At 39.4% G+C, this 144,179-nt stretch overlaps 2 protein-coding genes across 2 annotated transcripts; one reads left to right on the top strand and one right to left on the bottom strand.

The window, feature by feature from the left end:
• Positions 1-70,576: 70,576 nt before the first annotated feature.
• LOC149155346 (uncharacterized) lies at positions 70,577-128,083 on the bottom strand. Its single transcript, XM_089445414.1, has 3 exons — positions 126,716-128,083; positions 123,605-126,612; positions 70,577-71,174 (listed from the first exon to the last, which is right to left on the bottom strand). Exons 2-3 carry the CDS (start codon positions 125,836-125,838, stop codon positions 71,135-71,137), a joined length of 2,274 nt encoding a protein of 757 aa, XP_089301540.1. The 5' UTR covers positions 125,839-126,612; positions 126,716-128,083; the 3' UTR covers positions 70,577-71,134.
• A 1,338-nt stretch (positions 128,084-129,421) lies between these two features.
• Positions 129,422-130,120, top strand: LOC149155345 (uncharacterized). The gene has a single exon (XM_089444404.1). It carries the CDS (start codon positions 129,422-129,424, stop codon positions 130,118-130,120), a length of 699 nt encoding a protein of 232 aa, XP_089300530.1.
• Positions 130,121-144,179: the final 14,059 nt, after the last annotated feature.

The following is a 144,179-nucleotide window of genomic DNA, read 5'->3' as shown; positions in this document are numbered from 1 at the left end:
ACCTCTTGACCTCTACGTGTTTTGAGAAGTTCCACAATCACCTAAACCAGTTGCTACCCTTCATACCACTTGTTCCTCTAGGAGGACTCTTCTTTCAGCTCTTGTCAGACTCCCAATATGAAAATATTATCGAGCAATTGTCTCTTCGAACTCTTAAAAGTAAATGAAAAGATATCTACTCAGTATAAGTTTAACCCTTTTCCGGACTAAGATAGACTAGCTACAAAAAAGGAATACCTTAGTTGAATATGGTACCTTAGTCGAATATGGCTAAGAGGTTCTCTTGGCTATTTTTTTCTACTATTTCGGACCTAATGGATTACCTACGAAAAGGGAAATTTGTAGTTTTCTTTTTTGCCTCTTTTTCAAACTCTCTAAACATGAAAAATATTTCAAGTTTTACCTTCGATGGACTCATCGATCATGACGGGGCCGAACCGCTCCTTCTCAAGGTTTGTTAAATATACTTGGAGGGATTCATATGAAGGATGAACTTACATATCAAGCATATGGTATCATCCTCAAGCTTGTTAAAAAATAAAGAGGTACTAAATAGTATGGTTGGGGAAATTGGGAAAACAAGGGATTCTAATTTTTCTAATTCCAGCGAGTTGCTCTTGAACACGACACTTTCCACTTCATCTATGTGGTTGTTGGGTTGGGTAATTTTCTTGTCTTTTGGTTATCATACCATTTTCAAAGCCTCCATTCAGTTTTGGTTTAATGCTGCTAACTCCATTCAGTGTCATCTATGTGTTCAATAGAATTCATTTAGTTGATCTCTGCTACAATACACTTAAGCCTTCATTTCATGACTGCCTTTCCTGATCCAGTTCTATGTCAGCATCATTCTAATTATTCTGTCTCAATCATGACACCTGTTTTGTATCGTTGATGGGGGATACATCAAGGCCCTCCTGCGATGGGTCGCTTCCTGTCGACATCGGCACATCGTCTAGGAAGTTGACTTAGAAACACACCTTTGGTACCCTTGTGCTTGCATACATCAATGGAAAGTTTCCTTGCTCTCGATGACAGTTTTACATCAATGTCCTTCGACTGAAATATTTTGTGTGGTGTTCAACATCAACTCATTCATTCACACCATATGGATTGTACTATAGTACCTTGAGATCCATTAACATCATCGGTGGTTTCTCTCGCATTTGTTAATGGCTTACATCATTGGGCAGTAATTAGATGGAGTCTACCATGCTCTACTCCAACTCATTGATTCACATGGTTAGACTCGTACATTGGTTGGTGGTGTGAACGAGATAGAAGACTCTGGATATAGCTTCATCCATTCAGGCTACGATTTTAGGAGTTATACAAAGATCACAATGTCTTATGGTCGTGATCATATAGGCATTCATCCAGTCATGGGTCCACCAGTTGCCTCTATGGACGTGTCTTGTGATCATTATACATGTTATGTTATCTTATGAGTTGAGTATGGTTATGCCGCCCTCAGCAAACAACGATGTCATGTTGTAAATGTATTGTGACAAATGAAGCTCACTAGTTGTCCTTGATCCCAACTTGTCACAAGGTAAATCACTTCAATCATCATTCATCAACTCTAACTTTGTGCTTTAGGGGATATTCTATTATAGGCCATTTTGTCACATCTGATTAGTAAGCCTCCTAATGGTATCAATCAACATCCTATTCCACCTTGTCACCATCTTTCACAAAGCCCTAAGCATGTTCCCTTCATCCCCCCAGAGTTTTAGCCCTAAACTGCTTCATTTAAGCTAGTTTTGAGACCAACGCTCTCTGTAAGCCTACTAGGTTGCGTTCACTAGAATGTTGCTCCACTCTGGCCTGCAATGGTCACTAGCAGGTTGCTTCCCTTTGCACCTGTGTTGGTTCTAGAAACATGGGAGAATGATCGGGGTTCTGGAAGCTTCCCATTCTAGGAGTTTCCATAAGTTGTTTCAACTACTTACCTTGGATAAAACATTTAAATCCTATCCTTCCCTACTTTGGAGTTTTCACCACTTATCCTTTGATCCTATCCATCCATCAAAGGTGGGTCTCTTACCCCATATTGGTAATTGCATAAGAACTCTTAACTTAACCTACTTCTCTATATATTCCCAGCCTTCTATGTGGTTGGGGTTGAATTTTGGAGAGTGATTCTTCCCTTATGTTGTTGCTACAGTGAGTGGTCATCGTCTCATTCATTTAGGGTGATTAGAGGTGCATATTGTGAGAAGGAAAGGACAAGTCAAAAACTTGGAGGAGCTCTTCTACAAGATCAACTACTACTTATGGTTGTAATCTCCTTCCATTTATATTAATGCAAAGAATTCATTGTTTTCCTATATGTGATGTTGTTATTTCATATATTTCAATACCATATTGATCTATTGAATGAAGTAATTAGATGATACTGCATAGATCTCGTAATTTCTTGGCTTGTGTTATCTGACTATGCAGGTTCTAATTTTGGCATTCAGAGTCGGAATTGGAGCTTCTAAGCTAAAGAAGGAGTGAAGTGTGTGACGGATTCCAGGTAGGCCTCACTCTGTCATCTATTTACTTTAAGGGAAAGCATTGTATTCCTTGTCTCTCTGTTATTCTAGGTTAGCCACCGACCTAGGGGAGATACTTTTATCCACAATCGTAAATCATGTATAACACTAAGCTTGATGGTACAACAAATCATGCATCCCCTTATTATCCTAGCAACTTGTTCTTGCATCTTTGGAAAATACACATACCTATGCATGTTGGCCATTGTCTTCCCTACACCAAAGTTCCCTCCAACCTTGGAGGTATGAGCCCCTCTAATCAACTACAATTGCTCACCTTTGGGAATGCACAACTTATCCAACTTGTAGAGTAACCCATCCTTGAGATCATATTCAATTGTGTTATCACAATCATGCTCATGAATTTAGCTATGCAACTATTGAAACACCTCCTTAAATTCCTCTTAATTTGAATATGACTCTTTGTATGCATCATGATTGAACAAATCCATGTGCATCAAAGTTCCCAAAGCTATGATATTTGATGTGGGTGGCCTTGGAAGCATGTAATCCAACTTTTTTATGTTTCCCTTCTTATACTTGAGCAATAAATGAAACTATTATAGAAACCCCATCTGCTTGCAATGCTTATTCTGATACAGCTTACTTGGCCTACAAGTACTATAGTGGTTGGTGATCTTCATAGCTTGCACCATGACATAGAGCTCCTTGTCATAGGTAGGGTAGTTATAAACCTGCCCATGAAATACTTCATAATGGTATCATACAACCCTTATTTTTTGCATCAAGGTCGCTCCCATCACATACTCACTTGCATATGTCTCTACTTCAAAGGGTTGTTGCAAGTTTGGTAATGCCAAAACTAGTGGTTGAATGATACTCTATTTTAACTCCTCAACAGACCTTTACTAACTCTTTCCCTAATGGAAACTCTCTTCACTTGTTTCTATGGCATGGAGTGGTGTTTCTAATGTTGAGAAAGAGGCTATGCATCTCCTCAGGTACCATGTTGCCCCAAAAAAAATCCTAACCTCAAAAAAATTAGTAGGCATCGAACACTTCATGATGGCCTCCATCTTGGCTGGATCTATCATCAGCTCTCCTTCACTTATCACATACCCCAGACATACCAATGATTGTTGTCCAAAATCACACTTCTTGATATTTTCAAACAATTGGTACTTCTTTAAAGTATCTAGAACCCGTGTCAAATGTGAGATGTGTTGAAATTGTAACTAGAGTCGATCTTCATAATATAAAATTTTCATTGATGTATTTATTTAATATATTTATTTTGTTAAAGAAATTTATTCATGCTTAGAGTCAAAATATTCAAAAGGAATTTATTTTGAGTCAAACTAATATTTGTTAGAGTCATGTCCCATTTGGACATTTGAAAGAAAAATAAATAAAATTTTATTTTTGTGTCATATGCCCACAAGATCTTCAAGTCAGCCCTCCTTGGACAAGTTGGCCTAGTTGCACCTATTCGACCCTCTTGGATAGCTATATATAATATTCAAGTTTGACCTCTTGGATACATTCATTCATCATCTCATCATCAATCTATTTATGCACCAAAACAAGAAAGAATGAGGAAGAAGTCAAAGGAGAGAGAAGGAAGTCAAAGGAGAGAGAGAAATTGAAGTTTTATGCCCTATTTCAGCTCACACGTGTGAAATTTCTAAGTCATTTTTTGAATTATTTCAAGGCCAAAATTCAACCTCTATTGCAAGGTTGAAAATCTATGTTTTGACCAAATTTCAAGTAGGTTGACCAATGTTGACTTTGACTATTAGAGGGGACTTGGAGGAGGGTTTGATTCAGAATATTTGTGGTGGACTTGGTCTTGGTCTTAGTCTTGGATGAATCATTTTGATTTGATTCTATAAGAGAACGATTATTGGGATTACCCCCTTGTGTGGTTTTTCCCTGACTAGTAGCCTAAATTTTAGGTGTCTCTTGTCTCTTTGTGATCATTATGTTTCATACATTTGTATAATTTCTTGATGAAGAAGACACAGCAAGTAATAAGAAGATAGCTAAGAATTCACATGTAATTATCAAGAAGAGGATTCAAGCATTAATCTCTACTACACCTGGTTTCTCAACATGGTATCAAAGCCAAGGTGAAAGAAGGAAGCTTAAAGATCACTTTTTGTTGGACTCTTGATTGAAGAAATCTTTGTAGTAGCTCCCTATCTTTCTTTTCAGTGGAAAAGTACATGAAGGAAGGTATCAAGGTTCTAAGTATTCTCCTTGAAACCATTAAAGGTTATATCACCAACTTTGTTTCTAAATTATCTAAGTCAAGGATGGGAATTTATATTATGCTCTTACAAGTTCACTTGAAGATGATAACACTTTGGTAATTGATAGTGGAGCTTCAAGGCATATGATAGGTGAATGTGGACATCTCAACACTCTATCAAAAGGAATATCTTCTCACAAAGTTGAACTTGGAGCCCAAAATAGCAATCCAGTCAAAGGAATTGGGTCTACCTCCATCGTGCTAGAAACTGGTGGGAACATTCATCTCAAAAACATCCTCTATATTCTATTGGAAAATACTTAGAGGGGGGTGAATCAGTATTCCTTAGCAATTATCACTTTTAAATCTTTTCAAAGCATTAGTTAATCTTCAATTATCATTAATGTTTATGTAGTAACAATAGTGAATAAAAGAACAAAGGAGGCACAAAAATTTTAGGTGGAAAGGCCCCTCTGGGTAAAATACCATCAAACGCTTTTCTAATAATTCTTTAATCTTCAACTCCAATTGAAAAGAAAGCTCCAATTTCCTAGAATATAGAAAATCATTCTTCTCCAGCTCCCACTGGATGGACGCTCCAACACTCGAGATTCTTTAGTAGTCAACTGAACGGATGCCCCAACACCCAATGAGCTACAACTCACCCTAGCACCACCCTACCACCCTGAATTTTTCATAGGATTGAACCTGTTGGTGACTCCATGCACCAGCCTAGCACCACCCTACCACCCTATAGAAGAATAAAAGAAGAATGGACTCCCCTACCAGGGAAAATGGTCCACTTTACAATGATATATAATGATGTAGAAGAAGAAGACACGCTAGACCATAACCCCAACTATGAAATAACCACCTAATGATGATCCTAGACCTCCCAACACTACCTCTTCAACTCTTGGTAGATAGACACTTGTACAACTTTTACAATGATGCTTTTACAATGACTTTGTACAATGATACGTTTATAATGATTGTATGCAGTGCTTCCCAATTGAAGACTTCATATGGTGAACTTATTGTTGTTGTTCTTCACCTTGATTACTACTCTTGTCATGCTACCCTTTCTCACTCTTCATAACATTAGATTATGCATTGAGTCTTCTCTTGATGAATATATAATACCTGCAAAAAATCTTCAAGGAAATACCCATGACATGATAATAGAAAAACTTACCTCATCCTGCAGAGCATATGTTAGTGCTAAACAAAAACAACAAATTAGAATAAAAAGAACCTAATGCAATTAAGAAATGAACATGCATATATAGAAGATACTTACCTATATCTTACCTTTGCTGCACCTTGCTCTTTGCTGCCCTAGAAAGTCTGGTCCTTTGCACCCCTTAATAACACTTGATCTAGTTTTTCTCGCCTTCTAGGAGCATGATATTTAATCTAATGTATCTCTGTGATTTCAGATCCCTAATATGTTATCTTCGGTCCTATAGTATCCCTCTGAGTCTTCTTTCCAATGCCATAGGTCTGACCCGATTTGGACTCTTCAAGACAAAGTTATGCCCAATCTCTCACAATGACCTAATTATGGACTAGTTCAGTAGAGAGAACTTGTATGACGTGCCATGTGTCATTGTTTCCTCATTCTACTCTGAAATTTATACACATAAAACTAAATTCCATGCACTATGCACCACTTTTTACAAAATTCCAATCCTCTTTACAGAGAGAGAGTTATGACGATTTTCCCAAGGTCACTTCTTTGAGATGAAATTCAGCAGCCTGCAAAAACCCTAATTTCCACACATCATATCTCCAAAAATATAGTGAACCAAGATCTGAAATTCGGTCACGACGTTCATCAGGATTGTGAATAAAATGGGTTTTCATTTCAAAATCTAAGACTTCACATAAATGAATTTATAGTGAAAATTCCATGATCACTCCATTTGGAGGATATATGAGATTTCGTTTTGTAGAGTTGAGAGGGACTTCTATAGAAAATGTTGAAGGGATTTTAGGAGCTTAAAAAATTATTAATTAATGACTATTCAATGACAAAAACCAATTATGAGTGCCATGCCACAACCCCATAAGGTTTTAGCCCACTAACTGGGGTTATTAAATTCAAACATGAATATCTCTCAAACCGTGAAGAATTACTTGGCATGCCATATATCAACGGAAACATCTCGACGAATAGAATCTATCTAGAAGATCCTTGACTCAAAATAGAGTAATTTTTCAAGTCAAAATTCCCTTGCAATATGAGGGTACCCCCGGTGCTTCTTGGGTTGATATCAATGACAACCTCAGATCATCTTTAAATCAACATGTTCCAAGTTTGAAAAATAATTTACGTTCTATTTCTTGTTTAGAATATAAAGGGGACAAGATATCATTTTTTTATGGCATGGTGGTTGTTTAGGCTAAAGGGTCTAGTATAGTGTTGATGTTGCTAGAAATCCATTAACCAAGGGGATCTCCCTAGTATGAAGTCTCAATCAGACCTCACACCATTAGGTGTAGGAGTCCCATCCGATATAAAGGTCATGTTGCCAAATCCTTAAAGATCTACCTTGGCTCTAGCTGTCAGCACAGGAGAATGATGCAATGATCTCTTTGAAAAGCAAGGGAGGTGTGCTTAGTGAGTGTGAAATTGCAACTATGTCAAGGTTCTTCTACTACAAAGGGGGTATAAAAGTGAGCCTCTAAGTGAGAGGTAATAGTACCACCCAGGAAGAGACACACATGAACCAGAAAGCTTTGTCTAACATCCATCGGAATAGTCTACAACAGATGTGACGATCGTTATAACCAACATCAAGAAAAGATATATCTAATATCCTATGGAATAGTCCACAAGGATGGGACAATGTTAACAAGCATTACAGCAAATTCTTAATAAGATAAACACTAAAATAACTTAAATAGTTCAACTATCTTAGTACATGTGAAAGCAAACATGAAATAAAAACGTCCACATAATATTCTTCCAAACAGTCATAATCCATGCATGAAGAACATGCTAGCCTTAAAAGGTTCTTGTTATTAAGAAAAAATTCCAAGACACATGTTTACATTGTACATCACTAGCCCTAGTACTGGGACCTTGGAGCCACTCCTTGCTCTTCAAAGAACTAGCTTATCTCTCTTTGCCTTGCGAGAGGAGCCAAGGTGAAAAAGTCCTTTTTTCATACAATGAGTGGGTATATATAACCAATGGGTGATGTTTCCCTCTATGACTCTTCGACTACCATAATGATTGTTCAACTTCCTATGAATTTTCAACTTACATGACTCTCCATATTCATGTGTGTCCTTTGGACTTCCACTTTACAATACATTTGAATATAATATACATGGTCCACAATGATGATGTGGCATATGAAAAATCATGACAATACATGACATGACACTGCTAACATGGACTGCTTGACTGATATGGAAATGTCAAGCCACTACTGCTACTATGAGTGATGTCTGCTTGAGAATACGCTTATCTTCCACCTCCTTATGGCTGGTTGACAGGGATCTTCAATGATCTCAAGTCTTGGGTTGTCATCGCGAGTTTGTGTCCCTTTGATTTTCTTTGATAAGTCAGCTTGCATGATCATCTACAAGAATATCTTTTGCATGTCTTCCTCCTTCATCTCCTTCACCATCCCACCAAGTTCTTGTATCTACAAATAACTCATAACGAGACAACATCAGCCCGAAAACCTCCTAGCCTAAGATGGTGCATTCTGGTCCAAGGACTGAGTCAGAACTAAGTTACAAGTTGGGAAGGGAGGCTCATTGACTCTGTATTCTGCAGCCCCAGCAGCCAAGGTTGAGGCATGAGGCCTGAAACTACACAATGCATAGTTCAGGCTGGGCTGAGGGACAGTCTCTGCGCATTTTTGGAGATGAGTGAATCTGGCTAAAGGAGGAGCCGATTCATGTATAGCTCTAGAGAGGAATACAGACTTAATTCTGTGCAGTTCTAGGAGACAATGGGTCAATATGAGAGGAGGACCACAAAAGGCATCTTCTATGCAGTTCTGGAAGGGAAGCCTAACTAATAATATTGCACAATTCTGGAAGGGAAGATTGGTATTGGGCTCAAGAATTGCACAATGCAACAGCCCTGGGAGACAGGAACTATGCATTGCATAGATCTAAGGATCAAGGTCACAGCCTACTATTTGGAACTACGCAATGTGCAATCCAAGCAATCTAGGTGAAGCCAAGTTGAAGGGGTGGGGAGCTTCTTCGGAAAAGGATAAGTGTTGGACTAGTGAAACTGATAGGTGAAGTGATGAAGCAAGACTATGTCCTAATACTTAGAATTATTGATGAATCAACAACATTGATCACCCATGACACATGAACAACACTTTTGCTTGTGTGTGACTGCTTCATGACCAGCTACAACAAGTGCGACACCTAAGATGGACTTTATGACAACCGTGACGACACTTGTGCGATAGTGCTCAAAACTTTGTGAATGAGTGTGACAGTTGTTTACATGGTTATGAAAACTCATAAACACAAAGGTGAACCCTTGGAACCACTAGAATGATCTTATGCATAAAGTGTGACAGCTAGCATGAAAAAAGACGACATCTCGCTTATCTTGCGAAAGGGAGCGAAACGCTTAGTGAAAACACATGGAATGAATTTTACTGTTTACGACCATACATGTCATTAAATACATAATGATATGACAATGATAAGTTATCCTTCATACTACACTCAAAGGTGCATTTAAACTTCATGAAATATGTGCTTTGTTTTTCATACCTACCCTCCAAGGGGTTGTGAATCAAATGGACCCTTCATGCAGTCTTGATCTTCGATCTTCTATCATACTGCAGGGTTCTTTCGTCTTCTTATCTGATGATTATCTTTTCTCTTAAAATCCTTAAGTGTTATCTAGCATGTCCTCTTTCTTCATCTCCTTCTTGCTCCTCTCACCATAGTGTAAAAGAGTACTTGCATCTGTAACTCACCCTTGAAGAGACAATGTTAGGCCCCTATACCACTAGTGTAACCCCTTATTGTTATTAGTACAACCCACTTATTATATTGATGTACCCATGTAGTGCCCATATTGTTACTGTTGTGCCCCATAGAAGCCCACTATTGTTATTATTGTGCCCTTACATTATTATTGTTATGTCGGCTCTGATTATGTTATGATCCCTTAGACTCCTATATATAGAAATGAGGTCTTTTCATTTGTATCATCCAAGAATTGTTCATTTATGTAATGTAAAGGAGGTTTCCCCCTCGTAGAGGCTGAATTCTAAGGTGTTGATCTATCTTTTCTATCTTTTCTTGAGTTGGTTTCATAACATTTGGTATCAGAGCTTTGGATTCTAGGGTTTCGCTGCTCCAAACAGGTCATCGTGGCATTTTCACTATAACGTTTTGTCTGCGATGTTTCAGAAACTAAAAAAAAACCCATTTGAGAAGAAAGCGCGCTAAATCTCAGGTCTGAATTTCAGAGCTTTTCGCACTATATTTGTGGAGATATGATCTGTGCAAGTTGGTCTTTTTGCATACTCTTGAATTACATTCCAAACAGGTGACCTGGGGAAAATCATCATAACTTTCTCTTTGAGCATTGGATTGAAATTTCATAAGAAGGTGCAGAAAGAGGATGGACTGCAGTTTCTTCTATATATTTTTTAGAGCCAAAGGTCGAAACAATGACACGTGGCACTTCATACAATTTTGCTCTTCTGGAAAGGTCTATAATCAGGTCACCTTGGGAGATTGTGCATAACTCTTTCTTGGAGAATCCAATTTGGATCAAACTGGTGGCATTGGAAAGAGAACGCAGAGGGCTACTATAGATCACAATTTCAGAACTTAAAGATATGAAAGTACAGAGTTACATTCATTTCAAGATCGAGCTCCTAAAATCAAGAAAAAGCATTGAGATGAGGAAGTTCGATGGCAAGGATCCGGTAAATTGGATACTTCAGATGGAGCAATATTTTGATCTACATGGTGTACCACTATTACAAAAGGTATGTATTACATCTTCATATTTAGAACTGGATCAATTTTTATGGTATGAAGGGCTTTGTTCTCGTAAACAACTTGTTATGTGGTCAATTTTCACGGAGGAAATGATAGCACATTGCGAGGATACAAAGAGCAACACCTTCTTTAGAGCAACACCACAACAATTGGAAAGAGTAAAAGGGCTTTGTGACATAGTGGAAAGCAAAATCATGGAAACCAAGAAGCATACCCCTCACAACTATAAAGATGGAAGTGTTGTTTCTCCTAGCCCTCCACAACCTACAAGGGTTACACCACAACAATTGGAAGAAAAAAGAGAAAAAAGGGCTTTGTTACAATTGTGATAGCAAATGCACTAAAGGTCATAAGTGTGATGAGAAGAAATTATTTTACACAGAATATGAAGAGGAGGAAGAAAAGGATCATGAAACATCAAAAGAAGAAGATATACGCCAGGACCCCACCCCAGAGAAAGAAAAAATTAAGCAGACCATATCTTGTAAAGCATTGGCAAGAATTACCACTCCTCAAACTCTCAAGATAGAAGAACATATCAAGAAGAAAAAGGTGCAAGAAGTGAAATATCACATCGAGAAAGAAGAAATGAATCCAACCATATCTTGTAATTCATTGGTCGAAATTACCACTCCTCAAACTATCAAGATAGAAAGACATATCAAGAAGAAAAATGTTCAAGAAGTGAAAGATCACATCAAGCATCAAGAAATGAATCCGACCATATCTTGTAAAGGATTGGAAGAAATTACCACTCCTCAAACTCTAGAGATAGAAGTACATATCAAGAAGAAAAAGGTTCAAGCAGTGAAAGATCACATCGAGCATCAACAACAAGTTCTCCAACTTTTAAAGGATAACGCCACTTCGGTGCAAAATCAAACGAAACAACAGGTAGATCAACATCGTAGTGAAAAATGTTTTGATGTAGGTGATTTGGTATTTTTACTACTACATCTCAAGCAAGCTATTTATGAGAAGGAAATGTTGGCAATACTACATGCACTTAAAAAATGGCGACCTTACCGAATGGGAAGACTCTTCAAGGATGAGGATGTGGAAGCATTGTTTTGTGCTATTTCTATTATCCAACCAGATTGGATAAACGAAGCAAGGGATGAATGGAAGATGGATGAAGAAGTATGGCCACTTATTCAAAAGTTGCAAAAGATCCCAATTCAAACAATATTGCCAAAAATTGAAGAGGAAGGAAAAATCATATGGGAAGCTAGAGCAGCCACAGAAATACGAACTCGACAGCTACGAAATCGATCAATTTCAGAGTATCTCATCAAGTGGAAGAACTTACCCGCTAAAGATTCCACATGGGAGGACAAGAATTTTATACAGAAGCATTGAGAACTACTCAAGCGTTGAGGACAATGCTTTTTGAAGGAGAGGGGCATGTTAGGCCCCTATACCACTAGTGTAACCCCTTATTGCTATTAGTACAGCCCACTTATTATATTGATGTACCCATGTAGTGCCCATATTGTTACTGTTGTGCCCCATAGAAGCCCACTATTGTTATTATTGTGCACTTACATTATTATTGTTATGTCGGCTCTGATTATGTTATGATCCCTTAGACTCCTATATATAGAAAGGAGGTCTTTTCATTTGTATCATCCAAGAATTGTTCATTTATGTAATGTAAAGGAGGTTGCCCCCTCGAAGAGGCTGAATTATAAGGCGTTGATCTATCTTTTCTATCTTTTCTTGAGCTGGTTTCATAACAGACAACATCAGTCTGGAAAATCCCTAGTCTAGGATGTCGCATGATAATCCATTGACAAAGCCAGAACCGGTATTAGTTCAAGGGGGAAGTCTCAATGACTGGGCAGAACTAAGGGATAAGAGTGCACAGTTCCCACTAAGGGAAAAATTTGTGCATTGCCCACTGAGGGACATAATTATGCAGTTCAAGAAGGAAGTGGTTGCTACAAGATGGGGCCCTGAGAGGACAAATTGCGCAGTTTCAGGAGGTAAGGGGGGCTGGGCAGCTGAGAGGCTTAAGAGATAGAACTCTATAGTTTCTGAAGGTAGTGAGATCTGGCTGAGGGAATGACACTAGAGGAAGCATCTACATAGTTTTGTAGTCCAAGGGAGGTTGGGATTTTTTCACATTGCGCAATTCCAACAGGAAAGGAAAAATATTGAGGGTTGCAGATGCGAAGTGTGAAATTTAGGAAGGATGGATGAGGCTAGGTTGTTAGGAATCCCCCCAAATTTGGCTAAGTGTGGAATCAGTGGAACCAATGTGAAAGATCACATCAACTAGCCAATAAGTGACTAAGGAACAATCAATCATCGGATCCATAGTAGGCTCCAAAATTAGAGTGTAGGCCAAAATTTTGGAGGGTGTTGCAGTTGCTACAACACTTGGCGACACACTGGTAGAATCCAACTTCTCTATTTTGGTTAACTCCTTCCTTGCAGGGCCTTGTTTCTTTAGGGAGTATTGATTCATTGTGTAATATACCTTGACCTTTTCCACTTACCCCATGACTAGACATGGTCCCCTTTGTACCTTATCGGTTAAACACAACATAAGATTCAACATGATCACAATTTTTCAAGTTGGGAAGGGTAGTGTAGCTGCCGAGTAAGATTTTCATAGTATAATTTTTCATCACCAGTGTTGCTCTGCTGCCATTAGGTCTAGAAAGTACCCGAACGGAATCACACAACAACACAAACATTGCTTTGCTGCTAGAGAGCCTGGACAGTACCTCGGCAGAGTTTCCTTCTTCACCTCTCTATGTAGGAAGCCTTTCTTTTATCTTCCCGATAGAAAGTCCCAATCAGACCTCACACTATTTGGTGTAGGAGTCTCATCCGGTATAGGACCTATTTCCAAATCCTTTAAGATATTTCTTGGCTCTAACTATCAGCACAGGAGAATTATGCAATGGTGTCTTCGAAAAGCAAGGGATGTGTGCCTAGTGAGTGTGCAATTTCAACTGTGTCAAGGTTCTTCTACTACAAAGGGGAGAGAAAAGTGAGCCTCTAACTGAGAGGTAATACTACTATCCAGGTAGAGACACACATGAACCAGAAAGCTTTGTCTTACATCCAGCAGAATAGTCCACAGCAGATGTGACGGTCGTTATAACCAACATCAAGTAAAGATCTATCTAATATCCTGCAAAATAGTCCACAAGGATGGGACAACGTTAACAACCATTATAGCACATTCTTAATAAGATCAGCACTAAAAAATCTGAAATAATTCAACTATCTTAGTATATGTGAAAGAAAACATGAAATACAAACGTCCACAGATTAGTCTTACAAACATTCATAGTCCATGCATGAAGAACGTGTTGGCCTTAAAAGGCTTTTGTTATTAAGAAAAAGTTCCCAGACACATGTTTAACTTGTACATCACTAGCCCAGTAGTGGGACATTGGAGCCACTCCTTTCTCCTCAAAGAACTAGTTGATCTCTCTATGCTTTGCAAGAGGAGCCAATGTGAAAATGTCCTTTTTTCATACAATGAGGGGCTATATATAACTAAGGGGTGATACTTCCCCTTTGTGACTCTTTGACTACCCTCATGATTGTTCAACTTACATGACTATCCATGTTCATGTGTGTCCTTTGGACTTCCACTTTACAATACATTTGAATAGAATTGATGGGCACGACACAACGTGGTCTAGATTTTGGAAAAGACTGCATTTTGTGGGGTGGAGTACGCAGTGGAGCGTGCAGTGGAGTGTGAAGTGGACCGCACAGTGGAGCAGCAGAGTGAAATTTGAGGAAGTAAATATAGCATGTGGTGTAAGGGCTTCAGGGTGGGTCAAGCCCCTCCTCTTTCTAAAAGCACATGATTTTGTAAAGGATCAATGGGCTTTTGGGCCATAGTTGCTTGTTTTAGAGATTCCATGGTATTTGGACCATGGTATTTTGATGATGTAACCCTTCGATATAATAGTATATATAGGGTAAAATAATAAGAAGAGAATCTATCTTAGGATCTAGATCAGTGTTATGGTTGTATTATTGTGATCTGTAATTTGGTAGAGAAGGCGAGGCTTTGCATTTGAGTGTGCAAAGGCCTAAGTCTATAGCTTAGTGCGCAGATAACCTGCAACTTAGTGGGCAAGCCAAGAACTGTTTGTTGTACAACGATTCATTATATTAGCAACAGTTCTTGTGGACGTAGCCCCACATTGGGGTGAACCATGGTAATTTGGTGTCTTGTTGTGTATATTTTCTTATTATCTATTATAGAGTAGTAGTTGTTACAGTTGCATTTTACTTCAGCACAGTGATGGTTTATGGTTTACATGACATGTTAAGTGATTAATATAATGCAATGAAGTGATATATAAATGTTAATAATAAGAAACAATAATAATACCACATCTCCTAATCCTTTAAGGCTACAGAAACCTAGTTCTGCATCCTCCCATAGTCACTTCAGGTGAGACTGCAACCTCCTTGTAGGTCATTGCCAAAAGGGCCAGTGATTGAGGGTTTTGTTGGTGTGCAGTATAGATCGAACCTAGATCAGCCCAAACCAAGCCAACAAATGGTTCCATTGCCAGGACCGAGATTTATGTGAAGGACATATGGATGTGGCACCCGTCGAAGAAAGAGATTCAAGACTGGATAGAACTGAAAGAGCGAGAATTTGCGGATCAAGAAAATAGAAACCATCATCTGACATCTGAAGCTTGGTTACATAAGTATATTTTTACAGATAAATATGAGATTTTATTCGCTTGGTTTCCTTTCATGTTGTATGAGTGGATATCGAGGTTGACCAAAAGGAATAACTATTTTAAAGGTGAAGAATCTACTTTGTGGACTCCTAAATTGATACAGCAACTCAAGAGAACTGACAATAGGATTTCAAGGGTTGTTGATTTCTGGATTGATAGAATCTTGGGAGGATTCATTACTAAGTTCATCGTAGACGCAACCATGTCCTACAGCAAAGTGGAATGACTATTCTTCAAAGGACTGTGAGGTAAGTATTTAAATTCTTTGTAACTTTGGATAAGATGTTTTTGTGTTAAAGGGGAGTTTTACATATGCATCCAGATTGCTAGTTTACTTATGTTTGGAAGAAGAGAGAATAAATCTTAGCAAGAGATCGTAGTAACGCGAAGTGGAAATAGATATAGAGTAGATACCAAAAAGAGATCTCATGGACAAGATCCGAAGACATTTATAAAGACTGACTATAGTCCACTTTTAAGTGAATCCAAAAGTGAAAGAGAAGAAAGACTCCCTGATAACCCCTAGGTAACTTTGCAGTGTTCATCCTTCTAGCATGAGAGTTCACAGAAGCCAGTCAAGAAAAGACCTTATAGACTGGACCCAAAGTATAAAGAAAAAGTGAAAATAGAACTTGATAAGATGATAGCAGCATGAATTATTGAACCAGTTGGAGAATCAGAATGGGTGAGTCCTATGGTGGTGCAAAAGAAGAAGACTCAAGGAGAAATTAGGATCTATGTTGATCTGAGAAATTGAATGATGCATGTTTACATGATCCTTTCTTGGCCTCTTTCATAGATGAAGTGCTAGACAATGTAGGAGGCCAGGAAGCTTACTCATTTATAGATAAATTCTTAGGTTATCATCAAATTAGGATTGCACCTGAAGATTGGCATAAGACCACATTTGATATAGAATGGGGCTCATATCAATACAGAGTAATGCCTTTTGGATTGAAAAATGCCCCTGTTATATTTTCTATGGTGGTGGTCACAGCTTTTAAGGAATACATCCACAAGTTTTTAGAAGTATATTTTGATGATTAGACAGTATTTGGATTGTTGAGAAAACATGTTGGAAGTTTAACACTTATGCTCGACACATGTAGACAATATCATATCCCTTTGAACCTAAAGAAGTGCATATTTTGTGTACCCTTCGACATATTGTTGGGAAATATTTTCTATAAGCAAGAATTATGATGGACCCTGCTAGTATTGTTATCATTGTGAACTTTCCTCCACCTAAGACAGTAAGACATCTTTGCACTATGTTGGGACATATTGGGTATTACATGAAGTTCATCAAGGGGTATGCTCCGATCACTACGCCTATGGATAAGTTGTTGAAGAAGGATGTAACATTTCAGTGGAATGAAGACTGTCAAAAGAGCCTCAACGTATTGAAAGAAAAAATGGTAGTTGCACCTATACTAATGTTCCGTTATTGGAATAAGGAATTCCATGTCCATGTGGATGCCTCTTGTATAGCTTTGGGAGTGGTACTGGCACAACCTGGTGTAAGAGATATTTACCATCCTATAGCTTTTGCAAGTAGAAAGTTATCTAAAGTAGAAAATAATTACACCACTACATAAAGGGAAGGATTGGCCATGGTATATGCTTTGTGGAAGTTTAGACACTATTTGTTGGGGTCACACTTTAAAATATTTACAGATCATTTTGCACTCAATTATTTGGTTAATAAGCCTATCTTAGGAGGAAATATTTGCAAATGGTTATTGTTATTCCAGGAAAATGACTTTGAGATCATTTTTAAATGAGGGAGACTGAATGCAAGACCTGGCCACCTATCAAGACTAGAAACAAGGGAAGAACCAACTAGCATAGAGGATAATATCCCTGATGCATAGTTATTTGCAATCAGAATTGCAGATGAGAATTTCGTAGATATTATTCAATTTTTTACCACAGGAATGTCTCCTTCAGAGTATACTATGCAGCAAAAGAAAGAATTAGCGATTAAGGCAATTGAATTTTCATTAATAGCAGGACAATTATATAAAATGGGACCAGATGAGATACTACGCAGATCTATTCCTGAGCATGAAAGACAGATGATTCTAGTAGAGGCTCGTAGGGGCGCAACTGGTGGACAACATGTAGGAAAATCTACTACGCAAAATATTTTGGGAGCAATATTGGGGTGGCCTACACTACATAAAGATGTCAATGAGTATTGTTGAGCATGTGATGTATGCCAAAGAACAGGGAAGCCTTCCAGAAGAGATGAGATGCCATTGGTACCACAAGTTACATTGCATGCCTTTGATAAGTGGTCCATTGATTTTGCTGGACCCATAAACCCACCTAGAAAGAGGACTAGTGCAAGGTACATAATTACAGCGACTGATTACTTGACAAGATGGGTCTAGGCACAACCAGTAAGGGACTATAGCGCAAAGACTACTACGAAGTTTATTTTTGAGTACATATTGTCTAGATTTCGATGTCCGAAGATTTTGATGAGTGACCAAGGGTCACACTTTCTAAATAAGACTATTGAAGCATTGACTGAGGAGTTCCTAGTTTATCATCAGAATATCACCCCTTATCATCCTCGGGCCAATGGAACAGTAGAAGCATTTAATAATATTTTGGAGAATGCACGTACTAAGGTATGCAATTTGAATAGAGATGACTGGGACCTTAGAATTCCAACAGTATTATGGGCTTATAGGACCACATGTAAAAAATTGACAAGTCAAACACCATTCAAGTTAGTTTATGGGCAAGAAGTTGTGATGCCCATGGAGTACATCGTGCCTAGTTTGAGGATTGCAGAGCTTACAGATATGGAAGACCCTGATATAATGGACTAAATAATGTCATAGTTGCTTGCTTTGGAGGAAGACGGATTTATAGCAGGGTTCCATCAACAGGTACAGAAAGTAAGAGAAAAGGCCTAGCATGACAGACATATTAAGCAGAAGAAGTTCTCATTTATGACAATAAGTTTGTAAAATTTCCAGGAAAATTCAAAATGCATTGGTTGGGCCCATACATTATCAAGCATATTACTGGTGGAGGCACAGTTCAATTAGCAAAGTTAAATGGAAAATTGATTCAAGGAAGAATAAATGGAAACAAATAGAAGTTGTACAGGGACAACCCTACCCCTACGGCTTCACTCTAAAGAAGAAAGGAGAAAAGTCTTAGTGCCATCTGCAGTTGAAAGTGGGCACTGGACTATCAACTACGCTACAAAGAGAGCTTTGACGTAGGAAGTCACTTTGCTACAGTATGGATAATGTCGAAGTTTGTAGGATCCTCGACAAAAGAGGGGTTGTTCACTACAATATGGGATGCATTGAATTTCACCAAAAAAATATGATCGTTAAAAGGGAAATTTAACATTAAAATACGTGGAAAGTTTCATTTATGAGGAAATGTTGATTTAATCTAGTGATAGATATGCAATTAATGAAGAAAAGCTGAGAAAATGATGGGGTTATAAATTTAGATTTGTTATAAAAATCTGCGTCCCGCCGAGATTTGGCACTTTTCTAAATTGAGAATTTGAATATTTCCATTGCGAAGAAGCTGTAGAAATTTTCATATGAATATCCTAACAACTGAAGAATTTATTCGTATATTTAACGAGAAGGGCTTAGCCGGAGTTATGGAAGCCGCATCTGAAGCAGCATCAGCTGATATGCCCGCAGTAGCATCACTCGTAGTGGCATCATCATACAAAGAAGAAATAGGACAAGAGACCTATTAGGCAGCCCGGACAGGTGAGAGATAGTGAAGAAGAAGCAGAGTAAGTGCAAATGGAAATGGATGGTGCAGAGTTTCCATCGCCTCTCCCACCATCTATTCCACCAAGAAAACCAGATGAAAAACTAGTAAAATAGTCAAAGTATGTGAATTATGGCACCTTCACACCTTTATTTCCAGAGTTAATGGCATTTGCTAGAGAAACCCTTGAGAAGATTCTACAGCTAAAGTTCATGGACTATAATTTCAACGATAGAAATAAATATATGCAGTTTACACCAAACAGATATTTAAAACAAGTGCACTACCCTAAGAGTGGTGTGACGAGGTTAGAACCACAACAGTGGGCAACTGGATTGGCGCAATCGGGGTTGATGAACATGATGAATGTGTTGCACTTCAGTAAAAGTCCAGGGAGCACGACCTGTGTGAGACAACTCAAACGTGTTGGTGCATGATGGATGCCTATGGATGGGGAAGAGGATCCCTATCAACCTAATGCTGATATGGAGAATCACAAGACTATCGTATCAAGGGTGGAACCCTGCAAAATAATTTGTTGGGAAAGATCATGAGAGATCCATAGTAGAGAACATGAAGAAAAATTTTGGACTCACAAAAGGGAAGAAATGTAATGATATCAACTGGATAAATGACTAGGGAGTTCGCTTTGCAGCACACATATTGGCTGGAAAAATCATGAGGAACCGTCGAGCTAATGAAGTCCCTGCATTGGTGGTTTCATTAGCTTTGCAGTGTGCTAATGGGATTCAATACAATTGGGCCACATATCTATGCCAAGAGTTTTTGGACGATTGTTGCGAGGCTCTGGAAAAAGGTATTTCATTTCATTATGCATGGTTAATTTTGATAATTGTGATTTTGGGATGGAGAGAGTTGGAAGATTCGCAGTTCCCTCTACTGCCTTCAGATGTTTGTGAAGCCACGTGGTATGCCTCACTGTGGTATACCACTAAGCTAGTGTGAGCACAAGAGAATAGAATGGTTTTTGTATTATACCATATGGACTTACACATGTTGGTGAACCAGCACCCTCGCCTTTCACCGAGCCTATACAAGAAATATAGCAATGTCGCGAAGTTTAAGGCTGACTTCCACAGAATTTATATACAGGATTGCAGGGACACAAGGAAGAAATGGAATCCCCTGCCATATTTAGTGACAGAAGGTGATCTCCTAACTCAGATACAACAATGGCCCATGGAGTGGATGACTGTGTTGGAGACACAAGCAGAGGATAGTCCGACAGAGGAGGACACAGTGCAACACGGGGAAGCTAGTGGAAAGGATAAGGATGAGCATGAGTCAAAACAAGAGGAGCAATACGACGAGGGTCACCAGGACCCTCCTAAAGGTGATGAGAAGAAAAAAGAATTTGAAAATACAGAGACAAAACCAGATGTCACAGAGAAGAGGAAGGCAGGCGTCGCAGCTACCACATGAACCAAAAAGAAATAGAGGGAAGACAAGACAAAGGACATAACACCAGTGGTCCTCACTGATGGGGACTTCGATCAGATTGTGGATAAAATTCAGGAAGTGACAGAAGAATCATGGAACAAGTTATAGGATTTCTATGATGCACTTCTAACAGGTGTTGAAGAGCACATTTCAAAATTGAATATTCTGGCACAAATAGTGAGACATCCAATGTAGGCAAAGGAAAGATCAATAGAGCCTACACTTATAGCGTGGATAACATTGTGATCTGAAATTAAACGGGAACACAACAACTTACATATATAATCATAAACATAGACATGTAGTAGAAAAACACTTCATTTCATTAATAGAAAAATATTGAACTATGCTTAAAAACAGAATGGAAATAAGATAGCTCGGGCGATGATATCTTATCTCTAAGAAGAGATGTTGCGGCTACATGCCTCTGAACTGTGTTACAATGAGGCTCAAGGGCCTATTTATTATTGGAAAACATGAGAAAAACCTAAGAAACCAAAACCCTAACCCCGGGAGATGTAACACCGAGAGTTTGTGGGCCCTGTTGGGGTTAGTTGGGCAGCCAACTTCCGGGGGTCGTAACTTGGTAATATTATCTCTATTTGGCGCGTTCAATACCTTGTTGGAAAGGTCTCTCTTAGTACTATAGGTTTCTCCGTAGGCCTTTCCTATAGATGTGTGCCTACTGTGGATCCTAAAAAACGTTGTTTAGTGATCTGAAAATCACCCTATGAGTGACCGCAGTTAAAAATTTATTAAACAAAAGGTATTACAGACTCATGTGCTGGTGTGTGTTCTGTGTTATTGAAACAACGGATCGATCAAATTGCCAATACACAGAAAATAAATGGAAAGACAGAAGAGAAATACAGTAAGCAACACAAAGACACAAACAATTTTAATAAGGAGTTCACCCTATTCTCCAGGGCTACATCTCCAGTCCAGCTTCAGTGGTGGCCTTATTTTATTATGTCTTTGAGCAGAGAAATTAGAATACAAGGACTCAATGTGAGTTCTCCTGAAGCAGATTTTGCTTGGCATGGTGGTTCTTGGATTCCCTAAGCCACTTGGAGTATACAGACTCTTGTTCTTCCTACCAGCTCTGTGACCCTCGGTCTACAGTGGAAAGAGCCAACTGTGATGCTCAATCCGAATAGATTCCTCTATGGGAAGGCTTGATACTTCAAGATCTTTGGTGCTCGATGCTGCCTATGGTCAACACGGCCCTCTGTCTCCTCTGCGTGGCTTTACTACTCTCTGTGCTCAATCCTCCTCTCAAGGTTCACTAGTCACTATCTCTCTGGGTCGCTTGGACTCTTTGATCCGAATCTCTCTTCAGATCTCCCTCATTCACATGCTCTGCTCATGGCTTTAGCCATTCGACCTCCGTGTCTGTTTGTTTCCTCTCCTTCCTGTGTTGATTTTCCTGTCGCCTGTGTGCTTGGAATTCCCTATTCGGCGTCAGCATAATGCTCAGGAAGTAGCCACGTGTCTCCATCAGAACTGCGCCAGCCTGCTTGTCGATTCATTTCTTTCTCCACCGTGGCTGTCAACGGATTCCAAATACTCTTAAATTGCGGCTTAATCCCCTGTCAATTCCTCTCTGTCTATTGGGCACAATCTCAGCCGTCTGATCTGGGCTCCTCCAGATCCAACGTCATTCACACGTCAAATGCAGTTAACTTGCTCGACCGATAATGCACGATCACGGCAGTTTTTCTCTCTCCTCTGCTGCCACGCGTCGATCGCTGAGGGTGCTCGCTCTGTTTTCTCCAAAACCGCTTACCGTTCAAGGGCACCCCAATCAAACCACCGGTTTCCAAGATGTGGATCCCACCTTTGTACGATGGTGCTTTTTCGCTTTTCCGCCCACGGTCCTCTGGCTCCCAACGTGACTAAGTGCTTAAACCCTACCATTTCGGCCCTGTTTTCCCAATGATGCGCATTAGCGCTAAGCACTAACGCACATCAAAAATCAACTCCTTTTCCCAATCTGGGGCTCCCAGGGGCTACATCAACCTCCTGTGCAATCTCCATGGGCCTCGGTCAGCGCGCTTTGACCGAGGTCCTCATCGTTCTGCACCGGCTGCCATGGCCACTGGTTCAGGGTGTTTTCGATTGCTGTTTTGGATTCTTCAAGGATTTGTTTCATCCCGATATAGTCATGGTTCTATGACAGTCATATATGAATCCGATTTGGATCACATCCTCCCAACTGAAAATCTTTTGGACCACCAAAAGTTGGTTTTCTTCAAGCATTGACTAAGTGAGGAAACTGTTGTTTCACTTGTCCAATCTCAATCCACTTCGCACTGCTCGACTTCGAACCTTTAAGCCCAATTCTAAGGTATTCCACCTATCCACTGCATGTCATCCTTACCTTCCTGTCCAACACTGTATCTTCTTGCAACTCATTAAGATATTCAGGTAGCGGGTCATCAACAGAAGACAATTGACTCTACTCTTCAGGGTCCTCAATCATTGAAGGTTCAAACAACCTCAAGCAATCTGCGTTCATGACTGAGTAGATGTGCATGTAAGCTGGTAGATCAAGGCGAAAAGCATTCTCACCAATCTTCTCAAGTATCCTGAAGGGTCCATACCTGATAGGTTTTAGCTTCTTACCTTCACCTTGCATCCTGTCCTTGCTGATATACAGCCAAACTTGGTCTCCAACTTGAAAACTATGCTCCATCCGATGCTTATCATGCCTAGCCTTGTACTCTTTTCCAATTGGTCATGTATTGCCTGGTGGATCTCATGGATCTGTTCAATGAACCTAGTTGCTTTTTCCACATCACTTTGTCCATCAACCATGGTATCTTTACCAAAGACAAAATCCAAGGGAGACCTTGGTATGAAACCAAAGCAGGTCTCAAAAGGAGATCTCTGTGTAGAAGAGTGTTTGGATCTATTGTAAGCATGTTGCACATAGCACAAGTGCTCATCCAAAAGTTTACGCTGTTTGCTGCAATATCCTCTCAGTAACTGGATCACTGTGTTGTTAACTACTTCTATCTGGCCATGTGTTTGTGGATGAAAAGCTATGCTTTTCTTTAATTTGGTGTCCATTAGTTCCCACAGATTGGACCAAAACTTCCCCACAAATCGGGTGTCTCGATCAGATATAATAGAAGTGGGTAATCCAAAATGAACCCATACATGTTCAAAGAATAATTTTGCAGTTTGTTCAGCTATAATCTGTTTACTACAGGGTATCAAAATACACATTTTGCTGAACCTATCCACAACAACATATAGATAATCATGACCTTTCCTAGATTTAGGCAGTCCTCCAACAAAATCCATGGAAATACTCTCCCAAGGGTGAGAAGGAACTGGCAATGGAGTGTACAAGCCTAGTTTTCTGTTGTTGGGCTTACTTTTAGCACACATAGCACACCCCTTTACATATCTAGAAACTGTCTCACTCATTCTCGGCCAATAACAGAACCTTTGCAGCTGTGCAATTGTTTTACTTACCACAAAGTGACCTGATATCAGAGAAGTGTGTGCTTCCCTAATTATCTTTGCTCTCTTAGTTTTTGGAATGCAGAGTTTCCCACAATGATATAAGAGTCGGTCCTTCACATGATAGTCCAATTCTTCTACTCTTTTTCCTGGACTCAAAGTTGCATATACATCTTTAAAGTCCATATCCTGAGCATACTGTTCTATGTAGATTTCATGTAGCACAAAATTATGCTTAAGTATGGCAGATGCATTTATAATGGGTCTAGATAACATGTCTGCAACCTTGTTATGTATGCCCTTTTTATATCTGATGACTAAATGAAACTGTTGTAGAAAACCCATCCATCTATAATGTCTTGATTGCTGCAACTTATTTTGGGAGTGTAGATATTGAAGTGGTTGATGATCAGTATGTATTACTATTTCTTTGCCCGTTAAATAATGTTTTCACTTTTTCACACTCTGAACTAATGCATACAATTCTTTATCATAGGTAGGATAGTTAACTATTGCAGGATTAAAAGTCTCAGAATGATAACATATGGGTTTACCGTGTTGTGTCAACAATGCTCCCATGGCATAGTCACTGGCATCAGTTTGGATCTCAAATGGTCTTTGTAGATCTGGCAGTGCTAGTACAGGTGTTGTACTAATTTTTTCTTTCAAGGTGTCGAAGGCTTTCTGCTGTTTGCCTCCCCACCGAAACACCTTGCTCAATCCTGTCAAAGCATGTAAGGGAGCTGCAATTGAGGAGAAATTTGAAATGAAATTCCTCCAATACTGTGCTGCTCTTAAGAAACTTCTCACTTCTGTAGCAGAATTGGGTTTAGGCCAGTTTACAATGACTTCCACTTTAGAGGGATATATTTTCAATTCACCTCCCCCTATTATATGACCCAAATAATTTAGAGAGGTTTTGCCAAATTCACATTTGGAGATTTTAACATGAAGTTTTTCTCTTTTCAAAACATCTAAGGTCTGCTTAACAGGCTTTAAATGTTCTTCCCACGTTTTACAAAAAATCAGAATGTCATCCAGATACACAATAACAAAATCATCAAGAAAAGGTATGAGTACATCATTCATTAATCTCATGAAAGTAGCAGGGGCATTGGCCAAGCCAAAAGGCATAACCAGCCATTCATACAATCCCTGCTTTGTTTTGAAAGCAGTGTTCCATGCATCTTTCTCTGCAACTCTGACCTGATGGTATCCACTGTGCAAATCCAGCTTGGTGAAATAAACAACTTCCTTCAATTGATCTAAAAGATCATCTATGCGAGGAAGGGGATAATGATTTTTTATCGTTATTTTATTTAGTGCTCGGTAATCAATGCACATTCTCCATGAGCCGTTTTTCTTTCTCACCAAAACGATTGGTGACCCACATGGTGATGTGCTAGGCCTGATGAACCCTTTCTCGAGAAACTCCTACACCTGCTTCTTGATTTTATCATTCTCTAAAGCAGATAACCTGTACATCCCAATGTTAGGCAAAGGAACATCTTGCTACAAAATAATATCATGTTCTATTCCCTTTTTGGGTGGCATACCTTGAGGTTCTTGAAACAAGACATCATACTCTGAAACAATCTTTTCTATATCAGCTTGCTGATCAGAATTACAGCCCTCAAATACATTGGTTTTATCAGTTTTCTTTTCCTTTACAACCATTAGTAAGAACTGTTTGCATGAATTTATCATTATTTTCATCTGTCCTAAGTTTATGAGAGTATAATTATTCTTGAGCTTATGAGCTCTTACAAAGTATTCGATTCCATCTTTAACAAGTAGATACTTGTTCTCAACTCTATAGAAAATATCCTTTCTATCATACAAGTAAGGACTTCCTAAAACAATTCCACATATATCCAAAGGAATTACATCTAACTCAACCTCATCTACAAACGCTGACCCAAAAGAAAACTTGAGTTTGCACTGTCTAGTCACTTGTAGTTGTGCTTTATCATTCAACCATCCTAATGGGTATGGTTTCTTATGAGGTGTAGTTGCTAATCCAAATTTCTTTACAATTTCTTCAGAAATCAGATTTGCTTGTGAGCCATATTCAAACAAAGTATCAATATTTTGATATTTGGAAACAACTCGAATATGGAAAAGCCCACGCCTTTTTCTCTCATGTTCTTCATCAATAACAGATTGAGCAGAATTACTAGTAGATGCTTCAGAATTCTTACCTTTCATACCTGTGGCTGCAATGATTGTTTCATCTCCTGAGTCTGACCCCAAATCCTTCTGAATAGCTACAGCAGTCGTCTTCTTATTGCCCTCGGACTTCTTAGGCCTCAGCTCTGGATGCAGAATCCAACAGTGCTCATCATCATGCCCCTCCTTTTTACAGTGGGTGCATGAGGTTTTGCCTTTTTGTGCAGTGTTGGCCTTCCTTACTTTCCATTTCTGCTTTCTTTTCTCCTTGCTCTTGCTTACAGTTGGTTGGGATGGTCCCCCAACTTCTGGATTTCCATTCTTTCCTCTTGCTTCTAGATGAGTAGCTTGTACAGATACCTCATCTATACTAGTGGGATTAAACATGAGGATAGTGTGCCTCATGTAGCTGTGTAGACCCCCAATATACTTCAAAATCGTTTCTGGTGAGTCTAATGAAATACCCAACATCAATGCTCTCTTTCTGAACTCTTGAGTATACCCTTGCACACTTTGCCCTTTCAACTGCCGAAGAGTTTTCCAACTCATCATGGCTTGTTGCATGTAGACCAATGGATAGAACTGCTTTTTGATGGCAAAAACAAAGTCACTCCAGACAGAGATGCTCTTACCATGCTTCTTCACATCAGCTTGGGTTCTGCTTTCCCAGCAAACCAAGGCAGTGCCCCCTAGGCGAAGGTTTGCGAGCTGAATCTTGCTCTTGTCTGAGTCTATATTTTGTACTCTGCAATACACATCAATTGTCTTATCCAGTTGTCCAACTTTTCAGCATTCAACTCTCCATCATATATAGGAAAATCAAATTTAACATCTAACTTAATCAAAGATGCTTTCTTATTATGCACAAGGCTACTAGGAGGTGTAGGGAAGCTTTCTTCATTTCCCTTTCCTTTGGAGTGGTCATGGGAATGAGATTCATCTTCTTCTTTATCTTGCTTAGAGCCTGATGAATCTTCACCCTTTTGCTTTCTAAATTCCCTATACATTTCTTCCACCATGTACTTTATAGCTAGGAAACTTTCTAGAAATTGAGACTCTGGTCCTACAGAACCTTCTTCTGACATTGCCTTTCGAGAATAGACTCTTCCAATTTCAGGATTAGTTTCCACCAACTCTCCTTCTCCTAACTTGAGCTTTGATCTAGTGATCATTCACAGCTAAACAAACACAAGCTTGTCTAACCTTACAGCCTAGAGCTCTGATACCACTTGATCTGAAAATCACCCTATGAGTGACCTTAGTTAAAATTTATTAAACAAAAGGTATTATAGACTCATTTGTTGGTGTGTGTTCTGTGTTATTGAAACAACGGATCGATCAGATTGCCAAATACACAGAAAATAAATGGAAAGATAGAAGAGAAATACAGTAAGCAACACAAAGACACAAACAATTTTAATAAGGAGTTCACCCTTTTCTCTAGGGCTATGTCTCTGATCCAGCTTCAGTGGTGGCCTTATTTTATTATGTCTTTGAGCAGAGAAATTACAATACAGGGACTCAATGTGAGTTCTCCTGAAGCAGATTTTTCTTGGCAGGGTGGTTCTTGGATTCCCCAAGCCACTTGGAGTACACGGACTCTTGTTCTTCCTACCAGCTCTGTGACACTCAGTCTACAGTGGAAAGAGCCAACTGTGATGCTCAATCCAAACAGATTCCTCTATGGGAAGGCTTATACTTCAATTTCTTTGGTGCTTGATGCTGCCTATGGTCAGCTTGGCCCTCTGTCTCCTCTACTTGGCTTTACTGCTCTCGGTGCTCAGTCCTCCTCTTAGGGTTCACTGGTCATTGTCTCTCTAGGTCGCTTGGACTCTTAGATCTGAATCTCTCTTCGGATCTCCCTCGTTCACTATCTCTGCTCATGGCTTTAGCCATTTGACCTCTGTGCTTGTTCATTTCCTCTCCTTCCTGCGTCGATTCACCTGTCGCCTGTGTGCTTGGAATTCCCTATTCGGTGTCAGCATAATGCTCAGGAAGTAGCCACGTGTCTTCATTGGAACTGCGCCATCCCACTTGTCGATCCGTTGCTTTCTCCACCATGGTGGTCAATGAATTCCAAATCCTCTTAAATCACGGCTTAATCCCCTGTCAATTCCGCTCTGTCTATCGGGCGCAATCTCAGTCGTCTGATCTAGGCTCCTCCAGATCCAATGTCATTCGCATGTCGAGCGCGGTTTACTTGCTCGACCAATAACGCGCAATCGCGGCAGTTTTTCTCTCTCCTCTGCTGCCACGCATCGATCACTGAGGGTGCTTGCTCTGTTTTCTCCAAAACCGCTTACCGTTCAAGGGTGCCCCGATCAAACCACCAATTTTCAAGGTGTGGGTCCCACCTTCGTACGATGGCGCTTTTTCGCTTTTCCGCCCATGGTCCTTTGGCTCCCAACGTGACCGAGTGCTTAAGCCCTACCATTTTGGCCCTGTTTACCTAGAGATGCACATTTCATCGAAAATCAGCTCATTTTCCCAATTCGGGGCTCCCATGGGCTATTTTGACCTCCTGTGCAGTCTCCATGGGCCTCGGTCAGCGCACTTTGACCGAGGTCCTCGTCGTTCCACGCTAGTTGCCATGGCCACTGGTTTTGGGTGTTTTCAATTGCTGTTTTGGATTCTTCAAGGGTTTTTTAGACTTGATTTAGTCATGGTTCTATGATAGTCATTTATGGATCCGATTCGAATCATTTAGGGGGTCAAAACTGCTCCGAAAGTTCAGGACCCGAAAAACTACTAAAAATAGCAAATGTTGAAATGAACAAGGAAACAAATAAAACTGACTAGGGTGTTTAGGTGGAATAAGCTGGTGACCATCAATATCCACCTAGATCATTCCTCCCCCATTAGGAAGAAATGGTCCCCATTGCGTGCAAAACCTCCATGAGTTGATAAAATTTATGTTGAACCTGGTCCTTGGTGAACCATTTGCCCTGGTGAAGGAGTTGGCCTTCTTTGACAACTTGATATAGATGTATCCTCTATTGGCGAGTGTTCTTGATATGTGTTTCCATGATCTGATTAGTTGTGGCATGTTCCATGTAGTCCGGGTTGAGCTCTGTTGGTGTGAGTTGTTCTGCAATGTCAGATGTGTCCAACAATGGTGGAAAGTATGGCTAAAGGCAATCTACATTGAACACTGGGTGTAGACCAAGGAATGATGGGATGTTGAGCTCAAATTCATTGTCACTTAAGGCCTTGGTGATGGTGTATGGCCCATATCGAAGCGGGTTAAGTTTGCGGTGGGGTCCAACAAGGCGCTCCTTCCACAAATGTAGGCAAACTTTGTTGCCCACATGGAACTTGTGCAGCACTCGATGTTGATTATGGCACTGCTTGTACTTAGCATTGGCTCTGTCCAATATACCATGGACCTATTGGTGGATGTGTTGAATGCGCTCAATGAAGTTGTTAGCCCTTTCAGCTTCAGAGTGAACGTGAGCTGAATCTTCCTGAGTGGTTGCAAATGGTATGGCCACATCAATGGGGCATAATGGTTGAAATCCCAGCCCTACTTGAAAGTGGTTGTGGCCTATTGAGATGTGGAGATCTATGTTGTAGCTACGTTGGAGATAGGGGAGAATTTCATCCCACGTGCGTGGATGGTTCAAGTTGTACATGCACAGGATGTGTACAATCATCCTGTTGACAACCTCTGTTTGGCCATCAGTTTGGGGATGGAAAGTCATGGACTTAGTAAGTTTTGTATCCAACATCGACTAGAGACTTGACAAAAATGCACTCAGGAATCTGTTGTCCCGGTCTGAGACAATGGACTGTGGTATCCCAAAGTTTTCCCATACTCACTTAAAGAAGAGCTTAGCAGTGGCCTCTGTTGTGATACTCTTCTTGCAGGCTTCCATGATTCCTATATTAGAGAATCTATCGACGACCATGAAAATGCAATCGTTGACGTGCTTAGTAGAAGGAAGGCCTGACATGTAATCCATGGAGACAGATTCCCAAGGTCAGCTAGGAGTCGATAGAGGAGTACATAGGCCTTGCTTCTTGATGGTTGGTTCGGCAATGGCGCAGGTGGTGCAGGATCTAATGTACTTCCCAACATCTTAACGAAGTTTTGGCCAATAAAAATACTTCTGCAATACTGCCATTGTTTTCTCTACTTCGAAATGTCCAGCGACCCAACTATAGTGCGCCTTCCAAATCATCTTGGCATGCTCACTTCAAGGAAGACAGATGTGTCCCAGGTGGCATAATAGTGCATCCTGAAGGTGAAAATTTGGAACTTGCTTCCCTTCTAGGAGTTTCTAGTATATGTTGTTGAATTTTGGATCTCTCTTGTAAAGATGCAGCCACCCCAATGTCTCGTGCCCATGGGAGTCGAGCACAGTGATCAACGCCATGACCGGTGGTCGGCTAAGGCAATCAACAACATTATTGGTGTTTCCCTTCTTATACTTAATGTTCAAATGGAATTGTTGCAAATAGGTGGACCATTTTTTATGGCGATGGTTTTGCAACTTCCTTTACGTGTATATGAATTGTAGAGGTCGGTGGTGTGTGTGGATGATTGTTTCCTTCCCCATAATGTAATGCTTCCATTGACAGCAGACCTGCATAATGGAATACATTTCTTTATCATAAGTGGGGTACTTTCGGACTCTGTCTAAAAGTGTCTCATTGTGGTAAGCCATTGGATGCCCTTGCTAAGTAAGAATCACACCAATAGCATAGTCGGAGGCATATGTCTCAATCTCAAATGGTTGTTGTAGGTCTGTTAATGTGAGCACTAGTGTAGAATAGAGGTGATTCTTCAACTCGGAGAACGCGTGTTGTTGGGTTTCTGACCAAAAAAACTTTTTTTTCGCTCTGCCCTTGGTGACTTGACTTAAAGGCCAAGTGATATGAGAGAACCCCAACACGAACCTACAGTAGAAATTGGCAAGACCGAAAAAGTTGTGGAGCTCTATTAGAGTGGTTGGGGCTGGATAATCTCGGATGACTTGTATCTTGGATGGGTCCACATGTACACCCTGCTCATCAACAATGTACCCCAAATATTGAACCTGGGTCAGGCCAAAGGGGCATTTCTCCAAGTGATAACATAGCCTGTGTCAGCACAGGGTTTTAAGGACCTGTCAAATATGGTGGAGGTGCTCCTCCCAAATTTGGCTGAAGATCAAGTTTTCATCTAAATACACCACCATGAATTCATTGGTGAAGGGTTGCAAGATGTCGTCCATCAGTCTCATGAAGGTTGTAGGGGCGTTCGTCAATCCGAACAGCGTGACCAACCATTCAAAAAGGCCCTCATTGGATTTGAAGGCAGTCTTGATAGGCCCCTGGTGATAACCTGACTTCACGTCAATCTTGCTAAAATATTTGGATCCCCTTGTGCTAGTCCAGAAGGTCATCAATCTGCGGGATTGGGTACCTATTCTGGATAGCGATCTTGTTCTACACCCAATAGTTAATATAGAGCCTCCAGGTCCCATCCTTCTTTTGTACCAATACAATCGGGCTCCCATAATGTGATGAGCTTGGCCTGATGTTCCCTTTCTACAATAGTTCATGAATCTACCTCTTGATCTCATCATTCTCCAGAACAGAGCGTCGATATATCATTCCATTGGGCAGGGTCGCACGCAGGGTTAGATCAATGGATTGCTTGACCTGATAGTGCAGAGGTACCTCTATGGGTGAAGCAAAAATATCCATGTACTCCTCCACGACCTTGTCCATCTACTGCTATTATGAAGAAGAGCCCTACCTAGAAGTCGTGGCCAAAAACTTCTTCTTGCCCTGGGGGTGAATCATAAGGAAAAAAATTCCCAGTCTGGGAAATGATCTTACTGCATTGCTTTGCAATGATCAAATAGATGGCGGTATGTGGGGCTACCTCCGATATACTGTACAACTTATTAGCCAAAGTAATAATCACAGAGCAAGGTATAGACTCATATATAGCATGTCACTTCCAAAAGTATGGTTTTCCTAACGATACATCACAAACTTCAAGAGGAGAAATTTCACATAGTACCTCATCCGTGAAGGGCTTGATGTTGTAGGGAAGGTGACACTGCTAGCTGACACAAAGATATCGTCCTTGGTGAAGCCACCCGATGGTGCACGACTATGGATGTGCTATAGTATTTAGGCCTAGCTGCTTCACTACCTCTACTAAAATGAGGTTCTTTTGGCTCCCGCTATCGACAATGAACTATAGCGGAGAACCCTTCACCCACATCTATGAGTGGAAGAGGTGTTCCCCCTCCTCTGGATCTTTAGGCTCGATCTTCTGGATCTTGGTGGTGGCCACAGTGGCATTGGGCTCCACGTCAATGATCTTCTTCCCTTTGTCTATTCCCTTATCGGGTTCTGATTCAGAGTCAGAACCTGCATCTAATTCGGAAGCCTTCAGCTCGGCCACCAATGACTGCTAACTGCTTGGCCCAACACTCACTTTTATTGTGAGTGGAGCTCTTATGGAACTCACACCATTTTCCCATGTCCTTCTTCATCTTTGGGGTGTTGTTCTTTGCTTGCGGCTTCGGCGGGCTATACTAGGTAGCTCCGCCTTGGCTTGGTCCTTTGCTCTTTGGTTTGGGGGCTCCTTTTCCTTGCTTTGGATTCACAGATCCAAAGTTCTACTTCTTCTGTTTAAACTTCTGCTCAATCTTGACAGCATACCGATACAACATGTCAAGCTAGGAAATGTCTAGGAGCTCCATCTCATCATGTATGTACTTGTGTAGATAGTCAAGGTACTTGAGCACCAAATTCCACTCAGTATCCTTGATACCCAGCTTTGTGTGAAGGGTATGGAAAGTATTTGTGAACTCTGGCACATCTTGGTCCCTTCCCTGCCATAGCATGGTCCACTTTATGTATTTGTCTTCATAGCTCCCGACAGGGTAATATTGTTCCTTGATGGTGTCTCGGAAATAATTCCAAGTGGGTGTAGCTGAAAACAACGAGGGTTCACTCTTGTCCTTTTGTTCACAGTAGGTTTCCCACCAATCCTTGACGTGTGGGGTGGCTTTAAGAAGTGAAAAAGTAATATTTTCCCAATTGGAAAAGTCATGAACTGAAAAATATCCTTCCAATAGATTTAACCATTTATCTACGGTGTCTGCATCTATCAGGCCTTCGAATATGGGAATATCGAAGTTAACTTGTACCTTAAAAGGTGCCTTCAAAGTGGCTTCTAGATGAAGATGCATCGCCTGTGGGTAGTCGTCAAAGGATCTGGGCAAAGTTATCCATCATCGCCTCCCTTTGTCGCTCGAGGGCTTCCTCAAGCAACATTTTGAAAGTATATCCTACCCCCTCATCTTTCTTTTCTTCTGCCAGGGGAGGTCATCAAGTTTTGCGAGGTTGATCTTGCAATGGTTCAACCAGATCATGCCCTAACTCCTTATACCTTGACCTCTTTGGGGACATGAAAATAAAAATAGAGAAAGAGCATATCACTCTGATCATACTACTGAATTGAACTTAAATAGGAATGCAACAACTTACAGATATAATCATAAACATAGAGATGCAACAGAAAAACACTTCATTTCATTAATAGAAAAATATTGAACTATGCTTACAAACAAAATGGAAATAAGATAGCTCAGGCGATGGTAGCTTATCTCTAAGAAGAGATGTGGCGGCTACATGCCTCTAAACTGTGTTACAATGAGGCTCAAGGGCCTATTTATTATTGGAAAACATGAGAAAACCATAAACAACCAAAACCCTAACCCCAGAATATGTAACACCAAGACTTTGTGGGCCCCGTTGGGGTTATTTGGGAAGCCAACTTCCTGGAGTCGTAACTTGGTCATATTATCTATGTTTGGTACGTACAATATCTTGTTGGAAAGGTCTCTCTGAGTACTACAGGTTTTGTCATAGGCTCTTACATATGGCTACGGGCCTACCGCGGACCCCAAAAAAATGTCGTTTAGGGGGTCAAAACTGCTCCGAAAGTTCAAGACCTGAAAAACTGCTAAAAATAGTAAATGTTGAAATGAACAAGGAAACAGATGAAACTGACTAGGGGGTCTAGGTGGAATAGGCAGGTGCCCACCAATATCCACCTAGATCACACTGATACCTATCGGAGCCCTGAAGTTTGACTTTGTCGAGGTACAACAACAGGAAAAAGAATGGAGGTACATAAACATGAACACCACAACAGTACCACTTCAAAGATTACACAAGTTTCACCAAGAGATCATAGATGATCTGAAGCAGTGCAAACAGCTCACAACGAAGTTAAATCTTCAGGTAGAGAGAGAACGAGCTTTACCACAGCAGAAACTCAACCAGGCGATCCGGGAGAGGGATCAGGCAGTACAACAGTAGCAGAAGCTAAAGGAGGTGGTCGAAGAAACATGCCACGAGATTTCAAACACTGAGGTCCAAGAAGAGGAACCAGGGGAGGAGAAGGTCGCGAAGCTTGGCCTTACAATAAAAATATACAAGGATAAGATTGCAGAAGTGAAATTTTCATATTAGATGAAGATCAGTGAGCTGCAAATGGCGCTATAGCCAACCACGACACAAGAAGTGTGAAAGCGGAGGAAGACTGACCTGAAGGCTACAATGGCCAGCATCCCTGCAGCAGTGGCAGATTGTGGGAATATTTGAGATGAGAGCTTATAGATTTGGACTTCGCTGCAGGAATATCCAAATGTGCAGAAACTTCAAGAAGATATTCAGCCAAAGTAGAAGCAGTTATAAGAGATTCGGGAAACTATGAAGACCTTAACAATCTCGCATAATCTCTCCAAGATTAATGAGGGAAATGCCCTCCAGAAGAAGATAGAGGAGCTGAGATAGGAAGAACATGTTTTGACAGAGAGAAATCAGCCATTGCAGGATCAGGCTCTCCAACTGTCCCAATAAGTGGATGAGAAGCTTCAAGAGCTTCAATAGAGAGAGACAAAAATGATGCAAAAGGCTACAAAACCTGTGACAGAAGCACTTCTGGAGGAAGTGTGCAATGAAGAGAAGAAGTTCATAGATATTCTGCAGCACTTCTACAATTCCTACAATAGCATTGCGGTGAATATCAAAGGCAAATCAGCTTAGTGAATCAAGAGAAGTCACATGTGAGTGTTCGGAGCCTGTTGGGCGTAGCCCAACTTGGCCTAGATTTTGGAAAAGACTCTGCATTTGGTGGGACAAAGTGTGCAGTAGAGTATGCAATGAAGTGTGAAGTGGACCCGTAGTGGAGCACAATGGAGCGCAGTTTAAGGAAGTAAATATACCACACATTGTAAGGGCTTTAGGGTGGGTCGAATCCCCTCCTCTTCGTAAAATCTCGTGATTTTGTAAAAGATCAATGGGCTTTTGGGCCATAGTTTCTTGTTTTAGGGAGTCCATGGTATTTGGACCATGGTATTTTGATGATGTAACCCTTCGATGTAATAATATATATAGGGTAAAATAATAAGAAGATAATGTATATTTGGATCCATATAAGTGTTATGGTTGTATTATTGTGATTTGTAATTTGGTAGAGAAGGAGAGGCTCTACAGTTGAGTGCACAGAGGCCTGAGTTTGCAGCTGAGTGCGCAGACAACCTATAGCTTAGTGTGTAGGCCAAGAATTGTTTGTTGTACAAAGATTCATTATATTAGCAACAATTCTTATGGACGTAGCCCCACATTGGGGTGAACCATGGTAATTTGGCGTCTTGTTGTGTATATTTGCTTATTATATTTTGTAGAGTAGTAATTGTTACAATTGCATTTTACTTCAATACATTGATGGTTTATGGTTTATATGGCATGCTAAGTGATTAATATAATGCGGAAAAGTGATATATAAATATTCAGAATAAGAAAACATAATAATACCACATCTCATAATCCTTCAAGGCTACAGAAACCTGGTTCTGCATCCTCCCATAGTCAATTCATGTGATATTGTGACTTGCTTGCAAGTCATTGCCGAAAGGGCCAATGATTGAGGGTTTTGTTGGTACGCAGTGTTATGCTCCTATACCAATAGGTGTCATATATCATGATTGACTTGGTTTGGCTCCTAAATATGTACATACCTTTGCTTGTTGCAAATGTTTTCTATATTTATAAAAAATTAAAAAATTAAAAAATGTAAATAGGGTATGCCCTAAAAAAAAATCAAAGGGAAAAAAGAATAAAGAAAAGGTCAAAAAATGAAAGAAAATGAACCCCAAGAAAAAGAAAAAAGACCATGAAATTGTGCAAGTCCAAATGCCACTGCTATTTTACTTTTTGTATAATAAAGATTGTGTGCAGCTTGTTATTTATGCCACAAGCCATGGTAACCAAAATAGTTTAATCTTGGTTATTCCATGTTTTGAATTTCATGTTTATAGATATAGAGAATAAAAACTAACCAAACTATTTAATCTTGGCAGATAAGTATATAGGTAGAGTGAATAAACGGAGCTCAACAGTTTAACCTGAGCCCTTGGATGTAATAACGTTAGACTTAGATAGAATTCCATTGTAAAAGAAAAGAAAAGTTTGATAAGGGTTTGCCAGTTTAAGTGCACCCTAATAAAGGAAGTAAAAATGGTAGGATGTGTAGGTGGGTAAGTATATCATTGGTCGCAAAATTATGTATGATGAGTTAAGTTAAAAGCTCAAATATTTTGCTTTCATCACTTTGACAAAGTATGGATGGTAGTGAAGACATTTACATCAGAGACAAAAGTCAAACTAATTAACCTCCTCATTCATTTTTCCCTAAATTTTACTAATTTTCCATAAGTACTAAAGGCACCAACAACTTGAAAGTTAAAGGGGCTTAGAGCATTTCTCTGACTTCTGGAGGGATAGGACCCTCGGCCCAATAACTTGCAAGGCCTAAGTGCTAAAGCCCCTTCATCAAAATTCACTCCTTCCATAAATCACTCATTCCCTTCAAATGATTTTCCTAAGTAAAATCACTATTTTACTTAGGAAAAATAAATGGTTCCTTATAAAACACCCCAAACACATTTTAGCCTAAGTCATAATGTTGGATGATGAATGTATTTTCGGAAACATTTACTTTGCACATTTTATTTTTCCATAAATCGTATTAACTTCTGATTCTTTTTATTATTTAACTCCCAAAACATTTTTACCCTTTCTCGTATTATTAATAAAACCCCACAATAAATAAACATTTTGCCCCATGGTTTGCAAAATAAACCATAATAAAAGTTAATTGAGTCGGATTAATTGATCGAACCACGATTAGTTAAGAACCAAACTCCCGTCATGTTAAAGAGGGATTAATTAATCACCTGAATTATTTAAAAGCCTCTCTTCCAATCATATCAGCCCCGATGTAATTAAGTCATTTTAATTACAATCGGGCCCCTCCATTAACTCCCCGCCACTTCCCGCTGCTAACTACCGTTTGATCAACCTCCCCACATCCAATGGCTCTCACCCATATCGCATAAACCTTTGGGTTGAACGTTAACCACGGGATACAAGCGGTTTTGACTTTTCACTGGTGCTACATGTCACTCGATCTATGGCGTCGCGCGACCCTCGGCAAAAACCACTAACCTCCCAAAGGCAGTGTGACGAAGCATTACCACTCCCATTTACCGCTTCCACTAAATGACAAAGTGTCACATCAATCAATTGCCGACAACTGTCATTTTCATTCACCCGCAAAAAATCATTCACTTTGTGCATAAAAACAAAAATGTTCATTGTTTTCCCTTTTTTTCCCAAGAAAGCGACTTCTACCTTCCATGCATGCACAGAGTATGTCCAGTCCAGCAACCGACTTCCAACCATCAACCGCCATCAATTGTTGAACTCCAGACCATTGCAGACTACTGTGCACACCCTGAAAAGCCTTCAGTGTATCCATTTGTCCAGACAATTGACCAAAAATGGGTATTTACCGCATTTCACTCTCAAAAACCCTGTTTTTGTACTGAACTTCCACTAAATTGATTTAAACCCAAATTATTTAGTACAATTAAGCTATTTTCTTAGTCCCTAGCTTCCCCAAGCACCTGTTTTTCCTAAAATTCCTTGAAAACCGCCAACTTTCTTCCTTGAAAACACAAGAACCAAGGATGGAAGCTCCTGTTGCCCTAAACATTTCTCCAATCACTACTCCCCACAAGGATTTGGACTACTTCCCCTTGGCCGATAAATATTTTCAAATTAAAGACCTTACTTTTGATGATAGCCCCTTGAAATTCTACTGCAGGTACTGAGACAATTACCTGAACCACTCTGATAACATAGGTCTTTGGCAATTAAATCTACCAGAGTACCAATTCCCTTCTGTTCACATTTTCCCAGATATTGTCCACCAATGCCATGCAAATTACAACCCCAATTTAAGAGTTGTAATGTCCCCGGACCAAAGAATCCTTTTCACCATTACAACCGAGTCTATTAATGAGATGTTGCAATTACAGCCTAACCAGAACCTCACTCCCCTTTCCATTGTAGAATTACTTGAGAAATCTACCAAGATGTCTAGTTTTGAAATTAGCAAAGTTTGTCATACTTTCATTGATGAGAAACACATGCCAAAATACCCTCCTCCCTACATGTCATGCTTTTTCACTGATTTGGGCAAAGATATTGTTACCATGATTGCCTGCATTATGGGTTTCACCACCAGTGAGTATGTAGATGAATTGACCTTAGCCTTCATGACTATTTTCACCCCTGGTCAACCTCCTGCAGCTAAATTTGACTATGCCACATTCATTGCAGACAAGATACATGACCAATTCATGAGATTAGAGAATGAGAGAGTCTTTAAATATTCCTCAATCTTGTATCATCTTTTTCTTTACTACCAGTCTGATAAATTCCCTTTCTCTGTCCAAAAACTTGACACCAAAGGGAACCCCAAGTCTGTTGTCTTCTAGACTTCAATTTTTCACTATTCAATTTCTTCCCCTTATTCTTATACAGATTTTATTGATCAGTTTGTCCATCCTGTAACTACCATGTTGATAGGAAGTCCCCCTCCTAGAATCAGTGATGATATCAAAAGAATTCTTCAATTATCCAAGCAATACAAGGTTGGTGACTGGTACTTATACCAGAACCATACCGAGATCAGAGTTTATGGGTGTGAATTGCCTCCCTACAAATTGCCCAAATATGTCCCCATGAGATTATTTTCCCTGGAGTACTACAGGCAAATGATAAACTCTGATGAAATCCACTTTATGAAAGCTAAGAAGAAAGCTCAGTTGAGGATAAAGGATCACCTAGGACCATTTGTTTGTAACAACAGAAAAGCAGGGAAAACAGCAGAAGAAATCCTTGAAAGAATGAGACTGAAAAAGAGTTTCATCTGGCCTTATGATCCTCACAGCTTCATCAGTGACAAAAGACAAAAGCATAAGTTGTCCCCCTACATTCATCATAGAATTCTAGAGATAGAACAATATGCAAATCGAAATGAATGGGTGGAGGGAACACTTATAGAACCAAATAGCACACAATTTGGAGTAGAGAATGTTATGAAAGATTTAGAAAAAATACTTGATCTATATTCCTTTGAACATGTGCCTGCAGAATCGTCACAGAGACCAGCACAAGAGCTGAGCGCACAGTCATCAGGGCAACCAGAGACTTCAAAGCTGAGGAAAGATTCAGGGTCACATAGCATTTCTGAGGAATTGACCCAAACTGAAACAAACATGGGCAATCCTCCAGTATTGCAGACTCCTCTCAATGAGGAATGAAATCAAAAAAGAAGCAGGAGTGAGGCTAGTCCCTCAACAATGCCACTGGACCAGGTATATGTCAAAAGGACAATATTGAATCCTCTGTCTGAGCAGGAATATGAAGAAACAATAAGTGACATATTACAGACTACAGTAGCGGGAGAGACACCATCTGCATCCCAAATTTAGGCATTAAGCAGGCAACCAAGTGTGGAAGTTTCATCATTCAAAGCAGTTTCAGAGAAAGCCAGGATTTGAAGGAAATGTACAAAGAGATCAAGACTAGGAATGAGCAGCTCAAAGCTCAAACCTATGCCAAATATATGAAAATGGCTCCCACAAATCAAATAAGGTTGATGTCATCTTTTGACATCAAAGAGGGAAAAATGAAAATGATCTTCTTGAAGCCAACAGTACAACAGCCAAAGTCCATGGCTAATTATTTGAAAACAAATTTTGAAGTTCTTGCTAAAGATATCCACCCAATTGATCAAATTGAACTCCACAAGCAAACGGGTGAGATGGTCTATTCCACTTTAACAAGTAAAGACATCATTTCACATCAGTTGCAAAATTCTTTGAGCAATACTACAGCACAATTACAGTTAGAAAAAGCCTCTTCTCAGGCTAAGGACACTAGAATAAAGTCATTAGAAGACCTAGTGATTGAGTTTGGTCATAATCTCAAAGATGTTAAGGCAACTGAGAGTTTGATAAAAAAACAAAAATGAAGACATTGTTGCACTCAGAAAACAACTCAAGCTCCCTCGCCTCATACATCCACAAACTGTAGAAGTCATTGAGAAACGGAATGAGGAGGAACTTTTGGACTTGGTCCTTAAGTTAAACAAACAGCTGAAAGAAACAGAACAAGATTTGGAAAAATATTTGTAGTGTAAACAAGGTGAGTTGACCACCACGCCTCAGATTGCAGTACCCATGGTTTCTACAGCAGTGCCATCTACTATTGCAACAGCTTTGGCACCCAACGTTCCTCTAACAACAGCTCTTCCAGTAACAGCAGCAGCAGGCACTTCTGAAACAACAGCAAATAGAGGACTTAATCAAGTCCATGGAAGAAATGAAAATCCAAGCAACTGAGATACAGAAATTAAAAGGAAAGTTTGCTAACTTGGAGTACAATTATGAGATATCACAGATAAACTACACTGAAAAGGAGAGAAAGAATAGAAGGATGACTAAGAAAATAAAAACATTAGAGAAAGACTTAACATTTGAAAAGCCCTTAAGAGATATCAGAGAGATTTTATAGACCAATATCCTTAATTCCATTAATGATATTTGGTATTCTATTCAGATTATCTTTGAACAAAAATTATTTAATGAAACTAGCTACAGAGGCTATGCAAAAGACCAGAGAAGAATTGGGGGAGAAACCTGAAGAGGCAATCCAATTAATCAATTTCTTGAATAGCCAAAGCAGGGAAGAACTGGAACAAAAGGATATAGAAGACCAGACTGGTGCCATCCTTGAAATCATAAGAGTTCTTACCCAAAAGAACTTGATGCTTAACTTGGAAAGAAGATGTCAAAGTATCCAATAAGACATTGATGAGTTTATGATAAAATATAACATTCTGAGAGAGAAAGGACTTCCAAATTTATTGGTCATAAATGACAAGCTGATGAAACATGAAGACTACATTGACATATTGCACTAACAGGCCAAAAATCAATCCATCTCTTCAACAGTGAAAGCACTACCCACAAGAAAAGTGCTATATGATGGCTTAGAAAACCTTTTCTATATTCAGCATGAAGTGAAACGCTTGTTCACAACTCAACCCAATTTTGCAAAGAACACTGAGGCTGATGAAATATACAGAAAATTGATCAGGATGAAGATACCCAATGAAGAATGGTGGACTGATATGCTCGTAATCCTGTAAGTTACTATGGTAACTCTGAGGTAAAAGAAAATATTCACTGAGGTAAAGTTTGGTAAACAGGTAAAGAGTATCAGTAAACAGGTAAAGAGTATCAGTAGGGAAAAGTAAACAAGGATCCAACACACAATTACCAAAGCAACAGCAAGAGGAAAATTCAAGCTTCAACCTCCAGCTCTTCCATGAATAAAGGGATAGCAGCAATCAGTTTTACATCTGTCTCTATATTTTTGTAAAAGATATTTTGTATTCCCTAGAATAAATCTCATGTAGTTATGAGATATTTTGATGTAATTTTTGTATAAATACTTCTCCATTTGAAGTATTGAGGGTGGATTCTATAACATCTCTGTAAGCCTATGTTATTAAGTTAAAAAAGCTATTGTACTCAAATCTGGATTTTTGCTGGAAAAGGAATGAAAGTTTAGGACATTTCATCAAATTCTCGTGCAGTATAATTGCAAATAAGTATTATATCCTTGTGATTTTATGTGTTTTCTATATGTTTCAATGTTTCATGCATCTGAAGTCTAAATGGTAAAATAGTCAAAGTATATCAGAATTAGCTTTATTGCTCTCTGCTATCAACAGTCTACCATTCATATGTTTTCTTCTAAACTATTTTGATAAAGGAATTCTTAACTGCTCCTCTATCCCTTTAGTTTTTCTATAATAATTCCTTGGTATAGGATTCTTAATTGCCCTTTGTTGGTTGACCTATATTCCCTTGTTCTTTCTTGTCCTAACTTGAGGATTCTTAATTGCCCTCTAGTTTTGAGAAGAATTACCACCCATTCAATCCCTAAAGTTTGTTTTTACTCTGTTATCTTGCATGTTGAGCTCATACCTCAGCAATTTGACTTATTCCAGTGAACTATCCCTGTTTGACTCCATAGCCAAATGGCCTAAAAGCCTAGTTTTCCCATTTGTTTCAAAACTCCACCATTCTCAAACAAAACAACCTCATTGAACATTAACACTAGCCTAAAATCCTTTCAAACATAGCTAAATCATAAAGAGAGAGCCCTTTCTGAGTGTAGATTTGCTAGAATCTATATACTTAAAAGATTCATTTGTGGTTACCTTGGATCCTTTCCTTCTTTTGATAACTTCTAAGGAAAATCTGAGTGATAACATAGTGGCGACCATACTGGGGAATGAACAATTCCTCAGTTGAAATAAACCTTTAAGAAACTCAAAAGTTTGATTTAAAATATCTTAAAGGATTTTTAGAAGTTATTTTGAACATTCCTATAAGAAAGCATATAAAAATTTGAAATCTGGCTTCAGAAAGGACTCATTACACTAGGGCTAATCCTGATCCAAATCCTCCCCTTGTGTTTGAAAATCCTAACCTGATTCCTAGAATCATCAGAAGACAAGAAAGTTCATTGAGTCCCAAACCTTTGTTCAAATCACATTCATGTCCTGTGAAGCAGATTCCCTAGAAGATATTCCTTTTGATGAACACTTTGAACTCTCTCTGTTTAGAACCTCATCTGACAGTGAATTATTAGACCTAGTCCAAGATCCAGAATTCCTCAAAGAACTTGAAATCCAAAGAGCCAATTTGTCAATTGATCAATATCTGCAGGATTCCACTCAGTCATCTCTTATCACTGATAGAACACCTGAACTTTCTGAGACTACTTCTCTTTCTGCTAGTTCATCATTATTCCCTCACTCTTCAAAAATCCATTCCACTCCTCCTTTCATCCCTTCACTTCCTCTTCAATCTATCATCACTCAACACCCTAACACTACCTCTAGTTCTTCCTCCACAACCCAGACACCTCCTGTTACCCCAACTCCCGTTCATACCACTACCCAACCTACAATCATGACCAACAGATATGCTCCCCTTGTGTTGCCTGCTGCCCCAGGTGCTATGCCACAGGATTATCAGAGTAAAATTACTACTTTTGATGGCATTGGAACTTACACAGCTCAGCAACACACTAGGAAAATGACTGACTACTTTGAACTTCATGAGAATTTTCATCCAAAGTCTAGCTGGAGAAGTTAGAACCTGGTTGAGATCTTTAGCTGCCCAAAGTATAGACAGTTTAAGAGTCCTTTACCAACAATTCTTGAATAGGTGGGAGAAAAAGAAGGAACCCCTTCAGATTTTATCTAAATATGAGAACCTTAAAAGGGGACCTCATGAAACCATTCAAGACTATTGCACCAGGTTCAATAGTGTTTATAGTGCCATTCCAGTTGACCTTAGGCCCCCACCCGGTTTAGCCTTGATCAAATTTCCTGATGGATTTTATTTAGATATGGCTTTTCAGTTAAGAGAAAAGAACCCCCCTTCTTTGGAAGAAATGTAAAGCATAGCTGTAAGTGTTGAGGCTAACCTACTTTCCAAAAGAGCCAAAGCTAGAAATGAAAGAAGAATACCTGTAAAAGATGAAAGTACACCCTTCGAACAAAAGCTTGATGCTATTGTCAAAGGAATGGACAAATTGTTCGACAGAGTTGAAATTATCGAAAGGAAATCTCCTTGGGATGGCCAACAGGCTAATTCAGGGAGAAATCCTAACTTTAGGAAAAATTAGAACCAAAATGTTGGAAAAAATATTCCTGATCAGAATATTAGACCACCTTTCCAAGAAAACTATGCAGAGGCCTCCAATTCAGAAGACCCTGAACCAGATACTCAGATAAATTTAATGGGTCTAGATGATGAGGAAGATGTCTTCCTAACTCAAGATGACCAAGAGTCCCACATACTGCAACAATTCAAAACCAAAACAGGAGAGTCATTTGATTTCAGACAGGGATATGACTCTGCTATTTTTGAGGTACATAAGCAGTATAATTTGAGAAGCAAAAAAAGTATTGATGCCCCAGAACCAAACCAGAAAACAGGTCCTAATCAACCTAAAAAGAGTAAAATAGTTCCAGTGACAAAAACACTTCAGATCCTTTCTAGAACAAATCAAAATCCTTCCAGCCCCACCATAGAAGATGTTTCTGATAATTAGCCTGATAATGAACAACCTTCCACTTCACTTCCTTCCAAGGAAACAGTGGAAGAGTCTCCGAAGATCGAATTAGAAAAATCAGCAAAGGATGTCCCAAATCTTGAAAGACAAGAAAACATAGAAAATGTTGCTGCCAGAAATCCAAAAGTTCAAACAGACAAAGTAATCCTACCCTTTAATCTCGGAGCAGAGGTAGCCAAGCTTAATATTTCAGTCCCCTTGACAGAACTGGTAAAACATGATATTTACAGATCTCAAATAAACAAATCATTAAATATCGTTGAAAATGCAGATTCTGTAAATCTCTTTGATGACCAGCCCAAGTTGATTTTTGGTCCTGAATTAAATGGGGAACCACTGGAAGGAGGGATACCACCTTTCTATGTCAGTCTCAATATCCATGATAATATTTTTCATAATGCCATGTTCAACTCTGGTGCCTCGCATAATCTCATACCCAAGTCTGTTGTGGAGAAACTTAAGTTAGACATCACTAGACCCTATAAGGATTTATTTTCCTTTGATTCAAGTCAAGTGAGGTGTTTAGGACTTATAAAGGATTTAAGTGTCTCTTTGGTTCAGTACCCTGCCAAAACCATACTCATGGACATAGTGGTAGCAGATATTCCACCCAAGTATGGCATGTTGTTGTCCAGATCCTGGGGTGAAAAACTTCAGGGGTCTCTACAATTAGACATGTCATACGCTACCATATCTATTTTTGGACAACCAAAGAAGCTATATAGATAAACTTTAATGAAGTATGTAGTGAGTAGTTAGGAGAGACCTCAAAACTTTCCTATTTACTCAGTGCATTCTGATATGGATTCCTTCATTCTCTATAATGCATAAACTAATCCAGAAGATACTCCAAATGATATAGCAGCAAAACCAAAAGAAAATTCAACAGTCCAAATTCAAGAGATATCATATGACAAAGAAAACCCAGATGCCTTAGCTAAGAGAGATTCCACTACCCCGAATGAAAACTATGAACATGAAATCTTATGGCATTTAGAGTTTGATGGGTCAGTAAAAAAATTAGGTGCAGGAGCAAGAGTATGGATACATAACCTAGAAAATGATCATGCAGAGGGACATGCCTATAGATTAAATTTCAAATGTACAAACAATATGGCAGAATATGAAGCACTCCTACTAGGCCTCAAGCTAGTTAAAAGATTAGGAGCTATAAGGGTATCAATCATGGGAGATTCTGAACTGATAGTTAAACAGATTAAAGGAGTTTACATAACCAAAGACCCTAGATTAGGACTTTACAGAGGTACAGTTGTAGAAATCCTTAACACTTTTTTAGAAACCAAGCTTGCAACCATCCCTAGAAAACATAACATGCAAACTCATAGCTTGGCTATGTTTGCCAACACCTACAAATTGCCTTTTCAGCCCAATCACCAGTATACTGTTGAGGTCAGGCATAGGCCAGCTATACCTGATAATCTTAAGAACTGGCAAGTTTTTGAAAATGATAAGCAGATTAATCACTTTCTAACATTAGATGAATAATTTTCTAGCATTAATATAGATGTAGACATAGTTTCAGATTTTGATCACACTAATGAGTTAGACATTAACAAATTGGAAGAAAACTCAATAAACATGCTTCACCCTACTAAATTCATGAAAACAGATATTTAGGACTTAAAACAAATGGATATTGATGAAATAATTGATGATGAAACTGAAGTTATAAATCTCAAAGATAATCAATTACCCAAGGGATTAACTCCTTTGGAGGACCTATTTGACTCTAATGATATTCCTAAAAAGCCTAATATGGAGCCCTTGAAAGCAGACATTGAAGAATGCAACATAGGAACTCAAGAGCATCCTAAACTGATAAAATTTTCCAAATCATTTCCCCTTAATGAAAAACTGAAATATATTGAGCGAATGAAAGAATTCCAGGATGTTTTTGCCTGGAGTTATGAAGACTTAAAATTTTATGATACCAGTATTATTCAACACACTATCCCTTTGAAAGAAGATCAAAAACCTTTTAGGCAAAAGCTAAGAAGAATTAATCCTGTTTTATTACCTTCCATTGAAAAAGAGATCAAACGAATGTTTGAAGCAAGAATCATTGCTCCCATTAGGTTTTCATATTGGGTGTCTAATATTGTCCCTACAAGAAAGAAAACAGGAGAAATCAAACTGTGTGTTTCTCATGTTACAACCAAATTTTAGTCCATCCTGATGATCAAGCAAAAAACTGCATTCACAACACCATGGGGCACCTTCATGTATGTCAAAATTCCCTTTGGATTGAAAAATGCAGGGGCCACCTTTGAAAGGACAATGGATATTGCCTTTGCAAAGGAAATCTATTATTTCCTGGTTATATACCTTGATGATATAATAGTCTTTTCAAAGTCAGATCAACAACACCTGGATCATCTCACGCAAGTTTTTCTTAAATGCAGAAAATTTGGCATTTCTCTGAACCCAAAGAAATATTAATTTGGTTTGGAAGAAGGAAAATTGTTAGGCCACATTATCTCTAAAGATGGAATCCAGATTGACCCAACCAGGATTGAAGCTATCTTGCAAATACCTCACCCAAGAAACATTAAAGAACTTCAGGCATTTTTAGGAAAAATAAATTTTTTAAGAAGGTTCATCTCTAACTTAGCTGAACTAATTAGATTATTGAATAACATGTTGAGAAAAGATTTGACTATTAAGTGGACAGTAGAGGCTAAATAATCATTCAAAGAAATAAAATTAGCCTTAACTTAAACACCAGTCCTCACAAGCCCAAAATTTGATAGAGACTTCATTATCTTTTCCTTTGCATCAGAACACACCATAGCTGCAGTTTTACTACAAAAGGATGATCAAGGATGTGAAAAACCAATAGCCTTTTTTAGTAAAGCTCTTAGAGATGCCTCATTAAAGTATAAAATAATGGAGAAACAAGCTTTTTCTTTGGTAAAGGCTATTAAAGATTTCAGAGTATATATTTTGTATTCTCATGTAGTAGCTTATGTTCCAAATGTTGTAGTCAAAGATATCCTGACACAAGATGGAGTTGATGGCAAGAGGGGAAAATGGATAGCTACTATTTTAGAATATGATATAGAGATAAAACCTACCAAGTTAATTAAAGGTCAGGGGTTGGCCAAAATCATGGAAGAAACAAATTTCCAAGCCTTAGACATAAATCTGATTGTAGAACTGGATAACAAACAGGAGATGGCGACTCCATAGATCAGTGAGCCTTTTCTAGATTCCCCCTAGTATGCTGATATTATATATTTTCTACAAAACCTACAGGCTCCTGCAGGGTTATCCAGAACTAAGAGTAGGTTTTTGAAAATGAAAGCTTCAACATTTTGCATTATGGATAATACTTCATTTTGGAAAAATCATGAAGGCATTTTGTTAAACTGTTTATTAAAAGAAGAATTTGACAAAGTACTCCAAGAATTTCATGCAGGGGATTGTGGCAGGCATCTCTACTGGAAGTCAACTGCTGACAAAATTCTAAGAGCTGGATTTTACTGGTCAACCTTGTTTTCAGATGTTAAAAAATTTGTAACTTCCTGCCACAAGTGTCAGATCTTTGAAGGAAAAAGAAAACTTTTACCTTTGCCTTTGAAACCTATATCCACCGAAAAACCTTTTCAACAATGGGGTCTTGACTTCATTGGAGAAATCCATCCACCCTCTTCTGCTCAGCATAAATGGATCCTCACTGCAACTGATTACTTCACCAAATGGATAGAAGCTATTCCCTCTAGACAGGCCACTGATACTGTAATAATAGGTTTTCTAGAGTCTAATATTTTGTCTAGGTTCGGTTGTCCTGACAAAATTATCACAGATAATGCTGCAGCCTTCAAGTCAAAGAAAATGATTGATTTCTGTCACAAGTATCATATAACACTTGGTCATTCCACAGCTTACTATCCTCAAGGGAATGGACTTGCAGAATCTTCCAATAAAAGTCTAATAAATATTATCAAAAAACTATTGGAAGATAATAAGAAAACTTGGAACAAGAAATTAACCAATGCTTTGTGGGCAGATAGGCTTACTACTAAGAAGTCCATTGGAACTAGTCCCTATGAGCTAGTGTATGGAATGGAGGCAATGTTCCCCTCATCTTTAGGAGTTCCAATCATGAAGTTACTTCAGGAAGCCCAAGTGGAACCAAATTATATACAGAGGAGAATTAACCAGACTATCCATTTACAGCAAACTAGGGAGGAAGTATACAACAGAGCCCAAGTACTGCAAGAAAAACTTAAGAAAATATTTGACAAAAGGACCAAAGCAGAAGACTTTTATCTGGGAGACAAAGTGTTAAAGTGGGATTCAAGAAGAGAGGACAAAGGGAAACATGGGAAGTTTGACTTCTTGTGGAAAGGGCCATACATTATATATGCCTTCAGAGGAAATAATTCATATTTTCTTAAAGAAATGGATGGTGCAGAGATTGGAGGACCAGTAAATGGTCAAATGTTAAAGCACTACATTGACCCAATTTACTAATTTTACAAGTTCAGTTGTACATACTATATCCTTCATAATGTTCAGTGTTGATTGGATGGTAAAAGTTTTGAAGTTGAAGCCCGAAGAGAAGGCCCTAAGCTTCAGAAATATTACTATCATACATACCAATAAAGCAGCAGGGAAAAGGAAATTGCAGAGTAAAATCACAGTCTTTCAGAAGGCCATTGATCTACTGTTCTTGACTTTCCACCAGGGAAAGCCATCCCCAAGTGGAGCCACTGTTATGTTCCTATACCAATAGGTGTCATATATCATGATTGACTTGGTTTACCTCTTAAATATGTATATACCTTTGCTTGTTGCAAATGTTTTCTATATTTGTAAAAAATCAAAAAATAAAAAAATGTAAAGAGGTTATGCCCTAAAACAAAAATCAAAGGGAAAAAAGAATAAAGAAAATGTCAAAAAAATGAAAGAAAATGAACCCCAAGAAAAAAGAAAAAAGACCATGAAAGTGTGCAAGTCCAAATGCCACTGCTATTTTACTTTTTGTATAATAAAGATTGTGTGCAACTTGTTATTTATGCCACAATCCATGGTAACCAAAATAGTTTAATCTTGATTATTCCATGTTTTGAATTTCATGTTTATAGATATAGAGAATAAAATATGCCCAAACTATTTAATCTTGGCAGATAAGTATATAGGTAGAGTGAATAAAAGGAGCTCAACAGTTTAACTTGAGCCCTTGGATGTAATAAGGTTAGACTTAGATAGATTTCCATTATAAAAGAAAGTTTAAGTGCACCCTAATAAAGGAAGTAAAAATGGTAGGATGTGTAGGTGGGTAAGTAGATGATTGGTTACAAAATTATGTATGATGAATGGTTAAGTTAAAAGCTCAAATATTTTGCTTTCATCACTTTGACAAAGTATGGATGACAATGAAGACATTTACATCAGAGACAAAAATCAAACTAATTAACCTCCTCACTCATTTTTCCCTAAATTTTACTAATTTTCCATAAGTACTAAAGGCACCAACAACCTGAAAGTTAAAGGGGCTCAGATCATTTCTCTGACTTCTGAAGAGACCAAACCCTCAGCCCAATAACTTGCAAGGCCTAAGTGCTAAATCCCCTTCATCAAAATTCACTCCTTCCATAAATCACTCATTCCCTTCAAAAGCTTTTCCTAAGTAAAATCACTAGTTTACTTAGAAAAATAAATGGTTCCTTATAAAACCCCCCAAACACATTTTAGCCTAGGTCATAATTTTGGATGATGAATGTATTTTCGGAAACATTTACTTAGCGCATTTTCCTTTTCCATAAATCATATTAATCCTAATTCTTATTATAATTTAACTCCCAAAACATTTTTACCCTTTCTCGTATTATTAATAAAACCCCATAATAAATAAACATTCTGCCCCATGGTTTGCAAAATAAACCATAATAAAAGTTAATCGAGTCGGATTAATTGATCGAACTGTGATTATTTAAGAACCAAACCCCCGTCGTGTTAAAGAGGGATTAATTAATCACCTAGATTAGCTAAAAGCCTCTCTGCCAATCATATCACCCCCGATGTAATTAAAGTCATTTTAATTACAATTGGGCCCCTCCATTAACTCCCCGCCACTTCCCGTTGCCGACTACCGTCTGATCAACCTCCCCACATCCAACGGCTCTCGCCCATATCACATAGACCTTTGGGCTGAATGTTAACCGCGTGATACGAGCGGTTTTGACTTTTCACCGGTGCTACGTGTCACTCGATCTATGGCATCGTGCGACCCTCCGCCAAAACCACTAACCTCCCAAAGGGAATTCGATGAAAACCATTACTGTTCCCATTTACCGCCTCCACTAAATGACAAAGTGTCCCATCAATCAGTTTCTACCAACTGTCATTTTCATTCACCCGCCAAAAATCATTCACTTTATGCATAAAAAAAAAATGTTCATTGTTTTCCCTTTTTTTTCCCGAGAAAGCGACTTTTGCCTTCCATGCATGCATAGAGTACGTCCAGTCCAGCAACTGACTTCCAACCGTCAACCGCCATCAGTTGCTGAACTCCAGACCACTGCAGACTACTGTGCACACCTTGAAAAGCCTTCATTGTAGCCATTTGTCCAGAAAGTTGACCAAAAACAGGTATTTACCGCATTTCCCTCTCAGAAACCCTATTTTTGTACTGAACTTCCACTAAATTGATTTAAACCCAAATTATTCAGTACAATTAAGCTATTTTCTTAGTCCCCAGCTTCCCCAAGCACCTGTTTTTCCTGAAATTCCTTGAAAACCCTCAACTTTCCTCCTTGAAAACACAAGAACCAAGGATTAAAGCTCCTGTTGCCCTAAACGTTGCTCTAATCACTACTCCCCACAGGGATTTGGACTACCTCCTCTTGGCCAATAAAGATTTTCAAATTAAAGACCTTAATTTTGATGATAGCCCCTTGAAATTCTACTGCAGGTACCAAGACAATTACCTAAACCATTCTAATAACATAGGTCTTTGGGAATCAAATCTACCAAAGTACCAATTCCCTTCCATTCACATTTTCCCAGATATTGCCCACCAATGCCATGCAAATTACAACCCCAATTTAAGAGTTGTAATGTCCCCGAACTAAAGAATCCTTTTCACCATTACAGCTAAGTCTATTAATGGGATGTTGCAATTATAGCCTAACCAGAACCTCACTCCCCTTTCCATTGCAGAAGTATTTGAGAAATCTACCAAGATGTCTAGTTCTGAAATTAGCAAAGTTTGTCGTACTTTCATTGATGAGAACCACATCCCAAAAGACCCTCCTCCCTACATGTCATGTTTTTTCACTGATTTGGGCAAAGATATTGTTACCATGATTGCATGCATTATGGGTTTCACCACCAATGAGTATGTAGATGAATTGACCTTAGCCTTCATGACTATTTTCACCCCTAGTCAACCTCCTGCAGCTAAATTTGACTATGCCACATTCATTGCAGACAAGATACATGACCAATTCATGAGATTAGAGAATGAGAGAGTCTTTAAATATTCCTCAGTCTTGTATCATCTTTTTCTTTACTACCAGTCTGATAAATTCCCTTTCTCTATCCAAAAACTTGACACCAGAGGGAATCCCAGGTCTGTTGTCTTCTGGACTTCAATTTTTCACTATTCAGCTTCTTCCCCTTATTCTTATACAGATTTTATTGATCAGTTTGTCCATCCTGTAACTACCATGTTGATAGGAAGTCCCCCTCCTAGAATCAGTGGTGATATCAAAAGAATTATTCAATTATCCAAGCAATACAAGGTTGGCGACTGGCACTTATACCAGAACCATACCGAGATCAGAGTTTATGGGTGTGAATTGCCTCCCTACAAATTGCCCAAATATGTCCCCATGAGATTATTTGCCCTGGAGTACTACAGGCAAATGATAAACTCTGATGAAATCCACTTTATGAAAGCTAAGAAGAAAGCTCAGTTGAGGATAAAGGATCACTTAGGACCATTTGTTTGTAACAACAGAAAAGCAGGGAAAACAACAGAAGAAATCCTTGAAAGAATGAGACTGAAAAAGAGTTTCATCTGGCCTTATGATCCTCACAGCTTCATCAGTGACAGAAGACAAAATCATAAGTTGTCCCCCTACATTCATCATATAATTCCAGAGATAGAACAATATGCAAATCAAAATGAATGGGTGGAGGGAACACTTATAGAACCAGATAGCACACAAGTTGAAGTAGAGAATGTTATGAAAGATTTAGAAAAAAGACTTGATTTGGATTCCTTTGAACAGGTTCCTGCAGAATCGTCACAGAGACCAGCACAAGAGCTGAGCGCACAGTCATCAGGGAAACCAGAGACTTCAGAACTAAGGAAAGATTTAGGGTCACATAACATTTCTGAGGAATTGACCCAAACTGAAACAAACATGGGAAATCCTCGAGTATTGCAGACTCCTCTCAATGAGGAACGAAATCAAAAAAGAAGCAGGAGTGAGGCTAGTCCCTCAACAGTGTCACTAGACCAGGTATATGTCAAAAGGAAAAGATTGAATCCTTTGTCCAAGCAGGAATATGAAGAAACAGGAAGTGACACAGTACAAACTACAGTAGCAGGAGAGACACCATCTGTCTCCCAAACACAGGCATTAAGTGGGCAACCAAGTGTGGAAGTGTCATCATTCAGAGCAGTTTCAAAGCAAAGCCAGGATTTGGAGGAAAGGTACAAAGAGATCAAGACTAGGAATGAGCAGCTCAAAGCTCAAACCTATGCCAAATATATAAAAATGGCTCCCACAAATCAAACAAGGTTGATGTCAGCTTTTGACATCAAAGAGGGAAAAATGAAAATGAGCTTCTTGAAGCCAATAGTACAACAGCCAAATTCCATGGCTGATTATTTGAAAACAAATTTTGAAGTTCTTGCTAAAGATATCCACCCAATTGATCAAACTGAACTCCACAAGCAAACGAGTGAGATGGTCTATTCCACTTTAACTAGTAAAGCCATCATTACACATCAGTTGCAAAATTCTTTGAGCAATACTACAGAAAAATTACAGTTAGAAAAAGCCTCTTCTCAGGCTAAGGACACTAGAATAAAGTCATTAGAAGACCTAGTGATTTAGTTGGGTCATAATCCCAAAGATGTTAAGGCAGCTGAGAGTTTGTTAAAAAAATAAAAATGAAGACATTGCTACACTTAGAAAACAACTCAAGCTCCCTCCCCTCATACATCCACAAACTACAGAAGTCATTGAGAAATAGAATGAGGAGGAACTTATGGACTTGGTCCTTAAGTTAAACGAACAGCTGAAAGAAACAGAACAAGAGTTGGAAAAATCTTTGCAGTCTAAATAAGGTGAGTCAACCACCATGCCTCAGACTGTAGTACCCATGGTTTCTATAGCAGTGCCATCTACTATTGCAGTAGCTTTGGCACCCAACGTTCCCCTAACAACAACTCTTCCAGTAACAGCAGCAACAGGCACTTCTGAAACAACAGCAACTTCAACACAGCAAACAGAGGACTTAATCAATTCCATGGAAGAAATGAAAATCCAAGCAACTGAGATACAGAAATTAAAAGAAAAGGTTGCTAGCTTGGAGTACAATTATGAGATATCACAAATAAACTACACTGAAGAGGAGAGAAAGAATAGAAGGATGACTGACAAAATAAAAACATTAGAGAAGGACTTAACATTTGAAAAGCCCTTAAGAGATATCAAAGAGATTTTATGGACCAATATCATTAATTCCATTAATGATATTTGGTCTTCTATTCAGATTATCTTTGAACAAATTGATTTAATGAAACTAGCTGCAGAGGCTATGTAAAAGACCGGAGAAGAATTTGGGGGAGAAACCTGAAGAGGCAATCCAATCAATCAATTTCTTGAATAGCCAAAGCAGGGAAGAACTGGAACAAAATTATATAGAAGACCATACTGGTACCATCCTTGAAATCAAGAGAGTTCTGACCAAAAAGAACTTGATGCTTAACCTGGAAAGAAGATGTCAAAGTATCCAAGAAGACATTGATGAGTTTATGATAAAATATAACATTCTGAGAGAGAAAGGACTTCCAAATTTATTGGTCATAAATGACAAGTTGATGAAACATGAAGACTACATTGACATACTGCACCAACAGGCCAGAAATCAAGCCAGCTCTTCAACAGTGAAAGCACTACCCACAGGAAAAGTGTTATATGATGGCTTAGAAAACCTTTTCTATATTGAGCATGAAGTGAAACACTTGTTCACAGCTCAACCCAATTTTGCAAAGCACACTGAGGCTGATGAAATATACAAAAAATTGATCAAGATGAAGATACCCAATGAAGAATGGTGGACTAATATGCTCATAATCCTGTAAGTTACTCTGGTAACTCCGAGGTAACAGAAAATATTCACTGAGGTAAACTCTGGTAAACATGTAAAGAGTATCAGTAGGGATAAGTAAACAAGGATCCAACACACAATTACCAAAGCAACATCAAGAGGCAAATTCGAGCTTCAACCTCCAACTCTTCCATGAATAAAGGGATAGCAGCAATCAGTTTTACATCTGTCTCTATATTTTTGTAAAAGATATTTTTATTCCCTAGAATAATTCTCATGTAGTTATGAGATATTTTGATGTAATTTTTGTATAAATACCTCTCCATTCGAAGTATTGAGGGCGGATTCTATAACATCTCTGTAAGCCTATGCTGTTAAGTCAAAAAAGTTGTTGTACTCAAATCTGGATTTTTGCTGGAAAAGGAATGAAAGTTGAGGACATTTCATTAGATTCTCGTGCAGTATAATTGCAAATAAGTATTTTATCCTTGTGATTTTATGTGTTTTCTATATGTTTCAATGTTTCATGCATCTGAAGTCTAAATGGTAAAATAGTCAAAGTATATCAGAATTATCTTTATTGCTCTCAATTATCAACATTCTACCATTCATATGTTTTCTTCTAAACTATTTTGATAAAGGAATTCTTAACTACTCCTCTATCCCTTTAGTTTTTCTATAATAAGTCCTTGGTATAGGATTCTTAATTGCCCTTTGTTGGTCGACCTATATTCCCTTCTTCTTTCTTATCCTAACTTGAGGATTCTTAATTGCCCTCTAGTTTTGAGAAGAATTACCACCCATTCAATCCCCAAAGTTTGTTTTTAATCTGTTATCTTACCTATTGAACTCATACCTCATAAATTTGACTTATTCCAGTGAACTATCCCTGTTTGACTCCATATCCCAATGGCCTAAAAGCCTAGTTTGCCCATTTGTTTCAAAACTCCACCATTCTCAAACAAAACAACCTCATTGAACATTAACACTAGCCTAAAATCCTTTCAAACATAACTAAATCATAAAGAGAGAGCCCTCTCTAAGTGTAGATTGGCTAGAATATATACTTAAAAGATTGGTTTGTGGTTACCTTGGATCCTTTCCTTCTTTTGATAACTTCTAAGGAAAATCTGAGTGATAACACACAATATAGATCGAATCTAGGTCAACCCAAACCTAGCCAACAGTAATATACATGGTCCATAATGATGATGTGGCATATGACAGCTCATGACAAGACATGAAATAACACTACTGACATGGACTGCTTGAGTGATATGGAAATGTCAGGTCATTGCTTTTGTTGTTAGTGATGTCTGCTTGAGAATACTCTTATCTTCCACCTCCTTATGTCTGGTTGAAAGGGATCTTCAATGATCTCAAGTCTTGGGTTGTGGTTGCGAGTTGGTGTCCCTTTTATTTTCCTTGATAGATCAGCTTGCATGCTCATTTACAATAATGTATTTTTCATGTCTTCCTCCTCCATATCCTTCATCATCTCGCTAGGTTCCTATATCTGCAATTCACTCATGACGAGACGAAATCAACCCGAAAACCTCCTAGCCTAAAATGGTGCATTCTGGTCCAGGGACTGAGCCAAATATTGAATTACAAGTTGGGAAGGGAGGCTCATTGACTACACATTGCACAATCCCAGCAGTTGGGGCTGAGGCTTGAGGCTTGGAACTGCATAATGCACATTTTAGGCTGGGTTGAGGGACAGTCTGTGCATTTTTTTGGAGATGAGTGAGTCTGGTTGTAGGAGTAGCCACTGTGGAAGATTTTTGCGCAGTTCTGGAGAGAAAGGATGACTGAATTTGTGCAATTATGGGTCACAATGGGTCAGAATGAGAGGAGGACCACTGAAAGTAGCTTCTGCACAGTTCTAGAAGGGAAGTTTGATTGATAAGATTGCACAATTTTGGAAGGGGAGAGTGGTCTTGGGCTCATGAATTGTGAAATGCAGTAGCCTTGGGAGACAAGAACTACGCATTGCGCAGATCCATGGGTCAATGTCACAACTTTTTGACTCGAACTACACAATGCGCAGTCCAAATAGGCTGGGTGAAGCCAAGTTGAAGGGTTGGGGAGCTTCTTCGAAAAAGGCTAAGTGTTGGACTAATGAAACTAACAAGTGAAGTGATGGAGCTTAGACTATGTCCTAACACTTAGAATTCTTGACTACTCAATAGCATTGATCACCCATGACACATGAACAACACTTTCACTTGTGTGTTACCGCTTCATGACCAGCTCCAACAAGTGTGACACCTAAGATGGTCTTTATGATGACCGTGATGACATTTGTGCGACAGCGCTCAAAACTTTGTGAATGAGTATGACAGGTGTTTACATGGTTAAGAAAACTCATAAACACAAAGGTGAGCCCTTGGAACCACCATAATGAGCTTATGCATAAAGTGTGAAAACCAACATGCAAAAAGACGACATCTCGCCTATCTTGTGAAAGGGAGTGAAACACTTAGCAAAAACACATGGAATGACTTTCAGTGTTTGCGATCATACATGTCATTGAAGACATAATGATATGATAATGATAAGTTTTCCTTCATAATACACTAAGAGGTTCATTTCAACTTCATGAAAGATGTTCTTTGTTTTTCGTACCTACCCTCCAAGGGGTTGTGAATCAGATGGAGTCTTCATGCAGATCATGATCTCCGATCTTCTATCATATGCCATGGTTCCTTCGTCTTCTTATCTAATGATTATCTTTTCCCTTCAACTCCTTAAGTGTCATCTAGCATGTCCTCCTTCATCTCCTTCTTCCTCATCTCGCCATAGTGTAAAAGAGAACCTGCATCTGCAACTCACCCATGACGAGACAACATCAGTATGAAAAACCCCTAGTCTAGGATGTCGCATGATAATCCATTGACTGAGCCAGAACTAGTATTATGTCAAGGGGGAAGGCTCAGTGACTAGGTTGGACTGAGGGATAAGAGTGCACAATTCCCACTTAGGGAAGAATTTGTGCAGTGCCCACAGAGGGACAAAATTGTGCAGTTCAAATAGGTAGTGGTTGCTACGGGATGGGGCCCTGGGAGGACAAACTGCGCAATTTCAGGAGGCAAGGGGTATTGGGCAGCTAAGAGGCTTGAGAGACAGAACTGTGCAGTTTTTGAAGGCAGTGAGCTCCAACTAAGGGAAGGACACTGGAGGAAGCATATGCATAGTTTTGGAGGCCAAGGGAGGTTGGGCTTTTTATGCATTGCATAGTTCCAATAGGCAAGGAAAAATCTTGAGGGTTGCAGATGTGAAGTGCGCAGTTTGGGAAGGCTGGATGAGGCTAGGTTGCTAGGAATCCTCTGAAATTTGGCTAAGTGTAGGACCAATGGAACAAATGTGAATAGTGATAGAACTTGATTGTGACCACACACTTGGATACTTGGTGATACAATGTAGATCATCCAAAACGTATGAAAACACGCTTCTCTTAACGCAATAAGCTTTGTGGCAACTTACGACAAGTGTGGCCCCGTCGATAGAATTTGTGAGGATAATGATAACGCTTGTGTAATGGTGTGTGAAACCTTGGAAATGAGTGTGAAAGATGTCTATCTGATGAGAGCAACTCATTTTAGCAAAGATTTCCCCTTAATGCAAACCAAAAATGCCATTTGCATGACAAGCGATAATTCCCATGCCCGAAGATGACAATTTCTATATAAAGATAAAATATTGAATGACACTTGATATCCTAGAAGGGGGCTTGAAATCATCAATTGGAAAATAAGTGACTAAGGAACGATCGATTACATGATCCACAGTAGGCTCCAAGATTCAAGTGTAGGCCAAAATTTTGGAGGGTGTTGCAGTTGCTACAACATATAGATAATGCTAGAATTTTTTGGATTCATGAGGGGAGGTTGTATAGACTTATAACTCCTCTTCATCAAGATTTAGTACACATTGACATTAATCCATGCAAATTATGGCATAGAATATATGATCCTCTCTATTACAAAATATTGCAGCCCATCCTTGAGTCAAATGGTTACAGGTATGCCCCAATAGAAAGAAGAACATGAAGGAGTTTGTAAAGGGTGTGCCCTTGGCAAAAATGTGAAGAAACCATTTCCTAGCAGTGACTCAAGGTCCAAATAAATATTGGACCTAATTCACTTTGATGTCTATGGCCCTATGTCTGAAAAACCACTTGGTGGTCATATATACTATGTAACATTTATTGATGATCATTCCATAAAGACTTGGATATATTTCTTGAATTCTAAAGATGAAGTATTCGACAAATTCCAAGAATTCAAAGCAAAAGTTAAGAGTATGATAGAAAGAAAGATAAGGACCTTGATATCTGATAATGGAGGTGAATATACATCTAAAGAACTTGTGGTATTTTACAAAGAAGTTGGAATTAAGAGGGAGTTGATAGTTCCTTATAATCCCCAACATAATGGTGTAGCTGAAAGGAAGAATCAATCTACAGAAGAGTGTGTAAGAGCCATGTTGCAAGATCAAGATCTTCCCAAATTATTATGGGGATAAGCCACCATGACAATAGTCTACATTCAAAATAAAAGCCCTCGTTGAATCCTTGGTGACATAATTCTAGAAGGAGCTTTTACTATAAATAAGCTTAATGTCGATCATCACAGAATCTTTGGATGTCCAGTCTACATTCATATCCCCAAGGACAAAACAAAAAATTTGGATCCTACAAGTATGAAAGGAATCTTCATTGGTTATAGTAACTCATCCAAAGCATATAGAATTTACATCAAAGGTCAACGTCGTATTGGCGATAGAAGAGATGTCACATTCGATGAAAGTGTTGCATACAAGAAGTCCAAATATATCCCTATTGATTTTGATGAAGAAGAAGGACTAATCTTTCACACTGAAGAAATTCCAAGACAAATCAACCCTCCAAAACCTACAATTGATCATCATGAAGAACTAGAGGGACCATGTGAACCTATAAAACTTGTCAACTTTCCAGAAATCCAAAAGAGACCTGCTTGGCTAAGAACAACTTTACAATAAGCAGAAGGGCATGCAAATCCAAAGGGAACGTTCAGGGAAAGCAAAAGACCCAAAAGGTACTCTGGTTATGCAACTTATATGACCAAACTCAATCAGAACCCTCTACCTATGAAAAGGATGCTAAACAACGAGAATGGAATAATGAAATTATGGAAAAATATCAATCAATAATGAAGAATGTTGTTTGGGAAATCATTCCTAGACCAAAAGATAAATTTGTTGTGACCTCCAAATGGGTTTATAAAATTAAGCATGCAACTAATGGAAGCATCAACGAATATAAGGCTAGATTTGTGGCTAAAGGATTCTCTCAATAAAAAGGAATTGATTATGATGAAAAAATTTCTCCTATAGCCAAATAAACAAATATCATAACTCTTATCTCTATTGCAGCTTCTATGGGATGAAATATACACCAAATGGACGTGAAGACAATTTTATATAATTGAACTATTGATGAAGAAGTTTACATTGAATAACCTCAAGGATTTGAAGTGCATGGAAAGGAAACTCATGTTTGCATATTAAAGAAGGCTTTGTGTGGCTTAAAACAAGCCCCTAGAGCATGGTATGCTCAATGGATGCTTATCTAACAAAGCTTGGCTTCATCAGAGGTGTTGCAAATCCAAATCTCTACATCAAAGTAGTAAAGAATGAACCAGAAATCATTTTTCTATATGTGGATGACTTATTAATAACAGGTGTGGAGCATCTTATTCGTCAATGCAAGAAGGATCTAGCAGTTGAGTTTGACATGAAATATCTTGGACTAATGCACTATTACTTGGGACTTGAAGTTTGGAAGAAACTGAGTGAGATCTTTCTTGGTCAAGGAAAATATGTGATCAAGATTCTACAAAAATTTGGGATGATGGATTGTAAACCTATAGCAACACCAATGATCACCAATTTGAAAAAGTTGAGATGCTCAGACTCAAACATTGTTATACAGGCAGCAAATTGGTTCTCCGGTGTACTTGGCGAACACCCGACTAAATATATTTTATGCAATAAATACTCTAAGTCAATTTCAGATGAAGCCCCAACATGATCATTGGATAGTGGAAAAACATATCTTGAAATATCTCTGTGGAACCTTACATCATTGTTTGAGATATGTTGCAGGAAATGAGATTCAATAATTAGGTTACACTAATTCCTATTCGGAAAGAAAAACTGATGATGGGAAAAGTACTATTGGTGGTTTTTTGTTTGGGACCCACTATGGTTTCTTGGATGAGTAGAAAACAAGATTTAGCTGCGCTAAGTATCGTTGAAGTTGAATATATGGCAGCCAATGAAGTTTGTCGTGTAGTAGTTTGGCTCTGTAAGTTGCTAGTAGATTTGTTTGAAGGAGTATTGGATTCAACTATAATATGTTGTGATAATCAAAGCTGCATAAAGTTGTCAGAGAACCTAGTCTTCCATGCGAGGTCGAAACACATTAAGATCAAATACCATTACATTTGAAGCATGGTGTGGGATGGAGTCGTGAAGCTACATTATATCTCCAGTGAAGAACATGTAAGTGATGTATTGAGAAAGACTCTCCCTAAGGGAAAGATTCAGTATTTTCAATACAAGCTTATGCTTGTGGATATATCCTCCAAGATAAGAGGGAGTGAGGATGGAAACCTTGTTCTCCATTTGTCATGTGTAGAAATTCTCACTATAGATTAACCTGACTATGCAATATAACTAAAGCAAAATACTTAATCTACTTCTACAATCAAACTTGCGGAAGCTTAATAGATTTGAGCAAGATCAAGCGGAACACATATAATAGAGAAGGAGAATCAATACACATTGTCCAAACCGCGCAATCCTCAAGGAACCTTATCCCTTCTACATGGATGAGTTTCCTTTATAGGAAAACTCATGCAACTGATAGTACAGTGTTCATGTCTTTAATCTCAACTGGGTCTTTCTATGAATAGACATGCATGAGTTATTTATGAGAGAATCTTCAGTTATCTTGAGTACACTAGTTTGATGCATGCATGCATTAACTGACTAAACTCACAATTAGTTCCTCAAACAGTTTGGAATTAATTTAATTGGACTTAACTCAGTTCACTGAGCTAACTAATTACAACTCAAATACAACCCATCCTTATCTCCTTAATTAAGGGATAATCTCCTTAATTTAAGGGATAATTGTTGCATGACTTCACAAAGACTTCTAGCTTGAATTTCTCCAACTAATTAATCCAAGATGAATTAATTAATTATTTTTCAAGCAGCTAGTGAGACTAAATTCGAATTTTAATTCAAGGACAAATTAAAATTGGAATATTCTAAATGCCCTTTTTATCATTTCTTGTTGCTATTCTTAACACTCCCTCTCAACAAGAAATGAATTCAACTCGATCCCAATCATGAACCTTTGGAATGTTCTGCATGCAACACTTCTCTCTAGTGTTGTTTCTCCAGCAACTCCAGAAACAAAAAAACATCCACCCTGAATCAGTATGATGCATCTGTCATCAAAGTCTCTAACCGCTATTACCTCTGTCGACTGAAAACTCTGCGCTTCTACTGACTCAACCTTTCTGCATTGCTTTCAATCCTTCTCTGCACTCTTCAGTATCTGACTGCTCTAGCCTATGTCACTTTGATATCTGACTGCATCAATCCCACTGATTCCTCCCACTACTATGTACTTTGGGCTCCCGAAGCAAGGTACGATCCATGAGATAAAACCTCTCAATGGACCCTGCCCAATTTCAGCCTTCTTGAGACTATCACTTCACATCACCCCACCTCACACCTGGAGGTATCGCTGCATGTGATCCCTCTGCTGACTTGGCTCGAAATTTCCCCCACTAGAGGTCTTTGCATGAGTGGATGCCTCCACTTGGTCTCCTCTCAACATCTCCAATTGTGGCTCCTCCATAATTGTCTGAAACTTCTTCTAGGGTTGTACGTTGAGAAGTAATTTACTCTCCCTCTCAACCACCAAGTCTCTAACATTTGGCTTTCTCCTTAAGGATTTGCATGCATCTTGAACCTCAAGAGCATACAGGTTCTTAACTTGTGAACCGATCTGTTTCACCTGTCTCGTGGTGATGTGTCTAAGGAATGCCTTTCCTTTACTGAAGACAACATTGTAGCCTTTGTCCTCCAACATCGCGATCGATACCAAATTCTTCTTCAGTCCAAGCACATACTTCACATTTGTCAAGGTGATAGAAGCTCCATGCTCCCTCTGAAAAGCAACTGTGCCCACTCCCGAAACACTATACCTTTCGTCGTCACCCATCTCTATGCGCATCTTGAGGTCTTTCTTCTCCAAGGCACTGAATAAACTTTTATCGTCGGTCATGTGGAATGAGGCTCCACTGTCAATATACCAACCACAACCCATCATCGATGACACCATGCATGCGATGAGGGTGAAGTCCATTTTGAACTGAGAGGTTAATGCCTCACCTTCCAATCCTTCCGAGGATCCCTTCTTGGACTTCTTCGATGGGCAATTAGTCACATAATGTCCCATCTCAATATTTTTTTATTTTTTTAAGCATGATATGAATTCGATTTACACCTGCAACCCCCAACTTCAAACTTGGAATTCTCTTCTTCGTATACTATTCACTGCTCCGATAAACTTGGCTCTGATACCATGTAGAAATTTCTCTATAGATCAACTAGCTCTGATACCATGTAGAAATTCTCACTATAGATTAACCTGATTATGAAATATAACTAAAGCAAAATACTTAATCTACTTCTACAATCAAACTTGTGGAAGCTTAATAGATTTGAGCAAGATCAAGCGGAACACATATAACAGAGAAGAAGAATCAATACACAATGTCGGAACTGCGCAATCCTCAAGGAACCTTATTCCTTCTGCATGGATGAGTTTCCTTTACAGGAAAACTCATGCAACTAATAGTACAATGTCCTTGTCTTTAATCTCAACTGGGTCTTTCTCTTAATAGACATGCATGAGTTATTTATGAGAGAATCTTCAGTTATCTAGAGTACACTAGTTTGATGCATGCATGCATTAACTGACTGAACTCACAATTAGTTCCTCAAACAGTTTGGAATTAATTTCACTAGACTTAACTTAGTTAACTGAGCTAACTAATTACAACTCATCCTTATCTCATTAATTAAGGGATAATCTCCTTAATTTAAGGGATAACTGTTGCATGACTTCACAAAGACTTCTAGCTTGAATTTCTCCAACTAATTAATCCAAGATGAATTAATTAATTATTTTTCAAGCAGCTGGTGAGACTAAGTTTGAATTTTAATTCATAATTTTAATTTAAGGACAAATTAAAATTGGAATATTCTGAATGCTATTTTTAACATTTCTTGTTGCTATTCTCAACATCATGTACTATGGCCAAGACTAACCTCCATAAGTATAGTGCATGAACACAGATAAGGAGAATGGTGGATTGGATAAGCATCTTGGACGAACATTCTTGAGTCGTGTATTGCGGTTGATTAGGATTAACATCTTAAGTTGGATACATGGACTCGGTAAAGAATGGTCTGGAGGACGAACTTTTCCTTGGATTAGGAAATGGTCCTGTGAGGACATACCTTGGTGAACCTAGGTGGTGTATGTGCCTTGAGAGGCGGTAGTGTCCAATTTAATGTCTCTCATCTTTGTTCTCTAATCTAGTGGAGAAATAGAGTGTACTTGTCAAGGCCTTGGTAGTTTGACAATGTTGGTTATGATGATGATATCATCATTAATGCTTATCAATCTGGATCTTTTCTTATATGAATATTCCAACTTGAGATTATCCTGTTGAGTCATTATGAATACCTCCCTATTTATGAGGGAGCGTTGAAATTGTAACTAGAGTCGGTCTTCATAATATAAAATTTTCATTGATGTATTTATTTATTATTTTTATTTTCTTAAAGCATGTTCTTCATGCTTAGAGTCAAAAGACTCAAAAAGAATTTATTTTGAGTCAAAAGAATATTTATTTGAGTAATGTCCCACTTGGACATTTGAAAGAAAAAGAAAGCAAATTTTATTTTTGTGTCATACACCCACAAGATATTCAAGTCGTCCTTCCTTGGACAAGTCAACGCAATGGCACCTATTTGACTCTCTTGGACAACTATATATAAGAGTCAACTCTGACCTCATGGAGACATTCATTCATCATCACATCATCTATCTATTTCTGCAGCAAAACAAGAAAGAAAGAGGACAAATTCAAAGGAGAGAGAGAAATTAAATTTTTCTACCCTATTTCGGCTCGCACATGCGAAATTTCTAAGGTTGAAATTCGACCTTTATTGCAAAGTCGAAAATGTCTATTTTAACTAGATTTGGAGAAGGTTGACGAGCATTTACTTTGAATTTTGGAGGGGAATTAGAGAAGGGTTTGATTTGGAATCTTTGTGGCAAACTTGGTCTTGGTCTTGGATATCTCATTTTGATATGATCCCATAAGAGAAGGATTGTTGGGTTTTCCCTCTTGTGGGTTTTTTCCCTAGCTAGTAGCTTAAATTTTGGGTGTCTCATGTCTCTTTGTGATCTTTATGTTTTGTACATTTGTATAATTGCTTGATGAAGAATACATAATAAGTAATAAGAAGGCAACTAACATTCACAAGTAATTGACAAAAAGAGGAATCAAACATTAATCTCTACTACACTTGGTTTCTCAACAAGATGTGCTTCACTCAGGTAGCATTGTATACCAATATATCGTCCAAGTAAACGATAACAAATGAATCTATAAAATGGCACAGTATATCATTCATTAACCTCATAAACATAGTTGTTGCATTACATAGCCCAAACAACATGACTAATCACTCATACAAAACTTGCCTAGTTTTGAAGGTGGTCTTCCAAGTATCTTCTTCTCTGAATTGAAACCACTCATATCTAGAATTTAAGTCCAGCTTTGTGAAGTATTTGGCTTACTACAATTGATTTAGTAGATCATCTATTCTGGGCAAGGGATACATGTTCCTGAGCATGATTTTTTTTAATGCCTTGTAATCAATACACGTCTGTCAAGTCCCATCCTTCTTTGGCACAATGATGATGGGTGACCCACATGGAGAGGTACTTGGTCGAATGACACCATGTTCCAATAGTTGTTGCAACCGCTTCCTCCCTCGCTTCTATGATGAAACTCCTTATACAACCCAATGTTTGGCAACAAGGAGTCTAGAAATAGTTGGATCTCGTGCTCCACTTCCCTCTTGAGTGGTAGCCCTTTAGGCTCCTAGGACACATCCTTATATGCTTATAACAACTCTTCCCATTATTGTTTTTGTTTCTTAGTACACACCCCTAGGGATGAATTTTCTTTGATTGACTCTTCTACATATTTATTTTCTCTTTAAAATAGTAAAACATATTTCTTGCTAGAATTGATCAATCCAAAATTTAGGCTCAAAGAATAAAAGATTTTCATCAAATTTAAATTTTCTTCTAATAATTATTTCATTGGAATGAGGTAGAAGAGGTCTATAACCTTTTAACTATTTAGAATATCCAACAAAAATACACTTCTCACTTTTAGGTGGTAGATATTTCATTTTCTTATAAGGAATTTGAGCCCATACTATACTATTAAATACATGAAAATGGCTTACATCTAACTTAATGTGAGTCCATGCTTCTTTCTACGAGCCTTTGTCATCTCTTTGCATATATCATTGATAACAAGTATGTGAAACAAAAAGTTGTAATGTATGAGCGCCACCCTCTTTAACATTATGATATATAATATGCCAAAATTGTGTAGTGAATGTAAAAAGGAAGTACTTGGTGAGAATCACATTACATTCTCATTTTATTTTTTTGGAAAATGCTTTTAAATTTCTATTAGGATGGAAAATGTATATTACTATTTTTTAAGGCCACCATTATAGGGTTATAAAAAGGCCTTTAATTATAATTCTTTTGAAAAATTAAAGTACAAAGTTTAAATTGGGGTAAGCTTAATACTTCCTACAAGGTTTCACCAACTTAAACATATTCAAGGAAGACGAGTCACTCAACCTCAAAAATCTAGTGAAGTTTTACAAGTAATAATGATTTATATTAGTATAGAGGATGAGGTTGAAAATGTGGCATGAGAAAAAATAGTTTCGCAATAAGAAAAACCATGGTGGAGATAGTGTGAGATGTGGGAAATCATCGAAGTTTGGGAAGGAATCCTAAATCTTGGAATCTTGAGTTATGAGCTAAAGATGAGGATGGAGAGTGATCAATATTGTAGGTTCATCAATGATTCTAGATGATTATTTGTGGTTAGGATGCATAGAGAATGCAAAGTGGAGTTAGATAACATTAATTGAGGATTCAATTAAGTTGTTAATAGGTTATTGAATGGAAGGATGGCACATAGAAGTTAGAAGTATCACAATTCATTTTTAGAAGTGTATATTGCACTAAAAGGAAGATTAATCAAATTTAGAATTGTGAGGGCTCCTTGATTTGCATACAATGCTAATCTTTATAAGGGACTCTCCCAAGGAAGTATGGGCATAGCACACTAAATATAAACTCAAACTAGTAAGTGCAATACACTCTGGTTGCATCTACTATCTAGGTAATGAGTTACTGGATCTCAATCAAACCATCCTTGTATAATTAAATAATCATTATAACCAAATACCAAATTAAAACCCTCTACATAGTGCTAGAATTTGACATCCCACAAGACATTTTTTCATTTTCAGAACATATTTGACAGCAAATTGAAATGCAAAAAATGTAAATGGAAGTTTGGTTCTAATTAGAAACCATTGTTTTGACGAATGTATTTGACAGCTAGATTGAAATGCAAAACATATAAAATAGTTCAATTGAAGTCAGAAATCATCATTTTGATGTTTGTATATTTGTATAAACCATCAATTTTTTTTGGAAGGCATATATTAATATGAAACAAAAGAACGTAGCCGACAAGAGAAAGAAGTTTGCAATATCTTCTAGTATGAAACATTACTTCGGAAGCTTTCCATAGAGGTTTAAATGTACAACGGAGTTGCTAAAAATTTCCACGTATAATTCAAATTTCTACTTAGATCGAACTTTTACATGTTTCTTTGGCTAGATGTGATTGGTGAGTTTTGAATATTTGTAGTTTTAGGCTCTTAATGAGTGGACTACCTAGTAGGTTTTTAGCCAATGGAGTTGCCTTCAACTAGTAAAGGATTCATCATATAAATTGAAGTGCGATCAAAATGTTTAACTATAATATGAACAATAGTCCAAAAAATTAACCATCATAATCTTTTGATGTAACAAGAAATGTGAAAGTGAAATTACAAGGCTACCTACACATAGGTCATATCCTACACCCACTGCGCCCATCCACCCCCACCTCCAGATTCAAATCTGTGACTTCCAAAGAAGAAACACATCTTAACCATTAAACCAACTTGAGATGTATTGTATCATATTCTAAATATCAATCAAAAGATAAGTAGAAGTAGCTCTTGGCCCATCAAAGGCATAATTCATAGCAATCCAAATGACAATGACAATTTATTTGCATCACCCAAAATTTAAATTTCTCACCCTTTATATCTTATAGAACATTGAAATACAATATCTCAATAACAATGAATGATTGTTTAAATTCAGGCCAATGGTGTGTTAGACCCCTCCATGCATAAGTCATTATATAAAAAACTTACTAAACCCATAGGGCATCCCAACAGCATGGAGTACCTACAACGTTGCAAAGTAGAAAAATATCATTACTAATGGTCTTTATCTTGAAAATTTGTTAGAGCTAGTCACAATTTAAGGCATGCCATGAAGAAAGTTTCAATCTCATATCAATATGAAAAGGAGTCATCTAATATTGTAGGAAGCTTCCCTTCATTTGCTGAAATCCGATGATAGAAAGCAAGAGTTGCCATCAACTTGACACTTCGATCGAATTTTTGACAATCTAGATTGATTTGGAATTGGGAAAATTCTCTAAGCAAATTCTTCCACAGTGCATGGGTCTCGGATGGTGGTAGAACTCTGCTCATGCCTAAGATTGCTCCAAGATTCATATCATATTTATGATCAGAAAGAGACTCTGTTTCCTACAAGATTAGGTTAATAATACCAATATCCATGAACAAAAACTTTGGTGATAGAATATGTTATTTGTAAATTGCTAAAAGGTCCTTCATTATTCAAATCATGCAGGCTCGACACTGCTCCAGAAAATTGGATTACCCAATATAAATCCAAATAGAAACAAAGTAACCAACATCAAATATATGTTATCCTTTCATTCTCAAAGGCGTAAACCTACTACTCATGATGATAATGAATATTCCCAAATATTGAAAGGATGAAATTTCAATGCCTGGAGTTCTCTATTTGCAATCAGATAAATCAATACTCCCCTTTTAAATTGTGGGCATCCCATATGCTAATAGTTGTGAGACAACTTATTGGTATACAAGCATTACCAGCACCAAAATCCCATATGCTAATAATTGTGAAACAAATCATTGGTTTACAAAGCATTACCATCAAGTCCTCGAGTTGATGTGATAGTCATAGCATCCTTGATTCCTCTCACTATGGTACTAAGATCGTGGACAATTCAGATGTCTCGGCTTGTGAAACTTCTTTGGTTTGTGGTTGTTATCTATGTGGTGTCCATAGTAATTGCAAATCTTACTACCACAGTGGTATATCACAGCATTGGGATTTCATTTCACATTAATACTCCTATTCCTCCAGCAGGAAAGCACTTATTTCTATGCATATTTCTTACATTAATATAAGATTAAAATAGTCTACGGTAAGATTCACAATTCACAAGGATGCATTAAAGTTGGGAAACATGTAACCAAACTTACAAACTTATATATTACTTATCCAAACTTTACATCTTTCACTCATACTATTCTTCAACATTCAGATGCACTAGTCAACTTCTGTTGACTATGTACCCTTAAATCAAAATAAGCATAATAACATTTTGAAAACCTAACAGTCAACCTCAGTTGACCCAAACTGTTGACTGTATACACTCAAATCAAAATAAGCATAACAAGATTTTGAAAACCTAACAGTCAACTTCAGCTGACCCAATCGGTCTTGATCGACTATTCGTGATGATCCAAACTATTGACTCGGTAACCTCGATCAAGATAAGTATATCGGCATTTTGAAAACTAGTCAACTTCAGTTGACCCAATCTGTTTTCATTGGATATTTTATGATGATCCAAACTATTGAGTACCTTCAAATCAAAATAAGCAGAAGGAAATTTCGAAAACCTAACAGTCAACTTCAGTTGACCCAAACTGTTTTGATTGCCTGTTTCATGATGACCCAAGCTGTTGAGTTTTGGTCAACTTCAGTTGACTCAAACTGTTTTGATCGGCTGTTTGATGATGACCCAAACTGTTGACCATGTACCCTGAAATAAAACTAAGAATAACAACATTTTGAAAACTTAACAGTCAACTTCAGTTGACCAAAACTTGTGTGATTGTCTATTTTCAGATGTTGACTCAAACTGTTTGACTATGTACACTGAAATCAAATAAGCATAACAACATTTTGAAAACTAATAGTCAACTTCAGTTGACGCAAAGTTGCAAACTATTTTGATATGCTCTTTCATGATGCTCTATTTTCCATCCTATTCTTAAATAAAAGATCCCTATATTTATTGAGCAACTTATGAATAGCACCCACGAACACCACCACAAAATGTCGAGCTGCAAAGCATAATCTTCTTTCAATAGCTACAGGATGAAAGAATTTAAGCTCACACACACTTTCAACCCCCAGAAAGGTGGCTGGTGGGTGGGTGAAAGGTACGTGCATCAAGTATTTGAAATGCCCACACTGAAAACACATGCATTCTCTGTCACTCAATATGTGCCTCATTATGTTGCCGGCTGAAGTTCCTGCAACAATGAAACAAAGGTCAGATGGTGAGATCACTATAACTGAAATAACTAAAATCAGGAGTTTGGTCGAGATATTGTTGACTCGGATTCAACCATTGGCAATACTGAACTGATTTCCCCATATATTACCACTATACATCCCTGCATGAGGTAATTTTCTGATTACAATATAGTACAGCTAGTTCTTCAATTGTCCAAAAAAAAAATGGTTCAGTTAAAGTAAAAAATGCAGTGAATTCAAGTACTGTGAACTCCTAATTTATCCCAGATGTGTGTGCAATTTAATTTTACAATAAAAAAGAGATTGACCATAACACAAAAATCTCTACAAGAGTGAACAATGAGGAGCTTAAGTTTGCCAGCAGGAAACTACAGAAATGAACCAAACAGCCCCTTAATCTAACATGGTCAATACCAGGGATTTCAGAAGGTGGATTTTTTACAGTTGCGGGCAAGGAATCACAATTTTGTAAACGTAAGTCCCAGTCAACTATAAGGGAAACAAGGATGAAATCTAAGAAAATAGAACTTACTGGCGTTTCATATTCTCTATGACATGGGCTTTCCATGACTGCATGAAAGCTAATTCAGCCACATGATTCCTAATCAATATTCTTGATCACTGTGAACAATGCACTTGTGTTCTGACATTAGATGCATCAGAAAGCTAAGGACTGTCAATAACTGCACATAAAGAGTGGATACAAATTCTAGAGAACAAGATGGGTTTTAAAGATGGGAGAGCTCAAAAACGATAAAGCTTTCAATCTGATATGCAGTTCTCCATCTTCCATGCAACATAGTTGAGGTTACTGTTCACTGTTCATTTTTATGACAATATAATCTTGCATTTCGACTTTAATGAAAATACTTATATATAAGCATTGCTGCACAAATTGCTTAACATGGTAACAATTTCCCTTTCCCAGTTGGAAATCTATATATTGGCTGATTACTGTCTGAAAGCACTCAATAAGGAAAATTTATTATCAACAGGCTGTCTAAAATACAGATATCTACCACTATACATACAGTTAATTTTGAATTGAGTATTCTCATTATTCTCAAAATATTACATGGTCTCATGCAAATATAGCTACCAGATACTCATTAAATAGCAAAATTTACCTAAAAATATAATATAAAAGCAACTGTTCATTTGTTATCACCCAGATTGATCCCCTGTGTGATGTCTAGGGGTTCCAGATGGCAGTCTAGAAACCATGTTGCTGCTACCAACACTGTTCCTCTCTCTTCAGGATAGGCAGTTGCTGATCCTAGGGGGGATATCCCTAGGAATAGTTATTTGCTCTAAACCAACATAAAAATACTTAAACAGTGACTAATACTCTTTTTAAATCAAATTGCAATTGGTGCATTAAGTCCAATCATTATAGAGTCAGAAAGTTGAAACTACGAGAAAATTGATGAGGCATGCAGTACAAACTCAAATGTCATCAGCTCAGAAGTTTTCATACAAAATAAATGAATACGTTTCAACACAAAGTAATTGGCCACTACTATAATAACCTTTTTCATTACAAGAGCTGTTGACACAAAGTCTGATAATATCAGAATGACACCACAGATGAACTTAAGGGGACATCAAGTCACTGCTGAAGTATTTCATTCGTATTTTTAATGCTTGCAGTGGTTTGCCGATTTTTTTGCCAATGTTGCCTAGATGTTGTATTCTGGACCTGAACCAATTTTTTGCCTTATTTTTTCAACAATGGTGTGAATGGTATGCAGGAGGCAATGTCTACTAATCTTGAGTGAACTCATGCACTTGGCAGGAAAGGAACAGGAAGTATGAACTTTTTACTCAAAATTGAACTTGTTTAGGGAGGGGCTTTTACATTCATCAATGGAAGTGACAGACCTCCTATTAAAGGAGGATCATTCCATTCATTTTTTATCATCACTCTTGTGGATTTCAGCCTATCTAAAAGAGCTCAACTAAGCCTCTTGTTTTTCACTACTTGGAGACGTGATCTTATGTGAGTTTTGCTATTGGAGACCAGTTTGCATATTGGAGACATCCTTTTGGGATTGAAAGAAGGCATTTTCTTGGACTTATGAACATTTATTGCATATCTTTTATGGTTTTAGATGTAATGAAATATTGCTAGAGTTCTCTATTTGTTCCCTGTCTAAATGCAATTTTTTATTTGACAGTCTTGGTGAATTATTGCATGTTTAATTTATTTTCCTTGAAATCCCTAGAAGACCTCCTAGAGAGCATTCTTCTAGTTAATTTCTCCCCTCATAAAAAAGATATCTAGGGTTTGAAAGTGAAATTAGGGTTTTCCCCCTTACTCCATGCATGAATTTGATATCTCTATCATTTAAACCCCTAAGATTCCATCACCCATGTAGGGAAAGGCACTGGGATCCCATTGATCAAAACTCTTGAAAATTCTTAACTTTTCTCGCCTTTCTTACTTTTTCTTTCCTCCCTTCAAGACAAGCCAGGGCAAGGGACGAATTCAACTAGAGCTTGAGACATTCAAACATTGGAGCTAATTTGGCATTCTTTCACTTTGATTGACCTCACAAACTCAAAATCTAGCATATTTCATGGTAAAAATTGCCTCATTAGGGATTACATCATCAACCCTAGGCAATTTAGTGCCCTAGTAAACCCTAGTTTTATACAAGGCTTCAACTTAGGGCTTGTTGAACGTTTACCATCTCCTATTGTTGATCACACCTTTAAGTAAACCTTTTCATTGTGTTTGCATGCCTATATATACTCTTGTTGAACGTAGCAGCTACAACCACCCTCCAAAATTTTGGCTCGCATTCAAATTTCAAAGCCTACCTTGGATCCTACAATCGATCGTCCGTGGTCACTCATTGGTAAGCTGATGATATCAAGCTTCCCCTCCATGATCTTAAGATTTGTTCATATTCTCATCTTTATGCAGAGTGTGTCATCTTCGGGCAAAGGGAATGTTGTTTTGCTTCAAGGGAAAGCATGCGCGCATGAGTTGCTATCATCACATAGACATGTTTCACACTCACTTCATGCACTCTTGTCATGAAGGTTGTTGCATCAAGAAAAGTATGTTTTATACATTCTGGATGGTCTATGTTGCATCACTAAGTGTTTGTGTGCAATCACAGTCAAGTCTTATCGATGTTTACATATGTTTCATTGATCTCACACTTAGCCAATTTCCCAAGCAACTTATCCTCATCCAGCCTCCCGAAATTACCCCCTTTGCTTCTGTAACCATCAAACTTTCTCCCTTTGCCCGCTGGAACTCTGCAGTGCGCAGAGACCTCAACATCCCTTGGCATCCAAAACTGCGCAGTGGTTTCCTCCAGTGTCTTTCCCCAGCCAGAACCCGCTATCTCCAGAAATTGCGCAGTATTGTCCCTCAGCTGCTCAATCTGCCTTGCACTCTGAAACTGCGCAAATGTGTCCTCCCAGGACCCCCATCCTGCAGCAGTGTCCTGTGCCTCAAAACTGCGTAGTGTTGTCCAAGCTGCCCTATATGTTTTGCATGCAAAAATATGTGTAGATAGGCCTACCATGGCCTCATCCTGGCAGCAGTCACTGCCCGCTAAAACTACGTTGATTTATCTCTCACTGACTACAGGAAAAGGTGACATGCTGAGATCACTCGCAAGGAGTTGAGGAGAAGGACCAAGAGACCAAGTGATGGAAAAAGATCAGGACCGCATGCAAACTCCGTAGGACACATGATCATCTCGACGGTAAGTATGGTAAGTGAAGAACACCTTTCAAAGTACACCTCTTAGTTGAGTTTGCAAGACTACTTGTCATTGTCATATCATCCTGTCCTCAGTAACAGATAGGTGTGCAAACACATAAAAGTCATTTCATGTGTTTCCTCTACATGTCTTGCTTACTTTTCGCTTGTTTGACCAATTGTTGTCTTCGGCATGTTGGTTGCCATGTCATGCTTGCGACCTTGCTCTGGTGATATCGAAGGTTTGTCATCGTGTGCATGAGTTTTGACCATGTAAACAACTGTCGCACTCGCATACAATGCTGTAAGCATTGTCGTGCAAGTGTCGTCACAACCGTTTGAAGGTCTATTCGGAGTGTCGCACTTGTCGCTTTAACCATTAGACAATCCCGCAGTCAATCACACTAAGCATATGTTGTCTTGTGGTTTGAGGTGACTTGTCGTCGTCATGTTGAGTGTGTGTTCGCAAGGTCATGTATACACGAGTTCACTCTCTCACACACTTAACCATTTTTTCTGAAAATCTGGCGATCAAACCACCCTCCATTAGTCAGACCTCCACTGAGCTACAACACGCAGTCTCAGCCCTCAGTGACCAAGCATTGTTGCCCAGAACAACACAGAGCTTGAGGTTTCCCTCCAGGCAGTCTGCACTGCACAATCCTAGAATCAACCTAGCTGACTGTCACCTAGGACAGTGCAGAAGTTGCCCAAGAAGCCATCTCAGTCTGCACTTCTCGCAAGCCTATCTATCAAGCCTCTCGTTGGTCAACCGAACAATTTGACTTAAGCAGTGACCCAGGGCTGCACTCATCCCCAAAACTATGCAGAAGCTGTCAGTTTGCCTACCTGCACTGCCTGAAGAAATTGCGCAGACATGAGGGACAAGTACCCGCTACCTGTCACTGCACTGTCCCAGGATATTGCCAGTTTTGTCAAGCAGTCCCCTTACCGGCCTGCTTGCCACTCATCCTAAAAATTGCGCAGTTTTCATGGACAGTCCACCTGCTGCCTGACACCCCGCTCAGCCCGGAAACTGCGCAAACATGTCCTACTTGACTACCTCCCAGATCTGCACAGTTCTAACCAGCAGGCTCCCGCAGCCTGATCCCGACCTCCTCTGGAAATCTGCGCAGTTTTCACTGCCAATGCTCCCTGCTGCCTGCACTGCCTTCCCGGAAAAACTTCACAATTCTGCCTCCCAGCAAAGCCATATCCCGCAGATGTCACTATTGTCCCAAACTGCTCATCCCAGCCTCCAAGTGACCTCTGTGCAGTTTTTCCTGACAGTGTCCTGGAGCCTCACATCCCAGCCTGACATGTGCTCTGCACTGTTTCAGAGCCTTGTCCTTTCTCCCAATCACCTGCACCCGGAAACGAAAGACAATGCATCATGGTAGACTAGGGGATTTCTGGATTTGATGTCGTCTCATCATAAGTGATTGCGAAAACAGGTACATGGATGAGACATGGTGCGGCAGCGAACAGAATGAACAATGAGAGCATGATAGAAGACTTGCTCGCAATTGGATGAACACACGAAGCATACTACGTAGCAAGCGAAGGAGACACGTGCACATGCATTAACCATCAAGCGAACACCAAGACCATTGAAGACTCTGTGCACTTTGCCATGTAGAGGTGAAACTATGGTACACCATGAGCACACTCATCACTCAACAGGACAGTAGCGCGACACGAACAGCACAGCCAGCATGTGCATACTAGCAGTGTCATGTCGGGTTGTGTCATGAGTCGCCTCGGTCACATCACTACTTTGGGTCATACTTGTTGTAATTAATGTGATGTAGCGTGGAAGTCCAAGAGACCCACGGATGAAGTCAAAGAGGGAAGTCATGTAAGTCGAACAATCATGAGGGAAGTCGAACAGTCACAAGGGTCAGTTTCACCCTTGGCTATATATACCCTACATTTGTACATGGAAAAGGCTTTTCACCTTGGCTCCTCCCACGTAGCCTTGAGAGTCTGTAGTCTTTCCTTTGAGGAGCCAAAAGTGGCTCCAACACCCCGCTATCGGAGTTAGTGATGTATGGTGTACGGATGTGTCTTAGAACTTTCGCTTAATTCAGAAGCCTATCACAGGCCATCATGTTTTCACACATGTATTGTATTCGTTTGTAAGACTATTCTTTGGACGCTTGTAATGCATGTTGCTTTAACCTGTATTAAGATAGTTGAACTATTTCAGTTGTTTTAGGCATATGCTGTTGGAAAGGTGTTGTAAGTTGATATCGTTGTCTCGCCCATGTGGACTACTTCGCCGAACACTAGACAGACTCATTCCTGTAAACTTGTTATAACGACCATCGCACTCATGTTGACTACTCCACTGGGTGTTGTACATGCTATCTGTTCACTTTGTGTTTGTGATTGCCGCATCCGTGTGGACTACTCTGCTGGAAGCTACACAGATCCTGTTGCGTTGTGTGTCTCTACTTGAGTTGGGACTATTCCCTTTCAACTTGAGACTCACTCTCACCCTCTCCCTCTGCAATGAAAGAACTTGGACACAAGTGACACTAAGTACTCACCAGGCACACGAACCTCGTTGTTTGAAGATTAAGTATACCATTCTCATGTGCTGACAAGCAAGAGCTAAGGCATATCTTTAAGATAATGGCAACAGGGCCATTGTCCTAGATGGGACTCCTAAACCAAACGGTGTGAGGTCTAGTTGGGAATTCATATCGGGGAGATCCCCTGATTGTTGGCTAGTCCAGCATCGTCAACATTTATGGCGCTAGAAGGAGGGCCAAATAACAAGTTGAGTCCTCAAAGTCTATTTTGAATCTTCGCATACTTATCATGAGTAACCACAAAATTTCTCTTCCGGAGTGTATGTCTTATGGAAACGACTTTGAAATTTCGGAAGAGCTTTGGAATAACTTGTCGCTTAAAACATACAGATGTGTCTTATGGAAACGACTTTGAAATTTCGGAAGAGCTTTGGAATAACTTGTCGCTTAAAACATACAGATGGTGAAGGCGAAACAAACTTGGTTAGACACGCAGTTGCTGTTGTAGGCTCCTGTGAAAGGCATGAAATCTATGAAGATTACATGACCTGCGCGTTGTTCGCATACACGCTTCGAGGGCACCCACTATTATGGTGTACCACGCTACCCGAAAAATATATTCACTCTTTCCTTCATTTGCTCGCAGAGATAGACTATGCTTTCCATCATTTTGACCATAAAGCACTTAATAAAGAAATTCTGAAATTACGGAAAGCACCTGATGAATCCGTTGAACAATTTCACATGCGCTTTCGTAATCTTGCATATCGATTTCTTGAAGATGAAATTGATTGGGAATTCCTCGATGGAAGATTTAAGTATCTTCTTTACATCTCCAAAAATACGCAATTCTTGGAATCATTCGAATACATCCCAGCAGACCTCGGTGTTAGAGCTGCCAAATCTAAGACGGACGAGGTCGCTGTCACAAGTGATTATCCGTCCTCTTCTCATCAAACAGCTCTAGCTCCGCAATGCAAGGTGGGAGAAGGTGCGTGCACATCTGTTGAACTATCACATCCTCCCACCCCACCTACTCTCAATGTCTGCACAGATTTGGCTTGCAAGCCTGCTGGTTGTCACATGGATTTGTTCCCTCAACCTCCATCCCCGCGTTCCATTGATCCTCCAAATTGTACTATGTTGTGTTCTCCCATTCCGGACTCCACATCTTGTGTTCACGAGGATCAAGTTGTCGACGGAGTTGGTGTTGTGCAGCCAACCTGCACTATCATTCATGATGAGTGTGTGCGGGAATCTAAAGAAGAACCCGCGATGAAGGATGACTCCCTTCCATCCACGCCTCATCCGCTTTATCTTAACATCTCTGGTGATTCTGCCACTCTTGATTTTCCCTGTGAAAACTCATCTCCGGATTTTTCTACTTCCGATCATTCACAAGACACACCGGATGTTAGCCTAACATTACATTGCGGAGATGACACATCTTCCTCTGAAAATCCATCCCATCTGTCATTTGTCATTTCTGAAAACACAGAGGGTGAGCATCCTTGTTTCTCATCTACCCCTCTGCATGATTCATTAAATCATGAGGATGCTGACGAACATCCCGAATTTTCTGATCATGGTTGTTGTGATCTCTGTACTTCTTCATTTGATCACGATGTTGATTCACTTGTTGTTAATCTTTCTAAGCCATTGGTCTCCGATGATCTATCTATTGACGAAGTGGAAACCCCACAGGCTATCGAGGCACTTCAGCCTAAGCTGATGGTTATGTCAGGCCCTCGCTGTCCTGAGGTTAGTTCCACTTCCGATCAGAAAAATTGTGAAACACCCAAGGCTCCTCATTACGCATCTATATAAACTGAAGATCAAACCAACACACAGATTTCTCTTCCTCCACCAGACTCACATGATCCCATCGCTTATGCACTCGAGGAATCATACACAGCAAGCACACTTGCAAAGCGTAAGTTGTCTCTCTTTCCCATGTTTGCTTGCCTGTCACAGTCAAAAGAGTACGCATGCTTATCATCTGCACGTGGTGTGTCACAGCACCATGTTAAGTTCGCAGAATGCTTGTCTTGCACTTTCACTCTTTTCTTTTCTGTGGACGCGTTTAAACTCAGAGTGCGTTGGTCTTCATTGTTAAATCTTTCTTGTTCACTGGTATACATGTATATCTTTCTTGTTTACCATGCCTTTGCCAACATGGGCCAGCTAATGAGTAGGCCCATGCACTGTTTAGCGTAGGAGTAGGAGTAGTGTTTGCTTTCTTGCTTTGCTTTCTGGTTTGCATATTTGTTTGCTTGCTTACATGGTTTGGTTTGCTTGCTTGCTTTCTTTGCTTACTTGTTCGCTTTCGCTTTACTTCTGCTTTTTTCTTTTTGCTTTCTTCGCTTGCTTGTATCCATAGGTTAGCCTCACATGAAACCGTGTTTGGCTCTCAAGACAACCTAGGAAAATTTAAGAGGACTTGTACAACTATCAACATCTGGTTATCTGTTGTCCTCTCTCTTTATGAAGAGCTCGTCTTCAGTCGATGATACCCTAATGGAAAATATGTCCTGTTTAGGATGAGTCTTGGTGAAAACACAATGCTTGCACTATTAACTAGTGCTGCCTACTCTATTCAGTCCTTTGGGTTAACCCTTGTCAGATCAGTCAAGTAAAGTAACGTGAAGGGAAAAACCTTAATAAGTATGTCCGAGGTATATATAACATACTTCCCTGAAGAAACAACCTCTTCTGCTCTCAATAAGTCAGGATCCCTCTTCCGCCTCTAAAATAAATAAGTGCCTATGCACAGTTCTTTAAAAAAAATGAAAAAAATGAAAAATGAATAAGGCGAAAGAAGAGAAAAGCTTCCTGCATAGAGAAGTGATACAAGTAACTCCGCAGGGGTACTGACCAGGCTCGCTGGCAACGGAGCAATGCTTGTATTCCTACGTGACTCCGTCGAGGTACTATCCAGGCCTGCTGGCAGTGGAGCAACACCAAAGATGAAACTTAAACTCTCACAGTTATATTAATTGTGCATCAATATACCCCTCATCCCCAATCGAAACAACTAAGTTGACTTGGCTTGGAATGTGTGCTGACCGATCAAGAGAATGGTAGGGACTACATCTTTCACACAAGCTAGTGCAGAAGCCATCACGATCAAAGAATCGAACAATACTTCCGGAAGGGTTAGACTCACTTTTCACGAAACAAGGTCCATACAAAGAGCTGGAGTTCTACCAGTGTGTCGCCAATGTTGTAGCGGCTACAACCACCCTCCAAAATTTTGGCTCGCATGCAAATTTCGGAGCCTATCTTGGATCCTGCAATCGATCGTCCTTGGTCACTTGTTGGGAAGCTGATGATATCAAGCTTCCCTCCTTGATCTTAAGAGTTGTTCATGTTCTCATCTTTATTCAGCATGTGTCATCTTTGGGCAAAGGGAATGTTGTTTTGCTTCAATGGAAAGCATGCGCGCATGAGTCACTATCATCACATAGACATGTTTCACACTCACTTCACGCACTCTTGTCACGAAGGTTGTTGCATCAAGCAGAGTATGTTTTATACATTCTGGATGGTCTATGTTGCATCACTAAGTGTTCGTGTGCGATCACAGTCAATTCTTATCGATGTTTACATATGTTTCACTGATCTCACACTTAGCCAATTTCCCAAGCAACTTAGCCTCATTCAGCCTCCCGGAATTGCCCCCTTGGCTTCTGCAACTATCAAGCTTCCTCCCTTGCCTGCTAGAACCCCGCAATGCACAAAGACCCCAGCATCCCTTGGCATCCAAAACTGCGCAGTGGTTTCCTCCAGTGTCTTTCCCCCAACCGAACCCGCTGTCTCCAGAAATTACACAGTATTGTCCCTCAACTGCTCAGTGTGTCTTGCAACCTGAAATTGTGCAGATGTGTCCTCCCAGGACCCCCATCCCGCAGCAATGTCCTGTGCCTCAAAACTGCACAGTGTTGTCCAAGGTGCCCTGTCTGTCTTGCATGCAAAAGCTGCGCAGATGGGCCTCCCATGGCCCCATCCTAGCAGCAGTCACTGCCTGTTGAAACTGCCCTAATTTATCTCTCAGTGACTACACGAAAAGGTGACATGCTGAGATCACTCCCAAGGAGTTGAGCAAAAGGACCAAAATACCAAGTGATGGAAATATCAGGGCCACATGCAAACTCTGTCGGATGCATGATCATCTCAAGGGTAATTATGGTAAGTGAAGAACACCTTTCGAAGTACACCTCTTAGTTGAGTTTGCAGGACTGCTTGTCATTGTCATATCATCCTGTCTTCAGTAACAGGCAGGTGTGCAAATACAAAAAATTCATTTCATGTGTTTCCTCTACATGTTGTTCTTCATTTTCACTTGTTTGACCAACTATCGTCTTCAGCATGTTGATTGTCATGTCATGCTTGCGACCTTGTTCTAGTGATATCGAAGGTTTGTCTTCATGTGCATGAATTTTGGACTATGTAAACACCTGTCGCACTCACACACAATGTTGTAAGAATTATCACGCGAGTGTTGTCACGATCGTCCGAAGGTCTATCCGAAGTGTCGCACTTGTCGCTTTCACCATTAAATAGTCTCGCAGCCAGTCACATTGAGCATATGTTGTCTTGTGGTTTGAAGTGTCTAGTTGTTGAGTCATGTTGAGTGTGTGTTCGCAAGGTCATGTATACACGAGTTCACTCGCTCACACACTTAGCCATTTTTTCCGAAAATCTATCGACCGGACCACCCTCCATCAGTCGGACCTCCACTGAGCTACATTACGCAGTCTCAGCCCTCAGTGACCAAGCACTATTGCCCAGAACTACGCAGAGCTTGAAGCTACCCTCCAGGCAGTCTGCACTGCACAATCCTGGAATCAACCTGGCTGACTGTCACCCAGAACAACGCAGAAGTTGCCCAAGAAGCCATCTCAGTCTGCACTTCCTGCAAGCCTATCTATCAAGCCTCCCGCTAGTCAACCAGAGAATTTGACTTAAGTAGTGACCCAGGGCTGCACTCATCCCCAAAACTACGCAGAAGCTGCCAACCTACCTACCTGCACTGCCTGAAGAAATTGCGCAGACATGAGGGACAGGCACCCGCTGCCTGTCACTGCACTGTCCCAGGAAATTGTGCAGTTTTGTCAGGCAGTCCCCCTGCCGGCCTGCTTGCCACTCCTCCTGAAAATTACACAGTTTTCATGGACAATCCACCTGCTGCTCGGCACCCTGCTCAGCCCGGAAACTGCGCAAACATGTCCGGCTTGACTGCCTCCCAGATCTGCGCAATTCTGACTAGCAAGCTCCCGTAGTCTGATCCCAGCCCGCTCTAGAAATTTGCGCAGTTTTCACTACCAGTGCTCCCTACTGCCCACACTGCCTTCCCGGAAAAACTGTGCAATTTTGCCTCCCAACTGAGCCATATCCCGCAGATGTCACTATTGTCCCGAACTGCTCATCCCAGCCTCCCAGTGACCTCTGCGCAGTTTTTCCCGACAATGTCCCGGAGCCTCGCATCCCGGCATGACATGTGCTCTGCATTGTTTCAGAGCCTTGTCCTCTCTCCCGGTCACCTGCACCCGGAAACAAAAGACAATGCATCATGGTAGACTAGGGGATTTATGGATTTGATGTCGTCTCGTCATGAGTGATTGCAGAAACAGGTACATGAATGAGACATAGCGCGACGACGAACGGGATGAATAAGGAGCACATGCTAGAAGACTTGCTTGCAGTTGAACGAACACACGAAGCATACCAAGTAGCAAGCAAAGGAGACACGTGCACATGCATGAACCATCAAGCAAACACCAAGACCATTGAAGACTCTATGCACTTTGCCATGCGGAGGTGAAGCTATGGTACACCACGAGCACACTCATCACTCAGCAGCACAGCAACTCGAAACAAACAGCACAGCCTGCATGTGCATACCAACAGTGTCATGTCGGGTTGTGTCATGAGTTGCCTCGGCCGCATCACTACTTTGGGTCATACTTGCTTTAATTAATGTAATGTAACGTGGAAGTCCAAGAAACCCACGGATGAAGTCAAAGAATCATGTGAGTCGAAGAGTCATGTAAGTCGAGCAGTCATGAGGGAAGTCGAACAGTCACAAGGATCAGTTTTACCCTTGGATATATATATCCCTCATTTGTACACGCAAAAGGATTTTTCACCTTGGCCCCTCCCCCATAGCCTTGAGAGTCTATAGTCTTTTCTTTGAGGAGCGAGCAGTGGCTCCAACGCCACGCTACCGGGGTTAGTGATGTATGGTGTGCGGATGTGTCTTGGAACCTTTGCTTAATTCAGAACCCTGTCACAAACCAGCACGTTTTCACACATGTATTGTATTTGTTTGTAAGACTATTCTTTGGACACTTGTAATGCATGTTGTTTTAACCTGTACTAATATAGTTGAACTATTTCGGTTGTTTTAGTGCATATGTTGTTGGAAATGTGCTCTTTCAGTTGTTATCGTTGTCTCGCCCGTGTGGGCTACTCCGCCGCACACTAGACAAACTCATTCTTGTAAACTTGTTATAATGACCGTCGCACTCGTGTGGACTACTCCATTGGGTGTTGTACGTGTTATCTGTTCACTTTGTGTTTGTGACTGCCGCATCCGTGTGGACTACTCTGTCGGAAGCTGCGTAGATCCTATTGTGTTGTGTGTCTCTAATTGAGTTGGGATTATTTCCTTTCGACTCGAGACTCACTCAAACCCTCTCCCTCTGCAATGAAAGAACTTTGACACAAGTGACACTAAGCACTCACCAGGCACACGAACCTCGTCATTTGAAGACTAAGTATACCACTCTCATGTGCTGACAAGCAAGAGCTAAGTCATATCTTTAAGATAATGGCAATCGGGCCATCGAACTGGATGGGATTCCTACACCAAACGGTGTGAGGTCTAGTTGGAACTTCATATCGGGGAGATCCCTTGAATGTTGGTGAGTCTGGCACCGTCAACAATACTAAAACCCTAGATCTCAAGAACTCTCTTCAAGGCTTAGTTTATGGTATGTTTCTCCTTGAGATAAAGAATTGTTCTCTAATCCAACTAAGAAGTACCTTGCTTAAGCCATTCACATACATCACCTTGAAACAATTGACTTAAGTGATATATACTAGGAAGCCTCCTGTGTGGTGAAAATCCACTAAAGCTTAGGACGTGGAGTGCTAAGATTATAGTGGCAACCACCTCATTGTTGTATCTTAGTTTAGTTCTTGCCTTGTAAGGCCTCTCACAAGGCTTACTAGATTTTGAGGCAAAAGGAGGCTTCACTAAATCACCTAGAAGGATATTATGATGTCATGGCTCAAGGTGATGAATAAAATATTTATTGTTGGATAGAGTACCGACAAGGCCTAAGATGGCCTAAGTGTTGTATACTAGGGTTCAAATACTCTATGCCTAAAACAATAAATAGGGTGTTATAAGTTAAGGCTTGGAGTCCAAAGTATCTAGAGAATATCCAAGTTGGAGAAGAATTTTGATTTGGAAGGAGGAGGGAGCCATGGCCGGAGGTTGCGAGATTAGGTTTTCTGCAGGTCCATCCGCTGCCGCTGCCGCCCCCACGGTTCTGTTCGATGCTGCAGGTCCTTTCGCTGCCGCTGCCGCCTCCACAGATTTGGTTGACGCTGGAAAGGGTTGGAGCTTGACTGAGGGATCCTCAACGCGCGATGAAATCTATTGGATCTGGACCGGATACATCAACGGAAAGGAGCCACTGGTAACAAATCAAAACAGCCAGGTATTTGAGGTTATTCCCCCTGTCTTGGCTCATTTCGGCTTTCTTAGGGCGACTCTGGATCCCCCCTTTCATTGCCTGGGGTTTTATGCTTCCTATCTATCGACCCCCACACGTTTCCAGGATGATGCGCCCTCTTTCGTGGGAGGTATTCCCTGGCGAGTTCGCCCAGTCTGCGTCATCGGGATACAGAGTCGACTCCCGATTCCTCTGCCCCTGTTTGGCATTCCGCGGGTGCATGGTACAGATCTGCCCTTCCGGGTCTGCAAAGACTGCAGATCTGGGCCGGATCTAATCGCCTCTGTGACTCAAATCGCAGCAGGAGGGAAAAAATTTAAGCTAGATTTTTGTCTTAGGCAAAAGACAGTTGAAAGCCAGCCAGATCCAGAACTCAAACCAGTAAAATGGAACCTGAACAAGGCAGACATTGCAGATTTGAAACAAATTTTTATCAGACCAACAGAAGGAAGACACGTTTGTGTGCAGATCTGGGAATGGATGACTGTACTGGATTTAAAAAAAGAGATACAGGTCAAATTGGGCACTCCAGTTGCATTACAAAATCTTTTATTTTCAGGGCGATGCATGCAGGACCAACACACCCTCCAGCATTACAGGGTTGCAAAAGATTCAACTGTTATCCTCAATCTCCGGCTGCGAGGTGGATCTAAGGGATCCACATCAAAACCTACAGGATCCTACAGAGACGCAGCAAAAGGGACAGAAATTCCAAAGGGGAAAGAACATGCAACTGTTAATATCCCTCCAGGGCAGTATATCGTGGATGAAGTACCAGAGAGCCCCTCCATTCCGTTGGATATCCCAGAGGTAAAGGGCATATTCACAGATCTACAAAAAAACGCCGTTATTTGTAGATTTAACGGCTTCTGGCCTAGATCGGATGCTTTGTATCAATGGATACACACGGCATGGACAAAAAACTGCCGGATCCACCTATGCTCGAAAGGATTCTTCATAGTAGTCTTTCGCGTTGAAGAAGAGAGGGAAAAGGCTCTTACCGAAGGACCATGGTTCTGGGGCAGTGCGGGACTATTTGTTACCCCCTGGTTCCCGGAGTTTGATCCAAACACCATGGTGGTGTCAAAAATGCCGGTATGGGTAAGGTTACATAATCTTCCGATGCATTTTTGGCACTTTTCATCCTTAGCAGCAATAGGGAATACCCTCGGAAGAATGTTAAAGATTGATACAGAGAGACATTTAAAAGGAATCTTTACCTTTGCTAGAATTTGCGTCGAGGTAGATCTCAGTCAGGGGTTACCAGAAAGCATCATCCTGAACTTCAACAATACTCAATGGAAACAACCTCTGGACTATGAGAACACAGCATTCAGATGCAGGGGATGTCAACAAACAGGTCATCTGTTCAATGCATGCAAAAGCCTTAACAAGAGCAAGCCACAACAAAGGAAGCACAAAGGATGGCAGAATATAGACAATGTCATAAAGAAGAAAACCGCGGAAAAGAAAGCCCCCACAGTATCAGAAGACGCAGAAACAGAAGCAGAGGAGGATGATACCACCATAGAGGAGGTTGATCTAGAGACCCAGAAGGAAAATACAGCAATCAACAAGGAGCTACAGCCTCATTCAGTTCAGGCAGAGACCCAGCAAAATCAGACAGAGATGAGAAGCGTGGATCAAAGCATGGGAGGCATCAAACGGCAGCATCACTCAGATACTTCAGATTCAGATAAAGAAACAGGACAACAGAATGAAACAACCCAGTTAGTCATTGCCTCGACCGAGCCCACTGTGGGAGAGTGGCGCAAGGTTGAAAAGAAAAAGGGGCGAAAAACCTGAAGCGTGAGTTTCTCTCACTGCCGGAAGTCAGGTTTTTCCCCTTTTTTCGTTCTCTTTTCTCTGCTCCTTCTTATTCTTTGTGCACGTTAGTTTACTAACGCTGCGAGCCCATGTGGCAACATACTGAATGCTTCATTGCATGTGCTAGTGTAACTTTTCATTAAATTTTTAATAAAAGGTTACCGTTTTTTTCCTTGGAAAAAGTTAAGGCTTGGAAGATATGCAATGATGAGGCATTCACTATCATATACATCCCAAGAAAATATCTAAAATGATACTCAACAAAAAAGGATCATGATCTTCCAATAGAGACTAAGGTTAGACTAGGGAAATTATTTCTATGGTTTTTAAGTATACGTATATAGCAAAAAGGAGAGTGGCGTCAACCCTATTTAGCAGGTATAGACCATGCACTATGCTATATTTTTCCTTTAAACAATTTATAGATGCAATTCCTAAATTATGAGTCACAAACATCCACTCAAACTTCATTTTTTATGCATACATCTTCCCTAGAAACCCTAACAGATGCCCTAGCCATCTAGGAGAGAAAAAGGAGATAAATTTTAATGGAATTTATGGACAATATACACATTAATGATTAGTGCCTTATCCTACTAAGGTTTAATAGAGTCATTAGGGTAAAATTTCAAGGGAAGGACCTAGGTGCGTAAGGGCAGATATCTAGGGCATCCACTGTAATGTCCCTTATTACATTAATTTACCTTAAGTTTATTTCCACAATTTTGGCATTTTGCTGACCGTGGGACCCACCAATTTTTGGAGAAAGACTTAGGAGAAAAGGTAGGCCGAAATTTTTTTGCTAGTGGAGCGTGGGGGCCACACGCATGGGGGAAAACGCACTTGCCAAGGAGGGAATTCGAATAGCCAAGGAAGGGGGTCAAAAAGCTTGTTGGAGGGGCCCACATGGGAAAGGGAACTCACAAATTATAAATAGAAGAAGCTCAACCACTTTTGGGGTCTTTTGCCAATCAAACTTTCTATTGTTGCTCGAGCTGCTTAGCCGAGTCACATTATTGTTCAGCACCAAGTATTCCAAGCAGAGAGCTCACGCTTTCTTCAAGGGATTACGAGTGCCACCCCAGGGAGGTCAGATTGTACCAATTCAGGGAATATTTTGGAGGGAGTCAGAGCAATACACATAGTCACTCACTCAGCTAGTGCGTATTCCAAGAAGACGCAGGAGGGGATCACGCTTGGCCCATTTTAGCTGTCTTCCGAGTAGTGTTTGTCGGGAGAAATTGGGCATAAAAGCTTCAGGGAGAGATTAGCCTAATTGAGGAGTTTTAGGGAAGGAGGTTGTTGATTGAATTTGTGCACCCCAAGGCTTGCGCAAAAGATATTTTCTCGGAAAACGTGGGAGTTTGAGGGAAGAGTTTTGGAGCTGGGTTTTGCTGGGAGAAATAAGGAGAACTTTGGGGTAGTGAGACTCGGCATTTTGGGAGTGATTAGAGGGAGTTTTTCAGTGAGTTTGCAGGTAGGTCGTATTTCCAAGCTGTTGGAGGAGGACATGGTAATTGGGGCCGAATTTCAGGGGTCAAAACCAAACCAAACCTTTTATGGGTTTTGGTGAGTTATTTGAGAGGAGCACGGGGCTAATTTTATAGAATTTTCTGAGCACCGTAAGTGGGATTTCCAGCAGTATCTTTCCAGCAAACAGTGCAATTTTTTGGGGCAGCGCGGGGCATCATTGGAGCAACTTGTTCTCTCATCTGATCTTTCTATTTTATCCCCTGGGTCTTGTCAAGCTTTCCATTGAGGTAAGCCTAGGTGCACTCCTTCCACACCATTGTACTCTTGCTCCAATTATTTAATAAAATGGCTCAGTTGGTTGACATTTCTGGAGTTTTTATGGGTGTTCACTGAATGTTCTTAAATTTTGTGTTGCATGTATTGTTTTGCTTTGCATATCATTGTTTTTCCTAATTAGGAACATTACAGTGGTATTAGAGCTCCGATCTTGGCTCATTCGTGGGGGAACTTTCCTATGAACGAGGAGGATAGGCAGAACATTACTTACCGAAGACAAAGGTACCGACGCAGGGAGAGGGAGTTGGAGATTACACCTGATACTGAGGCACGTGGGAAGGCAGTAGTAGTAGCAAATATGGGGGAGCCAAAGAGTAAGGAGGAAGCAGTATTTGATAGCCTCTTGAAGGCCCTAAATGATTTAGCTAAGGGGCAGAAGGAGATGTTGCAGGAGATCAAGCAATAGAATAGGGACAAGAGCATCCATCGTGAATTCCTATTTGGAGAGACTTTAGGGGCCTCACAATAGTACAACCACCCTTCACCAGCCACTCACCCACTAGCTTTTAGTGGGCCAACTAGGACCACACTACCTACTTTTCTACCATCAACACCTAGTGAGCAAGGTGGGTCAAATGACCAGATGCCCATGGGAGATTATTTCAAGGAGTCGCAATCCATGGGGGAGGATTTCAAGGCAGTCTTGTCCTTCAAAGATTATTGCCAACTCAAATAGAATGAGAAGGGCAGGTACAGTGGGGGACCGAGCACACAGAGTTTAGAGTTGCAGCGTACTATTGGGAGGATGTATTTCACCATGTATGATGGCTCTACCAAGTGCACAGCTCAAGCTTGGGTGGAGAAGTTGTATACTTATTTCCAACTTAATTGGATGATGGAGGTGGAAGCCATCAAAATGGCTACCTTGCACTTGGAGGGGGAGGGACAAGATTGGTGGTTTCATGGCTTGTCCACACTAGGGCATGCCAACGTGACCTCCTATGAGGACTTCACACAGAGAGTGGTGGAGCGTTTTGATAGGAGGGACCCGAAGGCTCACTTCAAGGAGTTGACCCAACTTAGGCAAACTGGCCACCCAGAGCATTACATATCGGAGTTTTTGAGGGTTTCAGTCATGGTGCTAGACTTGTCTGATGCTAGGAGAGTGTACACATTTATAGAGGGGTTGCTTGAGCCATTGCGTGGACTGGTGAAGTCTTGCAAACCCACTACCTTGCAGGAGGCTATGACTTGTGCTGGGGATTTGTAAGGGTCAATCCCCAAGACTAGAGCACCCATTCCATCAAAAACTCCCTACCCACAAAAGGGGATTGCTAGGTCCCCACCACAGCGAGTAGCCCAAGGGCATGGTTAGTTAGATGAGGAGACTAGGAGAGACCTTCGGAGAGGAAACTATGTTATACTTGTCGGGAGCCATGGGCACCAGGCCATTAGTCCACAGTGAGCAAGGCCCAATACATCTAGGTCTTCTCGGATAGTGACCAGGAGAATGATGTGGAGTTGGAGATTGGCGAGGGAGACAGCAAGGTTCAGGCAAGGAGGGGACCACCACCACCACCACCTAGGGGTGCACCTTTCACAACATCCCCGCTTCTTTGCGTGGAATTCCCAAATTTTTGACCTCGAGGATCTAAGGCACAGTGCAGGGACAACGTGTCTTAGTCTTGGTAGACAGTGGGGCCACCCACAATTTCATTAATGCCCAGATGGTTTAGAGGCGGGGTATCACTACAAAGTAGTTCGAGGGGTTCTTAGCGCTGGTGTCGGGGGACAAGACTATGAAGTGGACCCAATATATCCCCGCTTTGACAGTGACCATGGGGAACTACTCGGTGATAGATCATTTCTTTGTTGTGGATGTGCTAGACACCAACATGGTGATGGGTGTCCAGTGGCTCTACTCCCTTGGCTAGGTCACCACTGATTGGAGGAAACTGGAGATGGAGTTCACTAGGCCGGATGGCAAGCTGGTGGTTCTTCAGGGCATGCATTCATATCCTCCACAAACAGTTTCAGTGCACATGATGGAGGTTGACTTGAGGCATGGGGACATAGCATGGGCAGTGGAGCTGAGGATTTCAGAGGTTGGGGGACAGCCCAAGCCACCACACCCAGACATACAGGCCATCTTGGACAGGTACCCGGTAGTGTTTGGGGACATACCACCAGGGCAGCCACCTGACAAAGGATTTGAGCACACGATTGAGCTGGAGCCTAGGGTGCAGGTAGTTATCACCACTCCTTATAGGCATCCCAAGGCCTACAAGGACGAGATTGAGCATGCCATTAAGGAGTTGCTGGCGTTGGGGCACATTAGGTTGAGCTCTAGTTCCTTCGCTTCATCAGTTGTTTTGGTGAAGAAGAAGGATGGGACTTTGCGCATGTGCATTGATTATAGGGTGCTCAACAAGAAGACTTTGAAGGACCACTACCCCATTCCGTGCATTGATGAATTGATGGATGAACTCGTGGTACCACCAGATCAGGGTGAGGGATCAGGACATCCCCAAGACGACTTTCAAGTGCCATTATGAGCATTTTGAGGTTTTGGTCATGCCCTTTGGGCTGACCAACGCACTTGCCACTTTTCATTCATGCATGAATCATGTATTCCGTGGGCAATTGCGGAAGTTTGTATTGGTGTTCTTCGACGATATTTTGATTTACAGTCAGACGTGGGAGGAGCATTTGCAGCACCTGGAGGTGGTGTTGTGCATCTTAGAGGAGCAACAGTTTTACGCCAAGTTGTCCAAGTGTGAGTTTGGGCTAACAGAGATGCTCTACTTGGGGCACATCATTGGCACAGATGGAGTGAGGGTGCATGAGGAGAAGATCAGGGCCATCCGGGATTGGCCAGAGCCCTGGAATGTGACCGAGTTGAGGGGATTTATAGGCATATGCACCTATTATAGGAAGTTTGTAAAGGGCTTCTCACAGTTAGCATCTCCCCTCACAGATCTAATGAAGAAGGGGACTTTTGCATGGACAGACATAGCGCAATCGACATTTGATCGCCTCAAGGAGGTGATGAGTAGTTGCCCAGTTTTGGCACTCCTAGATTTCACTCAGCCATTCACCTTGGAGTGCGATGCATCAGGTGAGGGGGTTGGCACAATTTTATCTCAAGAGGGACACCCCATTGCTTTTGAGAGCCAGAAGCTCCTTCTGCATGAGAGGTCGTATTCTATTTACAACAAGGAGATGTTGGCCATCATGCATGCATTGGCAAAATTCCAGCAGTATCTAGTGGGCAACAGATTTCGGGTGAAGACTGATCACAATAGTCTTCGCCATTTTATGGGGCAGCAGGGCCTCAGTGACAGGCAGCAGAGGTGGGTCAGCAAGGTGCAGGCCTACAACTTTGATATTGAGTATGTCAAGGGCAAGCACAATGTGGTAGCAGATGCATTATCCAAGAGGCCCACGACACTTTCACTCATGAGCATTTTCCATGATTGGAAGGCACAGTTGTTAGGGGAGTACTCCAAAGATCGGCGGGCATGTGAGATTCTAGAGGGTATTCACACTGATGAGCATTACAGGGTGATGGCTGACGTCATATACTACAAGGGGCACATATTTTTGGTGTTGGGTTCACAGTTGAGGGAGAGGATTCTCCATGCAGCTCATGACTCTCCACTCTCAGGGCACCAAGGGTTCTGGAAGACATATATGACGATTAGAGAGAAATTTACATGGAAAGGCCTAAAGGGGGACGTATTGAGATATGTGTAGGAGTGTGAGGCTTGCCAGAGGAATAAGGGGGAGTTGACCCATCCAGCTGGGTTGTTGCAGCCACTTCCCATCCCCAAGGGGAAGTGGGAGAGTATCTCCATGGATTTTATCATGGGGCTCCCTACGATGCAGGGCAAAGATTGTATTTATGTGGTGGTGGATTAGTTGACCAAATATGCTCACTTCTTTGCCATTCTGACATGGTATTCAACATCACAGGTGGCCGAGTTGTTCTTCAGGGAGGTCTTTTGCTTGCATGGACTCCCTAAGACCATAGTCAGTGACAGAGACAGTCAGTTCATGGGGGTATTCTGGTAGGAGCTTTTCATATTAGTGGGCACTGAGATTACCCCCAACACTAGTTACCACCCGCAGACCGACGGTCAAACTGAGAGGGTCAACAAATGGTTGGAGGGCTATCTACAGAACTATGTGACCAAGTAACAAAGAGCATGGATTCGATGGTTGCATTTGGGTGAGTATTGCTACAACACCACCCATCACATGTCCATTGGTATGTCACCTTTTTGTGCCTTGTATGGTTATGATGCTTTATCTTTTGCTGACATTGTTTTTGGAGACAGCTGGGCCCCAAAGGCCAAAGATTGGATCCAAGAGAGCCAAGATATCCTCAAGGCTCTCAAGGATAATTTATTGACAACCCAGAATTAGTAGAAGATATATGCGGATAGGCACATGATTGAGAGGTAGTTTGAGGAGGGGGGCTTTGTCTTCCTGCGGCTACAGCGATATCACTAGTCTACATTGAAGCAGAAGGGGGTCGAGAAGCTACAACCACGTTTCTATGGGTCGTACAGGGTGACTAGGAGAGTTGGGGAGGTGGCCTATGAGTTGGAGCTTCCACCAAGGAGCAAGATTCACGTCTTTCATGTCTCATGCCTCAAGAAGGTGTTGGGGTAGCAGGTGACAGCAGCTACGGAGTTGCCTCCACTTGATGATGAGGGGCATCTGGTTCTGGAACCGGAAGCCATTTTGGAGACTAGGGAGAGGAAGTTGAGGAGTAGAACCATCAAGGAGTACTTAGTACGCTGGAGGAGCTTGCTAGATGACGATGCCACTTGGGAGGGTGAGCACATACTTGAGCATCCAGTGCTGAAGCTGCTTGGGGACAAGCAACATTTGGGGGGCCAACACTGTAATCTCCCTTTCTAGATTAATTTATTTTAAGTTTATTTCCACAATTTTGGCATTTTTGGTGATCATGGGACCCACGAATTTTTGGAGAAAGACTCCGGAGAAAAGGGAGGCTGAAATGTTTTTGTTAATGGAGCATGGGGGCCACATGCGTGGGGGAAAACGCACTTGCCAAGGAGGGAATTCGAATAGCCAAGGAAGGGGTAAAAAGCTTGTTGGAGGGGCCCACATGGGAAAAGGAACTCACAAATTATAAATAGAAGAAGCACATCCACTTTTGGGGTCTTTTGCCAATCGAACTTTCTGTTGTTGCTCAAGCTGCTTAGTTGGGTCACACTACTGTTCAGAACCGCATTTTCCAAGCAAAGAGCTCACCCTTTCTTCAGGGGACTACGATTGCCACCCTAGGGAGGTCAGATCGTACCAATTCTGGGAAGGGCTTGGATGGATTCAGAGCTATACACACAATCACTCACTCAGCTAGTTTGTATTCCAGGAGGACATAGGAGGGGATCATGCTTGGCCCATTTCAGCGGTCTTCTGAGTAGTGTTTTTCGGAAGAAATTTGGCATAAAAGCTTCAAGTTGAGATCAGCCTAATTGACGAGTTTTGGGACCGGAGGTTGTTGATTGAAGGCAGCACAAATTTGTGCACCTAGGGCCTGCGCAGAAGCTATTTTTTGGGTAGACGTGGGAGTTTGAGGGAAGAGTTTTGGAGTTGGGTTTTGCTGGGAGAAATAAGGAGAACTTTGGGGTAGTGAGACTCAGCATTTTGGGAGTGATTAGAGGGACTTTTTCAGGGAGTTTGCAGGCAGGCCGTATTTCCCAGTTGTTGGAGGAGGATGTGGTAATTGGGGCTGAATTTCGGGGTTTAGAACCAAACCAAACCCTTTCTGGGTTTTGGTGGGTTATTTGAGAGGAGCTTGGGGCTAATTTTATAGAATTTTCTGAGCACCGGAAGTGGGGTTTCCAGCAGTATCTTTCCAGCAAACAGTGCAGTTTTCTGGGGCAGCGCAAGGCATCATTGGAGCAGCTCATTCTCTCATCTAGGCTTTCTATTTTATCACCTAGGTCTTGTCAAGCTTGCCATTGAGGCAAGCCCAGGTGCACTCCTTCCACACCATTGTACTCTTGCTCCAATTATTTAATAAAATGGCTCAGCTGGTTGACATTTCTGGAGTTTTTATGGGTGTTCAATGAATGTTCTGAAATTTTGTGTTGCATGTATTCTTTTGCTTTGCATATCACTAGTTTTCCTAATTAGGAACATTATATCCACTTTTAAAACCCTAACTATTATGCTTGTGAGGGGAGAAATTAAATATAGGCTATGCACATTACGAGTTTCCCTATAGGCCTAAGGGAGAACAATTTTACATGCAATAATGAAGCAAGATTTCAACAATATTAAGCTTTTAGTCATGGCATAATAGAAACCCTACTTTAAACATTCAACATGCAAAATATCAATGATAAGACAATAAACTTACAAAATTCTTCACAAAAGGCACATCTTTCAATGCCAAAACAATGTCTCCATGCAAAAATCATCTCCACGAGAAATTCACACTAATATAGATCACATCTTGCCCATAGTAGCAAAAAGGGCTAGCTTGCACTCCCTTGGAGATGAAAATAATGTGATGTGTGATGATAATAAAATGAAATAAGGGGAATCTCTATTTATATGAGACTCATCCCACTCATTTCTACAATAATAAAACTAAAGAATCCCTAATTACAAATTTACTTTAAGTTCTCCACAAGATAGAGATTACAAGCCAACCTCATAGCTCAAAAAACATAACAAAGATGCAAAAATTCCCACACACGTGGGAGAAAAATCTCCTCAAGTATGAGGTCATCCTCCAAATGAGCTCGAAATGCCATAAATAAGTGTCATGTGGGCTAATGAGGGCTCCATACTCCAAGATGTAACTCCTAGATCATGGGCATGCTTCCAAAGTGCCTCCATACCAAGACATTAATTCCATGGTGTCCAACATCACCCTCTAAAGGGAAAGAGTTGTGACATGGCACTCTCTCACTCAAGCGTTGGGGCTCAGAAGTGATGTGCAAGCCCTCCCCTATCATCTCAAGGATAACCATCATTATCTGAGCTCCAAAACAAGTAATTCCCATCAAACAGTGTCAAGGCTAGCTTGGGAACATTCTAGGTCCACTAGGTGCATCATGAATATCTCCATCACCAAGCTTCATGGGCTCAACATTTCAGCATCTGGGGGTGCCCCAAAGTGTCAAGAATCAAGTGGGGGCATTAAGTAGCCCAACGCTCTACTTTGAATAGGCAATGTTGCATCAACAAGGTCATATTCTCTCTCCAAAATGGGACCGTAAAACATCCTCTGGAATGTTACTGAGAAAGTAGGGAAATCATCTCAAGAGGCATTGCTGCTGTGATGAAACCACTTAACAAAACCCTCTCAAGATTAAGTGAAAATCGGCAATCATTAGGTACATTAATCATAGATGCATCATAGTGTACCATACCTAATGTTGGAGGCACAATAATACTTCACATAAAGCTCACCTTCAAATATCTAATTAGATCGATCCCCTTAAACAAGTTACCTCATTGTGTTAGGGATGGTTAGATGGATAACACTATTAGTTGTTTCCAACCCCCAAGGAGAAGTGACAAGTCTTGTTATCCACCAAAATGGGTAACCTTATAGGAGAAAAATTTTCTCCTATTCTTTACAACTTGTCGGTCAGCCATGCAGCCAGAAGCCCCTGACGAATGCCACTAGTTGATGATATGCAATATATCTCCGCCACTTGCATCAGCCATATGCTTCTCACCCATCCAGAATGAGCACATGGACGAAGATGGGCTTCCACTCAAAAGGTACTTTGATCATTTTGCAATCGAGTGCTTATGCTTGTTTGTCTTTGGGAATTTGGTTTGGATTATTGGTTGATTTGGAAGAAGGATGGGCTTTGACCGTGATCTTGTTCTCTCACATTAAATGGGGGGTTAATCGTCAATCCTAGTCTAGTGGGACCTCCCTTAATGGCCTAGTGGGTATAGGAGGGGCACTACTAGGAAGCCCATATTGAGATAGCATAGTTCCATCTTTCCCTATACCATACTTAACACTTTCCATCTTACATTACAAGCCCATATCTCACTTCCATTCTTTGGGTTCAACTAACCATTGGTTCTTTGGGATTTGGCACCCATATGTCCATATACCTAGGTAGGGCCTGGAAACTTTTCCCTAGGGGGTTGATCATGATGTAGCTAAAAGAAACAAAAAGAGCATATCATGGCCACAACGAAATTAAAAGAAAGAAAATCAACATGCAAAAGACGGCCAAGGACATAAGAATTAGTATGTGGACAAAAGCCTAACATGAGCTCTAGCTCACTCATATGCCCATCACCCTGTTCTTAAGCACATGTTGTTCCATTACATCAAAAGAAGGAATCATTGCATGTCCCAACCCTGATGAGCGATAAATTGACTCATCATTAAGGGGTAATACAACTGCCACATCATTCAAAGCAAGCTCTAACTCTTTGAGTTATGAGCAGTGATAAAAAGAAAAATCAAGAAAAAGTAAAAGGTGCACAAGAGGGGTAAAAATGAAGGTTGAGTTGGTAACTCATAAATCCACAAATGATCCCTCCTCACATCTATACACTCAGGATGCAGATCTCCCATTAACTAGTCTTTTTGACCATTGCACTTGGCCATGACGTCTTATCCCCTCTGTTACCACCATTATTATTAAGTAGCACCTACCAGTTGAAGGTTGGACTAAGGAAATGTTACTTCCCTTGAGGGCTAGAAACACCTAATAGGGTTTTCCTTTAGCCACTCCTACCTAGGGAGAAAACACCATTGTGAGTTCAAGGCCCCAATTTTGGGGGAGATCCTTACATGAAGTATTAAATAGCCCATGACACTCAAACTTGGTTCACTTAGATGCAATAATTATTTTTGTCCCTAATGATTGGTTGCTTTCACTAGGATATGTGTTGTGATTGTCAGGTGGTTCAACAGCCCATGTCTTAAGCACCTTTCCACAGGTACCTATGCCATTAGGGAAGCATATTGGCACAAACAAGTGAAGTGTTGAGACTCTTGTGCCTCCTAGCAACAATGGCATTTGAGACATGTACAAGGGCACCTCCTGCACCTAGGACATTCTACCACTTTGCACTAGATTTGATGATTCTATAGAATGATACACCTAGACCGAGCATGACCCCAAGCAAGCCTTAGCACCAATTGATCGATGGTAGTTGATTCAAGGCCCATATGAGAATGGTCTTATCTTCAAAGATTAGAGAGGGATAGTTGCACCTGAAAGGCCCTCAACGCTAGAGCAGAGATGGACACTTTGAGCAGTTGGAGACCCATGGAGACCACTTTGTGGTGCCCCAGCTAGATCTTGGGACCAGAGGAAACCATTGAGGTGAATTTGAGGGCCAACCTTCAAATTTTGATTTTTACATACTTCTACATCACTTTGGACATCTCATAGCACTAAGACATGGCATTTGGAGCTTCTTTGATGCATGACATTATCCATTGAGGGTTAGTGGCTCACACGTGTGGGCCTATTGGAGCATATATGATTGAAGGTAGTGGGTTGGCTTGTAACCCAAGCATATTTTTTTATTACACTTGTTTTAGGGGTGTCATTAGGCTAATATTAGATCTTATTCCTCATATAAATAGAGGAGAGGCTCATTCATTTCTATTCATCATCACTTGTGACTATTTGGGCTCTCTTTGGAGATTTTGAGCCTCTTAATATCTTGGAGAGATGTGATCTATGGAGAACTTTGTTTATTGGGGCTATTTTCTTGGCATTCAAGAAGTTATCTTGGATTAATGAAAGTGTTGTACTCCTATAGACAACCCTTGAGTTGAGGAGAGGTCAGTGCCTAGGACATCTAAGCCTCTCTTGAGGATAAATTAGTGCTTGGTTCAATTACCTTTCTCAGAGGTAGATTCAATATACACTTGAACAATGTATCATTCCCAAGAATAAATGTTCAGGTTTGGTGGCCAACACATAGAGAATGCAACTTAATTTGTCATTGCAGTAAAGATGGAAAGGAGAAATAGAAGAGAGGAACTTGGTGCAGAGGGCTAGATAAACACAGAATCCTAGGCAACAAATCCCGACAAAACCATGAAAAGATAAAAGGAGTGAGGTGTAGAAATTATGGAGCACATTTTAAGGCTTTCAACTCTATCTCTCACAGGTACTATCAATTATTTCGTAACACAGGTAGTTCTACAATTTCATAGGTATCATATGCTAATACATAACATAGATAAATCTACAATTTCACAGGTTCAATCCGCTATCACATAACCTAAGTAAATCTGTGAATTAAGAGTGAATCCAGCAGCTACAATTACACAATTTCTGAAGAAGAAAACACACATGAAGTGGAATACAGAGGAAGAACACATACTACATATCCCAAATGCTTGGAATCACCAGAACTTCTTCATTAATCTTCCGGAATGAAATACATGTCACAACCCAGACTTGTGGGATTTGCAAGACAATAACAACCTCTTGGAACCAGGAAAATCGAACCCTTCTATTAAGTTCCTCTTCCCTTTTATAGGGAGAGAATTCAAACAAACAATTACAAAATATATTGAATGCTCCAGCTATCTGAGCATGCGAGTGGCCTAGCTATCCTAACAGATTTTGATTCCTCTTTGAAATGAAATATTTACAAAACATAAACAAAACATGATGTGTCATGATTGACATAGCAAAATATCTCCATTATCGATTCCTCTAATTTCTTAGGGTGGACTTAGGCTCCCTTATCTGGACTCGTGGTGGGCTAATGATCTGGAGTAGTGGGGCATTGACAAACTGATCACATTTATGCATCATTAACCTCTGAGAATGGGCCTTTGAGTGATCTCCATATTGAGAATTAATTCTCAATCACACTGCACAAAGATCAAAATGTACAACAGCATGGCTTCTCTGAACTGATGGCACTATTTTTCATTTAATCCCCTGTAACGCACTCGCGATATCAGGGATGGCTTACTTCCCAGCATGAGACAGGACCAAGCTTTTCCCTGCAAATCGTGGTCCTTCTCGCCTTGACCCAACGATCTCTGCGATCGCCATTACTCCTATGACACCAACCTTATGCACACATTTAATTAGTTGTCGACCCATTCATCCTTCATGCTCTTTGTATCGCAGTATCGAAGCTTTCTCATATTGTAACTCTATTAAAACAAACGTTACGAAGTCATAACTAACGTTGCACGAAGTAAGGACATTTTTTCGAAGCGGGGATGCGGAAGCATCATTTCCCAAAAATCTAGGTAGCGAAGCATCCACTATATATATATATATTTGCATTTATATTAAAAAAACATCCAAAATACCAAACGTTACAAAGTCATAACTAACGTTGCATGAAGCAGGGACATTTTTTTCGAAGTGGGGAAGCGGAAGCGTCATTTCCCAAAAATCTAGGTAGCGAAGCATCCACTATATATATATATTTGCATTTATATTAAAAAAACATCCAAAATACCAACTTAGTTGTAGAAGATGTGAAAAATGCATATTTTTACATAAATCAAGATAGATATGGCATCCATTGTATATCAACAATTAATTTTTCCAGCATCAACCATCTAGAATCTAGATTCCTCTTCTGTTGTCTAGCCTTTGCCTCTACTTCAATTCTAGAGGGATACTAGTCAACATTGCTTAGTTTTGATCAAACAACTTAATCCAAGCTTTATAATATGGTAGAGAAAGCTTAACATACCTGATCAATGACTTTGACTTGAGTGAAGGGTACATAATTTCTAAGGCCATGACAAAGGAGTTCCACAATCAATAACACCAACACTGGGGTACATATAGGGCTTGGTGCTATTGATTAAATGCCAATCATCTGCCCTCATACATGATATAATCCAATGAAACGCCACAATCCCATTGATCCTGAAAACTGTTAAGTCTGCTGAATTTTGAATGGGATGTGAAATTCTATTTTCTCCATATGAAGTCTGATGGGGTTAGAATCACTCTCAAACATCCTGAGTCATTTCATGGTAATGTTAAAAATTTAAGTAAAAGGATGGAAATGAAAGATAAAGGAGAATGTCACTTTTACTTTAAGAATTTAGCATTACCATTAAGAAGCATCTAGGGAGCATCAAGGGGCACCTTGGGCGTATTCGGAAAGTGTAATTTCTCACATAATAGTTTGAAATTTCCCAAAAAAAAAAAGAAGCCCCACGAAACCATGTGAACCGTCCACCTTCTCTGGGATCTGCTCGCTATCCGCGGTGGATACACACCTGAACCTCCACAAATCCGCACCTGATCCTTTCCGGATCCACGGATCGGGTAGCAGGAACCGTGGATCGGGCCCCCATAGATCTGATTTTCCAGGAAACGCCAAAAAAAAGGCGAAACCGTGGATCCGAAATCCGCCGAAGGAGCGATGGCGGATTTGTACAGGACGAGGTTCTAGCTCCAAATCCTGGGGGGGGGGGACGGTTCCTGCAACACTGGTCATGACCAAGAAAGTCATGGAGCAACTGATTTTAAGGGTATCTAGGCCCTATCACAACATATGTTCAATGGATTCTAAAAGAATTGAAGTGTGGGAAAATTAAAGATTTACAGGTTTTCCTAATTGCATGCCCAGACAGAATAATGACTATGGATATTGGTGTGATAGATGTTCCTGATTCATGGGGAATGATCCTATCAAGAAAATGGGCATTAGATTTAGGTGGTAGCCTTCAAATGGACTTATCATATGCCACCATCCCCATGCATGATAATACCTTTGTTAGACTTGATCGGGAGTTAGAGAAAAGTTATCATGTTGAAGATCCAAGGAAAGCCAAAATGAGATTATCTATAGATCATGCCAGACAGGAAGTGATGCAGTGTTGACAAATTCCCCCCCCCCCAACATAACAATTTCAAAACAAAGAGATTATGAATAACTCAAAAAGCTTGGGTACTTCAAATCTTCCATCAGAACATTTTCAAGACAAAGCAGTAGGATTGAGAATAATTGCATCATCATCATCGTCGCAACTAACCAAGCAAAAAAAGAAAAAAGATATAAAAAATGAATCAACAGTTTGAGCAGCATCAAGCCTCAACGCATCAAAAGTCAAAAAAGGAAAAGGAAGAGGTTTGGTATATCTGATGGCCACAAACAGGTTAATATTGGGGCAAGTCAAAGTCCCAACATAGTCAAAATTGGACAAGGCACATTAAAGAAAGAACCTATGGACTTGCCTATGAGTAGGCAGGCTCTCAAGATGGATTTCACCGAAAATATCTAATGCCATGAGGCATTTTTTTGTATCATATTTCTAACCTTATCCCTTGTCATTTTTGTTTAATTCATTTTATTTGATGAATAAATAGTCATTTATGCTTTTAGAATAAATTTCCATTTCTTCATTTCTGTACTTGATATTTTTATGGATATTGTTGATATATGTCTTTTGTCGATGGATGCAGATAACAGGTTCTTGCACGCTATCATTTCACATCTAGCGTGCATCCCCATATGGAGCCAAATGTTGACCACTTGAGTGGCAACTGATGATTATATGAAGACTCCATGCCCAAGAATGATCCAAAGGACACTTGCACCATCAGGTATCATCAGTCAACAGAGTTTTTAAACTCTACTTCTATTTCTCATGATCTTTCTTGTACCCAGATTCCACACCCTTCGGGGAATTGTAATAAATGATACTAGTAATGATGAGTTTTGACTCTGTAACAGGCCTAGGATGTTGGGACTCGATCAACAAACGAGTACACCTTGGAACATTTTTTATCTGGTCAGTTATCCCTTCTTTTTTTAGAAGCGAATAATTTTCTAGGTTTTTTCACTCACTTTTTACACCAAAGTCGGGGTGATAGTTTGAAGGTTGAGCCCCTAACACATCTTAATGTATTGAGTTGATGTTCATTACCATACTAGATCACACACAAAAAATTGTGGAATTTGGTTACGTCTAAGTAGTCATTTTTTATTTTTTAGATTTTCCGCACTGCGGAAATTGCAATAAAAATTGTATTTACAATGTAATAAGTGATGTCTAGAGAAGTTGTATGGTATACAAGTAATAAAATTTGCACCTCTCACCCTCAACTTTTTATTATGACACACTTTGAGGGGTTAAAAATGCATTTTGAACCCTCAAAACCCACTTTTCCTAAGTTTAGTGGGAAATCTGACAATTAATTAAGCCAAAAATTAAATAAATGGATAAAAATAAATATCCACACATGCTAAATGTTGTGGAAATGAGGTGGAAAATTATGGAAGAGTTAAAGTAAAGTCCCAAAGTGATGTAGACTCCTAAAATCAAAGAGAGGACATGTGCTCAAATAAAATCAGATTTTCGGTATTAAATGAAAAAGTTGCTTACTTAGAAATTTGAACTTGTAAAGGTAATGCACATTTCGAAGGATTTGGGGGAATATTTGGTGGAGATTTTTGTGGGAAATTGTCCCCACATGGGTTATCACCCATCTACACTTGTCATTCTACCATAAAATTCGAATTAGGCACATAAGGGAAGAAGAAAATGATGTCAAATTGCCAGAAATCGATTTTACACTTGGCATTGGAGCTCCATTCAACAAATTCGAATTTCTCTTTGGGATTGTCACCTCATGCTACTTGTTTAATCACTCTACATTGGGATTTGCTCCCAACTCTTTATATAATAGAGCCATGGCCTCCCATATTATATCATGTTATGAGCTATTGGGTTTGAGGAGACTTTGTCTGTTTGTACTTGCATATTTTTAATATAATCAAGACTTTGGGGATACATGGCTTATGTTCTCTTGGCGTTATGAGGTGACTTATTTTCATGCTATTGCTTTTATGTTCATTTCTTTTTGCATATTGAATGAATATTATATTGTATTTTGTCATTTTATTTGGATTGGTGTGTGCAAGTTATCTTGCATACCCATTGATTTAGAGTTATATTCTAGGAATAGGCTTTCCAACTCATTTTAAGAGAAATGTTTGGTTATCATGTTTATTATATTGCTCTAATCCATGTATGAACTAATATCTCTTTCAAGTGTGTAGGAAAGATTTTCGTTTTGTGTGCAGGAATCCATCCGGAAGTGGGGGAAATCTTCACGAGATCAACCAACTCCTAGAGCCATAGCAATCCAAGACTTAGCCATCTTACACTCCAAAGTCTTCCATCCAACGAAGCAAGAGGGAATTTCTTTGCTCTATAGCTACTTGATCATCATTTAGATACTTCTTTTATTTTGGCCTTTTTCAAAGTTATATTTGTTTCTCAAGAGCTATCATCAAAACTAGGCAAGTATGAGGGTTTACTCCCAATACTTGAGCTTGTATTTTGTACATTAAATTTGTATTCTAAATTTATTTTTTTTTAGTTATTTTCAACTAACTCTTGGTTTTCATTTTCTAGCCCATAAGCTTGAAGCATTGGACAACAATGAGCTTTGAGAAAAGACATTGAGAAACTACTTACTTGTGTGCATGCAAGACCCCCTCACCCATTTCAAGGATCGATTTTTCAAGGGAAACTGTGAGCACTCAAAGGAGGTCGTAAGCATTTCAAGGGAAGGAGTAAGTTCATTTAGGGCATAGGACTATTGAGCCTTGCAACTATCTTTTGAAGGGTCTTTTGAGCCTTGTAGCTTGTTGTTGTATATTAAAGTCTAGCCTTGTTAAATTATTAACTTTGTAAAGATCTCTCTCATATTGTGGGCAGCCCTTTGAAGACATTTTAACCCATCTCAAACACTAATAAAATAAAATTTATGTTTTGAGGGAATTGGGATTCTTCCTATGACATCCCCCTTCCTCATTTGAGGACTCATTTGAGAAGGGAATTCTTATGGTTTGATTGATTTTTTGCTTCGAGTTGTCTTAACTTCTAAACACTTAATTTCATGCTTAAGAATTAATTCATTCCAATCCACATGTAATTTTTCTTAATTTTAAATCTCTGACATGCATAAACTTCAACTTGTACATTTTGAGTAAACTTTATCTCGTATGCAAGCATTCAACATTGTAGTAAGTTTTTGATTATTCCTTTAAGTACATGCTTCACTTTTTTTTATTATATACATTAGTAACTTTTGAAACAATTCTATTGCAATAATCGTAGCTTTAAAACAATTTACTTCATTTTCTTATTTTCCATGCGAGCACATATGAGTTCATTTACATGTTAAATTCCCAAAGTTATACAAACTATCTCATTTTCCATTTATGAAGCATTTGCATGTAAGTATATTTTAATTGGAGAATTAAGACAATCTGCGCTCTCATATAGGCATTTTAGTATAAGAAAGCTTTTAAACCAGGCTTCGAAAGCCTCACTAAAATTAACCTCCAAGCATTAGCTTGGTTGATAGAAAGTATAGGGAAAAGGGCTTTTTTGGAAAGTTCTTCCATCTAGTACAAAATAAGGTAAAAGCGTTGTGACCCTGCAATTATGAAGTTGGCTTGTCCCCTTGTAGGAATGAAGGCACATGCTGGCTCGTAAGAATTAGGTGACGTGTATCGTTAATGACACCTTTGTGCCATCGCCCCCTCTTTCTTACAGCGACCCCAATTTTTACCCTTTAGTAAGAGCTCAAGAGGAGGACTTCTCATTTAGATTAGGCATTTTAGATTAAAAATAACCAAAAACCAATTGCATCCAAATCTAGTATAAGTGCATCCCATGTTAATACATTTTATGATTTCACTTGCAATTGTCCATTCTACTTGTCATTATTGAATATTTTATGTTGGCAAGCATTGTTTCATTTTCTTTTTGCAAGTAGAACACTAATTGCTTTTCCTTTTGCAAGATATATCTATATGCCTTGATTTAGGGATTGATTATCTTGTGAAAGCATTTTATATCTTGTATTGATTATCATACTAATATCTTTGTTTCATTTCAAGATTGTTTTTCTTTCATTGTCAAAAGCATTCTACTTTTGTTTTGACCAAATGTATCTTTCATTCCTGTTGAGCAATTTATCTTAAGGCACTAATTTTATGGTTTTATAATGTTAATGATTTTTATTGATCATATCATATTTTGCTCATAATTCTTAAAAGTAATCCACTTTCACTTTAAAATCTCTCCTAGAACCTCACATTTCTTTTAATTTAAATTTTCCATTTTAGGGACCACCCCCCGTAGCTAGTCGAAGAGATAGCTTAGACGAAGAGAGTAGGGATCTAGTGTGACAACCCCTTCTCTTAGTTCCCTGCCACCAACCACACCTTGTGGGGTTGAAGGCTTTTCTCACTAACCTGCAGGTAGGTGTAGGTGGAAAGAGCTACAGGATGCACCTCCATAAGGCACTATAGGAGATGGTCCCCAAAGATCAGAACGAATATAATCTAAAATTCCTTTACTATTATGACTTCTAGCTTTAAATTTGTGTACATTGCTTCCCATAAACACAATGTTTGCAAAAATCCAAACTTAACGATTTCAAATTGGGAAATAACTTGCGAGTTATCAATACCTGAAGGCCCTTCTTGCTCATGTGATCCAACTGCTGATGCCATAGGCGAGTTTCTTCTCCTACCTCCTCAGACACAGTGACTGCCTCATTGACCTGAGTACTTCCTTTCGATCTATAAAGGTTTTCGATCTTCTCTGCCTTCATAACAACTAGAGCGCCCTTTGAAACTCTCAACACTCCACCTTGACCTGTAAATTTGTAACCTTTTGAATCTAATACTCCCAAAGAAACCAAATTCTTTTTCAACTCAGGTACATTTCTAACATCAGTCCATGTTCTAATCATATCATCATAGATTTAAATTATGAAATTTCCCACCCCAACAATTTGACAAAATACATTATTACCCATAAACACAGAACTTCCATTCACACCTTAATATGAAGTGAACCAGTTTATGTGCGAACTCATGTGATGAGAAGTGTTGGAATCTAACAACCAATCTTCAATGCTAAGAAACATTGCACATAGTTAAAACTTCATCTATCATACCTGATTCAGCAAACAAAACCTCATAAATCATACCTAACTGAACTTGATTTGCTTCCTTCTTTGAGTTTTTACTGGACTCTTTTATTTTCCAACAGTCCTTCTTGAGATGCCCTGTTTTGTTGCAAAACCAACATTTGACTTTACACTTCTTGCCTCTTGACTTTGATCTGGAAGAATTTCTTGATTTTTCTCCTCTCTCCCTGAACCGGCCTCTGGCTATCATAGTTTCTAGCATGGAAGTTTCAATGCTAGACTTCCTCTGTACTTCTTTAGATAATAGAGCTCCTACAATAGAATCAAATTCTAAAGATTCGGTTGGGCTCAAATTGATAGAAGTCACAAAATGATCCCAAGACTCGGGCAAGGAGCATAACAAAGTAATGGCTTTATCTTCTTCTTCAAATTTGACCTCCATATCAATCAACTGGCAAATAAGTGTATTAAATACATTTAGGTGTTCTGCAATTTTAGTGCACTCCTTCACTCAGAGGCTATACAACTGTCTCTTCAAATAAATTTTGTTGGTTAAAGACTTGGTCATATACAAAGTTTCCAATTTACCCCACTAACCTACCACTAGATTTCTTCAACAATGTTGAAAAGAACATCATTTGCTAGGTACAACCTGATGGCGCTGAGAACTCAGGCATCTAAATCCTCTCATTCCAACTCTGTCATGCCAACAGGTTTCTTTCTTACCCCATCTAATGCTTTATGCAACCCTTGTTGCACTAACAAATCCTATACTTTCAGTTTCCACAACGCAAAATTGTTTTTACTGGTGAACTTCTCCACCTCCGACTTGGCATTAGTCATTTTGGCATTTTTTTCTTCCTACATGGGTTCTTTCAAATTTTCTTTTGAACTTTAAAAAATTGAGTGGGTTCTTTCAAAGGTTCCAAAAAAGAATCTTTCACCTAGGGTTTTCCTCCCTTTTAAAATTTTTGCTTTCAGCTAGGGTTTTCCCTTTTTAAATTTTCTACCTCCCTATTTGAAATTTTATTTTTTAAATTTTTTGTCGTTTTGGGTTTTCTACCATTTGGGTTTAACAAAAACTATTTCACTTCCCAAATAAATTTCTAGAAGACCCAAATAAATTTTGTATTTTTTTCTTCAAACAAAGCCCCACCAACAAATTATCACAAAAAAAAATTCTTGCATTTAAAAGTTCTAAGAGATACTAGATTAATATTAAAACTCTGCTAGGTTATTTAAAAAATTACCCAACATTCAATGTGTGCTGCCTCTGCATCTTGTAATTTCAGCTCCAAGTCTTCTCCTTTGCAGCACTGCTTAGCTGCTTGTCTGCTCCTATATGTGCTTCAGAATTCCAGGAAACGACAGCTATCTCTCTGTGCCACAATCCACCAAATACTCAATCACAACCGGTGGCTCGACTTCAAAAATAGGCGACTTGAGTTCCAAAAAAGGCGGCTCCTCTTTATGCTCCATGCAACCTTGGTCTTCTGCGGCTCTTCTGCTCGCTTTTGTTGCCCAAAATTTTTCAGTCAACAAGACCTTACTACCTGATTTTTCTTTGGTGTAATTTTTGTTTTTGCTTGCTCATATGCGACTTAGGGTTTTGGTGGCTCGACTCCTCTCTTTAATCAGCTCTAGTTTCGGTGGCAGTTCAGCAACCTTTTTCTTTGACAATTCAACGACTTGATTGAAAATTAAACTTGCATAGAGACCATACGATCCCCTCACAACCACACTGCTCTGATACCACTTGTTGGTATTTAGAGCCCGTAAATTTCATAAACAAGAAAGAAAATGCACATAAGAAACAGAAACTAAATTCACACAAGTAGATGCAGAATTTTACGTGGTAAAACTCTGACAGTGTGTCAAGGAAACCTCCACGGGGCAAAGGATTGGAATGCTTATTATTCAAGGTCAACAATGACTCTCCAACCATACATCAAGCCTCTTGGGCAACATCATTTTAATATAAAGACATCATTACATAACTTCCTATCCTTACACAATTGTCTGAACAGTAAAAATCAGATTTACTTAGGTAATTACATTTGTAACAGTGTTTTAATTGTTGTCATTCTTAACACAACTATGATCATGTATTCTTGAAAAACAAATGACTATGGCATTGGTATTGGTATTATATGGACTCAAACTAGTTATTAGACATTTTGTAGTGTCACCAAATGCCTAGATACCTTGCTTCCATTTTTGAAATAAGCTCCTCATAAAACTGAGAAATCAATGCCTCACAACTCCTAAGAAATGATAGGAGCACATTTTTTAATGGGTCCCTTGAATTAATATCACATTTCTTAATCCGGTCTTCAACATCTTGAAACAAGGCCAATCACATACCTTTACCATGCAATAAAAATTATTTCTTAGATTAAAACCAAATTGTCATCTTGTATATCATTTATAAGCTCCAATCATAAGGAAATAACATGTTGGCAATATTGTCATTGATGGCAAATGTGCAGCAAGCAAAGGAGTAGCAAGGGATGCAAGAGCAACAGCAGTCAAGAAGCAACAACAAGGATGCATGGTTGCGATCAATGCTAAATAAACAGAGGTAGACATATGTTGTTATAGTTGCAAATTAGCAAACAAAGGAACAACAAGCACAAAGAACAAGAAGCAGAGGAGCAACAACAATACAAGGAGCAGCAAGCAGCAAAAGAAGGCAAAGGAGCAAAAGAAGGAGGAGGAGTTGTGAGACATTAAAATGTTTTGATAATGTTGCAGATATTCCTATATTGAAGAATGTATGATAGTAAAACTATTCATTAAACTTAATTGTTGTGATGCAAAGGCAAGACTCCAAGGCAAAGGCAAAGATTGTTGTGATGCATTAATGAGAAAGATTGGTATTTGATGTTGGCATTAGGTTGATTCATTTAAAGATTGCATGTGGTTGAAATTAATATTGGATGAATTATTTATTTTTGTTCTAATATTCAAGATATGAAGAGCTTAGAAACGAATGAGTGGAAGGCAAAGAGTCAAGCCTATTCACTTCATATTTCTATGTGGGATACAAACAAGAAACTATCTCTATAAAATATGTGATTTTGGAAGGCATAAGTGACGTTATAGAATGGATGAATGTGTAGGAGCTAATTGAGCTATTATGCAGTAGTTTCTTGGCACTTATGAAGTTGATGTGACGCAGATTTGAAGGGAAGAAGATGCAGAAATGAAGATGGAGATATGCAAAGTTTATGACCAGGTAAACCAGTACATTGTTATTTCGTGTTTGCATAAGGGGATGGTAGTCTCCTTTCAAGTTGAAGCTTGATAAATATCCAGTTGGAGTTGCTTGAGGTAGGAGCCTCCTGTGGATTGTAGCAGTGTTGATAATATCGCCGATATTTCGGCGATATTCGTAAATATCGCGCTATTTTATGTGAAACGAGATATTGGCCGGAAAATAGCGCGATATTTTCCGATTTTGAAAATCTCGCGATAAATACGATATTTCGGCGATATTTTCCCAAATATCGCGCGACGATCCTAAATATCGCAGATGGGGTTAAAAAAATTTACGCCGGGCTATATAAATGAATTTTTTCGCTATCTGTTTAGTCATTTTGCTGCGAAGGAGGCCCGAGGGTTTGAGGGTGTTGTCGTTTTCCATTGGGGCACTGAAACGGTTCTGTCGTTTTCGTTTGAGGGGCGCTGGAAGGTTGCTGCCAACGACGGTTTTCCATTGGGGCGCTGTCCACTGATACAGGTACCTTACAGTTACAATATATGCCTTCAAAAGTTCAATATATGCCTTATACACGACAGTGAAGAATAATGTATGCTGGAAATGATACTTGTGATGACTGTAACCGTGTATGATAGAGTAACCCTTTGACATGACAATAACCTTGTTCTATGACAGCGATCTTTTATATGGCAGTCAGTTTGCATGACTGTGATTTATATATCTCTGATTTTGATGTAAGAATAGCACAACGGTAACTTGGAGGCTTGACTGGGTTCTATACAGAACAATCATTTTTGATATGGCTGTAACTATAATATGGCAATGAACTTGGTATAACAGTGATCTCCGATATGACAAGTAACCTTGATATGGCAGCGACATTGATATGGTAGTATATAATAGACACAAATACAACCTTGAGAATATACTGAGTCACTGACCGTAGGGAATACAGCTGTGCTGTTGGATATTTGTAGATTAGGTATAAGACTCAATACTCCATTTTATATCTTGTTCTCCAAAATCCATTTTATATCTTGTTCTCCAAAATTCCTTACGACAGAAGCCTCAAGAATCTGGTGCTCCAGCAATTTCCTGTAGCTGAAAAGGATCTGCTACTTGATGTTGATGGCATTGGTTTTGATTGCAGGATGATCTCCAAATGCCTCTTTAACAGTGTTCAATTGTTGGTGGATCTTCCTCAAACCTGCCCTTAATTTCTTGCACTCCCAGCTCTGACCCCAACCCTACATAAGGAATGTCGTCTTCACTATTAATCCACTTCCCTTTGTCATCATAATGTTGCCTTTAATACTGAGATTCCAAGCCAGAGGCATGCATGTCCTGCATCTTCCACTCGATTATCCAAATAGCCAACAACTTTCCAATCCCTTCAGTTCTTCAATAGCCGACAACTTTCCAATCCCTTCAGTTCTTCAATAGCCAAGATATTGTTTCCCTTTAATTTCTAAGTGTTTGATTGAAGTTGATTGAAAATCTGTCCAGTTCAATTATTCTATTTCTATTTATGCGGTGGCTCAATGGAAAGAGATCAAAGCACACCATAATGACTTGCTGTTTGTCCTGAATTGTAGAGGTCTGCACCTATGATTTTCTGGCATATACATCAAACTTCAAAGTAACCAACATCAAAGTAATAGATGTTGTATAGGTTAGGATATACAACATTTAATATTTATTACTCTGCTGCAGGGTGCATGATGTTTATAACTTTATCCTTGCTTGTGATTGTTATTGCTCTTACACTTTTAATTTTTAAAAGCTAGGCTATTAAAAATTTAATTTTCTTTCAAGACCTTTGGATTTTTCTTGTAGAACTTTGTTAAAGTTTAGTCCATTTGTCTTTGAAGAATGAGGAAAATTCGTAAATTCGTATTACTTATTAAGTTATTAAGTTACTAATTCCAAATTTTTTTTGGTGCTGTAGGTTTCCTTTTGAGTTAGCCCACTACAAAATACAAATATGCCAAAAAACTTGGACCCATTTTGGGAGTATGGGATCCCTGATGGTGGGACAAATCGTGCATATCTTTCACGCAAATTGTGTGGGGACAAGATGACAGGTGGGGTTACACGACTGAAATACCATCTTGCTAGACTCCCTGGACATGATGTTGGCATTTGTCAAGTTTCTAGTCCGGAGCTTATACGAAAAGCTCTTGAGGCAATTGAAGAAAAGGACAGAAAGAAGGAAGAGGCGGAAAGAAACAAAGCTGAACGTGCAGGTAGATCTTTTGGGATATCTTCTCCTGATTTTGATGTTCAGGGTAGTGGCCCTACTGGCCCTAGTGGGAGGGGCTCCACAACTGGCACACCATCACATGCTAGCGCTACTGCTAGTGTGAATGCGAGGTCATCATTTTTTGTTCCACGAACAGGAGCTGGAGCACAACCTGGCATAAAATCGCTTTATAAAAAAAAGGAGAAGGAAGAAGCAGATAGAGTCATGGGGAGGTGTATTTTTTGGAGCGACTTACCTCTCAGCATCACAAAAACCAATCCATTTTGGCAACCAATGTGTGATGCTATTGCTGTTGTGGGCCCAGGGTACAAAAGTGCCACATATGAGGAGTTGCGGGGGCCAATTCTTCAAGCAGAAAAACAGGACATCAACTCTAGATTGGCGGAGTTGAAACAGACATGGGAAGTCACTGGATGCACAGTGATGTCTGATGGTTGGACAGATAGGAAGGGTAGGACCCTTCTAAATTTCTTGGTACATTGTCCTAAAGGTACCATGTTTATTAAATCATTGGATGCATCAGAACATATCAAAGATGCAGCAACGATATGTGAGTTGTTAGATGGGTTCATTCAGGAGATTGGTGTGCAGAATGTGGTGCAAGTCGTAACAGACAATGCAGCTAATTATGTGTCTGCCGGCAGAATGCTTATGGAGAGGCATCCCACATTGTTCTGGACTCCATGTGCAGCGCATTGTCTTGATTTGTTGCTTGAGGATATGGGGAAACTCTCCTTCATCAAGGAGGCAGTTGATATGGCTAGGAGCATCCCCAAGTTTATTTATAACCATGCTTTTGTTCTTAGCCTTATGAGGAGGTTCACTAGAAACAAGGAGTTGCGGCGTCCTGCCATCACACGTTTTGCCACAACCTTTATTACTCTTCAGTCTCTGCTTCGATGTCAGTTCGAGTTGAAGCAAATGTTTGTGTCTGATGATTGGCGTGCTTGTAGATACAGCAGGAGACCTGATGGGAGAGCCATTGAAAAAATGGTGTACTCTGAGACATTTTGGCATGGAGTACAAGAAGCATGTGCAGTTAGCGAACCTATAGAAAAGGTTCTTAGATTGGTGGATGGAGAGAAGCCTGCAATGCCTTATTTGTATGAGGGCATGGATAGGGCCAAGGAGGCCATTCGTTCCTATTATGCAGACAAGGGTTCTGCTGGCCTTAATAGGCAGATGATGTCATGGGATGTGATCGATAGTCGGTGGACAGGGATGCTTCATCAACCCATTCATGCAGCAGCACTCTTCCTCAACCCTGCATTTGCATACAAATGCAACTTTCGTTTTGATGGCGAGGTGATGGAAGGGCTCCATTCCTGTATTGAGAGGATGGTACCTGATTCTGAGCTTCGTCGCAAAATCAGCCGCGAGATACATAGTTATCAGGATTGTGTTGGCCTATTTGGCTTTGATGATGCCATTAAGGAAAGGGCCCTCTTCATGCCACGTAAGTGACAAGTCATCACTCATTAGAAATTAGAAATTTGAATTTAATTATGTTTTAACTTTTAACTTTTAACTTTTAAGTTTTTGAATTTTTTATTTCATTATTTTGTTGTAGATCTTTGGTGGCGAAGCTATGGTGCAAGGGTACCAAATTTGCAAAATTTGGCTATACGAATCTTGAGTCAAACATGTATCTCTTCAGGGTGTGAGCGCAATTGGAGTGTATTTGAGAAAATACACGCCAAAAAGCGCAACAGGTATAACTTTGAACTCAAGCCTTCAGTTGAGCAATTACACTTATTGTAATTTTTTATTTTTAATTTATGACCTTCAAGTGTCAAGAGTCAAGAGTCAAGACTCATTACTTTTTTTGACACTCTTACAGGTTGGAGTTCGCACGCCTCAACGATTTGGTGTATGTGCATTACAACATCCGACTTCGAGTGAGGCAAATAGAATCACCAGTGGATCCAGATGCCATTTCCTTAGACAATATTGATGTATTGTCTCCGTGGAGGGTGGAGTCTCAGGAGCCCATATTGGAGGAGTCACCTTCATGGTTAGAGCCAGTGGCAGATGATCCATTAGAGCAGGGGCAGCAAGAGGAGGACTCGGAGTCAGAGGAGCAGCAGCACTTAGAGGAGGAGCAGGAGGAGGAGGGCACTGCGGGAGCATCAGCATCAACACCATCTGCTATAGATATAGGAGAGCATAGCTCCATGCCTATCACTCATTATTTGACATTAGGTGCAGAGGCAGTGTCAGGGCCTTCTACTACTAGGGGCAGGCCTGGCAAACAGCCCATCATGTTTTCCCGTAAAAGGGGGAGAGGGCAGTAGATAGATAGCTGCTGCCTGCTAGTTTTATTTGTTATGCTACATGTAACTCATGATGATGAGATACTTTTATTATTATATGTGATGTTATTTTGTATTGGTTCTCCACATTTGAGTCCTTGAATGGACAATTATCAGGGATTAGCACGATTTGGTATCGCCTTTGATATACCATTTCTATTTGACATCATATATATCAGTGTTTTCTTCATATTTATGTGCCAATGTGTTTATTTCATGTTGTTATTGCTTTATATGTTTAAAAATCTGAAAAAAATGAATATATTATGCATTTTTTATGCTTGCTTTTGTTGTTTAAATTCTGAACATGAAGATGTTGCTTTAAAAATTAAAATAGTTTCTTGAGTGTTTGCTGGGCACTGTATAGTTATACTCATTTAATGCCAATTTTTTGTTTTTTTTGTGCCCTAGGTTTGAATTAGTTCACTACAAATGTCAAATATGCCAAAAGCCTTGGACCCATTTTGGGAGTATGGGGAGGCTGTTGGTGGGGCAAATCAGGCATATATATCATGCAACTTGTGTGGGACCAAGATGTCAGGAGGGATTACACGATTGAAATACCATCTGGCTAAACTCTCTGCATATGATGCAAATGTGATGCCTTGTATGGTTTCTAGTGCAGAGGTTATACAAAAAGCTCGTGAAGCAATTGCTGAACAAGACAGAAAGAAAGCTGCTAGGGAGAGGCCAATGGTCTCAGATAGATAGCTGCTAGTTTTATTTGTTTTGCAACTTTTGCTACATATAAGTTTATAACTCATGATGATGAAATACTTTTAAAGTTTTATATATGTGATGTTGTTTTGTTTGAGTCCTTGATTGGACAATTATCACTATCAGGGATCAGCAGGATATGTGATGTTATTTTGTTTGAGTCCTTGATTGGACAATTATCAGGGATCAGCAGGATTTGGTATCACCTTTGAAGTTTGATGTATCATTTCTATTTGACATCATATATATCAATACCTTCTTCATATTTATGTGCCAATGTGTTTAGTTCATGTTGTTATTGCTTTATATGTTTAGAAATCTGAAAAAAATGAATATATTATGCATTTTTTATTTATACCTCATGATGATGAAATACTTTTAAAGTTTTATATATGTGATGTTGTTTTGTTTGAGTCCTTGAATGGACAATTATCACTATCAGGGATCAGCAGGATATGTGATGTTATTTTGTTTGAGTCCTTGATTGGACAATTATCAGGGATCAGCAGGATTTGGTATCGCCTTTGAAGTTTGATGTATCATTTCTATTTGACATCATATATATCAATGCCTTCTTCATATTTATGTGCCAATGTGTTTAGTTCATGTTGTTATTGCTTTATATGTTTAGAAATCTGAAAAAAATGAATATATTATGCATTTTTTATGCTTGCCGATATTTTGCCGATATTTTCGCCGATATTTCCGATAAGATATTTTCCGGACCCTCGCCGATATTTTCCCGATACCGATATTATCCCTACAAAAAACACATGGGAGTTGGAGCTTCCTTGCATGTTGTAGCTTGCAGAAAATGGAGGTAGCAGCCTCCTGTAGGTTGAGACCTACAAAAAATCAGATGTAATAAGGAGTAGAAGCTTGCCTTCACATCACAACAATAATAAAACCATGGTTTTCTCCCTTTATGGATTTCCACATATATCCAGTGTCAATGTATGTTGTTATTATGTGTTCACGTATCTAGTTTGGTTTGCTTATTACTTGTTGGTCACATATTCATATGCTAGTTATTATTTGTTAACCTGCTCGTGTTATGTATCAGTTAATGGGATTAATGAAAAGAATTTTAATGTCAATGAATATACTAAATTGATTCACCCCCCCCCTCAGTTTAGTCAAGTTTTCAACAATTGGTATCAAAGGTGGTTCCTTCTGTATAAGCCTAACAGCTTGAAAGAAAATCTAGTTGAGTCATGGACTATCAAAGTGTACCTGTGTTGAGTGCAGCAAACTTTCATGAGTGGAGAGATAAGTTAAAACCGAATTGATAGCTTATGGACCTGGTGTATGGAAGCTTGTATGCAAAGGTTACTATAAAGACTCTCCCTCTGTGCAAGAAAAACAATGGAATGCTAAGGCAAAATTTGTTATATATAACAATCTTCATAATAAGAATCTTGATACAATAATAGACCTAAATTCTGCAAAAGAAATTTGGGAAAGATTGGAGCTCATGCATGAAGGAGAGATTAGCAGCAACAGTGCAAAAAATGAAAAGAGAAAGAGCAGGAAGAAAAAGGCTTGCCAAAAGGAAAATGTTCAATTAAATGAGACCTGTTATGCACCTAATTCTTGTGAAGGAAAGTTAGCTAAAGAACAAACCAAACTTGACATAGCCTTGGTTGAAACAGAAAGATTGAAGAATGAGAGCAGAGACTATAAAAACCTGTTGCAAATATGTGATGAAAGAGAACATGAGTACAATGTGGAAATTGTCAGCCTGAAGACACAACTTGAAGAAGCAAGGAGACTAAAAGAGGTGATGTGTAGTAAACTCAAGGAGAGAGACCTACAATGTAAAAGATTAGAAGATAAGATTGAATCCATGCTTCATCAAATAGGAGGCAAGCGTTAAAGTGGGTTGTCAACTGGATGACAACCTCTTGTCACGATGGTTTGAATTTGGAAATATGTCAGAACTTATTTTGAACTTAGTTTCAGCATGTAATATGAATTTTCATAGGCTTAAATAATGTGCTCAGAGATAATATATATATATATATATATATATATATGTCTTTGTATGCAAAACCTTGCAGTTTGATGGTCCTCTAGCAGTAATACGAATCCTTGGCAACTATAATGAGAATTATCTCTTTGATTCAGATCTCCTTGACTCTACAGTAACAACAATACAAGCTATAACAGTAATGCAAGTAACCGATCTAAGGCTAATAATAATCTGACAGAGATTCGAAATACTTTTTCTTCCGGATACATTCAACAAAAATATGAATTCTCATGTACAATGTGAGTTACTTTGATCCAAAAGGTTGCTACACAATTATCCAAAGCTTATCCTTGATGGCTCAGTGATGCGAATTATCTCCCAAGGTATGATGCGAAGTTATATCCATAGTATTTGACTCGACAAGATTACAATGCATTCTATGGTTCGTATATCACATGTAGCTCATCTTGTGGCTTGGATCCACACATCTGCAAACTCAGCCAACATCAGTGAAGCCCAACCTAATCTCCTCTTTGATTCGTGCTATTATCCAGTTAGCTTGACTAAGTTGATTATTAATAATCGTATTGTGGGACCATGCCACGTAAACACTGTGGCTTCGCTTATGTCTACCAACAAGTCTCAATCAATTCGTTGATTCTTCCAACTAACAAAATGAGCCGATCAACCGAAATTCATAGTTTCATCAATTTTCCCCCCTACTCGACGTTTCTACATGCTCTCTAGATTACTATATGTCGCATGGGACTCGCACTATGTCCTTCACTAGTGTGATTCGTTGGCTCACATTACACACTGTGATTTGCTAGTTTTGTGACTCGCACTATATTTTTCTATGGATTGATCATACTCTGGGGCTCGCACCCTCCTTCATCGGTGTGGCTCGAATTCATTCACTATGGCCTGCTGAGGGTAACATAGGTTGACAACATTATAGTGCATTATATGGTGATCACTCTTTGTGTAAAGGCTCGTTATATATTCTGTGGCTTGCTATAATCAACAGAGGTTTGTTGTGACTTGTATTTATATATTCAGTAGCTTGCATAGCCAACAATGTGCTATGAGATTCGATCCTTGTACATTATTAACACTCAAGGGCTCTTTGCAACAATTATTTTATGTACAATATCTCTCTGCATCAAGATATCAAAAGCATGAGAAGCAAACTATGGCTCGTTTTTGGCATTAATATCTTCAACAATGTTGGATGGGAAAATAACAAATTGCATTGAAGTTGAAAAATGGATTAAGTGACATTCACTTGCATGTTGAGGACAACCACTCGCATTTTTCACAGTGGTTTCCATCGAGCAAATCCGACTGATATATGTTGCATGCATGCAATATATCAAGGCTACTATCCAAGGGTTTAGTTCATCCACAATGAATAAGAATGGATGATGAAATTGTTAGTCGATGTCACTATGTGTTTTCGACTCTTTGTAAAGCCTACAATTGTGAAGATCATTTACTTCCTCGTGTTCATCATGCATATTATAAAACCAAACGAGCTTGAAAGACTGTCGACCTCTTTATGGCTCCTACAGTGTCCTATTATGTTTGGTAAAATAGACCAGTTGTGCTATTGTCAAGAGTTAGATGCATTTTTTTCTTGAGTATTACACAAAATTTCATGGTTTCGAAGGCTATTAGTCTAGGTATAAATAATCATTCATATAAAGGGGATATTGTGATTGCATGCTGGGATGTAGCAGTGAAAATACAAGAAGGCTTGCTAAACCAAGAAGACATCATATTTGTAAGAATGGGCATTTTCTTTTGGTTGTTATTAATCCAATGATGACAGGTTAATTTAGCGAAATTCGAAGACGTATATTCACATCCCTTGAGAGTTGGCATTGATGATCAGCAATGCCATGCAACGTAGAATTGTTATGCTACAACTAAGAGCACAAAGACCTAAATATTCACTTTGCAAGTTTTGTGAGTTCAATGCAAGAATCAAACATGATCATAACAAATGGCATACCAGCTATGCAATACCAACATTCCTTAATATCAAGCATTATGTCCTTTACATTATGGAGAGTAGTCATGATACCAGACTTTAACTTTATGGGCGTTGAATGTGCATTGGGTTTCTGAGCATTGAATGTGTCTTTGGTAGCATTAAATCATTCTAGAGCAGCATTATAATATGAAGCAACATATAATTGGCATGGCTGCAATTAATTGGAAGCAACATTTATTGTCATTCCATACATTGCCTTGGAGCAGCATTCATATGGTCCATAGTTTTAAAAACCGTTCCGGTCCAACCGGTTACCGGCCTAACCGGCCGGTTGGGAGGCTCACCGGTCAGAACCGGTGAAAAAACCCGGTTTACAGCACCCTTTGCCCGGAAAATTGCCCTAACCGGTAAAAACCGGCCGGTTTAGGGCAGAACCGGCCGGTTTATTGCTAACCGGCCGGTTCTGTCCTAAACCGGCCGGTTTATGGACAAGTCAAAACAGATCCAAGGAAGATAGTCAATGCTGGTCAGAAATGTGGGGCCAACTTGTCTTCTACGAGGCTGACTTGGCCAAAGTCATAAATATTAAGTTTCTCCATTAATTTGCTAACGAAATTCTGACCGAAGCTGCCAATCTTCAACAAGATTGACAGTTCTATGATCTGACTGATCATATTCTTGTGAAATCAACCTCTTGATACATGTCTTTTATTCCAAGCCTTGAAATTTTTTAAGAATGATGCCAAAGCAAAGTCTTTAATATTGATTAAGGTCACTGTGGGTAAATCAAGCCATGATGCATACCTTTCATTTGCAGACTTATAATTTTGTTAGACTCATTTATGGCTGTGAGTTATGAGATGCTGAGCTACCCATCATTGTAATGTCTTTTGCATGGAGATCTTAGAGTCCTTCAAACTATGAAATGATTTGTATTTCAAAAAAGCACAAAATAAATCTCAAAGAGAAATGAGGTACTTGACAGTGCAATTCAAAATCTGTTTGTAAACTTCACGACGGGCCTTCTTTAATATGTTTTGGACTTTGATTTCTGGCTTTGTTTCAATGATCTTTTTGTAGGTCTGCATTCTCATGACTAATTCATTACTTCTTTCCTGTATAATAAATTCTTGTCATGCATCTTCGCTTTGTGATTGAACCTTTTATTCCACAGGTTGCTGGCGTCAGTCCATCAACAAGGTGTCATCAATATGTTTTAAATATCTTGATCAAGTTCTGCTAGAAAATATCTGCAACAAGGCCTAGATTAGGCCCTTTTAGGAGAGTTCAGATTACACAACAATATTACAGAGATCTGGCTTTGAACTTCTTTCACGACTCAGTCTCAAACACATAGGTAACTCAGACCTTACTCTGACTTGTGCTGAGGCATCCTCAGACTCTGAACCAGATGATGTCTATGTAGCTCCTGATGATGATCCTGTGTCTACTGTCTAGTAGTGGTGATGGACTTGATGATTGATCATGTGTACACTGTAGACTTGTAGTAGGCCAATGGCCTCATAGCTTGCAGCATTGTTTTTGGACTTTATAGGCCATTTAGAGCCTCATTTCTTATGTATTTTGCTATTTTGTCGATGATATGTATTGCACTCGGTGCCATTTTGATATATTCACCTTTGCATGGTATATAAATGAGCAAACTTTGCATATTTTGTCTCTATTGGCTTGGAATCATGGTTTTACATCTTAAAAATAGTTTTGTTTCATTAAAAATTAATTATTTAATGTATTTTTTAAAAACCGGTTCGTTTAGACCAAACCAGTCCCGGTTAGACCGGTTCCGGTCGGTAAACCGGTTAGCTAGGTGGACCGGTTCGGTCACCGGTTCCGGTTTTAAAAACACTGATATGGTCTACACTGCAGTGTTGAAACATTGAAGAAGCTTTTGTTATATACGGGCTCAAAACTGAATCTAAGGGAGTATTAACAAATATATAGTCATAAACTGAAATCATACCATATTTTCCTTACAAAGTGTTCTCTCAATAGTATTCTTGCTTTCAGAGTGTTCTCACAACAATATTTTGCACCACTCTTACAATGTTTTTATGTCATATAGAGCAGGGTTAACTTTGGAGCAGCATTTATTCAATATGAAGGAGCCCTAATAAGCCATCTGGAGTAGCATTTATTCAATCATGCAGAACAATACATTGAAGGTTATAAAACATGATGACAACTACACTACACTGAGGATTCTTTTTTTCCGGGCTACAAGACATTTGTAACCCTCTTGCCATTGATAAAGGGAGGAGGACAAATGTGTTTCCATCAATGCCAAAGGGGGAGATCGTTGGCAATATTGTCATTGATGGCAAATGTGCGGCAAGCAAAGGAGTAGCAAGGGATGCAGGAGCAGCAGCAAGCAAGGAGCAACAACAAGCATGCATGGTTGCAATCAATGCTAAATAAGCAGAGGTAGACATATGTTGTTATAGCTGCAAATCAGCAAACAAAGGAGCAACAAGCACAAAGAACAACAAGCAAAGGAGCAACAACAATACAAGGAGCAGGAAGCAACAAAAGAAGGCTAAGGAGTAGAAAAAGGAGGAGGAGTTGTGAGACATTAAAATGTTTTGATAATGTTGCAGATATTCCTACATTGAAGAGTGTAGGATGGTAAAATTGTTCATTAAGCTTAATTGTTGTGATGCAAAGGCAAGACTCCAAGACTCCAAGGCAAAGGCAAAGATTGTTGTGATGCATTAACGAGAAAGATTGGTATTTGATGTTGGCATTAGGTTGATTCATTTAAAGATTACATGTGGCTGAAATTAATATTGGATGAATTATTTATTTTTGTTCTAATATTCAAGATATGAAGATTATGGAAACAAATGAGTAGAAGGCAAAGAGTCAAGCCTATTCAATTCATATTCCTACGTGGGATATAAACAACCACCAAACTATCTCTATAAAATATGTGATTTTGGAAGGCAATAGTGATGTTAGAGAATGGATGAATATGTGGGAGCTGATTGAGCTATTATGCATTAGTTTCCTGGCAGTTATGAAGCTGATGTGAAGCAGATTTGAAGGGAAGAAAATGCAGAAATGAAGATGGAGATATGCAAAGTTTATGACCAGGTAAACCAATACATTGTTATTTCGTGTTTGCATAAGGGGATTGTAGTCTCCTTTCAAATTGAAGCTTGGTAAATATTCATTTGGAGTTGGTTGAGGTAGGAGCCTCCTATGGGTTGTAGCCTACAGAAAACACATGGGAGTTGGAGCTTCCTTGCATGTTGCAGCTTGCAGAAAATGGAGGTAGCAGCCTCCTGTAGGTTGGGGCCTACAGAAAATCAGATGTAATAAGGAGTAGGAGCTTGCCTTTGCATCACAACAATAATAAAACCATGGTTTTCTCCTTTTATGGGTTTCCACATATATCTGGTGTCAATGTGTGTTGTTATTATGTGTTCATGTATCTGGTTTGGTTTGCTTATTACTTGCTAATCACATATTCATATGTTGGTTATTATTTGTTAAGTTGCTCATGTTATGTATCAGTTAATGAGATTAATGAAAAGAATTTTAATGTCCATGAATATACTAAACTGATTCACCCCCTCCCCAGTTTAGTCAAGTTTTCAACATAAAACCTTAGCTCCAGACATACAAAGTGAAAAGCATTTGAGAAGTAAAAACCCTAGCGGAATGTACATGTCATGTCCTTGGCCAATAATATTCAAAAGAGAAGGATAAAGAGAGGCAAGTGGCATCAGTGAATGGTTCCGATCAGGAATGCAAGCCTTATGAAAATAATCTGATTGTAAAAATTTTGGGAAGAAACGTTTATAGTTTTAAAAAGAAATTATAAAGACCTTAAAATGATAAACCCGCTCCTACACTAAGAAGATACTTAATAGCTTTAGAACATGAATCCATTCCACCGGTTCCAAAGTATGCTTGGGAAATGATAGTATGCCTATGTGACAAACACAAACACAGGTTAAACCTAACTTGGCATATTTTGTTAAGGATGGGATAATCAAATCCCTTGATGCAGGATTCAACGACCCCATACCTCATCATCAACAAGTCTCTAATCCAATTGTTAAACCTAGCAATAACATACATATACATATTCAAGTTGACTACTACAGAAGACTAAAACTACAAAATCTTCTATTCTTCGAAGGTTTCTGTCAGTTTTATCATATGCAAATTACAAGGTGAGCCGAGATGAGATTTGCGTTAATGGTTTCTAATATGTATTCTGGTCTGGACCCTTTAATGCTTCCATAATCTTAGAAAGTTAACTGCATACTTTGGATAAGTTGAGGGGAAACATACGAATAATTTCAACATGTATGTAAAGCCTTTATATCAACCAAGATTTCCCATTGAAAAAATAGATGCATGAAGTAAGTTTCAATTAAAAACTATGAATCTTATGCTTACCTTTGTTCTGGCCAGACAGCTCCCCATCGAATCAATGTTAGGGTTCCTTCAAGAGCACGAGTTAAGAGTGCCTGTGGAAATGGGGACAATCCTGTGCAGCCACTGACATCCAGATACTCCAGAGAATTCAGCTCAACCATATCCTCCATGGGAAGGGATGTAAGATTAGTGCAGTTTCTTAGGCTCAACCATGTTAGCTTGTCAAGTTTGCCCAACCCAATGCCTTTCAGGGAAGTCAGAGCATGGCAACCTTCCAAATCAATCTTCTTCAGTGAAGTTAGTTGTTCAAATGTCGATGGAAGGGAAATAAGGGTGTCACATCCAGCAACTTTCAAGTACTGCAGCTTTGGAAGGGCATGCAAAGAAAATAATGGCAGTGATTTGAAACTGCAACAAGTTAAATCAAGCTCCACAAGTTCACACAATGAATATGAATTTCCCATGGAACTCGGAAGAAGAACAAGATCCCAGCACTCAGACATGTCTAAGTATCTCAGTTTTGGTAGTGAACTTATTGAAGATGGTATACATAATAACCTGGAGCAACCTTGCAGGCACAGACGGATCAAGTTCCTCAGCTGTCCTACTGAATCGGGCAGTTTTCTTATGGCAGTGTGGCTCAGATCAAGTTCCTGTAACAGCCACAGGTTACCTATCCCCTCTGGTAAATGCTCCAATCTCCTGCAGTTGGAAAGATTAAGCGTTCGTATATGCTGCATTTTGCCCACTGCATGAGGTAAATAAGTCATGTTCTTCAGGTATGCTAGCTTAAGGACCTCAACCTGATCAATATTCCATAGACCAGTTGGAACTGCCATGCTTTCTGTTCTACCATTTCCTATGACAAGCAGTAATAACTGTGCATGGTATGGAAGACTGTAAGAGAGATTGCTGCATTTGCTCAAATCTATAAAGCGAAGTTCTCTGAGTGAACCCACAGATGGAGGCAATGAACATAAAGATATGCAACCTTTCAAATCAAGTCTCTTGAGAAGAGACAATTTCCCTATTGTAGATGGCAGAGTTCTGAGCTTCACACATCCACTGAGCTGCAAAACCTCAAGTTTAGTTAGCATGCCTGTAGATTTTGGAAGATGTGTCAAAGATGTACATCCAGAGATCTTGAGAAACCGCAAACTTCGCAGGCAACCAAGAGAAGAAGGCAATGATTTAAGTGAAGTACAAAAGCTCAGATCAAGCAGTTGGAGAGATTTAAGGGCGGAGATTGCTTTAGGAAGGTGTGTACAAGATGTGCATCCCCTCAAATCAAGAACTAAAAGCTGGGCCATTTTCGTGAAAACTGCTGAGGAAGTAAGTGACAATCTTGCGTTCCCACCCAATAATCCAACACGAAGAACTGGACAGTCCAGGGTAGGAAGAAGTTGGTCGATGTTGCTACTATAAATTGAAAACTTTGTTGTTCTGTATAATGTCGCATCTAATGAAGATCCTTGGAAGGAATTAATATTGCAATCAGTCATAAACAGGCGACATTCCTTTTGGAAACGAATCACCTGACAATTCCTATCTGTGTTGTTTATTGAAATTTTCCCTTGACACGCGTCAGATACTAAAGTGCTTTCAGACAAACGAGATGGTGAACCGTTATGTTGGGAATATACCATCTCACCTGACTTGAGTTCATTGTCCTCAGTGCACTTCATGTATACATTACCAGAACCCAAAGACTTGATCATGACTCCCATGCATTTTGATGAAATCTCTTTGTTTTCTATCTTCTTTCTCCTGTTAAGAAGCTCCAATGGAGTTTTATGAACATTGGAATCTTTCTTTTTTGAACATTCTTTGATATCTTCACATATAATATTTGAAGCCAGATTGTAAAATGGTTCAAAAAGTTTGAACTCTAGCTCATTATCTAAGTCGTAAGTACCCAGTACATTCAGCCGCCAGTCTACCATCGATCTGAAGACTAAAATACTAAGAATAACCATAATCTCTTCCTGGCTGAGCCCATTGCTGAAAGTCAACCATAATTTTTCCAATGTTGACAAGCTCACCCATTCTCCTTCTGGAAAAGCAGCCAGGTCCAGAAAGCACTCCTGCAACAGAGGGTGAATGAATCCCAAAGCACTGAAGCAAGCATACAATACAGAATCCAAGCAGTTAGCTGCCCTGTCAGAGTTTGGTTTACCACTTACAGAACTTTCAGCTATGTCCATGAATTTCTCTCCTGTCGCTTGACTTATAGTACTTTGATCAACTGTGTTCATCTGTTCCTCTGAAATTTCACCATCTTCATTCAGTAATATTTCCAGAACCAACTTTTGATGGGCCCCTGTTCCATACAATGTACTTGAAAGGGCCTGAATGAATAAGGGTGAGCCATTGCACTTCCTTGCTAATTTAGTGGCCAAATCATGTTGTTTTATGGTCAAAGGGCCATCCCATCCTACAATCCATTGGAACAGGTGTATTGCATCTTCTTCTTTTAGACAACTGAGTGTATAAATGCATGCCTCTGTGGATGAAAGAATTTGTGGGTCGTTTGTGACAACAAGAATTCTTCCACGCTCCTTACCATCAAAACAGAGGATCCCTTCCACTTGAGAAGCTTCCCACACGTCATCAACAATAATGAGGGAAGGCAGAAGACTCTGAGAATTTCCTCTTGAGTGCAGTGAGGCCTTCCTCCACAGATGTGAAGACAGCTAGGGAACCAGAGATGGCCTTCCATAGGCAACATTGAAGGGATTTAGCATCTGTTTTGCGGCCACCGGTGATCCAGTACACTCCTCCAACGAAACGCCTTTTGACTTTGCAGTTGAAGGCCACACAAGATGCAAGAGAGGTCTTTCCCACGCCTCTAGGACCACATATGCCCACTACAAGAGATCCATCTGAGTCCAGAAGCTCGGACACAATCTTCTCTGTCATTGGTAGGGCTTTCCGACATCCAACTGAGCAATGAATTTGATGGCAATGACAATATTCATGGAGGGGCTCTTCTTTTTCAACTGAGCCATCAGAGGAACCTTCATAGTAATCTGAGACAAAGCCAAAATTCAATTCCTCGGGTTAGTATTATGGCTCTTAAAAAAAAGGGGATAATTAAAAATAGCACCGTGAAATAATATGTGGAAAGCTCACTTTCAAAGGTGAGGAAGGACTGCAGTAGTCTTTTCAGGCGGTCTCTCACCAAAACATTAGGAAATCGAGACTCTGTGGAGAAGAAGATGGCCTTGAAGGATCCTGCTGCTCTGCAAAGCTGGCCTTTCAAATCCATTATTGCCAACCTCAGCTGTTTCAGGTTATCATTTCCAATCTGAAGAGCTTCCTGCACCAATCTCTTTTTCTCTGCTGCTTCAATCTCTGCACCTTGGATTGGGATTCTCAAGGCTTCATCCGAAGCAGAGGGAGGAGAAGGAGATGGTTTCCTAAGGGAATTCCAACAGGACAGCCAAGAGGAAAAGGATGGAACTCTCCAATTGAAACTAGTCAATTGGGTATTCGTCGTTGCATTGCATTTGTTGTCCTGAAGAACCGAAAATGCAGAAACAAAGCTCCTCCTCTTGAACTCCAGACACCCATCAACCTTACCTCCTGTAGAACAATGATGAGCCTCCAAATTAAGCGACCATCCCTGCAAGGATGACATTATCTGTTGCGTGAGATCAAACAGAATACACAGAATCTCGAGGTCTTGGAAGAAACCCCTCTGCAAACAATCAGCTGCCGTGGTAAGAAAGCCGCGGCCATCGACCGAATTCGATTCGGAAGCTGAATTCGAATTAACCCCTTCACAACTACAATTAGAATCGGTTATATAGAGAGGTCGGAGAGACTCCAAAAGCTTCACAAAGCTGGCACAGCATTGATATATATTGGGGTGTTCTCGCACACAAGTACAAGCCAGCAAACCCTGAGCCTCCTCCCATAGCTCGTCCAAAACTACCTTGGAAGGATCGGTCTGCATGATTGATTATCAAATGTGAAGCAGAACGAGAGAAATGAGATAGTAGGAAACTGAAATCATTATATGGGGATTGCAGGTCTATCATAAGGTAGGAGGAATAGAAGTTGAGATCGTTTAAACTTTCGATTTTATCTTTTCTTCCAATTTCTGAGAAACCACTCAATATTTCGTCTGAGCAAGTATCTGAACTCTTCAAACAGTTATTACACCTCACAGTAGAGAATATCGTGCACTGGGATTTAGACCATTGAACCTAAATGCGTTTTTATCTAACAGTATATATCTCAATCAGACTTTGCTCCTTTGCTGACAAGTACATATTGTTTGGACAGTACATATTGTTTGCCCTTCAAATTAAAAATCTGAGCCATTCCTGCATATTCTCGAGAAAAGCGTTGACAATCAAATTTAACCTTCCGATAAAGCTTCCGACAATCACAACCCAGTCAACTTGTTTTCATATGAAATTCATAGGTTTTCCGTGCCTGTGCACCGTCCCTCGTATCTTTTCAGATGTGAAATGGAGTTTAATTAAAAAGTAAAGCGGTTTTCCGTGCCTGTGCACCGTTCCTTGCATCTGTCCAGATGTGAAATGGAGTTTAATTAAAAAGAAATTGCTTGGGTGCCATGTCCCACCGCCACTTGTGTATCGCAGTTGGTGTACCTCTGGTTACAACTTTTGCCTTCGAAATCGTCGTTAGTGGAAAAATAACGTACGAAGTACATTGCCGTTAGGAATAATCCTGGGAAAAAGGAAAGTCCGAAACTGACTTATTTTTAAAAGCCGTAGTCTTTAACGCGACTTTTTGAAAGCTTTTTCGGCGATTTTTTCCGGTGAAAATCCGGCAGTAATTTATTGAAATCCAAGTTTGATAACTAGTTTTTGCACAATGAAAGCGTCCCAGGGGTTTTTCAGGGTGCTGAATCAGAATATGCAGTTAAAAAACCATTTTAACTGCAACAAATCATGATTTCATCTCAATTTCTTCCGCCGGATTCCATCACCGGAATCTCAAAAAATCGCATTATAGACAACTCCATTTTTAAAATATATAAAACTTCAAAATAATATTTTTATACAAAAATGAAAATGTATATTTTATGTTTTAGTATGAGAAAAATGTAAAAAATTACAACGTACCATTATTTATAATAAATAATAATAATAATATTTTAGTTTATTTAATATTTCAAATTATAGTATTTTATTTGTTATTAAAATTTAAATTTCTTTAATAATATTATTTTTTTAATCCACAGATAGAGATGAGCTCGGGAACTGGATGACGTTCATGAAACGTTTTTATAAGTAATCATTAATAAATAAAAATGAAATATAATTCTTATTGTAAATTAAAATGATAAGGTGGAGAGGGTGACATGATAATAAAATGGGATATTCAATGAATTTAGCTGGTTTAGTTTGGAAAGATTGAAAGTTGCAAGGTGGTGGAGGGGACACCATGTTAAAGAAAGTGGTATATTTATTTTGTGGTATTTTTTGAAAGTAAAGTAGTTTATTTAAAAAATAAAAGAATAAAGTAGTATATTTTTAGAATATTATATTGATAAGTATATTTGAATGTAAATATGTGTGAAGAAAATGAGTCATTACAAAATATCATAACTTATTTTATATATGAAAAATATTACATAGTAAAATTTGTAGCAAGATTTCGTAAGAATGGTGATGAATAATAGGCTGGCTGAGAGCTCTGCCCGTGAAGAACTCTGCGAGTAACCGGGCTAGGGCTTCCGAGCTTTCGCGCGCCCCTTGGGCCGCCGTGCCCTGTCTCTGATCTGCTGCTGCTGCGCGCAGCCATGGAGCCCTCTGGGGGCTCGGATCTGCCTCCCCCCCGGAGGTTTCTGCCTTCAAAGAAATGATCGCACAATGCAATAAGCGCCCTCCCTCTGTGAGCCAGCAGAAATTTGTGAAGAAGATGGACACCATCCCCTCTGTCGCCCTCCCCGAGGAAGAAACCTGTAAAGCTGCTCTAAACCTGGCTGAGCGCGGCCTCATTGGCCAGTTCACGGGCCTCTGGCCCTCTCCCAAATCGGTGGAGGAGTGGACTCAAAGGAACTGGAAGCCGCTTATCAAAGAGGGAGTTAAAAGCTATTTCGTTGGCAAAGGTTTCTTCGTCTTTGTCTTCGAAAGTGCAGAGGACAGAAACTTGATTTTCAGGAATGGCCCTTACTTCATGGGGCCGCAAGGTCTATACCTCAATAAATGGTCGCCTGATTTTGATCCAGCTCAGGACGTTCCTACGGCCGTTCCGGTCTGGGTACGCCTCCCCCATCTTCCTCTCCATTGCTGGAATCCTAAGTCCCTCCAGATCATAGGCAACGCCTTAGGCAATTATATCGACCAAGCCCCAAGGAAAGATCAATACTCCTGTGCCCGCATTTGCGTCGAAGTAGACCTAGAGGAGGGCTTACCGGAAGCCATCAATCTCACAGTCGCAGGATGGACCCATGTCCAAGAGCTGGACTACGAACAGATCCCATTCAAATGCAGACACTGCCATGGCTACGGGCATTTTGCCAAACACTGCAAGAAAAAGGCAGAAGATCTTCCATAGAACCAAAACGGAGAGCAATGGACTCTAATCCAAAAACCTAATAGGAGGGGTACCGGGAAAGGCCCCCTGAAAGAGGCTCCAAGCAGTTCCAATCACACCCAAGGCAAAAATCCAAATGGTAAAGAAAACAGTCAGAAAACGGCAGCTACAACAAATCAGGATACCCTGGAACAGCCTAGATCTCCCACCAATATTCAAGATGGAGGGGAAAAGACACTTCCGGAGGCCACCCAAGGAAGCCCTTCAAACCCCTCATATGCAGACGTCATAAGGAAAAAGCCTATTGACAGTTCAGGGTCATCGGAGGATGAGACCTTCGAGCAACCCATCAAAAAAGTTGGCAGGAAATCTCGCAGAGAAGAAAGGGAAGAGGAGGCCGAAAGGCTACTATTGAGATGTCTATCGGAAGAAACACAAGGACCAGACCTCCTAAGGGAGGCTCCCTCCACTTCCCAGGTAAATAATGTGTCTCGTCTCTTGGAACTGCAGAGGACTGGGTAATCCCTCGAAAGCTGAAGCGATTAAAGATCTTCTCAAGATGGAGCCCTCAGACATCCTCTTGCTCCAAGAGACAAAGATAGAGGGGAAAGCCCTCTTGGATATCAGTCAAAAGAAATGGAAGAAAAATGTAGGAAAAGCAGTCAACTCAAGAGGCTCTTCCTGAGGTCTCACAACTCTCTGGTCAGAGGATCTCTTCCAGCTGAAAAATTCTCATGAAACTCAACACTGGATCTTCACGGAGTTAATGCACAATCCAAGTAAGTTATCCTTCTCCCTTTTCAATCTATATGTCCCTGTTTTATACTCATAAAAAAGAGATTGTTGGACCTCCCTCATAGCCTTCCTTGAGCAACACTCCCCCAAAAATATCATTTTGGCCGGGGACTTAAATATCATTTTAAAATATAAGGAAAAAAGGGGAGGCACTCACAGCAGAGATCCCTTCCTTCCTATGGTCGAAGGACTCATTCAGGATTGGGACCTCACCGATTTCATTCCAACGAAAGGGCTCTTCACTTGGACCAATAACAGGGTGGGAGGGGAACATATCTCTGCTCGACTGGATCGATTCTTGGTTCAGGGTGCTCTGATGACAACTAAGAAGATCATTACCACCAAAATCCTTCCCAAACTCACTTCAGATCATAAGCCCATCCAGCTCTCTCTAGAAGACGAAGAAGATTTGGGCCCCATCCCTTTTCGCTTCAGCCCTCTATGGACAGAAAGAGAAGGTTTTTTTGACACAGTAAAAGCAGCTTGGAGCAAATCCTTCTCAGGGTCCCCCAGCTATGTGTGGGAGCAAAAACTCAAAGCCACAAAGCACGCTCTGAAGGAGTGGATCAAAAAACCTGCTCCAAATCCAACTAGTCTCCGAAAAGAAATTGTGCAGACCCTTGAGGAGCTGCAAACAGATATGGAAAACAGAGATGTCACTCTAGCACTGCTGGATAAAGAAGTCAAAATCCAACGTTCGACCTTTCAATCCTTTCGGTTAGAGGAGGAGTATTGGAGAATCAAATCTAGAAGTCTTTGGTTGAAGGCGGGTGATAGGAACACCACCTTCTTCCATCGCCAATATCGGGCAAGACTCTGCAGAAATCACGTCTCTGAAATAACAACAGCAGAAGGGCAGACCTGCAAAGGGTTCAGTCAGATCAAAGAGGCAGCTGTAAATCACTATAGTCAACTTTTCACTGCTGGAATCCAAGGTAATGAGGAGGACATGGCAGACTTCCTTTCCAATATTCCCCCTCTGGTCAGATCTGAAGACAACTTCGAACTCAACAGACCCTTTACGGAAGAAGAAGTCATAAAAGTGATCTGGTCTATGGACTCAGATAAGGCTCCTGGGCCCGATGGTTTTACCATCCATTTCTACAAAATGTGTTGGGACATTATTAAAACAGATCTCCTAAAGATGATCAAAGGATTCAGGAATAAAGCCAAGGTAGGGGGAGGAACCAACTCCACATACCTGGCCCTCATTCCAAAAGATTCAAATCCTGAAACCTTTGCCAGATTCAAGCCAATATCGTTGTGCAACGCCTCTTACAAAATCCTTGCAAAGCTCCTTGCAAACAGGATCAAGCCTCTCCTAAACAGACTTATCTCCAGCAATCAAGGCGGTTTCATTGAAGGCAGGCACATCCTGGACAATGTCATTCAAGTTCAAGAGATCATTCATTCAAGCCAGAAACGAAAAGAAAAAGGGATGTTGATCAAACTTGACATGGCCAACGCCTTTGACCGAGTCAACCGGGCCTTCCTTTACAAAGCTCTCCTCGCCTTTGGTTTCTCCCCTCACTTTGTTGCTCTTATCAAAGCCTGCACTGACACCCCTTGGATTGCCCCCCTCGTCAATGGCCGCCCCACCTCCTTTTTCCATGCCCAGAGAGGTCTTAGGCAGGGATGCCCCCTCTCTCCCTTCCTTTACATTTTGATGGCGGACACTCTCAGCAGAAAACTCTCAGCAGAAAAAGAGGCAGGCACTCTTCCAGGCCTTAAACCTTCCATTCACTCTCCTGCCCAGAATCATGCTCTTTTTGCAGACGACTCTCTCCTACTCGGAGGAGCTTCTCCTAGAATTGCCAAAGCTTTTGATGAAGTCCTAAAAAGTTACTGCAGGGCCACGGGAGCCTCCATAAATGAGAGGAAAAGTGAAGTCTATGGATGGAATATCGATCAACAGGAGCTCACAAATATATCTGCTCTCCTAGGTTTCAATAGCCAATCCCAATGGGAGACGATAAAATACCTTGGACTCCCTATCATTAATGGCTGCAACAAGAGAGCTCTGTGGTCTGAAGTCATCAGCAAAATCAAGACAAAGATCACAAGCTGGGGAGGGTATTGGCTCACTTTCGGAGGTAAGGTCATCTTGATCAAGTCTGTTCTCTCATCATTACCAATTTACCAAGCTGCCTTCCTACTAGCACCAAAGCAGGTGACAGACCACATCTCCAAACTGATTCGTGACTTCCTCTGGCAAGGAGGGAAAGGGAACACCCATAAAATGCATCTTGTGAAATGGGAACAGGTGAAACGCCCTTTTGCAGAAGGAGGTCTGCAAATCAGGGATCCAGCCATGGTCAACCTGGCGTTGGGTGGAAAAATACTCTGGAATTTATATGAGAATCCAAAGCACCCAGTCAGCGAAACTCTGAAAGCAAAGTATGCCCATAAGGTACCGCTTCGAAATCTTCAGGCTTCCCAAACAATCAACGCCTCCCAGGTATGGAAACTCTGTAATAAAAGTTTGAATTTCTTCAAAGACAGAGTTTATAAAATCCCCGGCAACGGTAAACATACAAAACTGTGGCATGATCGTATTATGGACAGCGCCCCTCTTTCAGAAAACGAGGAAATCGACGAAATAAGACAATGGTTGGAGCGCGCTGGAATCAACAGTGTTTATGATCTCTCCAAGTGGGACAGTCGTGGCGCATGGATCGGTTGGGATTTCCATGGTATCCCAGGCCGCCTAAACCACCAGATGACAGCGCTCGATGAGTTGCTGGAGGAAGCAGCTCCAGTGAGCAGATGGTCGAAGGACAGATGGGGTTGGGGGCGCTCCGGGACTTATTCATCAGCGGCAGCCTACAACGCTCTCCAACCCACAAAGAACAGCAGCAGAAACCCGGAATTCTGGAAGAAAGTATGGGAGCCCCTCACTCTACCAAAAGTCAACTTCTTTTTTTGGACCCTGGCTCATAATAAATTGCTAACCAGAGACAATCTGATGAAAAGAGGCATTGTTGGGCCTCACAGATGCGAGTTGTGCAGAAACAGTGAAGAAACAGCTAAGCACCTCTTCATGGACTGCAAGTTTGTCAAAGAGGTGTGGCGTCTTATCCTTTATGAGTTCCAAATCACTGTTCCCTCGTACAACTCTGTAGCCGATCTCTTCGACGCCTGGAATCATTGCTACCCCCACAAAATCCCCAGCAAATCTTTTTGGAGAAAAATCTGGATTTCCATCCCCAAATTCACTTGTTGGCAGACCTGGCTGGCCCGGAACGACTTGATCTTCAATAGAAAAGAACAAACTCCTCTAACTGTAGCTACAAAAGCGAAATCCCTCCTCCTGGAAGCTGCCCAACAGCAGTACTTTTCTGCAGACCCATTGCTGCTTCCTGAAGAAGAAAGGTGGCTGAATTCTCTCTCCCCCCACCCCCGGAGGTTGCTTCCTGCCCCTCAATCAATGAATCCAATCTGGAGAATAAGAGAAACTGAAGAGAACTTTCAAGAATGGTGGAAAAAACAAAAAATATCCACGATCTTCTTTGATGGCGCCTCCAAAGGCAATCCCGGGGCTGCTGGGGCAGGTGGGATCATCTATGACCCGGCTGGAGTCAAAAGGGACATCTTCTCCTGGGGCATTGGGCAGAAATCTAACAATCAAGCCGAGATACTAAGCCTTCTTAAAGCCTGCCAAATTGCTAGAGACAGAGGGGACAAAGAAATCCAAGTTTTCGGAGATTCCGAGCTCATAATTAAAAAGTTAAATTCGGAGAACTTGTTCATCAATGTAAGCCTTAACAAAACTCTGAGCAGACTGAAGGAAGTCCTACTCGATTTTGAATCCTACAAATGCTTCCACATACTCAGAAATCTGAATAGCGAAGCTGATCTGTTGGCAAATAAGGGCTGTACACTTGGGAAAGGCCAAATCCTCATAAACGGGGAAAGTTCTATCCACCTATGTAATCCATGAGGATTCTGCAGCATGCATTATGGAATAGAATTAGATGCAATGTAATGATGGCAGCATTGGCGTAAGTCCAAATTCCTTCCAATTCAAATAAAGATACACCCGTTTCAGTTAAAAAAATGGAAAAATATTACATAGTAATTTCTTTTGAATAGGTTTTTGTGATCTATATTTTATAATCTAGATTTTGTAACATAAAAGTTTAGAATTGGGCTGACAAAATATAGTTTATATTAATATTTATATTTTAGGAAGTCATAAATAAATTATGAAACAAAATTAGGTTGATAAATATTAATTTTTAATTTTAATTTAGTATTTTTTTTAAATATCATTTAATTTAATTTTAAATATCATTTAATTTAAACCATAAAGAATTTCAATGCTGTTTTTAGAAGTTTTATTCCATTAAGTTTAAAAATTAATAAATTAATGTTAAACTTTGTTTAAGGGGAATAATTATTTTAAGGAATTTAGACTTCTGTGATCCATAACATTGTTTAGATAATCTTCGGCAAAATCACATAACCAATCTTTTGTCGACGCGTTTCGAACCAACCAGTGTGGTTCATCGTCAGGACAAGATGAAGAACCAATCTGGCCTAGCTTGCTTAAATAGAGGTGCAGAGACTCCAGGGTTAAAAATACCAACGGCTAATTTTGACCAATGACCCTAGTCAAATTAGTTAAATTAATATTTACCTATTTTTTGTAACTTTTTATAAAGGCGTTAATTAAAAATATAAATAATAAATCAGTCTAATATTAATTAATTAATAAGAGAGTTCTAAGTAGTACCCTATCTAATAATCTAACGGTTATATCGCATTTATTTATTTCTACAAAGTAATAAACCCTAATAGGTATGGTAAGAATGGTAATAACTTTTTAGAATATATTATTTCTATCTATTATTTACATATAAAGGTTTATTCCAAAATTAATTTTAATAAGTTATATATGCTTATTAAATGATATATAATTCCAAATAAATTGTTAACTCTTAATTCTACCTAGAATTTTGCTCCTTATGGTAAAAATCATAAATTAGGGTTATTAAAGACCAAACCAATATATCGTAAATATCTATAAGACCCCATGGTTAAATACTTAATATTTTAAGTTTAAATATACTCACACTAATACTATTAATAAAATACCTTACCCATAAACCTACCTTAATAATCCATATTTAATTTTGATGATAAATCTTTAATATTATGATATTAAATATTAATACTATTAATCTATCATAATGATATTAAATATTAATACTATGATGATAATACTATCATAATATACCCATAAACATACCTTAATAATCCATATTTAATTTAATATTATGATATTAAATATTAATACTATTAATATATCTTATTGATATTAAATATTAATATTATGATGATAATACTATTAATCTAACATAATATACCCATAAACCCACTTTAAAGATCCCTATTTAAGTTTGATGATAAATATTTCAATAAAATTAATTACTCGACATAAGCTAAAGGCCAACTCAATTCTAGGAAAATAATAGAATACTAAAGAAATAAGGAAAATCAGAATTTAATCAAAAGACCGCCCAAAAGAATGAAAAATGGGTTAAGGTTAATTCACCAGGAAGCCCGAAAGACTAAAAAACACCAAAATAACCACACTGGTCCTGACGATGAACCACACTGGTTGGTTCGAAACGCGTCGACAAAAGATTGGTTATGTGATTTTGCCGAAGATTATCTAAACAATAATTATTTTGTGAAAAGTATTGAATTTGTTTAAATATGAATTATTTTGTAAATTATTGTTAGTGCAGTTTAAATAGGTAACCATTTCATTTAGTGAAAAAAAAAAAAAAAAAAAAATTGGTATGATTTTAATGAAATTCCGCTAAAATTTTTGGAAAACCAAGTTACAATTGTCAAGTTTCAAAATTATAGGTGTCCAGGGTTCTTAAGGGCGTTGAATCTATTTCTACCATTAAAAAAATGATTCAAACACTGAGAGTGTCATATTTTTGGGAAAAAAATTGACTAGACAAAATTGTTGTTTGCTTACACAATTTTTAAATTATTTACAATGAGTTGAAAAACAAAATATAAAAATACAAATCATTTGGGAAACAAATAAAATACACATTTGAATTAAGCTTACTAGTAACATGTAAATTAGGGTTTGGTGGCTGCATAGAACTATTATTATCCTCCCCACTAAGGTTCAAATCTCAACTAGTGACATGATAAGCTTTGATGTCTTAATGATTATTGTTGTAATGGCTTCTAGCATGAGAAAAGCACTCTTAGGTGTGTATAACTATGGGTTGGCCTAATACTAGCAACCTCACACTTACCTTCAGGTTGAGAGGGAGGATGATTTCTTTCCTTGGAAGAAAAAAGGTTTAAGTGTTGTTACTTCCTCCATGTTGAGAATATTTATGCTATGGGATAACACTTTATTACATTATTTCAAAAATGTTACACGTCTTAATATACATAAAAACCAAAACATAATTAAACTTACATAAGCTAAATATCAAAATAAATGATTGTGTTTATGAAAGACACACATATACATCTCAAACTTAATATAACCAACCTATATACATCTTAATTATGGTCCATCTTAATTATGGATCTATCAAGCGCCAAGAGAGATTAAATCTCTTGAGGTCCAAAACTTTCCTGAAGTCTTACACTCAATAAAGAGGTTTTCACATTAAGAGATTTGATTGATCCGGATTCAAACAAGAATGCAACAATTTACAGAGATAGCCATAAAGACAGAGATGCAACGGAAATAATACTTCATTTCATTAATGTAAAATACTGAAATATGCTTACAAACAGAAATGGAAATAAACCAGCTAGGGCGATGGTAACTTATCTCTGAGAAGAGATGTGGCGGCTACATGCCTCTGAACTATGTTACAATGAGGCTTGAAGGCCTATTTATTGTTGAGAAACAATGGAAAACCCTAAACATCCAAAAACCTAACCCTAGAAGATGAAACGCCAAACTGTGGGCCCTGTTTGGGTAAATTGGTACATCAACTTCCCGGGGTCGTAACTTTGGCATACGATCTCCATTTGACAGCACAATATCTCATTAGAAAGATCTGTACGAGAACTACAACTTTGGGAAGAGCAACATCGGTCCATGGACCCATGTTGCTCCCAGTTTTCCCAAAAAGCGTCATTTAGGGCCTCAAAGCGGCTCCGCAAGTTCAGGACCCGAAAAACTGCTAAAAATAGTAAATTATGCTACAATTAAGGAAACCGAAAAGCTGAAAGAAACAATGGTGGGGGTCCAATTGGACTTGGCGGGTGGCCACCAATATCCACCTGGATCATTGATCCCTCTTAGCGCTTGATAGATTTGAAGTTAAGATGAATTAGGCCGATTTATTAAGAAAGGAAGACTTCGGAAGCAATTTGAATCTCTCTCATCTAAAGTCGTGGAACATTCTAGTATGTAATTAGAAATTTACAATGATTATAATAATTATTTTTTTAATGTAGTTTAACTGAGTCAAAATATTTACATAATAGGACAAGACATTACAACATATATTCCATAGTGGGCTCGAGAGGGCCTCTCAACAAAAAATAATAATAATAATAATAATAATAATAATAAAATAAAATAAAAATTCTTCTCCTTCAACCTAAATATATAATATGTAATGTACAATTACACATATTATTAATCTCCTACTTCAACCTAAATATATAATGAATGAAGTACCATTACACAAATTATATCCCTGCATAAATTACTATCCAAACAACATAACACAATTATCCTTATGAATTAACACTATAACACATTTAAGCTTATGAAATATGATTCCTCTGCAATAATTATCAATCATAATGATCGCCTTCAGTTATCTATTAAATCGGAAAAAATAACTAAAAATAAACTTGGTTTGCCACTAACCAAATAACATTGAACAACTAATGTTATGAATTAACTCCATTATACAATTAACCTCTTAACTCAACAACAATATATTCACATTGACACTATTGTACTCACGTTGATCCAAAAGGAGTTGTCTATAATGCGACTTTTTGGAGATTCCGGTGACGGAATCCGGCGGAAGAAATTGAGGTTAAATCTTGATTTGTTGCAGTTAAAATGGTTTTTTAACTGCATATTTGGATTCAGCACCCTGAAAAACCCCTGGGACGCTTTGATTGTGCAGAAACTAGCTATCAAACTTGCGATTCCAATAAATTGCTGCCGGATTTTGACCGGAAAAACCCACCGGAAAGGCTTCCAAAAAGTCGCATTATAGACAACTGCGATCCAAAATCCATGTTGTCGATGACTCTACAACTATACAACTCTACAGCCAACATAATAAAAGTTGTCTGGGAGCTCTGGTACTGCACTTCTTGTGCGCCGATTTCGGCTTCTGAGAGGACGAAGTTGTAATGTCCCTGCCATTTTAATTAGCATTATATTCTACCCAATTTTGACAATTTTGATCAATTTTGCAAAAAGGTGGCAAAAGGGTAGTTCTAGATTGTTATGTTTTTGTAGAAAAGTGGTAATCGGGTCAACCCAATTTTAAATTAAAAAGGGGACCTACAAAGGATAATTATAAAAGGAGGAAAGGGGTCCATTTTGAAGGTTGCCCAATTGATTATTTTACTTATTGCAGCTGTTCAAGAGCTCAAGGGAGTTCACTAGGAGGGTTTCAAGGGAAATTCTCTAATTTCGGTGGAACCAAATTGAACCAAATTATTACCTTAGGTGGACCCCAATTTCAGTGGAAGAAATTGCCACTTTAGTTGGGTGGAGTAAATTGTCATTTTCCTTGTGGGAGTACGAGATCAAATTTTATTGCAGGGAAGAGTCTTATTCAAGGAGGTCAAGTTTTGTGTGTGAAGGCCAAGTTTCCTTCTTGCTGGTGGGCAGAGTTACCAAAGGGGTTGAATCCCTTGTTTGAAGGTCGAAATTCACCTTCTAGGGCGGAATTTCCAATTTCAACAAGTGGGTCGAGTGGATTATCATGTTGAGGAGCTAAGTCAACCATTCCAGGGGGGTTGCATTCATTAAATCTCTGCCAAGGTTGAGTTCTGCACGAAAATTGACACATGGTCTGAATTGTGGAGTGTGGGGGCCGAGTTCCAGCTTTGTTGAGGCCAAATTAAGGTTCCCTTGCAGGCATGATAAGTTTTAGTTGGAGAGGGTCGCTTTCTTTTGCACCTGGGATGATTTTGGCAGAGAAATTTCACCCACAGGTGGGTCAAATTTATTGGGACGGAACACTCACAAAGGGTCAATGGATTCTCAGAATTTTGTTTGGAGGCCAAGCATCATTTACATAATTTTTGAGGAGGTTGATTTGGTACATTGGTGGAACTAGGTTAATTTTTAGAGGGTTGAGTTGTTGGGCAACCTTGAGAGGAAGAGCTACTAGTTTGTATGACCATGCACACTTCCAAAAAGACCAAAATAGAAGGAGCAGGGACTGAAATTTAATTACCAGGTTCCTTTCTCCTTGTAAAAAGACTATTTGTTATGGTTTAAATGCAAAATTCTTGTTGGGTATGTAATTTTCTAAGTAAAATTAATGGTTGTAGCATGTGTTTCAGTTTTCCTGCCAAGTGTTTGTAAAAATATTTGAATGAGTTTGGTTGTAGCAATTCTAGGTTTGTGCCATAATTAGTATTTATTTTGTTTTTTAAAGTTGGCTACAAAAGTTGTTTGCATTTTGGAGAATTTTATGCAAAATTACAATGCTAGTGGTACTTTACAGAAGCAAATAATAGGGTTGGCAGAATACGAGCTCTCATAGGGTTGTTGGGTGTGCTCATAGACAGGCTCAGTCTTAGGGTTATTCTGTTGAGGTTATAGACTCTCGAACTAGTGTGAATATTTTCCATCGAAGGTCTTGGAATGTTTTCATCTAGAAAGTTATAATTATTATTTATTTTATTTTATTTGTATTTTTATATAAGTTGATCAGTCAAAATGTTTTCCATCGAAGGTCTTGGAATGTTCTCGTCTAGAAAGTTCTAATTATTACTAATTTTATTTTTGTCAACACCTAATATTTGGGATTATAAGCCCACGGGGCTTTGGATTGACGGTGAATGGGTGCGCTGTTAAGGCACTCCTTGCGATAGGTCACCGGTTCAATTCCCCGTGGGTACTTAGTTTAGTCTTAACATAGAAAAAAAAAATATTTGGGATTATAAAAACCTATGTAAATAGATAAATAAAGGAAGATAGAAGATGAAGAGACATTGGGAGATGAAAAGTCTCCCTCTCCTTGTATATATTCATATTCTCTCTTAGTGCAAAACATAATTTGATTTAGAGTTACTCCTGGTCTGACATGGTATCAGAACATAAATCCCAAATTAGCCTTTTGTGTTGTAACTCCTGCCGAACTCTGCCATTTTTCTATGTCAAATCTTTGTCCATTCTCTGTCATTATTCTCTGTCCCTCTGGTTGTTTTATCAATTACAAACTTTTCCTCTGTTTTGAACATTCGTGTCTCCTTCAATTAACTTCTTGTGCGAGGAATCTCTGTAAATTTTGGAAATTCACATTTGACTGAGCATTGGAATAAAAAATAAAACTCAAGGTGTATTTATGGTGCAACCATCCCTATAATATGCATTGAAGCGTCGATCTTTGGGTTGGTTGTGACTATGTTGAATGTTATTTTGGAAACCATTTGTGTTGAAGGTCGTGACTCCTGGTGTGTTGAGTATATGTTGGAAATCTTAACCATATTATTTGGCGCATGTTGATGCCCTGTGTGTGAAATGGTTGGAGTCTATGGGTTGTATGTGATGAAGGGAGAAACACCTTGTTCGTGTATTTCTCCTCTACATCAAGCATTGAAGAGGCATTGATTTTGGTTGTGATAAATGGCCATTTGGCTTATAGTTGTTGTGTGATGAGTCTCTGCAATGGAACCCGCATTGAATAGTTGTGCGTTGTTTAAGTTCTATGTAATGTATGGACACACTAGACAACAATCGATTGTGTATAATTCATGGTGCTACGTTGAATGCATTGAATGGTTTGAGGTATGTTGACTTTTTTTTAAGACTGAAATATGTTGGAACGAGTTCTTTTGGAGGGTCGAAAACATGAATTTTGTATGCATTAAATGCCCTGGTGCATTGGATTTTAAATATGAGACATGTATGGTATCCATAAGTGATATGACCTGGTGCATGCATTGAGTTCTTTAAATTTTGTGCTTTAATGTGCTTTTATAAACACTATGCTATATATATATTTACCATATAGCAATTCATGCGCCCATTTACTTTATAAAGATCATATGCGGTATGTAGTAGGGTATGTGAGCATTATGGCATATGGCATGAAGGTATATTAAGAGCCTATATTTTTAGTTGAATATTTTTTGAAGACACATCAATTTTTTTGCAAGTATTTTGGGCCCAATTCAGATTTTATGATCCATTCACTCATCTTCATTGTTGGAGTAGTTCTCTCTAGCAAAGAGAACTATCATGAGTGATCTTGGAAGATAAAACATACCTTGATTTTCAATGAGTTGTGGAAAGGGGTTTATGAAGGAGAAGGAGACAATGCAGCTAAAAAACCTACTTCAGATAAGGAACTTGCCATTAGGGAAAATAAGAACAAAAAGGCCTATGCATTGATTGCAGCGTCAGTAAATGAAGTGGTGAATCGTCATATTTATCCATATTCAAATGCCTTTTAAGCCTTAAAGAAGTTGAAGGAATTATATGACTCACACATTGAACTTGAATTTGTTCAATTAATGATCAAGTTTTTCAATCTTGACTTGAAAAAAGATGACCCTCTTGCCTTTGCATTAGAAACAAGATCCATTACGCAAGACATAAAAGCCACTAGTGTTGAAATAGATGTCCCTCTCACTACTTATGTCAAGGCACTATATCCCACTTATCCACATTATCTTGAGTCATTGCAAGCAAGTGGAAAACTTAAGGAGATTTCCTTTGAATCACTTGAGAAGAAGTTTGTTGAAAGAGAGAAGGCCTTTGGGACGAAGAAAACTCTTTAGTCTTCAGAAGAAGTTGTGTACCTTGCACATAAAGAGAAGAATCATGCAAGAGGTGGCCAAAGAGGAAGAGGAAGGAATAATTTTAGAGGTGGGGGGTAGACATTTCCAAGGAGAAGGGTTTGATCTTCATTGTATACAATGCAACATAAATTGACGTGATGGTTCCACATGTAAGTTGCCTTGGGACATGATCGAGCAAGAAAGAAATGAAGAAAAAGGTAAAACACCTGGTAAAGGGAAAGGAAAAGCACCCAAGTCCGCTCATTATGTTGTGGCACATTGCAACATTGGAGTAATTGAAGACTTATTCAATGCTTCACTTGCTTCATGGAAATATGATTGGTTGCGTGATTCAAGAGCAACTTTCCACGCGACTTTCAGAAGAGATTTCTTTGAAGAATTCACTAGCAATGTTGATGGAGAAATATACTTTGCAAACACGTCAAAAATCAAGCCATCATGGCTTGGCACCATTAGGCTCAAATTGCCTGGTCTTCCAGACTCTCTTCTACATGATGTTCTATATCTCTCAGAGTTGAGGAGAAAATTGATGTCTTTGGTCCACACCTTCTAGCAAGGACACTCCATTCACATATTTGATGGAAAGGTTGAGATCAGAAAAGCATCAAACCACTCACTTGTAATGAATGGGATAGAAGAAGAAAAACTTATGAAGCTGCAAGTAACCTCTCCTCGTGCACAAAACTTTTCATACAATTCTCACTATGATGAAGGTACACTTCCATCAAGTCTTTTATGGCATGCTAGATTTGGATGCTTGAACTATGACAACATTGGTTTGTTGAAGAAAAAGGGTATTATTAGTTTGCCAACTATTCCTAGGAAACTTAAGCAATGTGATGCTTGTAACTTAGGAAAGAACAACAAACAGTCTTTTCATGATTCTCATTCCAAAGCACATATAAAAATTGAACTCATTCAATTTGATTTATGTGGCCCAATGTGTGTTCCTTTTGCAAATGGTAATAAACTATATGATGAAATTTATTGATGACTACTGCAAAATGTGTTGGGTTTATTTATTGAAGAACAAATATGAATCTTTTGAAACATTCAAGAAATTTCATGCATGGATTGAAAATGATGCACAATCTCATATTGGCTATATTCATATTGATTTTCGAAAATAATATACTTCAAATGAATTTGAAAACTATCTTCACTAGCATGGAATCAAACATCAAACAACCGTACCTTATAATCCATAATAGAACGGTGTAGCTGAAAGAATGAAGAGGACAATCTTAAATATGGTACGTTCAATGATGTTTTTCAC

The sequence above is a fragment of the Pinus tabuliformis genome, chromosome 9 (assembly GCF_031772625.1).
Source record: "Pinus tabuliformis cultivar Carrire ecotype Pingquan chromosome 9, CPIR1, whole genome shotgun sequence".
Lineage (NCBI taxonomy): Eukaryota > Viridiplantae > Streptophyta > Pinopsida > Pinales > Pinaceae > Pinus > Pinus tabuliformis.
This window is presented reverse-complemented; position numbering and strand designations above follow the sequence as displayed.

What these genes read in the sequence shown, in the direction of transcription:
- LOC149155346 (XM_089445414.1), bottom strand. Translation starts at nt 125,838, where the DNA reads ATGAACACAGTTGATCAAAGTACTATAAGTCAAGCGACAGGAGAGAAA. An exon ending in GCTGTCTGGCCAGAACAAAG is followed by an intron (nt 71,175 to 123,604) that starts GTAAGCATAAGA and finishes TCATTGTTGCAG; the next exon opens with GAACTTCAGCCGGCAACATA.
- LOC149155345 (XM_089444404.1), top strand. Translation starts at nt 129,422, where the DNA reads ATGATCGCACAATGCAATAAGCGCCCTCCCTCTGTGAGCCAGCAGAAA.